The 121,011-nt window shown below is 42.0% G+C and overlaps 11 protein-coding genes, 1 long non-coding RNA gene and 2 pseudogenes across 14 annotated transcripts; 5 read left to right on the plus strand and 9 right to left on the minus strand.

Annotated features, from left to right (window-relative positions):
* Positions 1 to 5,554: 5,554 nt before the first annotated feature.
* LOC307016234 (leukotriene B4 receptor 1-like) lies at positions 5,555 to 7,040 on the minus strand (annotated as a pseudogene). The gene is made up of 2 exons: positions 6,224 to 7,040; positions 5,555 to 5,572 (listed from the first exon to the last, which is right to left on the minus strand). The product of its transcript is annotated as a leukotriene B4 receptor 1-like (transcript).
* A 1,419-nt stretch (positions 7,041 to 8,459) lies between these two features.
* Positions 8,460 to 9,668, minus strand: LOC307014029 (leukotriene B4 receptor 1-like). Its single transcript, XM_079641676.1, has one exon. The coding sequence runs from the start codon at positions 9,444 to 9,446 to the stop codon at positions 8,553 to 8,555; it is 894 nt and encodes a 297-aa protein (XP_079497802.1). The 5' UTR covers positions 9,447 to 9,668; the 3' UTR covers positions 8,460 to 8,552.
* A 2,034-nt stretch (positions 9,669 to 11,702) lies between these two features.
* On the minus strand, positions 11,703 to 12,339 carry LOC307016235 (leukotriene B4 receptor 1-like; the record flags this gene model as incomplete). The annotated part of the gene is made up of 2 exons (XM_079645274.1): positions 11,703 to 12,242; positions 12,316 to 12,339. The coding sequence occupies 2 exons, from the start codon at positions 12,337 to 12,339 to the stop codon at positions 11,703 to 11,705; spliced, it is 564 nt and encodes a 187-aa protein (XP_079501400.1).
* A 633-nt stretch (positions 12,340 to 12,972) lies between these two features.
* Positions 12,973 to 14,461, minus strand: LOC307015327 (leukotriene B4 receptor 1-like; the record flags this gene model as incomplete). Its single annotated transcript, XM_079643839.1, has 1 exon — positions 12,973 to 14,461. The coding sequence occupies one exon, from the start codon at positions 14,459 to 14,461 to the stop codon at positions 13,553 to 13,555; it is 909 nt and encodes a 302-aa protein (XP_079499965.1). The 3' UTR covers positions 12,973 to 13,552.
* Positions 14,462 to 15,068: 607 nt separating this feature from the next.
* LOC307016236 (C-C chemokine receptor type 7-like) lies at positions 15,069 to 17,062 on the minus strand (the record flags this gene model as incomplete). Its single annotated transcript, XM_079645275.1, has 2 exons — positions 16,214 to 17,062; positions 15,069 to 15,074 (listed from the first exon to the last, which is right to left on the minus strand). The coding sequence occupies exons 1-2, from the start codon at positions 17,033 to 17,035 to the stop codon at positions 15,069 to 15,071; spliced, it is 828 nt and encodes a 275-aa protein (XP_079501401.1). The 5' UTR covers positions 17,036 to 17,062.
* Positions 17,063 to 17,950: 888 nt separating this feature from the next.
* LOC307016237 (C-X-C chemokine receptor type 2-like) lies at positions 17,951 to 22,801 on the minus strand (annotated as a pseudogene). Its single transcript has 6 exons — positions 22,073 to 22,801; positions 19,296 to 19,385; positions 19,070 to 19,211; positions 18,780 to 18,877; positions 18,395 to 18,523; positions 17,951 to 18,187 (listed from the first exon to the last, which is right to left on the minus strand). The product of its transcript is annotated as a C-X-C chemokine receptor type 2-like (transcript).
* Positions 22,802 to 27,011: 4,210 nt separating this feature from the next.
* On the plus strand, positions 27,012 to 28,391 carry LOC307014030. The gene is made up of 3 exons (XR_013801141.1): positions 27,012 to 27,161; positions 27,249 to 27,717; positions 28,360 to 28,391. It is a non-coding gene; the product is annotated as an uncharacterized lncRNA (long non-coding RNA).
* A 13,598-nt stretch (positions 28,392 to 41,989) lies between these two features.
* On the plus strand, positions 41,990 to 48,818 carry LOC307015089 (inactive serine protease 35-like). Its single transcript, XM_079643481.1, has 3 exons — positions 41,990 to 42,004; positions 46,215 to 46,386; positions 46,946 to 48,818. Exons 2-3 carry the CDS (start codon positions 46,334 to 46,336, stop codon positions 48,354 to 48,356), a joined length of 1,464 nt encoding a protein of 487 aa, XP_079499607.1. The 5' UTR covers positions 41,990 to 42,004; positions 46,215 to 46,333; the 3' UTR covers positions 48,357 to 48,818.
* A 2,486-nt stretch (positions 48,819 to 51,304) lies between these two features.
* On the minus strand, positions 51,305 to 75,609 carry LOC307015090 (clathrin coat assembly protein AP180-like). Its single transcript, XM_079643482.1, has 23 exons — positions 75,098 to 75,609; positions 74,703 to 74,978; positions 68,565 to 68,707; positions 66,946 to 67,021; positions 65,813 to 65,915; positions 65,591 to 65,684; positions 65,370 to 65,481; positions 65,179 to 65,285; positions 65,056 to 65,097; positions 63,315 to 63,388; positions 62,571 to 62,583; positions 62,354 to 62,475; positions 61,494 to 61,570; positions 61,336 to 61,350; positions 58,068 to 58,313; positions 57,760 to 57,834; positions 57,215 to 57,301; positions 56,507 to 56,569; positions 54,313 to 54,399; positions 53,459 to 53,520; positions 52,385 to 52,441; positions 52,196 to 52,307; positions 51,305 to 51,529 (listed from the first exon to the last, which is right to left on the minus strand). Exons 2-22 carry the CDS (start codon positions 74,830 to 74,832, stop codon positions 52,221 to 52,223), a joined length of 1,872 nt encoding a protein of 623 aa, XP_079499608.1. The 5' UTR covers positions 74,833 to 74,978; positions 75,098 to 75,609; the 3' UTR covers positions 51,305 to 51,529; positions 52,196 to 52,220.
* A 590-nt stretch (positions 75,610 to 76,199) lies between these two features.
* Positions 76,200 to 81,256, plus strand: pgm3 (phosphoglucomutase 3). The gene is made up of 13 exons (XM_079643729.1): positions 76,200 to 76,335; positions 77,021 to 77,229; positions 77,507 to 77,691; positions 77,885 to 77,952; positions 78,079 to 78,212; positions 78,343 to 78,538; positions 78,922 to 79,079; positions 79,160 to 79,243; positions 79,318 to 79,416; positions 79,564 to 79,683; positions 79,778 to 79,900; positions 80,426 to 80,599; positions 80,689 to 81,256. Coding segments are annotated over exons 1-13 (1,641 nt in total). The 5' UTR covers positions 76,200 to 76,334; the 3' UTR covers positions 80,779 to 81,256.
* A 96-nt stretch (positions 81,257 to 81,352) lies between these two features.
* Positions 81,353 to 87,547, minus strand: ngs (notochord granular surface; the record flags this gene model as incomplete). Its single annotated transcript, XM_079645276.1, is given in 12 exon segments — positions 81,353 to 83,050; positions 83,727 to 84,020; positions 84,140 to 84,264; positions 84,373 to 84,483; positions 84,713 to 84,823; positions 84,956 to 85,090; positions 85,758 to 85,853; positions 85,953 to 86,072; positions 86,234 to 86,375; positions 86,576 to 86,767; positions 87,351 to 87,499; positions 87,503 to 87,547. Coding segments are annotated over 12 exon segments (1,611 nt in total). The 3' UTR covers positions 81,353 to 82,959.
* Positions 87,548 to 88,069: 522 nt separating this feature from the next.
* ccnc (cyclin C) lies at positions 88,070 to 96,590 on the plus strand. The gene is made up of 12 exons (XM_079644708.1): positions 88,070 to 88,238; positions 88,595 to 88,701; positions 88,928 to 89,012; positions 89,491 to 89,560; positions 89,678 to 89,729; positions 89,845 to 89,900; positions 92,448 to 92,483; positions 92,578 to 92,669; positions 93,571 to 93,638; positions 93,745 to 93,824; positions 94,473 to 94,591; positions 94,953 to 96,590. The coding sequence occupies exons 1-12, from the start codon at positions 88,207 to 88,209 to the stop codon at positions 95,005 to 95,007; spliced, it is 852 nt and encodes a 283-aa protein (XP_079500834.1). The 5' UTR covers positions 88,070 to 88,206; the 3' UTR covers positions 95,008 to 96,590.
* Positions 96,591 to 97,721: 1,131 nt separating this feature from the next.
* faxca (failed axon connections homolog, metaxin like GST domain containing a) lies at positions 97,722 to 107,306 on the plus strand. Its single transcript, XM_079646278.1, has 6 exons — positions 97,722 to 98,184; positions 100,806 to 100,941; positions 101,237 to 101,433; positions 101,922 to 102,139; positions 103,200 to 103,316; positions 103,826 to 107,306. The coding sequence occupies exons 1-6, from the start codon at positions 97,925 to 97,927 to the stop codon at positions 104,116 to 104,118; spliced, it is 1,221 nt and encodes a 406-aa protein (XP_079502404.1). The 5' UTR covers positions 97,722 to 97,924; the 3' UTR covers positions 104,119 to 107,306.
* A 4,040-nt stretch (positions 107,307 to 111,346) lies between these two features.
* On the minus strand, positions 111,347 to 117,764 carry pou3f2a (POU class 3 homeobox 2a). The gene has a single exon (XM_079645471.1). The coding sequence runs from the start codon at positions 113,103 to 113,105 to the stop codon at positions 111,681 to 111,683; it is 1,425 nt and encodes a 474-aa protein (XP_079501597.1). The 5' UTR covers positions 113,106 to 117,764; the 3' UTR covers positions 111,347 to 111,680.
* Positions 117,765 to 121,011: the final 3,247 nt, after the last annotated feature.

Raw genomic sequence — 121,011 nt, forward strand, 5'->3', positions numbered from 1 at the left:
ATGTGGCGCAGCTTTTGCGGGCTTCACGTAACGCCCATATTTGCCTATAAATAGTCAAAGAAATGCCCATTCATTCATTCATTTTGACTGACTACATGAAAAAGATCGCAGGAAATGATGACAGAACAGCTAAAAAAGACATCTCACACCGTGTCAGATTTTAGTTATTTTGGGGAGGTCGAGATAAATTATATTGTTTGGAGGATGCAGTTTGAACCAGAGTAGCAGTATGGAAGTCAGATCGTCACCAACATAAATAAATAAGTGGTCCAAAAAAGGGTAATGACAAAATAAATACACATAGCCTAACCTTCCTCAGGCAGTGTGTTTGTACCGAGGACAGGTGACACCCCCTTGATGAGAAATTCTTAAGAAATGATCGGGGAATCCCTCCGGAGTGGAGTCATGACGACTGGATCTGAATTATATTTTTGTATTTGGTGGTTTGTGTTCCAGCTGTCGATCAGCAAATCCATAATCCACCAGTTAAAGGAAATACAACTAATGTGTTGTGTTATATTAGCTGTACAATTTACCACATATGGTGTTCTTAGTTTCCATACCTCCTGTGTTTTACGAGCGACTTATCAAGTAGGCTATCGAACGGCATAAAACATGATTAAACATGATAGATATAAAACCATGCTCGTATCTATAGAAATGCAAAACGGCGTCAGTTTAAAGTCATTCTGTCCTTCTGTTTACCGCATCATTTATGAGAATACGTTTCTAACAAGAGAACATAATCGAGGGGTGAGCAATAACATTTCCGTATTTTTTTATTTCTCCAAGTTATGTTTTTGTGTGCACTGAGGAGTCGCAAACAGGTGTTTGTTTAATCATTTTAAGATTGGGTTTAATCAATTTGTGAAAATGAATTCTTCATATATGATAAATGAGAGGTACCATTCTATTTATGGTATTATTTCCACATATTTCTCTCCATTCTTCCTTCTGCCAACGGTGTAGCAGTTTCTCGTCTCTCCCGTTTTTGTGCTTATTGCGTACGCATGGGTTAGAGTTTGCGTGGAGGACCGCACATTTTCCCGTCAAGTTAGTATTTTATAAATCGCAAACATTGCGTAAAAACCATAGGTAGAAACTGGCGTATGCCATTTTTTGAGCGTATATCCCTTTATAAATGAGGACCCTGACCACAGTTTGTTACATTGTTTCATTTTTCAGAAGGTTCGGTTTGCGTTCACATGGGCAAAACTCAAACGGAATATAAACTTTAAACACAAGTCATGTGCACGGAAATGCTGTTCAACCATTGGTCAGACATTAAAGGTAGGGTATGTAAGTTTGAGAAACCGGCTCGAGTGCGCTAGAATTTGAAAATACACGACCGGAGAAAAGCTGCCACTTCCTTATAGAGCCCCTCCTCCAACACACACGAACGCGCACATGACCAATGAGGGCACGTGATAAGTTTGTGCACAGATGGAAGGCTGGCAGGCAGGTAGGCCATCCAGTTATTTCAGCCGGGCCAGCTAAAATGATTGGTCATACTTTTTACAGTATTACGGCTTCCACAGATGACATTTTTTTATGGATTTTTTGATATTTTATTTTAAGATATTCATTGCTATCGGGATGTTAAAAGCATTCCATGGAATATAACAAAAAGTGTATCTCGAGCAGATTTCTCAAATGTACTTTAAGGGGGTAAAAACGCAAATCCCGGCAATTTCTACCGGAGCCTCCGCCATGGAGCATCGGCATTTTCGGCAGGTTATTCTCATGCTGCTATTAATCTGGAGATCAACAGACACTAGCGGCCCGCGCATATGATTATATAATCAGACAACGTCCGTTAAAAAACATTATAACACATATAATGAGAGACGTTCTGCAGTAAGGAGGGGCGTTTCACCGACGACAGGTGTTCTTACTTTTATGGAGCTGACAGAGAATTTTTACTTTACACGACACTGTTCAACACTTCATTCTGCTTCACTCTTTAACCAACCGCGGATGTCTTGAAAGACTCGCTAAAGATTTTGAAGATATCCGCGTTCTTGTGACACGTACTACGCTTCCTATGTTTTGGTGCGGACTGCGTTCACACCAGCAATGAACCGCTCCAGAGTTCGCAAGCAAGCGCTACGAGACCACCTATTTTAGCAGACCAGAGTCCGGTTGTTTAGTTCACTTAAGAGGTCTCGGATTGTGTTCACACCGACCCAAATGAACCCCACCAAGCGGCTAAACGCACCAGGGTTCGATTCAACCGGACTATACAAGGCAGGTGTGAATGCACCCTCTATTCATTGCTATCGGGATCTTAAGAGCATTCCATGGAATATAACAAAAAGTGTATCTCCAGCCGGTTTCTCGAACGTACCTACCCCACCTTTAAGTACAATTTTGAGATATTTGTATACTTTACTTGACTTTGATGCTACTTTGTACTACTCCACTACAGTTCAGAGGTAAATGGTGTAATTTTATTCCATTACATGTATTGAATACCTTTAGTTACTTTACAGATGTGGATGAATGATGTGAAATATAATCAAGTCTAAATCCGACTTTAGTTCCACCTGGAGTAAATTCACAAGCTACCCTATACAAAGTCATTAAAACCAGCTGCACCTTTACCAGCCTTGATAACATTATAATGATCAATCATTATAAAACATATCATATATATTATTCTGAAATGGACCAATCTGCACAATGACTACTTTTACTTGAGTAACATTTTGAGTAGGGATGCCAGAAACTGACCATGATCAAAATCGAAAATCGGACCCCCCCCGCGGGAGAAAAAAACTCTTGCATTTGACCTCATTTGCACTTGTCAGTTTGAAGTAGTTCCACGACAAACTCTTCTTTCCTTTGTTCATCTTCAGTTGTGTTCTCACTCCAATAAATCAATCGCACGTGTGACGAAGAGGGGGGGTCGGTGTGTAGCAGCGCAGCGAAGGGCTGCTGGCTTCCTCCAAGTTTACAGTAAAGCAAACTGGTTGTGTGACCAATGGCCATTTACAATTATTAATACTATTACTATTATTAGCATTAGTCTATATTTTGGTTGAAACTAAGCCAGAAAAAAAACAAAAACATAAATAATAATAAAAATATATATAAATAAAATCTGATTTTAAAAATAATTTTCGATTATGGAGACTGTAACGAATATTAGAATAATTGAATAATCGCTGGCATCCCTAATTTTGAGTGCAGGACTTTTACTGTAACAGAGTATTCCTACACAGAGTACTTCTTCCACCTCTGTCTGATTTCAAACTCTTCCATTATTAACACCCTAAGTAAGTTTGCAACTGTGTGTTTTACTCCACTTTGTTGTAAATAAAACTGCAGCAGCTTGACCACAGAGCGTGAACGTTGTGATCAGCTGATTTTTCGCAGTTCTCCAGTGTGTGCGTGGGGCACAGAATGTGCACAGGGGAGTCTCCCACTGCAGCCAGTTGGCGGAGTTTTGGCACAATTCTGTTGTTCACACCAACGTTAACCCTGTCTGTGCACATAAGGTGAACAGCTCTGTCGTCCAGTGATCTAAAGGCCCAGATTCACCAGCCAGTCACCTGAGAAGTCGCCGACACCGACTGTTGCGTCACCGGACTCTCCTGCGTATTTGCCGACTTCGCGCACTGGAACACACCGCAAATCCGAGCCGAGCACGGAACTGCGTATGCGTGAGTGGCAATAACTGTCCTTACCAGCAGGCGGCGGTAGTGTGTATTCATCATTCAAAAGAGGCAACAACCGGAACAACCGGAAGACAGAGAAGAAGAACAGACTCCGTGATATAAACAAACAACAAATAGCGTTTTTCTTTCCATTTTCACTCTCGTCCATTGAAAACATGAACGAACAGGAGCTCTATAAACCGATGAGGTGAAATAACCGTCCGTGTGTGTTCCATCTTCCATTTTAAATAATTTGTTTACCTCCCTCACTTCCGTTAACGCTTCTCATGCACTGATTCGCTCGCTGAACAGTCAATCAGTGTTATCCCTTTGTCCGACTGTTGAATCGGCAAGAAAAGGCGTCAGGTCGGCAGAAAACACCCGACGGTGCGGCGCACACCACTCCGAATAGGGCGTGCCCACGCTCATGTTCGGCCCGACTCCCATTTACTGCCGATTTCGGTCCTGTGTATCTGGGCCTTAAGCCTCTGCCTCCTGTAAAGCTTCACAGGCCCGTCGGTTATGTCCTGCGCGGCTCGGCCAGCACCCAGTTCAATCAGTCAGAGAAAGTCCAAAGATTTTTTGCAGGGGGCGAAACGGCAACCTCGCTGCTTAAAGGCCCTGTGAAGTGTGCACCTGTGCATGATCTGTTATGCTAATACGTATAGTAATGACCAAAATTGTCCATTGGAACCCATATCAAAAAATGTTGGAATAGCAACAAATTTGACGAGTTTTGAATTTTCCGGGGAAATCTGCAGTCGACCTTCGCCTTCGTGGGCGTGGCTTGCGATCTACTGCGTGACGTCACGAGATGGACGCCGCCGCACTGTTTACATTCACCACCGTTCGTTTTTTCTCTTTTTCAAAGTCGAATTTTTCAACGTTTTTGAGCTAGTATTTTCCTGGAAAGTGTGTCGGAGTCGACTGGAAGTGATTGCCAATCGAGAAAACCTGACAATGGAGGCGACAGGGAAGAAAGAGGGATGAAAAACACAGGGGAAACGATGCATTGCCGCTGGCTGTAGTAATGTCAAGTCTGCCGAAGTGGCGATGTTTCTGTTCCCAAAAGATGAAGGTGAGCCTGGCTGGTGTCATTGTTTCGTAGATTCTTTGATTGATCATGATAAATAAAGGCCAGTGGTCGATTCGAGAGAGAGAGAAAGAGAGACTGACAGAGTTACAGGGTTGTTGTTAGCATCTGGTGCTAGCTCGGAGCTAACGGAGATTAGCTGTTTCAACAATAAGGAGAGGGAGAGTGCTCTCCTGTGGGACTGAGAGAGATAACGTCAGCTCAGGGAGGTAAACTGTAGCCTAAGTTATCTCAGTGGGTTTGGTCATCTATGTAAACAAATATTTCCATCTATGTAATATTAGTTGTATAAAATAGGTTAAGAAATCATTCCAATGTTTTTTGATTATTGAAATATATGTTTCATATGAGTGTTGAGAGCTGTATCCATAAATCTCATTAATTATGAATTATTAAAAAATATTTTAGCCATGAACAGGCACAATGATATGTAAGGAATGAAACTGCCATTTCATTTTGGTGCAAAAACATGCACTTCACTGGGCCTTTAATGTCTTTGGTTTTTTTTACATGTCCAGTAGTTTACTCCATTGAGTGTTGATAAGAAACACGTGTAGACAAAATATGTGTTTTGTTTTGAGGTATGCAAAGGCACGTATAGTGACATATTCTATAAATAAATTGAACTTTCTATTTCAAAATGTAAATAAAGATTAAAATAATAACTACAACCAAAAATGACAATATCACAAGCTCAACCCTCCTGTTGTGTTCGTTTTCCCCCCCTTACTTTGGTGTTCGCGGTCAAATTTGACCGGTCCTGTTTGAACTGCTATTACATTAACACAAAAACAATAGTAGCCTAGAGGTTACATTCACTCTTGTAAAACATCAAAAACAGGCAAGCATTTAGATTAAAAAGTATAATTAAAAAAAGATGATAATGGTAAACACACAACATTCATTCAACAAAATATATTGACTGAAACAAATGGAAGTTTGTCAGTGTGTGTTGATTGCGTGACATTAAGAGTGTGTGTATGTGTTTGTGTGTGCAAGAGCAGGTGTCAGGTCAGAAAAAAAATCTGGGTAGTGATAAGCCATTTTGAACATTGTATTTCCTCTCTGTGTGTCTTCAAAGACCAACACAAGTTGCATGTATTCACATAAACAACTACTCAATAACATGACTGAACAGATATTACAACAGTAAAGCTCAGTGAACAACATTACACATTAAACCCAATCAATACATGAACATTTACAAAAGTAAAGCAATCTTGTTCTTTGCCAATAGCTGCTACAATAACAATAAATTATCTTGATTTTGCATTTTCTTTTGTATCTTTTAACATCATAGAAGTTCTGTAATATTCTTTGAGATCATACTTAATCATGAGATTACATATACCCGAAATGCTTACCTTCTGCCTTACTAACAGTACTAATGTTCCCTTTCTTTGCACACAGTGCACATATTTTTAAAAGCAAAAGCATAAAGGAATGGATTAAGGCAGCTAATCACAAATACCAGTCCTGAAACATCGTTACAGCTTTTCAAGCAAAACTTCCAAAGGCCATCATTTTTTTTGCAGAATAGCTGCCACACCAAGTACATTTGTGATGTAATATGGCATCCATAGAACAAAAAAGGTCACATTGATACTTGTGATGAGCCGGGTCGTCTGTGGGTTGTTGAAGAAAGCTGCCTGGTTCATTTTTCTACAGACACCGATGCATGAAAAGGCCACGACAGACATTGAAACAAATCCTACAAGGCACTCTGACAGCAGCACCAGTTGGGAAGGGGGAGCGTGGGAATCTGTACAGGCTGTCCCATGCTGTTCTTTGATCACCTGTCGGATCACTAAAGCAGGGATAGACAGGATCATGGTAACCAGCGAGAGGAGAACCAGCAGCCTCCTCCTGTCTGCCCGATCCAATCAATTCTGCAGGTTCACCACCTGTAGGTAGCGTTGGACACTCAGCAATGTCACGGTTAGCAGGCTAGAACAGATGCTGCAGGACATGAAATACGTGAGGAGCTTACAGGCCACCAGTCCAAGAGTCCAGCTGTACAGTAAGGTGTAAATCCACAGAGGCAGGGGTAGCAGGAAGATCAGGTCTGATATGGCCAAATTCAGCATCAGACTCTGACTCAGACTGGACAGGTGCTGCCAGTTTGGTTTGAGGATGATAACAGCAATATTCCCAGGAACTCCCAGCAGGAAGCAGATGGACAGCACCACCACTGGGACCAGACGGATGGAGACCAAGGAGGCAGGAGATGGTTCTCCAGGAGTGGAGGACATGTTAAAGGGGACCAGAGAGGAGTTGAATTCTTCCATTCTGCAAACTTGCTGCTAGACCAGCTGAAAGTTGGCCACCGAGTGAGATAATTGAGTGTTACACAGGATAAAGAGGACACATCTAAAGAGGTAATGCCAATGTACTTTATATTTAAATGCAAATAATTTGTTTCATGGCTTCATTATCTGACACATATCCCCATATTCGGTTCCCTTAAAACAGCTTTCAGCCACGAACTTCTATAGTTCATGAGTAATGACTGAGAGTGATTACTTTTGCATCAGCCTGTATTTTTCTTTAGGACATTCCTGCATATCATATATTTAGTTAATATTAAAATTCCTTTGAGGAACTACCCTTTCAATAGGGGAAAAAATATAACCAAATGATGTAGTCTCATAAAATGTACTCATCTATAAATTAAGAAATGTATTTAACAATACAATTAATAACTCCAACCTACTATGACCATATTGATATCTTACCTAGGTTACTGTAAAGCATTTTGCTGTGATCAATAATAGAGGTTGGCAGCATTCACTCTTGTACAACAAAAATAACAGCAGCATATGGAATATAGAGCATTTATTGTTAGATACAAAATTGTAAGCACACAAATATTTATGTAACTAAAGATAAAGTGAAGGAAACAAAACAAAAAAAGTATGCGTGTGTGTGTGTGTGTGTGTGTGTGTGTGTGTGTGTGTGTGTGTGTGTGTGTGTGTGTGTGTGTGTGTGTGTGTGTGTGTGTGTGTGTGTGTGTGTGTGTGTGTGTGTGTGTGTGTGTGTGTGTGTGTGTGTGTGTGTGTGTGTGTGTGTGTTGTCCTCCCTATGTGAGTTCCATGTACCTGAGCATTAACAAACGTGTCAGGTCAGAACAAAAATGTGGAGAGTTAGTAAAGAGAATGTTAAAATGCATGCAATATCCTGTGTCTGTGTGAAATATAGCTACCAACAACTTAACAGTGTGGTGAGAGGCTACTCTAAAATATGACCTAAAAAAGTACAACAATGAAACTCAGTGAACATCATTAAACATTAAACCCAACCAAACATATACAAAAAAAAAGCTGTCCTAATTTTTCCATTGAATGTTGCAGATTGCTTTGTCCAGTAACAATGACACTACTGTGTAAAACATTCATACTTTGTATTGAAAATAAACTTCCAGATGATTCACTCGAATTAATCTTACAGACCACAAACATCATCTTTCAGTATGATGACAGTAATAATTGATATGTCGGTGCCTGTATCATTACCATCTTCATCTTTCAACTCTCTGCCTAACCAATTAAAACATATCTTTTTGGAGAATCAGAGGAAAGACTATGGTTAACCTCACAATTGATCATAAAATAAATTCTAAACTGTGTATGACGTTAGAACTTTGGACTAAATCACCTTTTTTGAGTTTCACAGGTTAATGGGTATATTTTGTGTTTTCTTTTCAAGTCAAAAAGTACTGCATTATGTAATGTTATTTCAGATCATGCAAAATCAAGTAATTACACTACCTGAAACATTGAGCTACTTCATTATCAACAGCACTAATGTTCCCTTTCTCCGCACACAGTGCACATGTTTTTAGAAGCAAACGCATAAAGAAGTGGATTAAAGCAGCTGATCATAGGCACCAATGCTGAAACAGTGTACCAGCTGTCCATGCAAAACTTCAAAACTCTTTCATTTTTGAGTGAAATTGCTGCCACACCAAGCACATTTGTGATATGATATGGCATCCATAGAACAAAAAAGGTCAAAATTATACTTGTGACCAGCCGGGTGGTCTGTGGGTTGTTAAAGAAAGCTGCCTGGTTCAATTTTCTGTGGAGGCCCATGTATGAAAATACCATGACAGAAATTGAAACAAATCCAGTCAGGGTCTCTGTCAGCATCACAGCCACCTCCTGGGACTGGGAAGAGTACTGGAAGTGGCAGTCTGTCCCATGCGGTTGTTTGATCAGCTGTCGAACCACTAAAGCAGGGATAGACAGGATCGTGGTAACCAGCCACAGCAGAACCAGAAGCCTCCTCTTTCCAACCCGGTCGAAGGTTTTCTGCAGGTGCACCACCTGTAGGTAGCGCTGGACACTCAGCACTGTCACTGTCAGTAGGCTCGAATAGAGGCTGCAGTACATGAGATACGCCAGAAGCTTACAAGCCACCAGGCCGAGAGTCCAGCTGTACAGTAAGGCGTAAATCCAAAGAGGCAGGGGTAGCAGGCAGATCAGATCTGATATGGCCAAATTCAGCATCAGACTCTGGCTCAGACTGGACAGGTGCTGCCAGTTTGGTTTGAGGATGATCACGGCAATATTCCCAGGAACTCCCAGCAAGAAGCAGATGGACAGCACCACCACTGGGACCAAACGGATGGAGACCAAGGAGGCAGGAGTGGAGGACATGTTAAAGGGGACCAGAGAGGAGTTGAATTCTTCCATTCTGCAAACTTGCTTTTAGACCAGCTGAAAGTTGGCCACCGAGTGAGATAATTGAGTGTTACACAGGATAAAGAGGACACATCTAAAGAGGTAATGCCAATGTACTTTATATTTAAATGCAAATAATTGTTTTCATGGCTTCATTATCTGACACATTTCCCCATATTCAGTTCCCTTAAAACAGCTTTCAGCCACGAACTTCTATAGTTCATGAGTAATGACTGAGAGTGATTACTTTTGCATCAGCCTGTATTTTTCTTTAGGACATTCCTGCATATCATATATTTAGTTAATATTAAAATTCCTTCGAGGAACTACCCTTTGAATAGGGAAAAAAATATAACCAATTGATGTAGTTTCATTAAATGTACTCATCTATAAATTAAGAAATGTATTTGACAATGAAATTAACAACTCCAACCAACTATGACCATATTGATATCTTACCTAGGTTAAAAGATTTTACCGTGATCAATAATAGAGGTTGGCAGCATTCACTCTTGTACAACAAAAATAAACAGAGCAGCATATGGAATAGAGAGCATTTATTATTTGATTCAAAAATTGTAAGCACACAAATATGTATGTAACAAAAGTTAAAGTGAAGGAAGCAAAGAAAAAGTATGCGTGATTGTGTGTGTGTGTGTGTGTGTGTGTGTGTGTGTGTGTGTGTGTGTGTGTGTGTGTGTGTGTGTGTGTGTGTGTGTGTGTGTGTGTGTGTGTGTGTGTGTGTGTGTGTGTGTGTGTGAGAGAGTGTGTTGTCCTCCTTATGTGAGTTCCGTGTGCCTGAGCATTAACAAACGTGTCAGGTCAGAAAAAAAATGTGGAGAGTTAGTAAAGACAATGTTAAAATGCATGCAATATCCTGTGTCTGTGTGAAATATAGCTACCAACAACTTAACAGTGTGGTGAGAGGCTACTCTAAAATATGACCTAAAAAAGTACAACAATGAAACTCAGTGAACATCATTAAACATCAGTGGCGAACCGTGTCTATCACAACTGGACCTTCTGTAGACACCAGACACACACACCCCCCACCGCTGCCGCCCCCCCCCGTCGTTATAATGTCCGTCTTTTCACTGAATTGTCGTCTTGAAAAGGGTACTCACAACAATTCCGCAACAACTTCATCTTCATCAACGTTGCACTTGCCATTTCAACGTTAAAAACAATAAAACGGCATGAATTGCTTCGTCGCATTCATCCTCTGTCTCGAGCCAGTTAACTAGCGGGCCTTCTAGAGTACCCTGGAACCGAGGGAAACTCTGAAAGAATACGCCCATTGGCTACAAATCAATATCTGATTGGTTGATCAAACTGTCAATCCAAACGCTCTCATTCAGTGCAACGGCCAGGGCATTCGATCAAGGATGTAGAATACCTTGGTTGAAGGATATTCTACCCAGAGACCCAGAACAAGATCTGATTGGTTGCTTTCTTTTCTAACACAAAACCACTGAAATGCGTAATGCATGGTCCGAGAAGGACAAACAAATCAACGCAACACTGTAATTTTACAGATCAACAACACAGATACGATTCTCATTTATTCATTTTATATACATTTTATTTATATAATTACATCGATTTTTTGTTTGTTTTATCTGAGTGTTACAGGGTATTCTCTGAATACCTTGAAGGCCCTGACGGTTCGCCACTGTTAAACATTAAACCCAACCAAACATATACAAAAAAAGCTGTCCTAATTTTTCCATTGAATGTTGCAGATTGCTTTGTCCAGTAACAATGACACTACTGTGTAAAACATTCATACTTTGTATGCAAAATAAACTTCCAGATAATTTACTCAAATTAATCTTACAGACCACAAACATCATCTTTCAGTATGATGACAGTAAAAATTGATATGTCGGTGCCTGTATCATTACCATCTTCATCTTTCAACTCTCTGCCTAACCAATTAAAACATATTTTTTGGAGAATCAGAGGAAAGACTATGGTTAGCCTCACAATTGATCATAAAATAAATTATAAACTGTATATAATGTTAGAACTTTGGACTAAATCACCTTTTTTGAGTTTCACAGGTTAATGGGTATATTTTTTGTGTTTTCTTTTGAAGTCAAAATGTTATTTCAGATCATACAAAATCAAGTAATTACACTACCTGAAACATTGAGCTACTGCATTATCAACAGCACTAATGTTCCCTTTCTCCGCACACAGTGCACATGTTTTTGAAGCAAACGCATAAAGAAGTGGATTAAAGCAGCTGATCATAGGCACCAATGTTTAAACAGTGTACCAGCTGTCCATGCAAAACTTCAAAACTCTTTCATTTTTGAGTGAAATTGCTTCCACACCGAGCACATTTGTGATATGATATGGCATCCATAGAACAAAAAATGTCACAATGATACTTGTGACCAGCCGGGTGGTCTGTGGGTTGTTGAAGAAAGCTGCCTGGTTCACTTTTCTGTGGAGGCCCATGTATGAAAATACCATGACAGAAATGGCAAAAAACCCGGTCAGGGTCTCTGTCAGCATCACGGCTATCTGCTGGGACTGGGAAGAGTACTGGAAGTGACAGTCAGTCCCATGCTGGTCTTTGATCACATGTTGGATCACTAAAGCAGGGATAGACAGGATCATGGTAACCAGCCACAGCAGAACCAGAAGCCTCCTCTTTCCAACCCGGTCGAAGATTTTCTGCAGGTGCACCACCTGTAGGTAGCGCTGGACACTCAGCACTGTCACTGTCAGGAGGCTAGAATAGAGGCTGCAGTACGAAAGATACGCCAGAAGCTTACAAGCCACCAGGCCGAGAGTCCGCTGGGACCAGACGGATGGAGACCAAGGAGGCAGTAGATGGATGATCAGGAGTGGAGGAGATGTTGAAGGTGACCAGAGAGGAGTTGAATTCTTCCATGCTGCAAACTTGCTGCTAGATCAGCTGAAAGTTGGGCACAGAGTGAGTGAACGGAACTTTGTCAGACTTACACGGTAACAAGAACACAGGAAACAGTTTTCACCACAATACCTCAAGAGACGTAAAACAAAAAATGTATATCTAGATATTATTCAACAGTAAAGACTCCGCAGTGTGTTAAAGTGATAACATTTAAAACAAAATAATAAAAAAATAAACGGCAGGATCTCTGCAGACACAGACACCAGGGTATTCCTTGTTCTTTAGGATGTTCCTGCATATAATAACTTTCATTAATATTCAAGTTACTTGGGGAACTACCCTTCGGAAAGGAAAACTGATAGCCAATTAATATAGTTGAATAAAATATATCCAAATATCAATTTGTTAAATGTTAATACTGATTAAAATGATGATTACAAAAAAATAATGACCATATCACTAGCTTAACAAGGTTGAAGGATTCTGGAGTCATCAATAGTAGAGGTTGGCAGCATTCACTCTTGTACAACATTAATAACAGACCAACATTTATATTAAAAAGTATTTATTAAAAAATATTCTAATGATAAACACACAAATATTCTTTCAACAAATTATCTAGACTGAAAAAAGGAAGTGTGTGTGTGTGTGTGTTTTTTATTCTGATTTAGAATGGTAAGAATGGTAAATTGCATCCAAGCTCCTGCGTCTGTGTGAATTTTTGCTGAAAACAACTTAACGGTGTGGTGAGAGGCTACTCAAATATCTGACTTAAAAGAGATCACAACAATAAAGCTAAGTGAACAACATTAAACATTGAACACAACCAATACATATAGATAAACAAAAATATATTTTTAGACATTTACTGTAATGGTGTGCTTGAGATGCAGATGATTTACTCTGATTAGTCTTGCTGACCACAAACATCCTCTTTCAGTATCATAACAGTTATAATTATATGGAAGAATTCACGAGAATTCTGGGTAAAAATAAGCTGTGTATCAGCTGATATCTTTAGACTAAATTACACTAGTAATGGTGGGGTTATTTCTGTGAATTATTTTAACATCACAAAGGTTCTGCAATAGATAAGTGACTTCCTCAGTCCCTCGTTTTTAAGCCAATATGTTCGCACACCAGGTACATTTGTCATATCTGGCATTTCCAATCATACTATATCAAATAATTACACTTTATTTAACAGCAAGCTTCTGCATTTACAACATAATCAATATGTACTTTCTTTGCACACAGTGCACATGTTTTTAGAAGCAAACGCATAAAGAAGTGGATTAAGGCTGCTGATAACAAACACCAATGCTGAAACAGTGTACCAGCTGTCCATGCAAAACTTCAAAACTCTTTCATTTTTGAATGAAATTGCTGCCACACCAAGCACATTTGTGATATGATATGGCATCCATAGAACAAAAAAGGTCACAATGATACTTGTGACCAGCCGGGTCGTCAGTGGGTTGTTGAAGAAAGCTGCCTGGTTCACTTTTCTGTGGAGGCCCATGTATGAAAATGCCACAACAGAAATTGAAACAAATCCGGTCAGGGTCTCTGTCAGCATCACAGCCACCTGCTGGGACTGGGAAGAGTACTGGAAGTGGCAGTCTGTCCCATGCTGGCCTTTGATCACATGTCGAACCACTAAAGCAGGGATAGACAGGATCATGGTAACCAGCCAGAGCAGAACCAGAAGCCTCCTCTTTCCAACCCGGTCGAAGATTTTCTGCAGGTGCACCACCTGTAGGTAGCGCTGGACACTCAGCACTGTCACTGTCAGGAGGCTAGAATAGAGGCTGCAGTACATGAAATATGCCAGAAGCTTACAAGCCACCAGGCCGAGAGTCCAGCCTTTCACAAAAGTGTAAATCCACAGAGGCAGGGGTAGCAGGCAGATCAGGTCTGATATGGCCAAATTCAGCATCAGACTCTGGCTCAGACTGGACAGGTGCTGCCAGTTTGGCTTGAGGATGATCACAGCAATATTCCCAGGAACTCCCAGCAGGAAGCATATTGAAACCACCACAACAGAGACCAGTTTGATGGAGGCCCAGGACGCAGGAGATGGATCTCCAGGAGTGGAGGAGATGTTAAAGATGACCGCAGAGGAGTTGAGTTGTTCCATGCTGCAAACTTGCTGCTAGACAAGCTGAAAGTTGGGCAGCGAGTTAGTTATAGGAACTGTGTCAGGCTTTCACAGAAACAGGAAACAGTTTTCACCACCACTCTTCCAGAGAAGTCAAATTAAAACCTGAGTCCTATTTGTATTTTATTTTCTATATATAGCAAAAGTGTTTGTATGTTTCTTTCAGGTGGCCACCAGTGAATGTGGTGAATTTTCTTTGCATCATCATCATCATCATCATCATCATCATCATCATCATCATCATCATCATCATCATCATCATCATCATCATCATCATCAATGTCTTGCACTCAGAAGTGATGATTAGAATTAGAACAGCTTACTCTACATAACAAATATGATGCTTCTATCTAAATCATAAAAGTTTTGTTTATCTAACCATACGTTATTTGGATCGGTGATTTGGTTGTATACTGAAATCCGGGCTAGCTTTGGTCAGTGCATGCATTATAGACATGTATCAAATGTATACAAAAGGGCAGTCACGTCCGAAAACCTCCACTTTTGGAACTCAGTATGTCTATTCTCATGAAATGGTATGCCTGTTCAGGCCTTTTTGTTTCCGATGAGTCGCATTTCACATGAACTACACCTATAAAATTATACACAACACATTAAATGGAGCTTTGACTTTATTGACCGCATAATATGGCATGGAACCTTTTGCAGTCATGAAGCCTACAGTAAATGGAAAAACAGTATTTAGATAATGTAGAAGTAAAAGCATTTTCACACATCCCAATTCTGATTTATAAGCGATTATAAATCTATATATATTTGCCTCAAACTGTGTGTTTCAAACATAATTTTCACCATTTTATAAATTATATAAATATAACTATCTTAATCAAACCTTTAATATTTTGAGAAAATTCATCTTGCCACAAGTCCTATTCAGAGGCGGTTCGGTGTCCAACACTGAAAAAACTGAAACTTTGACTTTTATTAAAATAAATAATATTAAGTTTAAACATGTTCAACCTAATATTATTGCTTTCAACTAACCTAATGCAGTTATGTGGTTTTGTTGAACGTTTCAGTTTTTCAGTGAAGGATAAACTTTGCATTTAATTTGCCGTGTTTGCAATAGACACTAAACACAGCTGTCTTTTGGAGTAAAAAAAAAGGTCTATACTGTAACTAGTAATGGTGCCTTTTATTTGTGTGTGTGTGTGTGTGTGTGTGTGTGTGTGTGTGTGTGTGTGTGTGTGTGTGTGTGTGTGTGTGTGTGTGTGTGTGTGTGTGTGTGTGTGTGTGTGTGTGTGTGTGTGTTGCCCTCCCTACATGTCAGAAAAACAAATACGGGCAGTTATTAGAGGATGGTTGATTTTCAATCAAGATCCTGTGTCTGTGTGAAATATAGCTTCAACAACTTCAAAGTCAACTTTAATGTCAATCTTCCAGTGTGTGTGTACAGACAGAGAGATTGAAATACTGTTTCCCACTATCCCGAATATAAAAACAATGTATATAGAGTATAAAATATAAAAATATGTGTGCAAATATATACACACTCAAAGACACATGTTTACATGTGCACACATTAAGACCTAAATAAAAACACAACAATCAATATATATAAAATAACTTCACAGTTTGGTGAGAGGCTACTCTAATATCGGCATCTTTGCATAACCAACAGCACTAATGTTCCCTTTCTCCGCACAAAGTGCATGTGTTTTTTAAAGCAAAAGCATAAAGGAGGGGATTAAAGCAGTTATTCACAAATACCAATGCTATAAAAATGTTCCAGCTGTTCAAGCAAAACTTCCATAGGCCGTCATTTTTTAGCAGAATAGCTGCCACGCCAAGTACGTTTGTGATGTAATATGGCATCCGTAGGACAAAAAAGGTCACAATGATACTTGTAATGAGCCGGGTCGTCTGTGGGTTGGTAAAGAAAGCTGCCTGGTTCACTTTTCTCTGGACACCGATGTATAAAAAGGCCACAACAGAAATTGAAACAAACCCTATGAGGCACTCTGGCAGCAGCACAGCCACCAGCTGGGAAGGGGGAGAGTGGGTACCTGTGCATGATGTCCCATGCTGTTCTTCGATCACCTGTCGGATCACTAAAGCAGGGATAGACAGGATCATGGTAACCAGCCAGAGCAGAACCAGAAGCCTCATCTTTCCTACACGATCAAAAATGTTCTGCAGGTGCACCACCAGTAGGTAGCGTTGGACACTCAGCATTGTCACCGAAAGCAGGCTAGAATGGAGGCTGCAGTACATGAGATACGCCAGAAGCTTACAAGCCACCAGGCCGAGAGTCCAGCTGTACAGTAAGGCGTAAATCCACAGAGGCAGGGGTAGCAGGCAGATCAGATCTGATATGGCCAAATTCAGCATCAGACTCTGGCTCAGACTGGACAGGTGCTGCCAGTTTGGCTTGAGGATGATCACAGCAATATTCCCAGAAACTCCAAGCAGGAAGCAGATGGACAGCACCAACGCTGGGACCAAACGGATGGAGACCCAGGAGGCAGTAGATGGATGATCAGGAGTGGAGGAGATGTTAAAGGTGCCCAGAGAGGAGTTGAATTCTTCCATGCTGCAAACTTGGTGCTAGACAAGCTGAGTGTTGGGCACCGAGTGAGTGATGATGGAGTGTTACACAGGATAAAGAGAACAGATTTAAAGAGGAAATGCCAAGGCTACATGTCCAAATGCAAATTATGTTTTTCATGGCTGCATAGTTTTGCTTGCCCTCATTATATGATACATTTCCTTGAACAGCTTTCACCACACAAAAAATAAAAGAACCTATGTATAATGCAATTTTCTGTTCGGATTTTGTTTTAAACAGGAACCAGGCGCAGGCAATGACTTAAGATGTTTAAATGGTTTATTGTTCGGAGACTCAGGCAGATTTGGAGACTATGGAGGTCCGGAGTGGAGGTAGGCAGTTCAGGCTGGACCGAGAACAAGGCAGGCAGGTATAGTGAAGGAAGAAGCAAGCAGGTTGGCTGGAAGCTCTGGTGGTCGATGGCTGAGGGATCGCACTGGAAGCGCAAGGAGAAACTACTTACAAAAAGTACAGAATAACACACAGACAAGATAACTGAATTGAGCAGCCAGGAGGATGCAATACCACTGGTGTAGAAAACAATCTGGCTGGGAGATGTTGGGAGAGTTGCTGGGAGACTGGAGTAGATATGCTGTGTCATGATTGGAATGATGAGGGACAGCTGAGTCAGTCGGCCAGGTGAGTGCAATCAGGCTGCTGCCTGCAAGGGAAACCACACCCCCTCCACACACACACACACACACACACACACACACACACACACACACACACACACACACACACACACACACACACACACACACACACACACACACACACACACACACACACACACACACACACACACACACACACACACACACACACACACACACACAGGGGAAGTAACAGGGACAATCAGAGACACAGTTTGGACCGTGACAGTACCCCCCAACCCCTCAACGGGAGCCTCCAGGCGAACCACCAGGCTTGTCTGGGTGGTCTCTGTGAAAGTCCCGAATGAGAGAGGGACCTAGAATGAGCTTGCGGGACACCCAGCTCCTCTCCTCAGGACCATAACCCTCCCAATCGACCAGATACTGGTACCCACGGCCCCGGCGGCGAATGTCCAACAGCCGTCGGAATGTGTAGGCCGGGTGGTCATCAATAACAAGGGTGGGTGGGGGGGAAGATGGCTGGAGGGCACACAGGGCTGGAAAACACTGGTTTCAACTGGGACACATGAAAGGTGGGGTGAATTATCATGGAGGGAGGCAGCTTGAGTCTAACAGTAGATTGATTGATTATGCGCTCGATCACATAGGGACCAATGAAGCGTGGTTTCAACTTCTTAGACTCAGCTTTTAAAGAAATATTTTTAGAAGAAAGCCAAACTTTCTGACCTGGTTGGAACTGGGGAGCTGCGGTCCGGTAGCGGTTCGCAATATGCCGATTGCGTTCATCCTTCCAGATCCTCCGACAACGGCGGAGATGGGCTTGGACAGAGGGAACTGCGATCTCGTCCTCTTGGGCTGGGAACAAAGGGGATTGATATCCAAGAGAAAATTCAAATGGGGTCATACCGGTGGCAGCACTAGACAGTGAGTGATGAGCGTATTCAATCCAGGGCAGATGTAAGGTCCAGGAGGTGGGATTCCGGGAGGTGACAAAGCGAAGTGCAGCTCCAAGGTCCTGATTGGCTCTTTCGGCCTGCCCGTTAGTCTGAGGATGATAGCCTGAGGAGAGACTGACAGATGCTCCAAGTGCTCGACAGAATGCTTTCCATACCTGAGATATGAACTGTGGCCCTCGGTCGGAAACAATGTCTGTTGGAATGCCATGAAGCCGGACCACATGATTGACCAGGAGGTCAGCAGTTCCAGAGGCTGTGGGGAGTTTAGGAAGGGGCACAAAATGAACAGCTTTGGAAAAGCGATCGACAATAGTGAGAATGGTTGAGTTACCCTGTGAAACCGGGAGGCCGGTAACAAAGTCTAGGCCGATGTGACTCCAGGGACAACTAGGGACTGGGAGAGGCTGGAGTAGACCGATAGGAGTCTAGTGTGAAGACTTGCTACGGGCGCAGACAGTGCAGGCCAGCACAAAGGCTCGAGAGTCCGCTTCCATGGAAGGCCACCAGAAGTGTCGTCTCAGGAGGGATAGGGTCCGCTTCAAACCCGGGTGGCAGGCAAAGCGGGAAGCATGGGCCCATAGGAGAACCTGTGAGCGGACAGAGTCAGGTACAAACAAACGGTTATCGGGACCATTTTCTGGATCTGGCTGGTCTCTCTGTGCATTCCTCACTGAGTTCTCAATCTCCCATGTCACAGCGCCCACCGCTCTGGTAGCGAGAATTATGGTGTCAGTAACTATGGGGTCCTGTTCCACTGCAAACTGCCGGGACAATGCGTCAGGTTTAAGGTTTCTAGAACCAGGTCGGTAGGTAAGGGTGAAGTTGAACCTTCCAAAAAACAATGCCCAGCGTGCCTGACGGGAGTTTAGTCGTTTGGCAGTTTGTATGTAGACCAGGTTCCTGTGGTCTATCCACACAATGAATGGATGTTCAGAGCCTTCCAGCCAGTGCCTCTATTCTTCCAGCGCAAGCTTTACAGCAAGCAGCTCCCTGTTGCCAACATCATAGTTGCACTCAGAGGTTGTCAGTCGTCGGGGAAAAAAAGCACAAGGGTGAAGCTTTTGATCGGAGACTGAGCGTTGTGATAGAGCAGCCCCCACACAGGTGTTGGATGCATCAGCCTCAACAATAAACTGAAGAGATGGGTCAGGATTCGTAAGAATAGGGGCAGAGGTGAAACGTCTCTTCAGCTCAGAGAAGGCAGCCTCAGCCTGAGTACTCCACGAGAAGGGGATTGCTGGGGAGGTGAGTTGGTTGAGAGGACTGGCAACACGACTGTAGTCTCTGATGAACGGGCGATAGAAATTTGCAAAGCCCAAAAAACGTTGGAGCTGCTTCCTGGTGGAAGTTTTGGGCCAGGGGCGGACTGGCCATTGGGAATGCCGGGAGTTTTTTTTTTTTTTTGCCTAAATCCTACCGGCCCACATTTTTCAGTGTTCCGGCCACTCCCTTTTCTTTCTTTTTTTTGCTTACCTAAATCCTACCGGCCCACATTTGTAAGTGTTCCGGCCACTCCCTGGAGGGGTGTGGCCCACACCCCACTGGGCTGGGCTGGGCTGGGCTGAAAAGAGAAACCTGAAAGTTAGACATATGAGTTCAATCACTCAGTGAGGTGTTCTGTCAGAGAGAAAGGTGTTTAGTTTACAGCAGCCTGTGACTGCCAATAATAGTTTAAATGTCTTCCTTACAATTGTAAGCAGTTATGAAATACCTGTTTGAGAAAGGTTATTTTCTTTATTGTTCATATAGAAACCACTGCTTTCTGCTCACTGGTGAGTTAGCCTATGAATGAGTGTTAAGCACATCAGGCTGGAAGCTGTATGGGCATTGCACTATGGTAGTTGTTATTTGCACATTGTTAATCATGGGCAACATATCCTTAAATTGTTTAACTGTGAGGTGTTATACAATTGTACTGTAGCCTACCCTGGAGAGTTTTTTAAGGTAAAAAAGAAACAGCATGATGGGATGCGCATTACTAGTAGAGAAAACCAAATATGTGAAGCACTTTTTTGTTAATTTATGATTTGCTGCATATGAGGAATAAAACAAAAATCCTCTGTCGTACCATATTGAAGTATTATTATTTTGCATCGTGTTGAATCGCATCGTATCGCCCCGTATCGCATAATATTGAATCAAATCGTATCGAACTGTATCGCAACAGGGGTGAATCGTATCGTATCGCATCGCCTGTATCAAATGTATCGTTAATGTATCGTATCGTGGCAACGTATCGAGATGCGCATCGTATCGGCCTCAGTGATGGAGATGCACATCCCTAGTATACAGTATTGTAGCGAGCCCTGGGTTCAGAGGGAGGGGCTTGCATAGGGGAGGGGGAGGGGGGGTTGGCAGGGAAACGGGGTTCAGGGGGAGTGGCTGTACCCGTAGGATAGAAAAGGGGGAAGTGACGTCTGACTCAGAGGTCGCGCGGCTGTGGAGAAGAACGTGTTGCCCACATTCTGTTACTGAGTTTAGGCTAGTTAGCTAGCAGGTTTATTGTTTTGGGTGCAGTCACTTTTGCCTCCACTTGCTGTTCAAATAAATGTTGAAAGAAAAAGTCAATCTGGTCATATGGGTGTTGAGAGATGTGTCCATAGATTTAGTCCCTAATTTTCCTCTCAAAGTGCACCAGATTGATGCTTTTAACTTCAACATTTAAAAAAATAAAATCCCGGGGGAGCATGCCTCCGGACCCCCCTAGAGGAGGTTAGGTCCACCACCTGTTAAATTGTCTAACCCACATTGAGGATGCTTCCTACGCCCATGTTTTATTCCATGTGTCAAGTCAGGCAAATTGGGTCCAAATGTTATTGCATCAATGATCTGTTAACATTAAAATCACTAAATATATGCTGTAACTATTTTGCTCTAGGTAACTCAAGGGCTCAGGGAAATAAAGGCAGAGGGCAAAATTGTAAAGACACAAATATTTATCTAACACAATATAATATGAGGGAAACAAAAAAAGGAAGTGTGTGTGTGTGTGTGTGTGTGTGTGTGTGTGTGTGTGTGTGTGTGTGTGTGTGTGTGTGTGTGTGTGTGTGTGTGTGTGCGCGTGCATACACGTGTGTATTGCCCTCCCTACGTGAGTTCTATGTGCCTGACCACAAACATATCAGGTCAGAAAAACAAATACGGAGAGTTAGTAAAGAGGATGGTTAATTTTCATTCAAGATCCTGTGTCTGTGTGAAATATAGCTACAACAACCTGACAGTTTGGTGAGAGAATACTCTAATATCGGCATCTTTGCATAACCAACAGCTATAACAACTAATGTTCCCTTTCTCCGCACAAAGTGCACGTGTTTTTTAAAGCAAAAGCATAAATGAGGGGATTAAGGCAGCTATTCACAAATACCAGTGCCCCAAAAATGCTCGAACTGTTCTAGCAAAACTTCCATAGGCCGTCATTTTTTAGCAAAATAGCTGCCACACCAAGTACATGTGTGATGTAATACGGCATCCATAGGACAAAAGAGGTCACAATGATACTTGTGATGAGCCGGGCCATCTGTGGGTTGTTGAAGAAAGCTGCCTGGTTCACTTTTCTCTGGACACCGATGTACGAAAAGGCCACGACAGAAATTGAAACAAATCCTGAGGCACTGTGGCAGCAGCACAGCCACCAGCTGGGAAGGTGGAGCGTAGGAATCTGTGCAGGATGTCCCATGCTGTTCTTCGATCAGCTGTCGGATCACTAAAGCAGGGATAGACAGGATCATGGTAACCAGAGAACCAGCAGCCTCCTCCTGCCTGCCCGATGCAAGCAATTCTGCATGTGCACCACCTGTAGGTAGCGTTGGACACTCAGCAATGTCACAGTTATTAGACTAGAATAGATGCTGCAGTACATGAAATACGTGAGGAGCCTACAAGCCACCAGGCCGAGAGTCCAGCTGTACAGTAAGGTTTAAATCCACAGAGGCAGGGGGAGCAGGCAGATCAGGTCTGATACGGTCAAATTCAGCATCAGACTCTGGCTCAGACTGGACAGGTGCTGCCAGTTTGGCTTGAGGATGATCAAAGCAATATTCCCAGGAACTCCCAGCAGGAAGCATATGGACAGCACCACCACTGGGACCAGATGGATGGAGACCAAGGAGGTAGGAGATGGTTCTCCAGGAGTGGACGAGATGTTAAAGGGGACCAGAGAGGAGTTGAATTGTTCCATGCTGCAAACTTGCTGCTAGACCAGCTGAAAGTTGGCCACCGAGTGAGATAATTGAGTGTTGCAGGATAAAGAGGACACATCTAAAGAGGGATGCCGATGTACTCTATATTTAAATGCAAATAAATGTTTTCATGGCTTCATTATCTGATACATTTCCCCATATTCGGTTCCCTTAAAACAGCTTTCAGCCGGAAACTTCTAATAGTTCAATAGTCTTGTATTACTGTGTGATCTTCTTTTTGCTGTTACGACTGAATAAACGGGTTTGAACTCAATTGCACGACTCACACAGGTTTTTACAAAAAAAAGGTTTTATTCAAACCAAAACTCCACGACAGTGGGAAACAAAAACTAAATCACTCTTAACGAGGAAGAACAGTATCAAAACAAAGTCGCTCTTGATGAGGAAAAACACTTACAAAACAAAATCACTTCAATGATGAAAAAACACTAGGAGCATGAAAATAAGAATACTTAGACAAGACGTGGCTCAAAGCTCTGCTTGGGATTCTTTCTGGCATGATACGCTGGTAGACTGTCACAAGAAACGAAACGAACTGGCGCAGGACAGAGGGAGACGAGGACAATAAATACACCAGGTAATGGGGAACAGCTGGAAACAATCAGGGGCGTGGTCGACAATCACAGGAGTGGGAGACACACAAGGAAGGGAGGTCAGAGTATCTGAAACGAGAGGAAAGATTACTATTCAAAATTAAAGGGGAAAATCACTAGACAAGGACAAAAAAAACACTTAACTAAACTAACATAATTTGCCAGAGATGACAGTACTCCCCCCTCTAGGGCCGACTCCCGACGGCCCAGGAACTTGAGGGTGCTGGCGAAAAAAGTCATTAATGAGAGTCTGATCCTCGACAAATCTTGATGGGATCCAGCAGCGTTCCTCTGACCCATAACCCTCCAACGCCGAACCAGGGCGTGGGCGGACGGGACTGTGACTTCCTTCTCGAGATCCGGAAAGGTAGGAGGTTGATACCCATAGGCAGCCTGGAAGGGAGTCAACCCAGTAGGGGCCGTGGGGAGCGTGTTGTGGGCGTACTCTACCCATGTGAGATGCCTGCTCCAGGAGGAAGGGTTCTGGGAGATGAGGCAGCGGAGCCCAGTCTCTAATTCCTGATTAAGACGTTCGGTCTGGCCATTGGACTCCGGATGGTAGCCGGATGACAGGCTCACTGATGCCCCAATGAGGTTGCAGAACTCCTTCCAGAAGCGTGAGATGAACTGCAGACCCCGGTCTAAGACAATATCTTCGGGGGAACCATGGATACGGAATACATGAGTCATCATGATCTCTGCCGTCTCTTTGGCAGATGGCAGCTTGGGTAAGGCAATATAATGAACCATCTTAGAAAAGCGGTCCACCACCGTGAGTACGGTGGTGTTACCTTCTGACATCGGGAGTCCAGTGACGAAATCCACGGAAATCTCAGACCAGGGACGGCTGGGAACCGGGAGCGGCCGGAGCAGCCCCATCTGTGCCCTGGAGGATGTCTTGTTGCGGGCGCAGACGGGACAGGCCTCCACATACTCCCGGACCTCACGCTCCATGGATCGCCACAAAAAACGTTGCTTGATAAAGAATATGGTCCTCTCCGGATGGCAGGTGAGCAGCGATGGGTGAGCCCAATGGATGACCTGTGGACGTACAGTAACAGGCACAAACAGACGGTTTGGCGGGCAACCACTACGTGCCAGGCTCTCACCATTAGCTTGCTTCACCACAGATTCTATTTGTCAAGTGACCGCCCCTACCACATGGTTCAGTGGGAGGATGGATTCAGGCTTCTTGGCAACCGGCTCGGGGTCAAACAAACGGGACAGGGCATCTGGCTTGGCGTTCTGGGACCCCGGCCTGTAAGACAGAGTGAAGTTAAAACGATTAAAAAACAGAGACCATCTTGATTGGCAAGAATTTAGTCTTTTAGCCTTCCTAATGTACTCGAGATTCTTGTGGTCGGTCCAAACTATAGAAGGGAGCTGAGCCCCCTCCAACCAATGTCTCCATTCTTCCAGAGCAATCTTTACCGCCAACAACTCACGGTTCCTCACGTCGTAGTTCCGCTCTGCAGAGGAGAGTTTATTGGAGAGAAAGGCGCAGGGATGAAGTTTGTTGTCTTCCTTGGACCGCTGCGACAGGACACCCCCCACCCCTTCATTTGAGGCATCAACCTCTACCACGAACTGACGAGTTGGGTCGGGAACAATGAGGATGGGGGCTGAGGTGAACCTCTCCTTGAGATGGCGGAAAGCCTCCTCGGCCTGAGGAGACCACACAAAAGGCACCTGAGGGGACGTGAGAACATGAAGGGGAGAAGCAATAGTGCTGAAACTTCTGATGAAGCGCCTGTAAAAGTTTGCAAAGCCCAGAAAACGTTGCACCCCCTTGCGGTTGTCTGGCGTAGGCCACTTAGCCACCACACTGATTTTGGCCGGGTCCATCTGGATCAGACCAGGAGCTATGATAAACCCTAGGAAGGACACAGTCTTAGCATGAAACTCACATTTCTCTGCCTTCACATACAGTTAGTTCTCCAGGAGCTTTTGGAGGACCTGACGTACATGGTGAATTTGAGAGTCTTTGCCAGGTGAGTATATTAAAATATCGTCAAGATATACAAACACAAAACGGTTTAAAAACTCAGTTAAAAGATTGTTAATGAGTGCTTGAAAAACTTCTGGAGCATTGGTGAGACCAAATGGCATGACGAGATACTCATAGTGCCCTGTGGATGTGTTAAACCCGGTCTTCCACTCATCCCCCTCACAAATTCTCACCAGATGGTAGGCATTACGCAAGTCTAACTTGGTAAAAATGTTAGAGTCTTGAAGTTGTTCAAAAGCAGTAGCCATGAGGGGGAGAAGATACCTGTTCTTAACCGTAATGTCATTTAAAGGAGAATAATCAATGCATGGCCTAAGGGATCCGTCCTTTTTTCCCACAAAGAAAAAACCCGCCCCAGCCGGGGAGGAAGACGGGCGGATCAGACCTGCACGAAGAGAGGTGTCAATGTACTTCTTCATAGCCTCCTTCTCAGGACCCGAGATGGAGTATAACCTTCCCTTTGGAATTGGAGCCCCAGGTAATAGATTGATGGCACAATCATACGGCCTATGAGGAGGAAGGGAGGTGGCTCTCACTTTACAAAATACCTTGGCCAGATCATCGTAACAGGGAGGAACAGAAGTTAAATCTGGGTGTTGATTCTTGCGGTCCAGGCTAAGTTGAGTATTAGTAACCCGATCGGTACTACGTTCCCCAGAAACCCCTCCTACTGCCATGTTTCCCACACACTTAAAACAATCCTGTGAACACTCCGGCACCCACCCCTTAATTTTACCTGACCGCCAATCAACATAGGGCTTATGCTTGGTTAGCCAGGGAAAACCTAGGATGAGAGGATGTTGAGCAGAATTAAACAGGTGAAACGACATTAGTTCACAATGTTCATCAATCATGATAGTGACGGGTTCGGTCTTGTGTGTGACATGAAATACAAGTTCTGTTTTAAGTCTCAGTTCATGAGCTAATCCCCAATCCATCAGGCTTTCGTCAGCCCCAGAGTCAATTAACACTTCTTGAGTGTTACTCTTTCCATGGCAAATTACCTTTATGTTGGTCAACTTGCGGGGAGGAGAGTCTACTGTAGAAAGACGGCTCACCAGTGCCCTCCCTTTCCCTGGTGAGCCCCGTCTTTTACCGGGCATCCAGAGAGAAGATGACCTTGTTGGCCGCAGTAAAAACATCTTCCCTCCAGCAGGCGGCCCCGCCGCTCCTCTGTAGACAGCTTGGCACGTCCAAGCTGCATTGGCTCCTCGGCTTTGTTGGGGGACGCTGACCTCTGAGATGGAAGGAAAGAGGAACGTGCACGGCAGTCTCCTGAGAGTGAGAAGAGTAGGAGTGCCCTCTAGGGTGGAAATAGGGTAGTGCATCCTTGTCCTTCTCCCGTTTCCTCTCAGCAAGTCTGTTATCAATCCTTATGGACATGGCAATGACAGAGTCTAGTTCCACAGGCAGCTCCAAGGGCGCCAGCTGATCCTTAATAGGGTCCAAAAGTCCATTAATAAAGGCATTGAACAAAGCAGAAGAATTCCAGCCACTATCGGCCGCAATGGTGCGAAATTCCACTGCGTAGTCTGACACACTGTCACAGTCCAAACTGTGTCCCTGTTTGTTCCCCTGTTTGTGTGTGTGGAGAGGGTGTGGTGTCCCTTGCAGGCAGCAGCCTGATTGCTCTCACCTGGCCGTCCGACTCAGCTGTCCCTCATCATCTAATCAGGACACAGCTTATCTACTCCAGTCTCCCAGCAACTCACCGCCAGATTGTTTTCTACACCAGTGGTATTACATCCTCCTGGCTGCCCATTCAGTTATCCTGTCTGCGTGTAAATCCGTACTCTTTGTAACTAGTTTCTCTTGTGTTTCCAGTGCAATCCCTCGGCCATCATCCACCAGAGCTTCCAGCCAACCTGCCTGCTTCTTCCTGCATCCTACCTGCCTGCCTGGTAATCAGTCCAGCCTCTCACTGCCTACCTCCACTCCGGACCTCCATAATCACCAAACCTGCCTGAGTCTCCGAAACAATAAACCATTTAAACATCTTCAGTCATTGCCTGCGCCTGGGTCCTGTTTAAAACATAATCCTAACAGAACAATCTGGCCACCATGGACCCAGCAGGCCCGGACCCAATTCGTGAGGCTCTCTCCAACCAAGGCGTCCTCGTGGGCCGGCATGACCAGATGCTCAGAGAGGTTATGGATAACCTCGCATCACTAGCCGCCAATGTAGCACAGATGGGACATCACCTCAACCTGGTTTCAACTCATCTTGCTCCGCCTGCTCCGGAGGATCCAGCTCCCTTAGCACAGGTTCCAGCCCAGCCCGCTCTCCCTTCACGTGAGCCAAACATTCCCACTCCAGAGCGGTACGCAGGTGCCTTAGGGACATGTAACTCTTTCTTAATGCAGTGTTCTCTTGTGTTTGAGCAGCAGCCGTCTACTTATGTTAATGACAGAGCTAAGATTTGTTATATGATAGGTTTACTTACAGGCAGCGCCCTAGCCTGGGCATCAGCTGTATGGGAGAGTCAGTCCAACATCTGTTATTCTTATCCAGAGTTTACAGAAGAAATGAAGAAAGTTTTCCACCACCCCGTCAGCGGTAGGGACGCTACTAAACGCCTCCTCTCACTGCGACAGGGCTCCCGTAGTGTAGCCGAATACTCAGTGGAGTTTAGGACCTTAGCGGCAGAGGCGGGGTGGAATGACACAGCGCTTCAAGGGGTTTTTCAAACCGGGCTAACTGATTCTGTTAAAGATGAGTTAGCAGTCAGGGACGAATCAGCTAACTTGGATGAGTTGGTCTCCCTAGCCATAAGACTGGATAACCGCCTTAGGGAGCGCCGTAGGGAAAGAGCCAGTCGATCTCCTGGGTCACTCCCCTCTCGCCCTGTCTCGTCTCCTTTCGCAAGATTCAGGTCGGAGACTTTCCCAAGTCCTAGTGCTCCATCTGAAGTCTTTTCTCCTCTCCTGTCTTCAGAGGAACCGATGCAGCTAGGCAGAGCCCGACTCATTCCCCAAGAACGACACATGCCCCCAGTGCCCAAAAGAGGGTGCTCGCCAGTAAAGGTGGGGATACTGGTGAGCAAGGCTGTTTCTTCCTCAACCCCCCAGACCCGCAAGCCTCTTGAAGCCACACTGCTGTTAAATCAACAGTCTCTCTCTCTGCCTGCCCTAGTGGACTCTGGGGCTGATGAGAGTTTTTTGGATGCTCAACTGGTTGCGTCAGCCGGCATCTCAACTCACCCTCTGACAGCTACTCTCAATGCTCGAGGTCTGAATGGGAAGCTCCTGGCACGCGTTACCCATGTCACCGAACCCCTACATCTCGTCCTGTCCGGTAATCACCATGAAATGATTCAGTTCCACGTCATGTCCTCCCCTCACACACCCCTAGTTCTGGGCCAGCCATGGTTAAGACTGCACAACCCCCACATGGACTGGTCGGAGAATCAAGTAAGGAGTTGGAGTTCCTTTTGTCACTCTTCATGCCTGCGGTCTGCAATTCCCCCAGCAGAGGTCGGTATTCCTCCAGTTCAGCAGGAGCCACTCAACTTGTCCGCTGTCCCTCCGGTTTATCATCGCCTGGGAGAGGTTTTCAGTAAGCAGCGAGCTCTTTTTCTGCCCCCTCATCGCCCTTACGACTGTACAATAGATCTTCTTCCTGGGGCATCTCTCCCATCCAGTCACCTGTTTAACTTGTCCCGAACTGAGCGTGAGGCCATGGAGACATACATCAAAGACTCACTGGCTGCTGGCATCATAAGACCCTCTTCTTCTCCCGTCGGAGCAGGCTTCTTCTTTGTATCCAAGAAGGACCGCTCCCTACGCCCCTGCATTGACTACCGGGGCCTTAACAACATCACCATCAAGAACAAGTATCCACTGCCCCTCATCAATTCAGCCTTCGAACCCCTACAGAAGGCCACCATTTTCTCGAAACTCGACCTCAGGAATGCTTACCACCTGGTCCGCATACGTCAAGGAGACGAGTGGAAGACGGCGTTCAACACCCCACTAGGCCATTTCGAGTATCTAGTGATGCCCTTTGGACTCACCAATGCCCCAGCTGTCTTCCAGGCTCTTGTGAACGATGTCCTCCGTGACTTCCTGAACCGTTCAGTATTTGTGTATCTTGATGATATCTTGATATTCTCACAGACCATGGAGGAACACACCCAACATGTGCAGCAGGTTCTACAAAGGCTCCTCGAGAACAAGCTGTTTGTCAAAGTAGAGAAATGCAAATTTCACGTGGATTCAGTGGATTTCCTGGGCTACATCATTGAGCAAGGTCAGCTGAGAACAGACCCAGAGAAGGTACAAGCAGTGGCACAATGGCCCAAGCCTTCCACCAGGAAGCAGCTCCAACGTTTCTTGGGCTTTGCAAATTTCTATCGCCGGTTCATCAGAGACTACAGTCGTGTTGCCGGTCCTCTCAACCAACTCACCTCCCCAGCAATCCCCTTCTCGTGGACTACTCAGGCTGAGGCCGCCTTCTCTGAGCTGAAGAGACGTTTCACCTCGGCTCCTATTCTTATGAACCCTGACTCATCTCTTCAGTTTATTGTTGAGGTTGATGCATCCAACACCGGTGTGGGGGCGGTTCTATCACAACGCTCAGTCTCCGACCAAAAGCTTCACCCTTGTGCTTTTTTTTCCCGACGACTGACAACCCCTGAGCGTAACTATGATGTTGGCAACAGGGAGCTGCTTGCTGTTAAGCTTGCGCTGGAAGAATGGAGGCACTGGCTGGAAGGCTCTGAACATCCATTCATTGTGTGGACAGACCACAGGAACCTGGTCTACATACAAACTGCCAAACGACTAAACTCCCGTCAGGCACGCTGGGCATTGTTTTTTGGAAGGTTCAACTTCACCCTTACCTACCGACCTGGTTCTAGAAACCTTAAACCTGACGCATTGTCCCGGCAGTTTGCAGTGGATCAGGATCCCATAGCTCCTGACATCATAATCCCCGCTACCAGAGTGGTGGGCACTGTAACATGGGAGATTGAGAACTCAGTGAGGAAGGCACAGAGAGACCATCCAGATCCAGGAAAGGGTCCAGCTAACCGTTTGTTTGTACCTGACTCTGTCCGCTCACAGGTTCTCCTATGGACCCATGCTTCCCGCTTTGCCTGCCACCCGGGTGTGAGTCGGACCCTATCCCTCCTGAGACGACACTTCTGGTGGCCTTCTATGGAAGCGGACTCTCGAGCCTTTGTGCTGGCCTGCACGATTTGCGCCCGTAGCAAGTCTTCACACCAGGCTCCTATCGGTCTACTCCAGCCTCTCCCAGTCCCTAGTCGTCCCTGGAGTCACATCGGCCTAGATTTTGTTACCGGCCTCCCGGTTTCACAGGGTAACTCAACCATTCTCACTATTGTTGATCGCTTTTCCAAAGCAGTTCATTTTGTGCCTCTTCCTAAACTCCCCACAGCCTCTGGAACTGCTGACCTCTTGGTCAATCATGTTGTCCGGCTCCATGGCATTCCAACAGACATTGTTTCCGACAGAGGGCCACAGTTCATATCTCAGGTATGGAAAGCATTCTGTCGAGCACTTGGAGCATCTGTCAGTCTCTCCTCAGGCTATCATCCTCAGACTAACGGGCAGGCCGAAAGAGCCAATCAGGACCTTGGAGCTGCACTTCGCTGTGTCACCTCCCGGAATCCCACCTCCTGGAGCTTACATCTGCCCTGGATTGAATACGCTCATAACTCACTGTCTAGTGCTGCTACCGGTATGTCCCCATTTGAATGTTCTCTTGGATATCAACCCCCTTTGTTCCCAGCCCAAGAGGATGAGATCGCAGTTCCCTCTGTCCAAGCCCATCTCCGTCGTTGTCGTAGGATTTGGAAGGATGCCCGCTCTGCCCTTCTCCGCTCCGATGAACGCAATCGGCATATTGCAAACCGCTACCGGACCGCAGCTCCCCAGTTCCAACCAGGTCAGAAAGTTTGGCTTTCTTCAAAGAATATTTCTTTACAAGCTGAGTCTAAGAAGTTGAAACCACGCTTCATTGGCCCCTATGTGATCGAGCGCATAATCAATCCGTCTGCTGTTAGACTCAAGCTGCCTCCCTCCATGAGAATTCACCCAACCTTTCATGTGTCCCAGTTGAAACCAGTGTTGTCCAGCCCTTTGTGCCCTCCAGCCATCTCCCCTCCACCCACCCTTGTTATTGATGACCACCCGGCCTACACGGTCCGACGGCTGTTGGACATTCGCCGCCAGGGCCGTGGGTACCAGTATCTGGTTGATTGGGAGGGTTATGGTCCTGAGGAGAGGAGCTGGGTGTCCCGCAAGCTCATTCTATGTCCCTCTCTCATTCGGGACTTTCGCAGGGACCACCCAGATAAGCCTGGTGGTTCGCCTGGAGGCTCCCGTTGAGGGGGGGGTACTGTCACAGTCCAAACTGTGTCCCTGTTTGTTCCCCTGTGTGTGTGTGTGGAGAGGGTGTGGTGTCCCTTGCAGGCAGCAGCCTGATTGCTCTCACCTGGCCGCCCGACTCAGCTGTCCCTCATCATCTAATCAGGACACAGCTTATCTACTCCAGTCTCCCAGCAACTCACCGCCAGATTGTTTTCTACACCAGTGGTATTACATCCTCCTGGCTGCCCATTCAGTTATCCTGTCTGCGTGTACATCCGTACTCTTTGTAACTAGTTTCTCTTGTGTTTCCAGTGCAATCCCTCGGCCATCATCCACCAGAGCTTCCAGCCAACCTGCCTGCTTCTTCCTGCATCCTACCTGCCTGCCTGGTAATCAGTCCAGCCTCTCACTGCCTACCTCCACTCCGGACCTCCATAATCACCAAACCTGCCTGAGTCTCCGAAACAATAAACCATTTAAACATCTTCAGTCATTGCCTGCGCCTGGGTCCTGTTTAAAACATAATCCTAACACACACTGCGTCTTCCTTGACTTAACTTGTAAAGGACCCGAGCTGCTTCTCTGCCTTGGGACGTGTGGTCGAACATTTTCGTCAGGGAGTCTGTAAACTGTCCCAAAGACTCGCATATCGGTTACAGATGACTCGAACTCCCTCCTGCTGTCTGTGACGTGCGATACTCCCTGCTGGATGGACGTTAATTTATCCTCCTGTTGAGCGAGGCGGCCTCCCTGAGAGCGAAGCGCTGATTTCAGCTGTTCAGAGTCGGCTGAGTTCATGTTTAGGCCAGTTTGTACTGTTACGACTGAATAAACGGTTTTTACAAAAAAAGGTTTTATTCAAACCAAAACTCCACGACAGTGGGAAACAAAAACTAAATCATTCTTAACGAGGAAAAACAGTATCAAAACAAAGTCGCTCTTGATGAGGAAAAACACTAACAAAACAAAATCACTTCAATGAGGAAAAAACACTAGGAGCATGAAAATAAGAATACTTAGAAAAGACGTGGCTCAAAGCTCTGCTTGGGATTCTTTCTGGCATGATACGCTGGTAGACTGTCACAAGAAAGGAAACAAACTGGCACAGGACAGAGGGATACAAGGACAATAAATACACCAGGTAATGGGGAACAGCTGGAAACAATCAGGGGCGTGGTCGACAATCACAGGAGTGGGAGACACACAAGGAAGGGAGGTCAGAGTATCTGAAACGAGATTACGATTCAAAATTAAAGGGGAAAATCACTAGACAAAGACAAAAAAAACACTTAACTAAACTAACATAATTCGCGAGAGATGACAGTTGCTTGTTTTTAATTATGCTCTGTAAGGTGTCCTTGAGAGCTTTTATAGGCGCCCATAAATAAAATGCATTATTATTATTATTATTATTATTATTATTATTATGAGTAATGACTGAGAGTGATTACATTTGTATCAGCCTGTATTTTTCTTTAGGAAATTCCTGAAAATCATACATTCAGTTAATATTAAAGGTCCCATGTCATGCTTTTCCGGTTATTACCCGTCCCCTTCTGTGTTATGAAGGTTTTTATGCATGTAAACGGTCTGCAGAGTCACAAACCCTCAAAGTACACCCTGTAGCGAGTAAAACTCTAACACAGAAAATACCTCCCCAAAACACCTCGTTGGAGATACGTCATTGTCCATTTGATTCTTCCGGGTACGCATGATGTCAACCGTGCCCGGAACAAAATGGATCAATCCGTGGAGCCATTACGTTACGTCCGCGGAGCCGTTACGTCCGCGGAGCCGTTTCGTTAAGTCCCCGCTGATTGGTCCCAATTGACCAATCCACGGACTTCCTCATACACACACTCAGTGCAAGCAGCTCTGCTGGTTTCTCCTCCCTGGCTGCAGGCTGATAACAGACAGTTGGGATCGCGGCGAAATTCTCTCTGCAGACCCATTCTCACAGCGTTTATCAACCTTTTTCTTACTCAATATCAAGCCACACTTATTGTTTTTACTTCGGCTGTGACTTTGTGTGTGCTCAGGATGAGTTTGGCTGTGTTTTGCTGTGTATCGCTAAACAAGGAAACAGCACCTCCACGGAGCTTAGCGCGATTCACAACGTCCCGACCAATCAGAGCACACTGTGCTCACAGGGAGGGTGGGGGCTGGAGCTACTGGAGCTACAACGAGCCATTAAAGGCAGAGAGTGAAATTCAGTGAATACAAGTAGTTTACAGAGATGCTGTATGAGAAACCAATGTAAGTTTGGAAAATTGCACAATATAAATCTATTCTAGTAGACCTCAACAATGGAATTATGATCAGTTCAAATGGCCATGACATGGGACCTTTAAAGTTCAGTCGAGGAACTACCCTTTGAATAGGGGAAAAAATATAACCAATTGATGTTGTCTCATAAAATGTACTCATCTATAAATTAAGAAATGTATTTAACCTGTTGAACCCCATCCCGGAAAAACGCATCATCTACAGGAAACAGCGTTTGAGGGCTTCTTAATATTTAATAAACTATGAATGTTTTATATCCATGTAAAGGGAAGAAACTCAGCTAACTGATCTTTATTTATTTTTTGCAAAAAAAAACACAAAGCTAACTCTGAGCCTCTGAATTAGCCACAAGCAAAAAAATGCTAACGGCGGTTGCACAGAAACTCACTCACAACACCCTTATTACTAATCGTAACTGCACATCCAACATATCGATTAGCATCGCGAGAAGACACAGAATCGATGGGTACATATATCATCACTCCATGATAAGAACTTGCGACATAATAAACAAAAACAGACATCATAACACGTGGCGCTAGGTAGAAAAAACGGCACTATGTCTTACCTTCGTTGTTGTCTGATCAAAAGTTATCTTCAATGGTATTAAAACGATAAAAACGGTTAATCCATAGGTATCTATGTGTCTGTGTCACTTTGAAATTATTTCTGATAATCCATAAGCAATAAACCTACTTTTCTGTTTTCGGATTTCAGAGCGTGAGACAGGTTTCGATTTGGGGAAACTGCATGCGCGAAGCCCCCACTGTTTTTTGGTAACGTTGGTGTGTATGTGGAAATCCCCCTTAGATTCTATTGGCTCTAGCGGTTAAAAAGAGATGTGAATCACCAAAATCGACCAATGGGTTCCAGAGAAAAGGCAAAAACGCCCATTTCCACCCAAATCAGAGAGGTGGAGTTTTTTTTGCTAAACCTCTCTAAAAAGGTCAAATGTCACTTGTTTTACATCAATCTTGATACAGGGTATTTATATGTTCTACTCTTGATTCCTAAAGCTTTTAGTCTACTAACCCATCATTGTTGTGTGTGTGTGTGTGTGTGTGTGTGTGTGTGTGCACGCACGTGTGTTGCCCTCCCTACGTGTTCTGTGTGCCTGAGCACAAACATATCAACTTTAATGTCAATCTTCCAGTGTGTGTGTACAGACAGAGAGATCGAAATACTGTTTCCCACTATCCCGAATATAAAAACAATGTATATAGAATATAAAATATAAAAATATGTGTGCAAATAATGTATGTATATACACAGTCAAAGACACATTTGTACATGTCCACACATTAAGACCTAAATAAAAACACAACAATCAATATATACAAAATAACTTCACAGTTTGGTGAGAGGCTACTCTAATATTGGCATCTTTGCATAACCAACAGCACTAATGTTCCCTTTCTCCGCACAGAGTGCACATGTTTTTTGAAGCAGATGGACAGCACCAACGCTGGGACCAAACGGATGGAGACCCATGAGGCAGGAGATAAATTATCAGGAGTGGAGGAGATTTTAAAGGTGACCGCAGTGGAGTTGAGTTGTTCCATGCTGCAAACTTGCTGGTAGACAAGCTGAAAGTTGGTCAGCGAGTGAGATATAGGAACTGTGTTAGGCTTTCACAGAAACAGGAAACAGTTTTCACCACCACTCTTCCAGAGAAGAACAAATAAAACCTGAGTCCTATTTGTATTTTATTTTCTATATATAACAAAAGTGTTTGTATGTTTCTTTCAGGTGGCCACCAATGAATGTGGGGAATTATTTTCGTATCATCATCAATGTATTTTTCAGTGAAGGATATACTTTGCATGTAATTTGCATATCGTGTTTGCAATAGACACTAAACACAGCTGTCTTTTGAAGTACAAAAAACTGTCTGTATAACTAGTAATGGCGTCTTTTATTTGTGTGTGTGTGTGTGTGTGTGTGTGTGTGTGTGTGTGTGTGTGTGTGTGTGTGTGTGTGTGTGTGTGTGTGTGTGTGTGTGTGTGTGTGTGTGTGTGTGTGTGTGTGTGTGTGTGTGTGTGTGTGTGTAAGTAAGTAAGTAAGTAGTACAACTTTATTTATATAGCACCCTTCTCAACAGGTATGTACAAAGTGCTTTACAGTACAGTACACAGGACACATTTCAAAGTACAACTATAAAATGTAGAATACAAAGGCATAAAACAGCAGCAGGTAATACATAGGATAAAACATACGATAAAACACCAATAAAAAAGACAGCTACTAACTCACCTCCTCCGACGACCCAAAGGCCTGTCGGAACAGGTGGGTCTTTAACTACCCCTTAAAAATCTCTATTGAGGCCGAGGTTTTTATTATCTGGGGGAGTTTGTTCCAAAACTTTCACGGTTTTAAGTTTGTGTGTCTGGTAGTGGGTGTTTTTCCGTTCTCCTTGTCATGTTTTCCTCCCTGCATATTGTCTGGTCTTTTTTCCCTGTGTTTTCCTGTCGGTCGTTAGTTACTCCTTAGCCTCATCCCAATAGAGAGGCGAAGTCCCGCCCATCTACTTCCGACCCATGGGACCCCGGAAGCGGAAAATTATACATTGACGTCAATGGAGAGAGAAAAGTCATCTTTCGATCCCGTTTGAATTGTGCCACGAATGACACATATGATGTTTGTCAAATTAAAAGAACATTTTGCAAGTCAAAAAAATAAAAATGTGTCGTAAAACTGTGAAGTTACAATTTTTTTTGTGTGAAACCGCTCAGTGAACTACAGGTCTCTGGTCTCGCACAATACGCATCACCATCACAAAGATGGCTGTCACGTTAGTAAATTTCACCTGTTTCTTTCAGAATGAGGCGAAAAAGTATAAAACGAGGTGAAAATCACTACAAGTCTGGGCATGTTGAGAGCTGTACATACACGAAAGGGAGCGGTTCTGTAAGAGCCAGCATGCGGGACCGGCTTTACAAGGTTTCAGTGAGTAATATGAGTGCAATGTTTAAGGTTAATGTCAGCTAGCTAACAAGGTACACTAACGTGTTTTGTTTTAGCAACTAGTTTTCTCCTTAAGAACTTTGTGGTGTCTGTGTATGCTGTGGATAACATTAGTGTTCACAAGAACAAGATACACTCCCGTGTTTTGTTTCAGTTGCTCTTCAGATTGAAGCGGCCAGTTCTATATCGACTATATGTGTGATCTCCTTTTTACATCTCGTTGTGTCATTTGAGTTTATTTGCTGTGTGTAGATTCAAGGATTTTGGTTATCTTGTCCAGGGATGCAAACTTGTCACCTTTCGGCGAAATTCTCCGTTTTGAATCCAAAATAGGTCGTTTTTGTGATTCCTGTAGATCTGCAATAAAAATATTTTTGGGGTATGGGAGGGGGTCTGGGACCCGGATTAATGTGCGGCCGCGAGCTTTTTTTAATATATTATAATGAAGCGCGAGCTGTGTGCTCGAGTCTTCCTGCCTGTCGGCTCTGCTCATGATGTATAATAAGCCTCTGCTGCTCGGCGATGATGGTCTAGCTTCAGCAGCTACATTACCTACGGTGCGTTCGTTAATATTAACTGTGCGTCCGGAGTCACTGTGGCACAGACTGGACCGCTGGTGAACAGCTGTTAGAACGGGCCGTTCAGGTATTCACAGTAGAGCTCCCTGTCGGAGCGGCAGAGCGTGATGTGCACTGAAAAGTTTTTTTTTCCCGTCGCAATATTATCGTTGAGCTAGCCAACTAGCACACATTGTCACTATCTGCTAACGTTAGCTTTAGCCTTCGTTTTCTAATCGTTTTTTTCATAGGCTATAAACAGAGGTGGTATAAGTATATATCTTGTAATTGATTAAAAGTAGAAGTACTCAGTTCTTGTACTTGAGTAAAAGTAGAAGTACCAGAGTGTAGGAATACTCTGTTACAGTAAAAGTCCTGCATTCCAAATGTTCCTCAAGTAAAAGTAGAAAAGTATTATTATCAAAATATAGTGAAAGTAGCGACAGTAAAAGTAGTCATTTTGCAGATTGGTCCATTTCAGAATAATATGATATGTTTTATAATGACTGATCATTAAAGTGTTATCAAAGCTGGTAAAGGTGCAGCTAGTTTGAATGACTTTGTATACTGCAGGCAGGGTAGCTTTTGGATTTACTCCAGGTGGAACTAAAGTCTGATTTAACACTTGATTATATTTCACATCATTCATCCACATCTGTAAAGTAACTAAAGGGATTAAATACATGTAGTGGAGTAAAAGTACACCATTTACCTCTGAACTGTAGTGGAGTAGAAGTACAAAGTAGCAAAACATTGAAATACTTAAGTAAAGTACAAGTATCTCAAAATTGTGCCCAAGTATAGTACTTGTTGAGTTTATGAACTTAGTTACTTTACACCAGTGGCTATAAAGATAGAAAGACTAAGCCTTGCACAGAGGCATGAAAATACATTTTCAAAATGCTCAACAGTGCTGCCAAAATTATAAACTGACTGCTACACAATTAAAATAAATGCTTTTTATATATTGCTATTAGATGTGACTCTATGGCGTTTCTGTTATTATTAACACTGCTGCTTTAGTTGTTCTGACTGCTAAAATCCTCTGTTATTCCTCATTTTAAAGCCGATATTCTGTGGGGTCAGGGGGCTCGGATCCTTGTCACCTTTTTCATACCTGATGAGTTTGCATCCCTGTTGTCAATTTGTTTGGTTATCTAGGCACAGCTGTGTGTGACTCCCTCTGGTACACTGGTATGTGTTTTCCTAATGTAGAGAGCATTGATTAATTAATAAACTACACACTGACTCTAGATCCTGACCAAATCCTTATTTTTTGATCAAATGTTTTTCAAAAAAATGTATTGTATATTATATAACAGCTGTACATCACAGACCGGAGTCTCTGCTACTGTGGACCACGAAGGAGGGGATCATCATCTCCATCCCCAAAGACCCTGCATGGCATGGAAATCTCCTCCTCCTGGAACAATTCTACACCCAGCATATGCTCCCTGTGTTGGCCAGTAGAGAGGAGGACATTTAAATAAACATACTCTTAACACCCTCGGACTCTGCGTTGTGTTTCGTATGTGTGATGGGGTGTTATGCAGAGGGGAGGAAAACAGGACACAGCAGATTGGTATTGTGGTGGAGATGCTGAGCAGTTATTTAATTGTTGCGTGTAATTATTATTATTATACTGCGTGCTTCTTAGTTATTCCATCTTTTGCTGTAACATGGATCTGTATGTAACTCTATATTTACTTGTTATCTACCACACTTCCTTCTACATCATACACCATCATTATACATGATGGTGTATATAGGATATATATTTATTTGTATACATATCTGTAAATTGTATAATTTTATTTTTCGTATTTGGGATTTCTCTTTTGTCCACTCAAATACACTTGGCCCTTTCTCTTTTCCATGTGGAAAATGGCAGCTGCATATTCTGCTTTTCTCATCTGCTCCCTGTCTGCTCATCTACGATGAGAAAATTATATAATTAATTACTAATAATCATTTAAACCTGTTATTACCAATATTTCACAAATTCTTCATGTCAACTTAAGAGCACAACTGTATGTTGAGTGTCAACTTTGCTTGGTTCATCTTACTGGGGGGGCAGCTACATGGATGTCGGTGCAGTCCACAATAATTTTGCAGCTGAAGGCAGAATGAATTTATTATTGACTCAGAATGAAGCACAACTTCATGTCATACAATACATTGACTTTATTTGTAATTGTGTAAAAAAATATGAATATTGATTAGCAAGCAGGACCTGTAGGAACAGAGAAGGGTGATGGATGGAGCTGGGAAGAGAGAAGAATAAAGAAAACAGATCAACTTTATTATCGGATATTAAAAATTCAATTTCAAAACAAGTTGCCGCTCCTACAGTTTTCTAGTATGTAAAGATGATTTCACATGACCAATGCAAAATATCACACTCAATACATGTGTCTCTGAGGGGTGCATTGTGCCTTTGATGTATATAAATAATATACCATAACCAAATACTATTACGTACAGTGGAAATCAGGTTGCCAGAGCAGGTCAGTCCAGTGTGCATGTTCCTCAGGTCTCAGCAGTTACAGGTGAGTTAAAGAAAAATAAGAGAAAAAGGTCAGCAACAACACTTTAAAGTAACAACATTGAATAATTATCTCTTTTAATAATTTTCTCTCAGTAATCACTCAACTACTGTCTTTCCAACAAACAGATTGACTCACTCTCACTATCATCACAATGAAACACGTCCAGAAGAATGTCATGCAAAGCTGCCTGCCTTCCTTCCTTCGACTCTCCCTGAACTGCCTGATCTTTTAATGGTCAATGTTAACCATTTGTGCAGATAGCATTAAGTAGAAAAGATCGCTGATACTAATGTGGCGTTAGCCTACCTCCCGCCCCCTTAGCACCTGGTGGAGGGGGCGATAAGCTACTCTTCAAATGTTTCACAAAATACTTACCATCATGACTACTCTTACTGTTTAACATTTTGGTTTACTTCATGTTAAGGCTAATACAAATGACAAGGCTAAGTAATGTAATATAATGCTAACTAACATGCTCGCTACTAGCTAGGTAGCTAACTTGACTATGTTCCATGCAAAACATGTATATTACCTGATATGTTTGGTCCGACGACTCCTGGTCCTTTCATCAGACGGGAAGCGATAGAACGAGCAAGTGGTATGATCTCTTTTGTGATTACAACCTCGTACAAAGCACACAGGCATCTTGTAAAAGTGAATTTATTGGAGCAATCTCTTATATTTATTGGAGGGAATAAATCAGTTTTCTTCTTCCTCTTTGCTTTGCGAGTCACAACCAGTCTTGGAGCATTATCGCCTATGACATCACTTACGCGACCCAGAATGCATTTGGGATTTGTAGTCTTTCTAGTTGCGTATTATTCATAGTCTTATATTTCAGCATTTTTACGACAAACTGTCACTTTTTTTGCATGGAAATGATTGTTTAAGATTGACAAACATCATATGTGTCATTCGTGGCACAATTCAAACGGGATCAAAAGATAACTTTTCTCTCTCCATTGACTTCAATGTATAATTTTCCGCTTCCGGGGTCCCATGGAGGCTCCCGGAAGGGGAGGGACTTCGCCTCTCTATACCCCTCCTCGACGCCTCTCTTCCCCTCCTCCAGGACTTGACCCGGAAATCGATCAAGACACGCCATTTTGAAGGACGTCCCAATAGCTGAAATGCACACGGAGGAGTCGAGGAGGGGTGAGGGAGGAGACGAAAGGGAGGATACACGCGAGCAGACTACACGGAAGTGTTTTCACTACTCGCGTATAAAAGCCCCGCCCCCACCTTCACAGCTGGTCGATTTCAACAGAGGAAAACCGACAACTGGAAGATGAGTGGAAAACCGTCACATAAATGTATAAGTGCTCACAGCTCCGTGGGAATTATTATGTGCAATTCATTTCTAAAAGGCTTTCACATTACTATAATTATATTTGTATTTAAATGTAGGCTACATTTTACACCAAAACGGAACACAAAAGCAGGACCAACCATCATACATTGAATTCCTTGACTAACAAGAGAAAGATTCATTCATTTAAATAAATATTTAACAACAAATGGGCCGGTTCTAAGGGGTTATTCAGTTAAGCCCGATGAGAGGGGATACAGCTGTGCACATGTCATCATTAACAGACGTCGTTTAAGAGTGACGTTTGAGTGAACAAGGAAATCCCAATTAATACCTGAGGACTCCTCTGTCCTCGCGTCACCTCCTCGCATCTTACGGAGGCGGAGCTAACATGCAAGGAAGGGACGCAAGTGAGGGAAAGGAGGAGTCGAGGAGGGGTATTGGGATGAGGCTCTTGTGTGTCTCCTGTGCTCATCAGTCTCAGCCCCGCCCCTGATTGTTCCCACCTGTGTGTTGTTACCCTGTGTTTAAATTCCCCTGTCTCCCAGTGTTCAGTGTCAGTTCGTCTTGTCTATTGTCATGGTAAGGTCTATGCTCCTGGTACTCTTGAAAGGTTTTTGATTCCTCACTGCGTGAGCGCTTTCATTTTTTGTTCTCTGTTTTTTTGTCATCTCGACTAGAGTTTTGGTGGTTACCTTTTTTGTTCATTTTTGCTGTTTTGGAAAATAAAGTATCCAACAAATACTTTACCTCTGTCACCCGGGTATTGCAATTGGGTCCTACATCCTAAGTGCCTGAGTTCGTAACAGAACGAACTGACCATTATGGACAGGGACATTTCCTGTTTCTGCCGGAGAGAGGACGGGCCGTCCCAAAGCTTGCCGCTGTATTTACTCCCTCCATCTGGAGCCTCGTTGAGCTGAGAGTGTGGCTACAGACGGAGTTCACTCCGTCACGGAGGGGTAGGGTCGAGGGAGTGGTTTGTCTGTTTTTCCTCTCCTGCTACTCCATCGCTATCAGAACCAGACGGCCTATTTGGCTCCCAGGCCCCGCGGCCGGCACCGCTGCCGCCCGGTACAGAACTAATCTGTCCTTCCTCCTCATCCTGTCCTACAGGTTTAAAATAACCTGTAAGCTTCAGCATTTTTTGTAATAGCTGCTTGTCTTGAAACTCCTTTTCCCTCAACAATTTCCTTTTTATTTTTAGGAAGTAAGGTCCCCTGGTTTGTCCCTTTATACCCTAACTGCCATGAGACAACTCAAAATCAAGTTTCCAAAATCCGACACTAGAGGTGGTCTTAACGCACCGGCAGATGACAGCGCTGACAAAGTGTGTTTCTCGCAGCGAGACGCTACAATACTAATTGTGGGCTTATCATATTGATTCGGTCACAACTAGTGTTGTCACGATACCAACATTTTTGTTTCGATACCGATACCAAGTCAAGAATTGCGATTCCGATTATTTTTCGATACTTTTCTTAAAAAAAGGGAAACAGTCTTAAATGTAATTATTGTGCTTTATTTCACACCAGAACCATAACCATAACACAAACTTTTAAACAATGAGAACAATAAATAAAATAAATGACTAGAATTTGTATTAAATACAATTAAGCATCATCTCAAACAACTTTTTTGTTTTTCGCTTCTGGCGTCTTTTTTGTCAACAAGCCGAGGAGCAGCGGCAGTTGCACTCCCACTTGCAGCCATGCTTCTCGTTTTCTCGCATGCTCTGGTAGCTAGCGCGTGCATGAGAGAGGGGGGGGACTTAGAGCGTGCTTGAGAGGGGAGGGACTGCAGGCACGGCTGCAGTGCAGGGAGTGGAAGCAGAGTGCTGAATACACGGCTCTTATTAAAACGGCGCTTTCTCACCGGACTACTTTTAGCCTTCATTCTTAAAGTACCGATACTAATGAAATGGAGGAATCGTAACGTTTTTAACGGCAGGGTATCGCCGTACCTTTCAAGTATCGGTACACCGTGCAACACTACCCACAACAGAAAAAAGAAAAACAAACTCTCCCTCTCTCCAGAGGGGCAGGTCAGCCAAAAAGGCCCAACGGGCCGTTGCCCGGGCAACATTAGCCCGTACCTGTACACGTCCCTGATTATGGACCCAGCAGACCTTTTGATGCTACAGGCGGAACGTCTTGAGTACTCTCTGGAGTCCCTTTTTTATACGTGGAATGACGCCTCATCTAGGCGGGGTAGAGAGGCTGCGTTGAAGGAGGCACGTCAGGAGGTTGCTCGTAAGCCCTGGCTCTGTAGCTTGTTGCCTGAGAGGCTCAAGGATTTTACAAGTAGCCCTGAGTACCAGCCTCAAGCTTCAAACCCCTTCTTGGAATCCCGCCTTGCCTTAGAAGGTCCACGGAGCCTCCAAAAGGTCTCTAGGAGACGCAAGGCTAGGATTCCAGCCATGGCCCCAGCAGCCATGGTTCCGGCTCCAGAACCGGCCCACAAGGCCATGGATCCATGCACCAGTACCGGCCCACGCAGCCATGCTTCCATACTCCATTACCTGGCTTACACAGCCAGGGTCCAGGCTTCAGCTCCGCGCCCAACAGCCATGGTTCCGGCTCCAGTGCCGGCCCCAGCAGCCATGGTTCCGTGCTCCATTACCATCCCACATAGCCATGGTACCGTGCTCCAGTACCATCCCACACAGCCATGGATCCGTGTTCCGGTTCCTTGCCCAGCAGCCATGGTTCCGGCTACAGTGCCGGCCCCAGCAGCCATGGCCCCTGCTCCAGAACCGGAACTTACAGCCATGTTTCTGGCTCCAAAACCGGCCCACACAGCCATGTTCCAGGCTTCAGCTCCGGTCCCCACAGCCATGGTTCCGGCTCAAGTACTGGCCCCAGCAGTCATGGTCCCGACTCCGACTCCTCAAGTCACCTCTCAAGTCGCTTCTCCAGTCCCCTCTCAAGTATCCTCTCGAGTTCCCTCTCGAGTCTCCTTACAAGTCAACTCTCAAGTTCCTTCTCGAGTCATCTCTCAAGTCTCCTCCCCAGTTCCCTCTCAAGTCCCCTCTCGAGTCCCCTCTCGAGTTCCCTTTCAAGACACTTCTCAAGTCCCCTCTCGAGTTCCCTCTCAAGTCACCTCTCGAGTTCCCTCTCGAGTCCCCTCTCAAGTCTCTTCTCCAGTCCCCTCTCAAGTCATCTCTCAAGTCTCCTCTCAAGTTCTCTCTCAAGTTACCTCTCAAGTCACCTCTCAAGTTCCCTCTCGAGTCCCTTCTCGAGTCTCCTCTCGAGTTCCCTCTCAAGTCAACTCTCGAGTCCCCTCTCAAGTCACCTCTCGAGTCCCCTCTCGAGTCTCCTCTCGAGTTCCCTTTCAAGTCACCTCTCGAGTCCCCTCTCAAGTCACCTCTCGAGTTCCCTCGCAAGTCCCCTCTCGAGTCTCCTCTCAAGTTCCCTCTCAAGCCTTCTCTCGAGTCCCCTCTCGAATTCCCTACCGAGTCCCCTCTCAAGTCACCTCTCGAGTTCCCTCTTGAGTTCCCTATCGAGTTCCCTCTCAAGTTCCCTATCGAGTCCCCTCTCAAGTCACCTCTCGAGTCCCCTCTCAAGTCACCGCTCGAGTTCCCTCTCAAGTCTCCTCTCGAGTCTCCGTTCAAGTTCCCTCTCGAGATCCCTCTCAAGTCACCTCTCAAGTCAACTCTCAAGTTTCCTCTCGAGTTCCCTCTCAAACCCTCTCTCGAGTTCCCACTCAAGTCCCTACTCAAGTGCCGTTGGAGGTTCCGCTGGGGGTCCTGCCAGCTCCGTGTCCTGTCCCGTTGGGGATCCCGCCGACTACTCTTCTGCCGGGGGTCCAGCCAATTCTATGTCCTGTGCCGTTGGAGGTCCCGCAGACTACTCTTCTGCCGGGGGTCCTGCCAACCCTATGTCCTGTGCCGTTGGAGGTCCCGCAGACTATTCTTCTGCCGGGGGTCCTGCCAGCCCTATGTCCTGTCCCGTTGGGGATCCCGCGGACTGCTCTCCTGCCGGGGGTTCTGCCAACTCCATGTCTTGTCCCGTTGAAGGACCCGCCGACTACTCTTCTGCCGGGGGTCCTGCCAACCCTGTGTCCTGTGCCGTTGGAGGCCCCGCCAACTACTCTTCAGCCGGGGGTCCTGCCAACCCTGTGTCCTGTGCCGTTGGAGGTTCCGCCGACTGCTCTCCTGCCGGGGGTCCTGCCGGCCCTGTGTCCTCTTCCATGGGGGATCTTGCCGACACCTGTCCCACCGGTTCCGGATCCTGTCCGGTCGACACCGGCTCCTGCCCGGCCTCCGGAGCTGTCCGGTCTTCGCCCTCGAGCCCGGCCCCCTGAGTTCGCCCGCTGTGGTCTTCGCCCCTCCTCGAACTCTGCCTTGCCCCCGGGCCGTCCGCCTGAGACCCCTCCTCGAACTCTGCCTTGCCCCCGGGCTGTCCGCCCGAGACCCCGTCTTCGGACTCTGTTTTGCCTCTGGGTTGTCGTTACGGACCCGTCCTCCGGACCCCCTCCACCCGCCCTTTTGGATTTTGGATTTGTTTTGGACGTCTAGAATCCGTCCCTTGAGGGGGGGGTTCTGTCACGGTTTTAAGTTTTTGTGTCTGGTAGTGGGTGTTTTTCCGTTCTCCTTGTCATGTTTTCCTCCCTGCATATTGTCTGGTAAACAAAACATTTGCGAAATCTGAGAGAAATACCTAAAATTCTCTTCCTATGACTCCACTTTTGACCCGAAATCTAATGTCATCACATGATCCAGAACTTCATTCATGGGCCCCCTTATGACTGACTCCCCCTTTTCTGCCTGTTTTTTTTTTTTATGCATCAGAGTGGGATGTCGATTTCTCTGAGGACCTTACACACAGCTTCTCCTTGTGCTCCAGTTACCCATTGCATGATGGAAGCCAGTCTGCTGGAAGCTGTTTGGATGGAGAGGATTTTTTATTGATGAGAAAAATAATATTTACTGGAAGATTTGGGATATTTTTCCAGGTTTGCAGGTAGGAAAGGGTTGAGACATTTGTATTTCTTGACAATCTCTCCTCTTAATATTGTATGTAATGTAATGTATTCTGTATTTTTACCAGTACTCGTTCTTTATTACCATGGGTTTGAGACTGGCTTACGTATTTTCTATGCATAACTTTAATACAACTTATAACCAGACCATAATACTTTATTACCTTAGAAATAGTTAATAGTAATGTCAAAAAAGTTCTTTGTGTCACTCTAAATTAATATTTCATGTGATTATGATACTATTGGCTGTATTCCTAATGGATGTTTTGTAGTAGTTCATGCTTTACCTCATGGTAAGGTAAAATATTACACTACATTTTCCTGCTCAGCGTTTTATTGTTTAAAAATTGAGCTTGTGCACCCTCTGCCGGCCATATAATATATAGCTTAACCAACATCAATGCTAGATTGAGCTATGGGAACATGAACACGCATTTTATATTTGCTTGATATCATTAGAAAAAGATAAAGAAGTTATGATCCATGTTATATCTCTCTAACACCTTTTGATTTGCTATCCCGGTCTCTGTTTCTTCTCAGTGGGATGGAACTCGATCGCTTCATGTGTCTGCTGCTCTGTGCAGCAGCCCTGACAGTTTCTGCAGTTTTTGGTAAAGAAGAGAGCAGCGAGGCAAACAGGTGGACCAGACACAACCTGCCGCTGCTGCTGGACACACACACACAGCCTTTACAAGTGCCTTTGTTCAGAGGACAGGAGGAGGATGAGGAGAAAGAAGGGACAAAAACATTCTGTGGAATAGAGTGTCAAAGCCACCTACCATCTATGAACCAAATTGAGCAGGAGAGGATTCTGGGATATGAGACAATGAATGAGAATGGCACTCGCACACATACAGATATCATCTTGCAGGGTTTCAAACAGACATCTACAGGACAACAGGCCCACTCCCCTGCTCCCACCCGTAGGAAACGGGAGATTTACGGAGCAGATGGACGCTTTGTGATCTCTGACTCGCATTTCATCACCAACTATCCTTTCTCCACTGCTGTGCGTCTCTCCACAGGCTGCTCTGGAGTCCTAATATCCCCGAAACACGTGCTGACAGCGGCACACTGCATCCATGACGGGAAGGACTACCTAGAGAGTGCCAGAAGGCTGAGAGTAGGAGTGTTGCAGCTTAAGACTAAAAGAAGAAGAGGGCCTGGGAGGCAAAGATGGCAGCAGAGAGGTGGGGTGAATCAAGAGGGGGTGAAAGGTGAGGAGCAGATAATGGAGGAGGATGGGGAGCGGAATAGTGTAGATGGAGATGTATGGCAAAAGGGAGTAAAAGGAAGTAGGCTCAGGGGAAGAAAAGATGGTAAGCAGGGTGTAGCTGATCACGGGGTTATAGTAGGAGCAGGGAAACGGAGGAAACGTATACGACGTAGTCCTGGTCCCATGAAGCAGCCTGTCTTCCGTTGGACGCGAGTTAAACAAACCAGAATCCCTCAAGGGTGGATCCAAACCAAGAGCTTCACCAGCTCCGTGTCCCCTGACTACGACTACGCTCTCTTGGAGCTGAGACGACCCCTCAAACTGAAGTATATGAAGCTGGGAGTGGCGCCCTCCACTATCCCCCTGGCACGAATCCACTTTTCAGGCTATGACGCTGACAAAAGCCTGCTGGACGGACGTGGAAACGAGAAGGTGGTGTACCGGTTTTGTTCGGTTGCAAACCAGTCTCTCGATTTAATGTACCAGCACTGTGACGCGCAGCCGGGCGCCACAGGTGCAGGCGTTTACATCCGTCTGAGACAGGAAGTGGGAGAGAAAGGCGGGAAAGGGAAGTGGCAGCGAAGAGTGATTGGGGTGTTTTCAGGCCATCAGTGGGTGGAGGTAGAAGGAGGTGAGCAGAGGGACTTTAATGTTGCAGTGAGGATTACGCCACCCAAATATGCCCAGATCTGTCACTGGATCCATGGAGATCCAAGACGCTGTAAAGATATTTGACCAAGGGATACAATAGAGACTTAATGACCTGGGCTGGTGTGTATAAAAGCAGTTTAAAAGTATCTTTTATTAAAGTGTAAATCTTAAAAGAAAAACTGAAGGGCCAATTAAAAACTAAAATCATGCCCTTCCTCAAGTACTTAAAAGCCAATAGCAGGCCTCTATAGGTTATGTGTCATGGCTGCATTACAGCCTCATGCACAATTCCATGCTCCCGAACTTTCATTATTGTATTATATGCTTCAATATCGTTTATATATTGTAAGATGCAAGAATGCTTTTAGCAAATGTGTTGTGAACAGCTATAATGACCATTTTAATATGTGCTGTTCTTAAATTAGTTCACAAAGTAGCCATTTTAAATGATAATCATCTGTTGAGTTCCCATAAAATGTCTGTTAAATACACTTCCAATTATTTATTTTTCAACAAAAAAAAATAAAGAAATACTGCACATCCTCACCATTGTTTTTGAACGCATCATTGAATTTGAAAAGCAATAACACTATCATAACCAAGATCCCATGTATTATTCTAAATGTCTCTAATACCAGGACTGTGACTGTAAATTGAATGAAATTACACTAAAATACAAAATGTACAAATTCAAATATATCTGTATGCTTTGGAAATCTGCACTCTTTACCTATTGACTCTAAACTCTCAAAAACTCTGACATAGTAATCAACACAATGACAATTTAATATTCATAAATGCCTGGAGGCTTCAAGATAAAAGGAGAATATTTCCCATTGTGCTTTGCGAGGCATACACATTTTCGGTTCAATCAGGCGAATACAAATAAGCGTCACTCAAACTTGACCAAGATGGCTGCTGTCTCCTCCCTAGATTTACAGCAGTCCATAGCGTGAGTAACTAAAGCCCGCAGTTTGGGCTAAAATATCATGTGCCCTGGTCAAATATAAGAAAATTGATTTCAGTGGCATGAAGCTATGTTCTTAATGATGCCAGTGTGTGTCACTGTAAAGTGTGAAGTTCGGGACTTCCCTTTATCAGGTAAAGTTTACCTGGTTATAGTGGCGTTTGGGTAGGCTACTATAAAAAGCTAGGAATTTCTAGTTTCCAGCAATAACAAACATGTTAAAGACTGGCAACAAAATGACCCCAGCTCTTATAAACACAACTTAGTCTTATAAGGTTGGAATTGAATGCCTTTATTATTAAAATACTTGGTATAAAAAAAACATAGTTTGTTTAAAGGCCTATATTCAGTATATATATATATACAGTATATCTCTTCTCGTAAAAAGATAATTTTCTTTTATATTTGTATTATATTTGTAATGGACTCATTATTGCTTAAGGACAAAAGCAAAACTACTGTAAGCCATTTTTTAAATAATATTTTAAAAATCTTCAAGACCTGCAGGAATTGTGATCTGAGACCAGCTCACCTCTTGAGTGACAGTTTGTCAGACACATCTATAATCCAGTAAGGCTGCACATGTCACGTGGTTTTGGATCTGTGGACTAATCAGCCATTTAGTAGTTCATTTGGAGACTGGGGGAAATCTTGCGAATGAATTAAAATGTCATTGTTAACTCTCAATTTTCTTAGCCCTACATGTGTCTGTCTTTCTCAGCAACAACTAACTTATTACATTACATAACATTTCATTTAGCTGACGCTTTTATCCAAAACGACTTTCCAAAATCTTTTATTCATGTCAATAAATAAAAATGTTAAGACATAAGTGATGAGCCGTGAGGGTAGTTTGGATCAGTGTATTTGTCTTTTATTGCATCTCATTTGGACTCACATGCAGGTGGGGGTGAGGGAAAAAGAACGATGCCATCCATAACAACCCCCCCAATAAACAACACAGCCTTCATTTGAATACTTAGCAAACATTATTTATCCACATTCTTTTTGTATTTTTTTACGCGTCATAGTCATCTTTGTTTTTCTGTCATCACTTTGTTAATGCCACAATGGATTAAGATACAGTCACTTTTGGAAATAAACAACACACAGAACATCAAGCAAATACTTGAGTGCTTTACAGTGAGAGTCGTCGAGACTTCCAGTGCCTGTACACCATCAAATGTACCGACCGCTGCTGCCTCACTCAAAGAGGACCGAGGCCACATCCCAATCACATACACAAATGTTTACTTTTCCCTTTGAGTTCCACCTTAACTTCAAGTCATCTTTTAGACGGACAAGCAAAATTGTTTTTAAGAGAATCAGGATGCAGTACCACTCCACACCAGCTGGGGGCGAAACAATAAACACTCGAGCCAAAGTTTCCACTGATACTGCCTGATTACAGATTGAGAGGTATATACAAAGGTGGGGAAATGTTTGTCTACTTGCATTATTTTCAACCTTATTATTTGACATAACTAAAAATATATGATACATTTTGTTCTCTCAAAATAAAGATTAAAGAAAATATGTGTAATCTATCATTTAAAATATTCTCAAATGCATATGTCAATTTCAACAGAGTTCACACATTGCTGCATGTTAATGACAATCCCTTAAGAAAAAAATGAAACTGAACACAATTCCATGTGTTCGATGATAAATCCAGATTTGCAGTGCCAGTTGTTTTCAGGTACAATTGTTCTCCAAAAAAGTAGACAGGTGCGGATGGATGGCCAAGCAGATATAGGTACAACCAAGTTTTTAATGACATAAACATAGCTCAGTATTAGTTTGGACGACAGGGGTAGAGGAGTGGGAGTGGGGATTGGCCAGTGAAGTTACACACACCGAACACAGTCCACATTTAACAACACAGTCCTCGTCTGGGAGATGCGCAAAGAAACCAACATTTATCCACCCTTCCAAGTCAGCTGATATGCGGAAATCCATAATGAATCTAAATACACATTTATTATTTTTTTGTTCATTTTTCCATAGTATATTAAGTAAAGGTTAACACTAAATTACACACACACCCACACACACATAAACAGAGTTTTGTTTGTCTGTATCTAGGGTTCACATTCACAGTTGTGCTACGACATGAGATAAGAAGGGCAGGGTTTTTTTTTTATAGGGGCCGCGGCTGGTAGGAGGTCATTGGGCAAAGATCGTAGATGGAATGGCTGGTTGGCTGAAGGGGCTGGGGCATGACGGAGGGGAAGGCAGTGGGGGGAGTGCAGACATCCACATCCACAGAGCTCCAGACACAATGACAAACCTACAGAGGAGGGAGAGAAAAATTAGACTTAATTAAAACAAGTACTCTCAATAGAAATTGGTGAAGTCTAATTAGGCTGAGAGAGTCAAAGAAGGGGATTCAGAAATGTGTTTTCTGACTGGCAGAAGAGTCTGGTTTTTGGCATTTGTATCATGTACATGCAATTCCGTTAAGTTTGGGGACTTGCAAGAGATAGAAGACAAACTAGTCTCATCTAAATTAAAAATTCTAGACCGTCTATCTCTATTAGCTTATTTGCACTGTATATGAAACTCTTCTTTTCTTTGCAGAGTATTTTTTTCAAAGCTGTTTTTAATTCTGCTAGTTTCGAATGCTGACCGAAAAATAAAAAATAAATAAATATATTTACACCATTACCATATAGATATTAAAGACCATGTCATGGGATGTATAGCATTTTAACTTGATTTTGTATCAGGTTTTATGTTATTTGGAAATATATGTAATAAGTTACCTGTAGTTGCTGTTAGGAATACTATAAAAACTGAAAATAAAGGATAGGTGATAGCGTTACATCAATACTCCCATGTGGCTCATGTTGTGCAACAGCAGATTCTGCTTCATACCCTTTACTTGACATAATAAGCTAAACAAATACATTTCAACTCTTTGCATTGAAGTGTTCTATTTTCTGTGTGTATATACCTTGAGGGTTTACAGGTCAGTCGGTCTACATGAAGTCCTTAATGTTGAGGTCATCCAGAGCGTTCCTCGGGGGTGCAGGCTTTCTGGGGCTCTGGGCCGCTCCGGGAGACATCTGCAGACACATTTACTTTTAGCACTTTAACTCTTTTGTCAGAGCAGCAGTAACGAGTTAAAGAGTGAGTGTGTTACCGGTGCTCCGGGGCCTGGCCTAGCCATGGACATCATGGTAGCTCCTGGTGCCCCGGTCTTATGGGAGAAGAAAAGAGACAGTAAGGAACTTTATTTGCCATCTGATGGGTGTGAGGGCCACCTTAAGGGCTAATTGTCCATCAATGTCTTGTAATGTCCAGACTAAGACATTACTAGACCATACTGGACTGGTGGTCTTACCATATTGTAGCAGGGGTGAGTCCCCATAAAAGGAGGAACACCCATTGGTACGGTCTAAAGGTGTGGAGGGGAGGGAGAGGACGAGTTGGGATGTTACTACACTACATAATAAGACACACGCACACTGCAAAACAATACACAGACGTCAACATAAGTTACACATTATGTAAAGAAATACCAGTATCACACACAGATGATAAGGAATACGGACAGACACGCCAAACTTGACAAATGAACACACAATTAGGGCCCGAACTTAACGTAAACGTTGATAATAGTCCTTAATTTACTCATGCACAATGATTTTTCTTTTATAGAGGCATAGAGGAAACTTTTTGCAGGTAGCCTTCTGATGAAAGGGTCATTTCTGTTGTTGCCAAAAGACAACTGAAATATCCAAAAGCAGCAAATGTGTCAATGATGGGGCAAGTTCAGATTTAAACTCAATTCCATCAAGTTTTATAAAAATATAAGCTTAAAGGAAGAAAAATCAGCTGTTTCGAAGGAACAGGTTCTTAATTCAGCACCAATATTTGCCATTTCATCACTCTCCAGTAGATATTTGCGACAAATAAGAATTATATTGATCAAAACTGCATGTTGAAATCTGCTAAAGACAGCTTTAAGTTTGGACGTGTGCTCTATTATACATTCTATGTGATGTGTAACTTACATTAAATCTACAAGTAACTTAAAGTTTGCTATATGTTTTTTAAATGAATTTTTTTTTTTTTTTCCACTGCTCAGTTTCCTGGGTCTTTGATAGGACCTGAAACCTGGAGAGCCAGATGAAGGCAGTGCTTGTGATTGGTGCCCTGACTGAGATGCCATGCGGCTTCACTCCATGCTATGAGACACACAGACAACATTTACCATGGGGGCACCCCAACAGGGGGGAGCTACCTGAGCTGCCGCTGGGGTTCCCATTGAGAGATCTGAGAGAGAGAGAGACAGAGAGAGAGAGAGGAGAGAGAGAGAGAGAGGAGAGAGAGGGAGAGAGAGAGAGAGAGAGAGAGAGGTACTGCAACATCACTGTTTTAATTTACTTGCTTTATAATGACCATACAGGATAAAAAAGAGTTACAATATTCATTTTAATAAATAGGAGCTACTGATAGTGACTTATAGTCTGCTAAAGGTTTCTACTAAAGGATTGGAATGGTTATGTTAAGTTATTTTTAATGCAAAAAATGCTGTATTCATCCTGTCTGATATCAAGATTTCAGCTAAGCTGAATATCTTTGGGTTGTGGACAGACAAAACAAGTATACATTCTTAGTATTATCTTACACACTGAAAAGTTGGGATGGATATTTTTCCCTTTCTCAAAACATCCGTTAGACCAAACAGTAAATTAAAAAAGAAATTGGCACAATAATCAACAATTAAAATCATCATTAGTTGCACCGCTATAATTAATAACTTATTTTGAAATAGCCTTACTAGCTTTTATGATGAGAAGATAAATGCCATAAAATGCTGAATTGTCATTTTTTTACTTTATTGTACTGATTAGACGAACAATATACAATGTATTAATTAATAAGCTTTATATGTACTGGTTGCAGTGAACAGTCTTTATGCTAAAAAAAAAGCTTCAAGTTTCAAATCTAGCATACAAATATCATGGTTGCATCAATCTTGTTTTTCATCTCTCACAAAGAGAGCAAATTAGCATGTTTTCCACCACAGTATTAAAATCAATATCTATGTAAACAACTACTTACTACTTGCCATGTTAGCCATGGAGGTGTCAACATCCCCCCCTTGAGGGGTCAAAGTGGGCTTCATTACATCGCCTAGTCCATCAAATACTACAGGAAGGAGGGAAGGGATGAGGAGGCAAGGAGGGAGAGCAGGGGAGATATTAGCGTCTTTACATGCAAGCAATTCTCACACTAGCAACCCTCCTTACTACTGGGGATTACTATGACAACCAATATATGTCTCCATGACAACAGTGGGACGAGAGGAGCATTGGCATGAGCTTGAGCGTTAATATCACAAAACAAGATATTTAATAAAATCTAGAGCAGTAAGTAAAACAGACAATTTTGTGAATTAAGGTGATGATGTCAATTAGTGCAACCTGTATAAAGTTAGGAGACATCAATCAGGTCAGCTGCTTTACTTTGTTAATTTGTAATATGGGCAAAGGTAATAACACCTAGTCCAAAATGTATGAAGGATATATATAAAGCATCATTTGTGACCATATGTGCAACCAATAGTACTGCATTATAACCATCATAACAACATGCACAGTGTAAACAATACATTGTCAGTGCGTGTTGGTCAATTGTAAATATTTCGGGCCTTTGCTGTTTGAATGTAATTGCTGCAAAAATTATGAAGAGGGCAAAAGCACTGCAGTTAAGATGAAGCTGGGATAAATGCTAGAAGCTACTGCACACACTCTGTCAGGCGTCTCGTGGTGGAAGGGACAGTGCAGCTGAGCTTTGCCTTACACCACTGCAATGCAGCAGTGCACTGTGGGAAATTAGCGTGTTAAAGAGCAAGGAAACTCACCCAATCAAATGGCAGGAAGCAAGCAATGAGCCAGCCCAAGAGCCAGATGAGAGGGAGAGAGTGAGGAAAGGAGAAAGAGAGAGGAAAGTAAAAAAAAGCATAGATGCGAGAAGAAGAGAGAAACAATAAATGCAATGAGGTTTTAAAGGAGCGGGTGACAGTGACAGTTTATTGCATGAATGATAGAAAGAGAGGGGGAAAGAAAGAGTTAAGCCTTAAGCAGTTGTATTGCAGACCATCAGTTATATAATATTAAGACCAATGGCACTGGACAGGAGATGGGAACCAGGTGAGCAGAGATCATGTTGCCACGGTAACAGTAACCGGGGATACCAGTCGTATGAAAGTGAAAGGTGGCACAGATCAGAGGAATTCCCCCCGGAGACTAACGCCCACGGTAGCACTATGCAAATGAGGTGATGCAACGATGACGGTAATTTGACCATATATGGATGTAGTTTGAATATGTAGCACCAAACAGTGACTCTCCTTCAATACTGAGCCAATGACGAGTGTTCAAAATAGTCATGCACAAGCTCTTAAATGAATTATGATTGAGTCAGCAGATAAACAAACAGCTAACTATTTCATTAACCTTTACCAAAGTTAATAGAAACAGTGAGTCGACAAAACAACCATTTTGCCCAAACAGTGTTCTTTACAATTGAAAGGAAGATGTTCATAAATGGCTCTGAAGTACATGTCATAAGTATAATAATAAGGTGGTATAGGAAAGCTCACAGGGGTCTTTATTCAAAGGATAATATTAGTACTGCCAACAGAGAATGAATGACACCTTAAGTCTTATCAAATGAATAAATGTTGATTTAGATATTGCATGAATAAAATGGAAAATCACATTTATATATATAATTATGTTTATATCGCATCTTTTTTTCCAAATTGGAATATATGTTGTCCACTTTATAGTGGGGTATGCCTTTTGAAGTTGATCATCAATAAGCTATTTTATTTGAAGGCAGTTATAGAATGCTCATGCGCCAGTATTGTATTTTACTGAAATAACACATATCACATGTTATACGTATATACTGTATGTGTAAATTATAATGCTATTGTGGAAGCACAGTTAAATTTTTAGGTTTATCTGATCATTTTAATATAGTCCCCTGTGGGCTTCCATAGAATCATGTATACTTATGAACAATAGCTGCAGTCATGGCCGGGCTCTCAGGTGCTGCTGCTAGTTTAAAAACTGCAGCGGAACTTTAGTATTAATTCAGGATTCAGTTTAGACTGAAGATTACAATTGCACACATGGTAATCTATCCATGACTGCAGCTCAGTGCTTTACCAAAATGTTTGCAACATTTTGGAATGCCCTCCACTGTACACACATGCATGCAGAGTATACTTTTAGTTATTTTTTACCTGACATGAGCTCAGCACCGGGGGCAGCAGGAGCAGCGGCTGTGGCTTCTCCTCCTGTGGATTCTGGCAAGTCAACCCAAAAATATACCAAACCATGGCATTCCAGGTCAAAGTAGATTCATGAGCCATTCCCATCGCAGCATAAGGGCAAAGAAGGGGTAATAGTCAGCCTTCGGCTTCACGCTGGCAATGTCAAACAAAGTTTTTAGAGTTAGAGAGAACGGAATACACAATACATGTGTATTTCATAAACCAGGACACATCGTCTTTTAAAATGTAAAACACACAATCATACACAAACATACACACATCTCAGAATTACGCCATACTTATTGGCAGTCGCAGTAGAGCACCCACGTGCATTTTCAAGACATTAAAGCCAGCAAAAAAAGAGGAAAGTAAAACAGAAAGTTCCAAATGCTTGCAGTCCATAAATACTTAGACAATTTCAACATGATCAACTTGATCTTAGCTATGCTTGTAATACTTCCGAGATCAACACACAAAGAGAGAGTTCACATGGTTTTCCTTACAAAAGTTAAATGCAACAACTTAACTACCCAGTATTTATGACCATTTATAGAGCCTAGTACTAATATCAGTGGTTTCATTTGATGTTTCACAGATTCTACTCCTCTTCTCTGATGATGCGTTCATGGACAGGGCAGGCAGAGTGAATGCAGGGCTGCAGTCATGTGAGTTACCCACCACCAAACAGGTTCATGATGGCTCCCGTAGCAATTTTGGGTGGGGGTGCGGATGAGAGGATGGGCGCAGGGGAGCCGAACAAATCTGCTGGGGAGGGCAAGGTGGAGATGTTGTTTAGAGCCCAAACAACACACACACACACACACACACACACACACACACACACACACACACACACACACACACACACACACACACACACACACACACACACACACACACACACACACACACACACACACACACACACACACACACACACACACACACACACACACACACACACCCAAGCTATTGACCATGATTCATTATAATGTACATTTGCATTTGCAGTGCACGCAGTACATGCTGGAATAGGAAAGTAGGTAAGAGTGATTGAGTAAATGTTTCAGGCAGCTCAATAGCTTCCCGCTGACCCATAAGAGAGCAATCTCATTTCCTTTCATTCCCCTTCCCTGATCAAAGCCAAGGACAAAGCTGAAGAACAGGCAGAGCAAGACAGGATATGAGAGTGAGAGCGCACAAGAGTAGGTGCAATAAGGTACCTGCTGTAAACAAGTCAACACTGGGAGTGGGCTCTGCTTTGGTGAAGCTCGTGTCTGGCATGGAATCAAAGAGATCTGCGCACCCAGAGACAGGAATATTAAAACGCTCAAACACTTGAAAGAATGGTGAGGGTGCTCTCACGCACAACAGCCAACTGAAAAACCTTCAATATGTGCACATTAGTCTGATGAAACCCACAAGGAAGAATAAAAGAGGATGGTGGATAAAGAAATCAGGAGGGGGTTTATCAATAAGAGCACAAGACATTGGATTAATACCCGATACCACACACATCTCTAATGTTTACCGCTGAAAATGTCAGTCGCAGGGTTGGCGGCGCTTGGAGCTGAAATGGTTGCGGTGGTGCTGATGGTGCTGGGTGTGGAGGTGAAGAGCGGTGAAGGGGAAGGGGAGGGGGGAGGCTGGGGCACCACAGAGTTAAAACAGGCATCCAGCGAGCTACCCAGATTATTATTGTCCACTGTCATCATGCCGAAAAGGTCTAGACCTGAAGACGCTGCGTTGGTGCCACTGTCCGAGGGAGCAAAGGGGTCTTCGGGGAAGAATTGGGAGGGGGGGTGAGGAAAAAATGTGACACATGAATAGGAAGGGAGGGTGTTAGTCAGTGGCTTTAATACAACATAGATTAGACATGTTTTATGTGATGATGATGGAAATACTGCTATAAAAATGAAAGTTAAGGAGGAAAAGAATCGGAGATGTATGATCGAAGAGCTCCAACACACTCCTGCTGTCAGTCGAAACAACTAAAAATAGCAACTGTGAAAATAAATGGAGCAAAACCAATTAAACACCTTTACAGTGTCTACATTTGTGAAATCGAAACCATACCTATAGGATAAAACCATCACCAGAAAACCGCAACAGGCAAGCTTCTCCATAACAAAGTACTCAAATCTTCTGATGCCAAAAGATAACAGACAAGAGCATTGTCTTCAATTGCCATGGTAACAACAACAGTTATTTTCAAACACCCAACGGAACGAATAGCAAATCTGTACGCCTACTGTCCCTGCACAAAGCTTTGAAAGGAAACCCTGATTAAAACTTGAGATCAACCAGAAATGCACACATACACATCGACACAAACAGGTCAATAAACATCACGGGCAAAGCACTCAAACCAGTGGTGGAACTATCAAACATAATTGTTGAGCAACTAAAAGTGAGTGGGGTTTGTTTGTATATGCTGAATTGTCTAATTCTGCGTTGTTCGGGGTTATTCTGTATGTCAATCTCTATAAATGCGTAGGGACCAGGTGCAAGAAAAAATGATGAACAATCCAGACCAAACGGCAAGCAAAGCTTATACAAAAACTAGAGTAAATCTGGTATTGGCTTCCAACTGGCAAAACACCTTAACTCTAACACGGTTGTTAGGTAAATGTTCATTACCATTGTCAGCTAAATGTAGTTAAGATTAGTTTAGATTTTGGTTAAAAAAAAGTTAAGTCAGTCTATTGCCAAAAGTTGGAGGAGAAAAGCTACAACCCTGCTTCCTGTAAACTGGAAGCTATAACCAGGTGCCCGTTAGCTTAGCACAAAGAATGAAAACGGGTAAACAACTAACCTCTCTCTGAGATTGATATAAATCTTAACACACCAACAACTTTTCTTTGTACTTTCTACTGTGATATGTAAAAATGTAGTCTTTAAAAAAAAAGGCTATGGTCCACTGTAGCTAGCAAGCTAATTAAGCTAACGTTATCTTCAGAAACACGGTTTTGGGCGGAGTTTTACATTTTTCTAGCTAACTCACTTAAAAAAAGGTATATAAAGGGATCATAAATATGTTACATACCCAATATACTAAACCAAATTATACATCAAACTGTATGTTCATTTTTAGGTTGCTACTTTAAATTGGCCTATTTATAGTAGCCTACTACTACTACAGAGTTAAGTTCGACCACTGGATTATCTCACTCACTCACACAGACAAACTTTGTGTCACCCACCAGCTCCAGCGTTGGCGATGGCGGGGGCGGACGTAGCGGCGGCGCCACCTTCAGCAGCGGCTGCAGGGGCCTCAGGGGCAGGAGCAGGTGTAGAAAAGGCATCTGAGGTTCACCCAAACCCCATCAGAGGACAGAGATGCCCACAGAGACAGAAACAGATGAAGAAGTAAAGATGAAAAGAGAAAAGAAAGTCAGGAAACATGACAAGGATAAGAGAGTGTTGATCAGAAAAAAAAGGTAAGCTTAGAAAATATTGTTGAGCATCTGTTAAAAATGGTAGTTTGCAGCATTGATATCAGACATTAATGACTGACAGATGAATAGACAAATGGGAATGCAGACAGGAGGCACTACAGTAACTATTCATCTACTGCACAAGGTAGAAACTAAGCCTGAAGACCTACAAGTGTTTCAGTCGCCAACTGTAGCTGTAGCCATGTGACACAGTTTGATAGAATTGCTTTTCAATGAGGTCAAAGAAAAGCATGTCTGCCTATCGAACAAGACGCACGTGGAGAATGACTTTAGCAGTAGGCTATGTTAAAAGCCGAAGGTGAGTGTGTTGCTATACATAAATAAATAATGCAGACATTTCTGTAAGTATGGGGGATATTTGTACAGGAATGTTGTATTATATTATGTAGGTGCAAACTTGATTGTCTACTTCTTAACATTGTATTTCATATGTGCTCATATTAACAAAAAAATAAGGATTAGCATTAGGAAAAAAATTGTAAAAAGGAGCATTTTTAAATAAACAGTTTCGCATGCAGTCGTCATAATTTGTGTGCTGGTTTTAAGGTTGAGCTTCCCAGAGTGATTCTTTCTTAGAGAATTTTCTGGAAGCTCACTGACCTCCCAAAAGATCCATATTTGCGGCACCAGTGGAGGTGGCGGCTGCTGTGCTAGTGGGAGGAGCTAGAGAGACTCCGGGTTCTGCGGCTGCAGGGGTGGGCGTTGCTGCTGTAGTGGAGGGGGCGGGCTCTGCCGTGAGGGTGGGTTCAGATAGCAAGGAATCGCCCATTTCTGCGAGTACCAACCGGGTGTTTGAAATTCCCAAAGAAATGTACCAAAATAAACCCCAAAAGAGCAACCAAAATAACCAGTGGAGTTACCGTTACAACAGTGAACAAAAGTAAGCCAAAACAAAAGTCCAAATCAAATTAAAGCCAATCAAGAAGTTTAGGAATTGTCCAAGCAAAGCAAAATCCACACGTTAACCAAATTATAGTCAAATTATCCAACACCACCCGGTCATAACCAATAAACAAAAAGCAACCAAAATAGCCCCCGTTGTTAACCAAAAACAGACAATGGAGTGTGTGGAGGGAAAGGAGAGAGGAAGAGAGAAACAAAGACACTACTCAGACTAAAGAAAACAGCTTGAGGACACAAACAGGGAGGTAACCATGTGACATTTGTACATGTACAGGCTATCTACATTTGATTTGGATTAAAACCCTGATATTATTACAGGTTGCCTCAATGTCAGATGGGGGTTCAAAAAGAAAATCTCTGACATTTAGGCGTCCTGGAGGATGTTTAGATCTACACTTGTCTAGACTAGAAGTGAAGTGAAAGCAGAGTGAAACTCACCTGATCCAAGAAGATCTATGGAAGCAGAAAACAAAGTAAAATACATGTTTTTTGACAGTTCACTAAAAGAATATATAACGCCAGCCTCATTTAATGTAAATGCTTTAATGTGGATTATTTCTGATGAACCATTAGCTGACAGGAAGGAGGATACTTACCTCCCCAAGATGTGGGGGCAGCTGATGATGCTCCTGTGGGACCAGAGGAGGACAGAGGATCCAGGTCCAACAAGGAGCTGGAGGAGGCAGAAACAAAAAGCAAACAACATTAGATTCACCATCATTCGCAGAAGGTAATTATTTTACATTTGGCCATTGTATAAAGTAACTATTGATTTTATCAGTGATAGCCACAACACTGAAAAAAGGTACTTTAAAAGCCCTTAGCAGGAACTGCAGCTTTGGCTGATGCCAGATACAAAAGCAAATAATCAATAGGTTTTCAAGATACTTCACTCAAAACCAAAAATGTTGACTGGTTGTGCTCAAGGAAAAGTCAGAGGAAAGGATTCATCCTCTGGGAACCATGAAAACCGTCCATCTAATAGTTGTTGAGGTATATTTACTCGGGAGGTTAACCAACAGCCTTCCATTGAGCCATAATGCTAGCATGGGTAAAAATAAGATTGGTACGTCCAGGAACTTTTTATGGGTTGTGAAATACTTAAACTATATCATCAAAAATATATAAAATAACAATTGCTGCCAAATGAGCTCTTTATGGCAGAATTAGGTTACAATTTCTAAGCATTGAAATCTCAATGAGCCAACCCTCCAATTAACCCTCTTATTAGAACTAGAGCTTTGTTTGCTTGGTATTTGCCACAATATATTACAATTTTGTTTTACGTTGTGTCTGATTTTGGAAGCTTCCTATTGGACGTGTGCCTACACAGGGAAAGATCCTACTCCTCATTGTGCCTTTCTGCAGGGTTTAACAAGGTCGCAAAGAACATTTAGTGCCAAATGAATGATAGAACGGCAGTGAAGAGAGAGAAGGTCACAGAGTTTACACTCACTCTTCAGCTGGCTCAGCAGGAGCAGCAGCAGCGGCAGCAGCAACCTCCCCAGGAGGAGGCTGCAGTGTGGGAACAGATTTGGCTGGAGTTGATGTTGGAGAAACGTTGTTTGTCGGAGACCCCTGGAGGATAGACAAGAAGAAAAAAGCATTTGTAGTGGTGCATCAGACTGGAAGAGCTCAATAAAGACATAGACCGTTATGAATGTGCATCTTACCTTTGTTGGAGACCTGAACGAGTGGAAGAGTGGAATAAATATTAGTTCTCTTGCATGGAATTGACAGAGCCCTTGGACATAGACTACATTTGTTAATTGGTCTTTTTTTAAAGAAAGAAACCCACCAATAACAAATATGAAAGACAAACAAATCAAATGTGATCATATGAAGGTTACATTTCCAAAGCAAAACATTCTATGTCCAATTGTTCACATTGCTCTCGTTTTGTCAAGTAACATTTTACATTTTGTGAAATATACGGATGCACATCGCATGTCAGAACGTGATTATATACATGACGTGACTTACTGTTTATCAAAACATGTTATTCTCACATGTTATCACACCACATTTCAACATTTTAACCTAGCTATGGGTTATGTTTCTGTCAAGATGGAGATGTAATTCACATCTGATTAATGTGGTGGTGGTGCTGGGGAGGGGGTCAGGGGTACACTAAGTAACATCTACACAGTTTTCTAATAAGTTAGTAAACTCCAAACCAAACACAGTATATGCTCACCCTTCACTGGTGATTCCAAATGAACATAAAGGGGGATAAAAGAGAGGAAGGATTAAAGGAAATTATAGGAATAAAACACTTGTTTAGGCCTGTTACTACCAACATTTCCTTCATGAAAAACGAATAGGAATTTACTCAGATCTTTTGTCATTGTCATGCTAATTCTCCTGATCTGGCTTCACACTGAAAAGAAGAAACACTCAATCTGACAACGACTTACCCCTTCTTTCCTCCCTTCACATCCTCCAGGCCGTTCATGTGTGTTTCCAGACTCTCCAGGATACTGCTGGGAGCCTGAGGAAAAAATTGAGAGTGAAGCAATCAATTATCATCATTTCCACTTCTCTCCTAAATCGCAATGTCAAGCTCTGCGAGAGAAAAAAGTTGTTAAATTGAGAGAAGGGTCGACAGCGCTTTGGAAAGTCCCACTGCAATACCCATGCATGTATAAACAAACACACGCCATAGGATTGTCAGAAATGCAATTAGAATCAACATGCTGACACTACATCCTGTAAACAGGCACTCAGCCAGGGCACCCCTTGTTTCCGTGGTTACCGGGTCCTCGAGGGGTGTAAAAGGACAGTCTTCGTCGTCAGAGTCTGCGAGATCCACCACTACGCCAGGGTGGAGGCACTGGGGTGGGGAGATTTATTGCAGATAAGTCTTGGGTGTTTATGTATGTGTGTATGCTTGTTTTTCTTCAAGGTTGTATCTTCCTGGTCGAATGCACTTATTGTAAGTCGCTTTGGATAAAAGCGTCAGCTAAATGTAATATAATGCAATGTAATGTAATGTAATGTATGCAATGTAATGTAATGTAATGTAATGCAATGTAATGCAATGTAATGTAATGTAATGCAATGTAATGCAATGTAATGTAATGTAATGTAATGCAATGTAATGCAATGTAATGTAATGTAATGCAATGTAATCTAATGTAATGTAATCTAATGTAATGTAATGTAATGTAATGTAATGCAATGTAATGTAATGTAATGTAATGCAATGTAATGTAATGTATGCAATGTAATGTAATGTAATGTAATGTAATGCAATGTAATGCAATGTAATGTAATGTAATGTAATGCAATGTAATGTAATGTAATGTATGCAATGTAATGTAATGTAATGTAATGTATGTAATGTATGTAATGTAATGTATGTAATGTATGTAATGTAATGTAATGTAATGTATGCATACTTGGACACAATCCTGGAATAAAATAAACCTGAGAGAAATGCTGAATGTCTTTAATCTGACTACACCTGCAGCGCACATACAGTACAGCATAAGGTTGTGTGAGTCAGATGCAAAACAAGACGACGAGTTTCACTGTGGGATAATGTGGCATTTCTTTCTTTTGTTTTTAGGATCCAGAACAGTGAAACTCAAAAAGGGTTTGTGTTGAATGTAACTAAAGACTACAGTAGGCTATGTAACAACCACCAGCTGGTACTGGCAAAATAAATGCAGACGAGAATCAAAAAAGTATTTTCTGTGATTTGGGAGTTTAATAAAATAAAGAAATAGACACTGTATGACAGATTTCTGTATTAACGTTACATTACATGACACTTGTTAGACGCTTTTACCCAAAGCGACTTACATACTCAATACTGTGGGCAATCCCCACAGGAGCAATTGGGGGTGAAGTGTCTTGCCCAGGGACACAACGACATGTTGACTGCAGTGGGGTTTGAACCTGTGACCACCTGATCTGAACACCAACAGTCTATCCACTGCGCCTCACGCCTCCTTATTAAAAGGCAGAAGTTGCGTAAAAATTATAAATAGAAGACTATATTTTTCAACTCATTGAGTGCATATCTGTTCTTACACACTGTTCTCACTTATGGTTTAGCCTGTTTCATAGCTTGTAATAGAATGGTAGTTTTGTAGCAGAACGGAGCGCATACTTTGCAGTTAATATCTAAGAGGCACGATATGCTTTACTTACGTAGTTGATGTCAGGAATGTCGTTTTTCTCAACTCCCACTGTCTGTTAAAGGAAAAAAACGTTACAACATTGCATTCTCATGTTGCTATGTTTTATTATGAAGGCGGACGGTTGGTCCCTTACCTCAGCCATCTTCATGAATTCCCCAATCTTCGTCACCCTGGTCAGAAACCTCTTGTAGATCTCCAAGGCCTCCTTACAGTCACTCTTCTTCATCTTGAAGTATTTCTCTACGTACGGGAACAACAGGTTACGATTAATTGTGTGTTTTCGTATTTGAAATGCCAAAGTGACGATACCCATGGACTACGGACCTAGTAGGTTGATGACTCCGTCATTGTAGGACGCAAAAAGTTTGACCAGGTCCTTGAAGAGAAGCAGGAATGCACCATTTATGATCCCATTGTTCAGCTCCTTGGGATGAATCTGAGAGAAGAGGACATGTGAGAATTGGAAGACTTTGGAAATTCTCTGTCTTGTGTTGCTGCTCAGCGCTGTAGAACAAGTGCAAGTATCAAGCCGAATAGGGACTCACATCGAACTCCAGGAGTGTGTCAATCTGAGTCTGCAGAACAGGCATGCCTTTCAACAGCTTCTCAGTGGTCATGGTCCTCATCACGCCCTCAGCACTAGAAGAATACAACAGAGCGTTAGATGCTCACAGGGATGACAACTGCAATAGGATATAGCTCATAGTGCAGGCATGAGAAAGAAAGGCCTATGACCACCAACTCTCCGACCACCATGATTAACGTACCCCTTCTTGACTCTGGTGAAATCAAAAGCCATCTGCCGGTAGGCGAAGGCTTTCTCGTTCAGGTATCGGCCGTACCGTCTGATGAATGTAGACATGTCATAGCCTAAACAGAAAATGTATGTCAGACAGCAGGCAGGGTTCGTTACCTCCGCCAAGAGAGTTATGTTCTCAGCTCGGTTAGTCTGTTGGCGGAGACCAAAGTGCCATGAAGGTATGAGACTTGATGGAAGGGTGTATAGTTAACCGAAGAAAAACCCATTTAATTTGGGATCTGATCCAAATGATGGGGCTGATGCTCAAATTATGTTTCGCTTTCATTAATATAGAGAGTTATAGAATGGCCTTGGCAGAGAACTGCACTTTGATTGCCCTCTAAGGCTGGTTACTTTTGCTCTTTATATTAGGAAACAATCTGCAAAGTCATAAATGGTTCTGCTCACTGTACCCTAAGGGATCTTTGTCCGAAAGGAACAATGTTTTCTACAAATGGACTGAACAGTGGCTTCTTCCAGCCGGAAAATAAGACTTTTTGAGAGCATGGAAACAGAAAATGTGGGAAAAGAAGAAGAATCACTTCAACTAATATTTTCAAAAGAAAACCATAAAAAGGGATGCTCCTTAAAATAATTGGCTAAAACGCAACTCCAAACGTTTCCCAAATATCATGAATTCAAGCTAAAAAAATCTGATTTGCCGTTAGTTTCAACCATTATTTCATCCAGATAAGTACTGGGTAACACTTATCTAACAAAAAGCTGAGAGAAATACCACACACTGCTGTCTTGTTAACCATTTTCTTTGTTCTTCTTTATCCCACACGGACAAGACAACATTTCAATCATATAAGTACGTATTTATATAAACCAAGTCTATCAGTATTATCTTTAGCTAATGTAAATTGGTTTGGATACATTTGTCTTACATATTTCCCAAGTCAATATCAACAGTCCCTGAAACATTAGACAGAGCGGCAAAAGGTACAGCATCTGTTTTCATGCATGTGTGGATGTGCATGAGTGAGTGAACAATTACATGTGTGTGTAATCATGTCCCTCCTATGTATTTGCCAGATGGCTCTTTGTGTTTATGTTGCCTGTTTCTTTTTTCTCCAGACACTTTGATATTGTTCTTACCGTGAGAGCCAGTTTTGTCGATGAAATTGCTGAGGTTGAACAGGGAGGTCCTGGAAGCCAAGTACTGAATGAACCTCTGAGGGAGAGAAAGGTAAACAATCAACAGTCGCTATAGCAATCAAGAGCAATCGGGGGAGGAAATTAAAGTGGACCTATCATGCTAATTTTGAATAATATAGTGTAGGACCATACCTATATAAGGCATATTTATACTTTTTATTTTTCAAAATACCAAACAGATCATGCATTTTAGCCATCCTCATTTCGCTGAATTTAACAGTGTCTTTGCATGGGCTGATTCTGTGAGAACAGCACCATCTACGGGCCTGGCATATGTACTACAGCGTCTCCAGCGCTCTCGAACGGCAATGTCCGTGGCTGTCTCCTCCTGATTGGTGGAGTTGGCCCAATAGCCTTAGCGCCACTTCTGTGACGTCATAGAAGTGTTCAAATCTGGATCAGTCAGATCCGTTGCAGCCCCTTTTTAAGAGATTTGGGTATGGAGGAAAGTAGAGAGGGTTGTGTTTTCTGACAACTTGGTGAGTTCCCTGGAACACCGGGGACAAATATTCATGTATAAAAGACGTACAAAAGTGCATTTGGTATGATAGGTCACCTTTAAGTTAAAGTTAAGGGAAGCCTCTAAAGGTAAGTAGACTGTAACTAAATCCACCTTAGGACAATTATTTGACTAACTATGCAAATGAGGCAATTCCCATACATGTTATACATTAAGGTTTTTACAGATGCAATATCTTCGTATCACTCCAATAATCAGGAAATACTGTCAACAGCTATGTTTTCAGGTATTTCTATGAATCAGGCTGAATAATGGATGAACCCCTGGAGAATTTTACATTTCTGGGTATGAGAAGAATTCTTAGAAATGTACATTAATGAAAGCCTATTATACAATTCCATCCAGTTTGCACTACACTACAGATAGCAATGCACTGTATCTCATAGATATCACTTAAAAAACTTCCAAGTTAATTACTTACAATTGTTTTTTGATTACAAGTGTTTTGCGGTCTTTTGGTGAATTTATAAGAAATCCACAGTTGCAAATAGACTAATAGAATATACACATACATACATTTGATTTTTTTTCCCCTCTCCATTGGTGTAAAAGAGACATGTTAAAGAAGCCAAATAGACCAAACTCTCAAAAGTAAGACAACAATGCATTTGTGTGTAGTATCTCGCTACAACCAAACAATTGAATAAAAAATGTTCTTCCTCTTTTTTTAAATATTTCACTCAATCACATAGCAGCAGCCTTTGTAGACAAACATTCAATGGATGACTGCTAATACACTTAACCCACAGGACTGGTTTAATATTTTCAAGGAATTGTGTTTAAAACGTTTTTTTTGCCTAGCGTCCATCAGCACCACAAACCCTGAAAGCACTCGGAAGACTCTTCAAAGTGCTCAGATGTTAATTATCGAGGCCATTCCTATACATTTGGATAATTTAGCAATTCTATGCAGTCCTTTTTATCATTCATTTTCCTCCATAATCCTAACAATATGATATTTGTATCTTATATATCTGAATACAACTAGATTCAGGCTTGAACCGAACATCTCCACATGTCAATGGTCTCATCCACTAACCTCGTTGCCGTGGACACACATGTGATGGCTGGTGACGAGGGCCTTGAAGACGACCACCCAGCTGGCATTGGTGGCTCGCTCAAACAGTGTGTCCGCCATCTGAGGGATGTTCACGTTGGTGGTGTTGGTGGCTGACACCAGGTCTGCAACACAGCCACAGAGAAAACATTATCATTATTGGAATCATGTGTAATTTGGGGGTAGCTTTTTTGGTTTCCTATAAGGGGACATCTAAGGAGGAAAGACACGGTTAGTTTAGTCTCAGACAAATGCTTACATCATTTGAGAGACTTGGATTCAACTTTGATTAAGTGTTTGCTGCAGAGCTGCCTCAGACACCCATGAGAATATTAAGCTAGGAGGAAGACCTGATGTACATACCAAATGATATCAGAACTCTCTCTCTCACACTAACACACACACACACACACACACACACACACACACACACACACACACACACACACACACACACACACACACACACACACACACACACACACACACACACACACACACACACACACACACACACACACACACACACACACACACACACACACACACACACACACACACACACACACACACACACACACACACACACACACACAAATGCATACTGACAACGCAGAAATACTGAATAGAGTTTAGTCAGCCAAATTTCGAGTTCAGACAGGGCTCTAACATTAAGAGTCCAAAGTATTGCATCAGCACAGGGTGTGAATATATAATGAGGATAGTGAAATGCATGTGTTAATTTCTCACACACACGCAATAATCTCTTCCTGCTCTCTAGCATGAAGAAGTGATATTTTCTTCTGGTCAATAAGCAATTGCTACCTAAAACACTTAGTAATTTTTTATCATTTAAAAAAATGTTTTAATGAATAACATGCTTCCAGGGCTTAATTTAAACATAATATTATTCAGTTTTTACAAACAATTTTCCGAATTGTCAGAAAATAGTTAAATTCCAAGAAATGTATGAAATTATCAATTACAATCAAAGATTGTAAAGAACAAAGAATCTCACATTTGATGTATTCCCCATCAGATGTGGGAGTTTCTTCTTAGATAAAGGGAGATAGGGAGGCAGACAGATGGCCGCAGATACAGTCATGCAAATATAAAAAGAGAGCGAGAGCATTTGGTCTGGCAGAGGAGGTAACACTTTGGGAAAGAAAAGGATAGATGATATTTCTCAGGAGTATATTGCAGAATGATTACCAATCATGCAGCACTACATCATGTTTGAAATACTTGACATGAAAAGATACAGAGCCACATATTGTATTTGGTGAGGGCACAGAAAAAGATCAGAATAACAATATCCTCTAAAAGTGCCTTTTTTTGTTGTTCCCCTGACATTGACAGCGAAGCAACAAGGGCAGGGCTGAGTGTCTCCATACAGAGTGCCAGAGAGAGATGCAGGAAATATTGGCAAGCTGCTCTGATAATGGAAGGAGAGGAAGGCCGTTATATTGAACAGGGCCTTGGCCTCGCCTTGAGTCGTATATACCAACCTGTAGGCCATAAATAAATCAAGATATGGGAAGGAAGGAGGAGAAGCAGCAGGGAGTCTGTTGGGAAGCATTAATGTAGACACGGAAAGGCTGTTCAAGGTCATACCAGGCTGGACAGAGGGGCTGGGGGTTAGGGTGGTTGGTGGGGTGGGGGCTTGTAAACAGATTATTACTAATCACTGGCCCTGGTCTCACTCCCCATCCCCCGTACAGCACACATACATACACACCTGACTTTACACTTAACAGTTTTACACCATGCTAACACTTCTTTTGACACCAGTGCTGTCAGTCAGTGCAATGATTTATGTTTCTAGCACAGGATGCAACAGACAATATCAGCTTGAAGATACACCCACATACAGTAAGAGCTTTGTTTCCATCCTGACTCTACTTGGATGTTTCCCTTTTCTTTCTGTCCCTTCTTTATCCTCGCTTCTACACGACAAAGCTGAATACTACAGTGCCCTGCAGGCTCTTCAAATGACACACACAGAGACGAGGTCCTCAATGGCTGAAATGTGATTATGTAACATTATCATGTCCCTGGCACGGCTACAAGTTCGTATTTATACTAGCATGATAAACACAGAGTTATCCGCAACCATTTCAAGACTTTCAGCTCAGTATCAGAGGTAGAATTATTAAGTAAAGGAATATCACAGTAAACATGAGTAAAGTTTAAGTAAAAGATATTACTAACTAAAAATAAATTTAAAATATACTCCATTTCTAAATAATCTATCTCAGGGTTAAAATTAGTGATGCAATAATTTAAGGTGGCGCTAATTGTACTTTATATACTGCTTGGCAGGTAATACTACATTTTCATTCATTATATTTATATTTATTTATAATCTATATCTGCAGTTGCTAAAACTGTCAAATAATTGTGGAGAGGTTATAGTAATATTTAGTAGAATTACAAAAAGTATAAAGTAGCGTAACATGAAAATACATAGGTAAAGTACCTCCGAATATTACTTTGGTACATTCCACCACTGTTGATAATACTAAAGAATTAATGTACATAGATATATATAGATATGTGTTTACTGTTAACAGGCCATATCATAGGTTATAATCCCTGCTCTCTATTTATTATCTTATAAACACACATTGACGTGTGTGTGTGTGTGTGTGTGTGTGTGTGTGTGTGTGTGTGTGTGTGTGTGTGTGTGTGTGTGTGTGTGTGTGTGTGTGTGTGTGTGTGTGTCTAATGAGGATTGGCTGAGCTAAATAAAGACTATAGACGGTAATCCACGGGCCACAGGAGAGCTCTAAGAATGAACTGAGGTGTCAAACTACTGTGCGAGTGAATGTTGGGTGGGTTAAAGTGTCCATTTTTAGTTGGTATCTGCTGTAATTTATTTTAATGTTGCAAGAAAAACCACTTGACTAGTAGTCAGATGCCATCCTGTAAATAGTGTTCTTAATCCAACACTCACAGGTGTAGATTTGTACGCTACAACTGTTAATCTTGCCTTTAAAAGATTATGACAAAGTGTGTTGTGGGATTGGTAGTGCGTTACTATACTTGTAAAGATTAAGCACATTTCATACTCAAACGTCAGAGACTTGAATACAATAAAACCACTAAATATAGTTCAATATAGGGGGTGGTTTCAGAGAGAAATATAGGGGATACAGCCAACAGCCTGTTAGCTTAGCATTAACACTGAAAACACGTGGGAAACAGCTAGCTCTGTCTGAAGATAACAAAATTCAAGAAGCCTGACAGCAACACCTCAGGACGTTACTACTATTGTACCACTTACACCTAACGGCCAGTGAAAGAGCAGCTTGTCCTTTTTACACTTCAGTTGTTGAGAGATAGAACTCTTAATTAGTGATCTTTAGAGGTGCTGCAGGTGCTGGCTAGATTTATTTTTACTCTGCAAAAAACAGCTACTCCTACATCAACAACAGTACTATAGATGTATTTAAATGATTGCCCTGGGTGTTGAGTTGAGTCCTCTCTTTTAGTTGACCTTGCCTCGACCACGTGTTCTCTAGAAATGTGTAACAAATTCCTACAGTGACTCTTTTTACTACATCTACTAGTATACAACAAAATGATCAGGAATATGAAATTCAAGTGTGTTTTACACATAATTGTCAAACATAACACTCATTTAACACCTGGGTTTCATTCCCTGCACTGAAATCAAATGTAGACATCGAAGACAAAAGAAAATAATACATTTGCTCTTCAGAGGAAAATCCAACATATATATTATCTTTTAGCTTTTAGTAGTTAGGCCCCTGTTACAGCCTCATTCAGAACAACTTATCAGGCCCTTCATTGCTAAGGTAACACATCTCCACCTCAACCCCTAATGTTTCCAAGCGCTTATGGTAAGCTTTACAATGAGAAAAACAAAACTACCAACAAAACAGGACTCACTGCATTTCGTTTTCCACAGTAACTCATTCCAATGTTCACCATATGCTAATGGTAGTAAGAACTGCAAAGAACTTCAACTATGGTAATGCGAAAACAGAAACCTTTACTTCTTCCTGTTTGACCGCACAAGTTTCAAACTTCCTTTGTAGAATAATTACACCTGGCGGAAGACAGAATTGCAGTAAAAGCAAGGTTTTTATACAGAACACATCTAAATGCTGAAGGTGTCAGATTCGTACAGCTATTACATTGTGTATCAACATTTACTTCATAGTGGTGAAGCAAATAGTCAATTGTCACTTTAACATTTTGCCATTTAAGGTACAGTAAGTGTTCTACTTAAAATGCAAACGTGTTATAATATATGTTAAGTGTGTATTTGACTGAAAGATTAGATACGTTCAGTTTATTGGTTCAAGTTTAAGACATACTGAATGCACTCTACAAATGACAACCTGTCATTTGTCTTCTTCCTCCTCACAATCGCCCTCTGTCATTAGAGTGCCATCCCCTGACACTCTCAATCTGTTACCATAGCAACTGCCCTGCCACCACCACCACCGCCACCAACACACCCACCCCAAGGGTCACTGACACTGTGACAAAGGATTAAATATGACCTGTCAGCTTTAATATTGATCTCTCATCAAATACTCCATCAATTAAACAGTGAAAGATGATTATTTAGGCGGCCTTTACTTATTATCAATGATCACTTTGCAGTTATTTCCCTTTTTTCAGTCTCAACTACACCAACACATAAATTAATCAACACTGAGTTTTTTGAGGTTAGGAATTTCCTACAGCCAAGACACACATGCAAGAGAAGCACAGTGGCCTACATACAAGAAGCGTGTGTAGCTTGAATGGATACAGCATAACCTCAAAGACAAAATAAATGATATTTTTATAAATTAGTCTTCAAATTCCATTTAGAATTAACCCATAATTGTTTAGTTAATAAATGCAGAGAATTAAAAAAATGTGCACCACAGTTTCTGTGCAAGGTCATGTATTTAAATGCCTTGTTTTATGAAAAAGAAAAAGCAGGAAATCCTAAAAATTGAGAGGCTGAAAACTTGTGTTTTCTGACATTTTTATATTATTAATTGCTTAAGTGATGAATCAATAAAGCCTTTCAAAATAGTCATAATTTTCTGTCAATAGATAATAAAATAGATTTTATTTATGTATTCATTTATTATGTGTAATGTATTACATTTGCTCTAGATTAAAGTGTGTGCGGTACCAAGAGGTCTATAGAGGCTATCTCTCCTGCAGATGGACAGAGAGATCATGGTGTGCACTAGTCTCTAAAGACAAAAGTTAAAGACACAAAAAAAACAGACATACACATCAAAAAAGCTAAAAAGCAATGATCTCTGGTGCTTTGCTAGCATTAGTATTGTCAACTTTGGTAAATAATGCAAGGCAGTCATTGGCTGATTAATAAATAATTCAGCAGAGTAGCGGATCACAAGATATAAGGTCCAAGACACAGGACCAGAGCTGGCCAGCCACAGACACAGACAGACTTAAAAAGGAAAAAAGGCACAGAGAGCTAACCAGTCCAGCCGTTATCTGTATGCAGCGCCACGCCACTGCTTTGATGTGACTCACTATGTGTAGTAGATGACAGTAATTCATCACGATTTGTCATAAGGTGGCCCCTGCTGTCAACTGGAGATGTGTCAATAAAGCTGTGAGGTTTGATAATTGTATTCAGCTGTGACATGGCTCTTAATTGGCCTGAACTTACTGATAGACAAATTGATGTCTTTGCATGATGTTTAGACAGCATTAGCTTGATATAAAATGTTATTTTAGTATGTGTGACACTTCATTCACCATCCAGACATGCAGCCTTACGAAGCTTCAGTGCTGCAGCATGCACAGAGAAGGGAAATACAATTGTATTTTTCCGAGGATGACATGCCAGTCTGCCTTAAAATATGACATTTTCTACCTCCCTCTTTCTCTCCTACTCTCCCTTTCTCTGGAGGCTGTCACAAAGGGTCACCAGAGGGGTCATCTCCATCGTGGCTGCATCAATTCATTATGGCACCACACCCATTAAAGGCAAGGTGATTAAGAAATGGCTGGTGGTGATCATTCTGGCATGAGGTCTCAATGGATATGTGTGCAGCCTAGGCCCATCTAAGGCCAGCTCTTACAGTATGAACGGAGAAGAAGGAGTACACTTACACTCCAGGTGCTTTTTCTTGGGCGCCATCACTTCATGAGTGGTGGCTTTGCAGACAGCCCGGGCCATATCTGATCCCGTTAGCTGGTATTGCGCAGCGGCGATGCGATCCGTGAGCGTTTGCCCCGACATTTTCTCTGCGTTGAATCGACCACCTCAGGAATGTGTTTCACCTCGGGACGATGAATAAATGAATGAATATCACCCGGCTGCGTCCCGGTGGTTCAGTGAGCGGATCCCGTGCGTTCCTCTTCCCCGACGGATAGGCCTGTGACCTTCTGTGTGGGCGGAAATAAAAGCACACAAAATGAGCTCAAACCCCTTAACATTAACGCTATTTTTGCATCAAACCGTGCAATCACGTCGGTAATATGCGCGATGACATGGGTCGACTTACGCAAGGTTGTGAATTCCCCACGGCTCGTACCGTTAGGCTCCGACCGTTTACTTCAGCACCTTGGACAGCTATAACCACTCGGTTATACCCAACCGAGAATAAAAGCTATTTTATTACCCCGCAGCAATTTATTAAAAAGAAAAAAATAGGCCAATGAAAAACGCAGGTGAAAGCGAGGCTCCTATAAAATATGCTTGAAAAATGACGGACTGTAAATCAACACTCCATAGGTTGGTCAAATATCCCGTATGAGGGGTTGGCTGTCTTCCTCCCTGCAAGAAAAAACGCTTTCAAAATAAGAGAATTTCCTCCTCGGTGATTCTTTTCCGTTCAGCTCAGAAATGCCGCTTCAGACTATCCTCTATTCAGATCGTAGGAAAAATGCGCACCGCTCCCCATTGGTGTCGCCAACAATGCGCAGCGCAAGATGCTCAGGAAGAGGAAGGGAATTTCATTTTTTCTCCTTCCCCCCTTGTCAATTGTTTATTTATTTGGCCTTTCTATACGTCCATCTTCTAGACTCTCCTCCCCCAGCGGGTACTTGGACAGGGTTGGATGACACACGTCGCATCACACGTCTCTTAAAGGGGAGTCACTATAAGGAACTCATATCACTATGCGCCAAAGGGTTAATATGTGCTGCTGCATGTATGCATCAAACAGGTTTTCACACAGGACATACAGAGTGAAAGATTATTGAAGTGAAATATGGCTGCTAGATATAAGCATACCCTCTATTTCCCCAAAAATATAGGCCAATTTTGGATTTATGGTTATTATCATCTAAGCTTGATCCAGGTTTTAAATTGGCCAAAAATACTAATATAATATAAGACAAGTACAAACATCGGGGAGTAATTTCTCTCCAGCGGGGTATAAAAACAACGTCTTAATGTTTATCTTCGAGATATTCAGCTTACTGGTCTAACCGGAAATGCAATGAGAACAAATCAGGCTTTTATTTATTTAAAGACCATGCAACAAATAAACTGAATAACATCTAATTGCATAGATATTTGGCTTGATTGTGGTGTTTAGGGCGTCCCTGCATAATCATTAAAGTAATATAATCATGGCTGTGATGGGAGAGATTCATGCGTGGAGAAAAGGCACGTCCTGCGTAATTACGTCATGTGACGTACACGGAACTGTAGCCACGTCGTCAATGGGAGGAACCGGAAAAACAGGAAGCGTTGACTACACCAGACTTTAGTGCTGATTGTACAGAAAACAAAACAGTAAGTGAATTTAAAACAACATTACGTGATTATATGCATGAATTAGGTTTGTTTGTCACGTTTAATGCGGAATGAACTTGTTTTTGCTGCGTGTTGATGTATGTTCAGCTAGTAAATGTAAGTCTAAGGAAGTTGCTCTGTCATTTCAATAGATGTGATTCATTTTATTGAGTTTATCTGTTTAGTAGGCGACAGACTGCCGCTGCAATAAGTGCAAACTTTGCCCTCTTCTTGTCCTTTGACATTCAATATAAAAGCTTTGTCTAGCTGTTGCCTTCAACGGGCGTTTAACCTGAAATAAGACATGTTTACTATGTGTTAATATATATATATAATAGAAAAAGCCCCAAAGCTTTCTCAGTATATGGAATAGTTCAAATCTCTCATCCTCAACCAGCTACAACCTCAAAATGTGTATTTATGCTGTAGTAATATTAGTATTAAGTAATAATAAGCCTCTTATCTAATGATATTACTATGACTGGAATCATTCTGTTGGAAAACAAGATTATTTCTTTAAATGTTAATGTTGATATGTCACATACATGTTGGTGATATTGCCTTTGTTCTTTAAATTGAGTTAACATTTGATTGATTTTGTTTGACTTTTCATTGTTGTAATGGACCTAAATACTTCGTCTATCACTTCAATGTCTACTTTTTATGTTTTTCAAATGTTTTTCAGTGATGTCCGAGTTTCAGGAAGTATCAAAGCAGTCCGGTGTTCACCCAAAGCCTGCAGGGTTGGTTTTGCAGTATGGCACCGCAGGTTTCAGGACCAACGCAAAACTGCTGGACCACATCATGTTCAGGATGGGACTGCTGGCAACCCTGCGCTCCAAAACTACCAAAGCCACCATCGGAGTCATGGTCACTGCATCACACAACCCTGAGGTGAAAAAAACCTCCTAATGCCTCCTTGCATCTTGCTATAAATCTATGTTTTAGTTTATATTCTGTGTGGATATTTTAGATAACTGTTTTTTTCCCCTGTCATACTATTTATTTTATCTCATAACATTGTTTTCTTTTTATGTTCTTAATAACAAATGACAGTTTCCACCGCTCCCTTTCCTTGGCCTTTCATGGGATTCTACCAGTTTAAACAATGTCTTTATTAACATCATATTAATAACCCTCCGCTCCAACTTCTCTCTTGATATCTATGTAGGAGGACAACGGGGTGAAGCTTGTTGACCCCATGGGGGAGATGGTTTCTGCGACATGGGAGGTCTATGCCACCCAGCTGGCCAACGCTGAGCAGGAGGATTTGCTGGCGGCGCTGAAGGATATCATAGAGAAAGAGGCCGTAAACATGAGCCAGGAGGCTAAGGTGTTTGTGGGCAAAGACACCAGGTATTTAAAGTGATGTCATCTCTAATTTGGATTCCTTAGATGGAAAGATGCACATTGAAGCACAGAAAGATACACATAGATGCACTTGTAGCAGACCTTTTATGCTTTTTACTATTCACTCATTCTTTCTGTGGTCGCAAATGCTCTTACTGTACATAACATTTTATTATTTTATGTGTTTTTCAAACAATAGAGGCAGCAGTGCCCGCCTTTCACAGGCAGTATTGGATGGAGTATCTGCACTCGGGGGTCACAGCAAAGGTGGGGTTAAAAAAACATCTATACTCCTTATATTTAACTAATTTGTTCTACCTTGTTAGTTTTATTATTCCTCTACCGTTTGTCTTATCTTGCACTTTATCTGACTCTTTCTTTCGATCCCATCAGACTATGGTTTGGTGACGACCCCACAGCTCCACTACATGGTTCGCTGTCAGAACACGCAGGGGAAATACGGAGAAGCCACATTGGAAGGATACTATAAGAAACTCTGCCAAGCTTTCATTAAGCTCTCAAAGAATGTAAGAATCCAGGGTGTGTCCTGTGTTGCTGTGACTTCACTTTTTATTTGGGGGCGTTTCTTTTAATTACGCCTATCCATCAAGGAATAACTCCTTTCTCCTTCCCCCCTTTTTCTCACCTCTCTTGCAGGCGTCCAACTGCACAGACGACCAGAAGCACCTCTCTGTGGATGGCGCTAATGGCATTGGGGCCCTAAAGGTGCGCGAGATGGAGAGTCACCTGAAAAAGGAGCTGCATATATCGCTGTTCAACGATGGCAGTGAAGGAAAGCTCAACCACCAGTGTGGGGCGGACTTTGTCAAAGTGCAGCAAAAACCTCCAACAGGTAGAGCCGTGCTTTTTAAACTTTCAGATGAGGCAATTTATGAGGTGACCCAAATTAAAATGATTTGTATTAAAAGAAAAATACTTTTTTAATATACATACAGCGACAACAAAACAGTTAATGAAATGCTTCTCTGTCTTATCTCGTGTGAAATCACAGATTCATTATCCGACCACAAGATGGAGACAGTTAATCAGCAAACTGCCTTAGCAATGTCTACGTTTTGGTCTTACACTTACTAATTTGACATCCGTTATCATTTATGTGTCCCTTTTTTAAAAGTATCCATGTGTCAAATAAATGTCTAGCCCCAAGATAAACGTAGGTGCTGTTTTTAATGGCCTTCTTCCCTCTTGCGCCTTTCTTTCTATTTCTCTGTAAAGGCATGGAGATCAACCCGGGGGAGCGCTGCTGTTCCTTTGACGGTGACGCTGACCGAATCGTTTACTACTACTCTGACTCTGAAGGGACATTTCACCTGCTGGATGGAGACAAAGTCGCTACACTCATCAGCACTTTCCTTAAAGAGCTGCTCACATCGGTAAACTCTAAAGTACAAACATGGCAACAACAAGCACGCACATAAACCTGTAGTCAACTGTCTTTATTCTGTTGCTATAGGCCGGTTTAGACTTGAAGATAGCAGTGGTGCAAACTGCTTATGCCAACGGGAGCTCAACAAACTATTTGGAAAACACTATGAAGGTGAGAAAACTCAATTTCTTTCTTTTCATGTTTTCGATACGTAGAAGCTCACACGTTTTCATTACATGATGTAGGTGATAGTGAGGTGTACTAAAACTGGAGTGAAGCACCTTCATCATGCAGCCCAGGAGTTTGATATTGGGGTGTACTTCGAGGCCAACGGTCATGGAACTGTGAGTAGATCCGACACACTTGAACAGACCACATGAAGCACTGAAAAGCTGCTATTTTCTGTATTTGTTATAGTATATCAGGTGTTATTTAAAAATGTGTAAAGCAATGTGTTGAGGTGTGTCATGCTGTGTTTGTGTTGCGTTCAGGTGTTGTTCAGTAAGGCAGCTGAAGAAAAGATCCAGCAGCTGGCTGAGAACTCCAGCCTCATCGACGAGAAGAAGAGAGCGGCTCTCCTGCTGCAGAACACGATCAACGTCATCAACCAGGTGGACACTTACACATGTAACTGTAAACAACACATCTTTTTCACACTCACTCTCAGGTCTAATGTGTCATTTTGTGTTTTTCTATCTTTTAAAGACCGTAGGCGATGCCATTTCTGACATGCTGCTGATCGAAGCCATATTAGCCATTAAGGGTATGACTATCCATCAGTGGGACGCCATCTACACTGACTTGCCAAACAGGCAGCTCAAAGTCAAGGTACTCATTACTTAATGTGTCATAATGTTGAAAGTCATATCTGCTGGTCATTTGTTTATCTTTATGCAAGGTCTGCTACAAAACAGGTCTTCGACTATCTTGTAGTTGAATGGCTATAATAAATTTAAAAAATGAAATAAGTCACTATTATTACTCGATTAAGTTTTCTCATCAACACACCCATTTTGAAGAGCTGCTTCTGATAGATGATTTATTTTATTTAGTTTTTGGGGTTTATTTTTTTCAAAAATCCTAATTATTTTTGAGCCCTTCATTTTCACCATGAAACCTTTTTTGTAGGCAACAAAGGACTTACATTTGATAAACCTGTGACTGCAGTTACCCTAGTTCTGGAAATGTTTCAGTGTCTCGCTTTCAGTAACACTTTCAAAGCCTTCAGGAAAGCAGATTTTTTTCGGGTGTGTCCTATTTTAATATCTCGTTATTTAAAAAATATATATTTACTCCCTTACACGAATATACTGTATGTAAGCAGTTATAGTAAGGTGAATCTGTTTTCTGTAGGTGTCCGACCGTAGGTTGATAGACACAACGGACGCAGAGAGGCAGGCGGTGAGTCCAGCCGGACTGCAGGAGGCCATCGACACTTTAGTGAAGAAATACCGAAAGGCCCGCTCCTTTGTGAGACCCTCCGGCACCGAGGACGTGGTGAGAGTTTACGCGGAGGCAGAAACACAGGTGAGAAATCTTTAGTGTTCCCCTTTTGGACTTTTTCCTGCCCCCTTTTTTGGCTTCTATTCTCTAATACATATCATATGTGTTTTTAGGACAGCGCTGATGACCTGGCACATGAAGTCAGCCTTGCTGTTTATCGTCTCGCTGGGGGAGTGGGGGGTGAACCCAAACCATTGCACTAGAAACACAAACACACAACATCGACAAATCAATCGGTGCTTTTCGAGTGCAATCACCATTTACAACATCATTCCCTAAAGTGGTTCTCAAAAGAACTTCTTTAAGGTGAGGAATTAAATTATTTTGTACTTTTAATTGCACTTGGTACTTTATTCAATTTCTTTGTATTTGTCTGTTGTTTTTAAGATCACACAGGGGGAAACAATTACGTTTTTTTTTCTCACTGTAAGTAACGCTATTAAAAAGTCTACTGTCTGCCGGGAAATGACGGGTTTCTATGTCGCATAAATAAGCTATTTCACTGTTATATGTCATAATTAAAACATAAATTGTCTTCACACACTAACTCAGAATATTAACTTTCAATTATCATGTAACTTCCTACTAAATTTAACCTTTTAACGGATACTCTGTATTCATTTTCTTTTCTGTTGAAATCATAAGTTTACATGAGGGGAGTAAAAGCAATTGTGGTTCTTCCGTTGGAAATCTTTTGCTACTTTGGTTTAAATAAATAATGGAAAAGAAAAAAACTGAAGTGTAAGTGTCTCATTGGATTCAAATGAAAACCACAGATTTGATTGCTTGCTGTTTATTTTGTTACTTTGAAAGACACGTTTACGACACGCAGCAGGATTCAAAAGAGCATTAAAAGGCAGTGATGAGCCGGCAGAGCAGAATGACAGAACACAGTGTAGCCTTCCCATGTAAAGGCTCCATGTAGGACAAACACAATCTTCAAATAGACCTGTGCAGCTTTACTAAAATATTAGTTTTCTCTTTAGTTCAATCATGAATTCTAGGATTTCTAAAGCATTGAAAAGGCCTGAATAACAACATGGCGAACAGGATATAGTTAGTGTTAGGGATTAATTTTGTTTTACTCCTAGGAATCTAACCTTTTATGTGTGGGGACGTTTACGACCAAACCCTGACTCGTTATCTTCTTTAAGGAATGTGCTGCTGCACTTAGTCTCAGTTTTATGACCGGTCAACTGTCGGTCAGCCTAAGAGTATCTCCGGAATGTTGGAGATATCGCCAGTGTTCCCAGGGCCCAGGAGTTCAAAACTTTTAATCCTTATCTGATCAAATCAGATTTGGATTTTGGGGATTTCAAAACCAAAAAACAGGATTAGGATGACTTTGATATCCGATCAGATCAGGAAATCCAATCCAAGCTTTAATCTGGATCAAATCTTCAAAACGGGTAGTTCAAACCGACAACACAGGATTGGGATCAGTTTGATCCCAAAAAACTGGATTATCCTGATCCCACCAAAGGGGTGGATTTCCAGTGGATTACCAGAGCAAAATGTACTGTACAATTTATTTTAAAATATGTTTCAATTTAAATAAGATGGCAAAGTTTGTTAACTCAAATAATACACCATTTTTTGCCTTCATGGGAAATACATTTTATTTTTTCCATTTTTGCTCACGTTTGTGGTGGCCTATTTTGTTTTCAACCAAATTTTGATGACATAAATGTTTATGCTCATAAAAGTATCACAGCAAAGATTGTCAATCACAAATGTAATTTTGATTAAAGTAAAAATATCTTCAACAAAAAAAAAGTCCATCATCTGTCATCAACTTTCAAATAAAAAAATATAATTAAACATTATAGATGTCTCTGCAATGTGGTCTCTTGTCTTCCTTGTATTATTTTTCATGTCCACTAGATGGCGATCGGTAGGATTAAAGCACTGATATTCAGGATCTAGTCATCTTGAAAAATCGTAATCTGGATCAGAGTGATCCGATCCTGAATTGCTTTGAACTCCAGGGACAAAATCTGGCCGACTTGTCTGATCCTGGATCACAAAAAATGGGATTTCAAAATCGGATTGGATCTGATTGAGATTAAAAGTTTTGAACTCCTGGGCCCAGGTGTTTACTTACCATCTCCCAATATGTGGATTAACTCTCTGTAAACTAGTTAAAAGGTCTATCGAGAGAGGGGCTGGGCAGAATTGATGTGGCAACCCACCCGGGCAGTCAGAACCTCTGGCTGCTCTGTGACTTGTGATGTGAATTTCTCCGGCCGATACTTGTAATAAACATCAGTGTTTGACATCAAAGCTCCAACCCTCCTCCTGAGTCCTGACTCTCCATTGCTGCAGAAGTTTCCCTTACAGTTAGCAGAGGTTTTTAGTAAGATTGGTATTAATTAACGTTTTCTTTATTCTTCTGTCTCGTCCGCTGCTCCAGAAATGATGAAGGTACGCTCCCGGGTGTCGCTCTCATAAGTGTCCCCCTCTGTCTTAACTGATCTGGGAAAAAAGGGGAAATTTTTTCCGTATCAGTATTAGATTCTGATTTATAGCTTATTTTGTATGTTAGACAATAGACAATGGGCCTCATGCAGAAAGTGAGATAAGACATTTTATTGACATTTATACCCATTCATTTCTTGGAATCACAAATCCTTTCTTATTTTTACTTAGGAAATACAACATTGTACAAGTGGATGCGAGCACTCTTATCAGGAAAGAAAAACCTAATGCTTTCACAGTCCACCAAAAGGAAATCATAGGAGTTTTACATTTTGAGGAACATAATAAAAGTAATATCATTATCAAATATTACATGTTAGGGGGTAATTATAATGATTGGATAATGAATTTCGATTGGTGCTATGATCCCAATAAAGATATTAAAACCCTTGAAAGAGCATATTGCATGCGTTCAGCTTCTGAACGGCTTACACTCTGCTCCTAGATGCTTATTGATTTGATTTGAGTTCTGAAAAATCACGTGTTAAAGTTGATTTAACAGTACGGTACCTCTATAACACTACGTCCGAAGTTCTTTTTCTTACAGCCTGTTCTTGTGCCATCCCTCTATTTGTTGGGTATGTGCAAGAGTATTATAAGTATCAAGCAGTATCAGGTGAGATTCAAGTATATTGCTACATAAGGCCCATTCTATACCAGAGTCACCCTATACCTGATGAGGAGAATCTTCCTCTCAGTGGTCTCAGTCGCCTGACCCCCCTCAGTCCCGTTTGTCAGGGCGTCAGATGAGGCCGTCTCCCCCCGGCCGGCACCAGGAGCTTTCTCCCCCCGAGTACTGCTCATGCCATCTGGGTTTCCATCTAGCTTTGAAGTGGCAGCAGAGCTATCAGAGACTGAAGCTGAAGTAGCATTCATGCTAACACCACAGGTGAGATAATGGCCTCCAGTTAGAGACAGTTGTGGGACCATGGTGCTCAGACGGCTGTCTTCACCCTCGATCAGAGTCCTGAAACAAAATAACAGTGAGTGAAGTCTGAATAAACGCTGCGTACAAAACGATATGCTTTCTCCTGACCAAACAGGTTTACATGATGTGGAAATAGCATGAGTTTGTGTTTTGTTCACCTGTAGGTGGTAATCTCAACCTCCAGAGCCATCTTCATGTTCAGCAGGTCCTGGTATTCCCGCAGCAGCATAGCAATCTTGTCTTTAGTTACTCTCAAATCCAGTTTAATCGCCTCTATGCGCTCCTGTTGAAAAACGATTTTTTTCATTTTAATGGTGTTTTGGGTCAGAAAGGGTATTTTATGTCCATTTAAAATATCTCATGTATTATAGAATAACATAATGTCAGACACCTCCAAGTCCTCCACGTCCTTCTTGTATTTTAATGCTGAATCACGAATCTGAGCCTCCAAATATTCATTCTTTGTCGCCAATGCCTCCAATTCACGTTCCTTGTTGAGAACCTACACACACACACACACACACACACACACACACACACACACACACACACACACACACACACACACACACACACACACACACACACACACACACACACACACACACACACACACACACACACACACACACACACACACACACACACACACACACACACACACACACACACACAGCGGTTTAATGCTAGGAATGAGTAGGAAAATAACAGGAACAGGAAATCATACTAACATCCTTCTTGTAGCCTGCGATTTCCTCTCTTAGACTTCGAGTCTTATGGGCGTGTTTGGATGAGGCGCTGTTCAGGTCCTCAAACTTTGACCTGTACCAAGAGTCCATTTCCTGGAGAAGAACCAATATTAAAAGTTTCAAAAGATTATTAATGCCGTGTAAGGCCTTGCAATAGTATTTCTCGAATGTTCTATGTAACCTGACACAGTGTATTAATGTTGTTGATCTATTGTGGCAGACTACCTCTAGGTTTTTGGCGGCAATACTTTCATACTGAGATTGAATCTGTCTGAGAGCAGAGGAGAGGTTGGGGAGGCCGAAGGACACTTCCACCTTGGAGGTTTCTCCACAGATCAGCTGCATCAGCTCATCAATTTCCTTTGGGTGGATCAAAAACAACATAAATTAGAAAAATAGCAATACATAACTCCACTTATAAAGCTAACTTAAATTGGATGGCCGAAACTGCCATGTCGTATTGACAATATATAAAAGTAAGATCTCTATTGAGCCAATAGGATGCTGCAAAGTTTGTTTATAACTACACTTGTACTTATCATCGTGACTGTTTCTAATCATGTTAACGCTCTATTTACTGGCCCACCATAAGCAGCCATTGCAAAACGGCAGAGTATTGGGAATATTGCTGGCCGGATTTGAACAAAAAACTCAAATATAAATCATGGCATGCTGTTTTACGCAACCTACACGGTCTTCCTGCGTCCTTTCAAAGTATGTCGTAGTTTTTAAGGCACTAAATGGCTTATTTGTTCATATAAAACTAACATAGGGTTAAAAACGATACCATTTATTTATGTTTTCAAGGAAGGTCCACTACACCACATGCTAGTCACAGGTGTCTCCCTCACACCATGCTGATAATTGCCAAGACTGCATTTACTAACTCGATCCATGTCATCCCAAAGTACAACATGTCATTGCAGTAATTACCAGCCAATTAAAACATGAATTGCAAAATGACAGGCATGCCAGCCACTGACTCATATACATGGTAGGCAGTGTGGCCGGTGAGGCAATACATTACCTCCTTATGAACTCTCTCCAGGAAGGCCCGCTGGACCTCAAGGTTTTCCAGATGTTTCTCCAACACAATCCGTGCTGTCGTTGCTTTATCCACATCCTAGGACATTTAACAGCATTTAGTTTGAATTGTTTTTCATGAAATATACAGTATCTATCTTGTGAATATATTTATTCTAAGATTTTATCTGCTTCTTACCGGACGGAGATTCTCAATATCCTGCTCCGTCTTTTTACGGGCATCAACAGCCTCGTAGTATTTGGCCTTCAATATTTCGAACTGGCCCAACATCGCCTCCTTGGATTCCAAAGACATATCCTGTACAGATATACAATGATAAAACAGTTTTTAAATCAAATAAATGCAGTAGAATAAAGGAGCACAAGTGTTGGTTGATTCTGACCATGACTGGCTTCTATAGTAGTCACAACAAAGTGTGATATACATATGTTGCAGCCATGAGAGATGACCTCCCTCACCCTCTGGACTCTCATTCTCTCTGCATCCCTGAGGAGTTCCTTCAGCTGAGTCTGGTACAGCTTCCTTAGGCCTGATGGTCTTTCATGGCGGTTCTTCAGGGACTCAATCTCTGCCTCCTGCAGCTGACTCCAGGTTTCGCACCTAGAAAAAATAAATACAGGAGAAACACATTTACCTACTGATAACATGTTGAAAGCACAACAACAACATAATTACATGATGTGTTTCTATGCCAATTACTATTTTTCCTAAGGTTTTGCATAGGAATAATTGAAGAAAAGGTTGTCAGATTGTCAAGAAATTCAAATAACAAGGATTTGTGTGACATTACAGAGCAGTACATCATCAAGTGTGAACATGCTCTTGCCTTTTCAATATACGCTGCTAGGCGGTCGTTGAGGACAACCATCTCCTGCGTCTCGGTGGCGCGAGTCGCCATGAAGGCCTGGTTCTGTACCGCAGCAGCATCCAGGTCCAGTTGTTTCCCGAGCCCCATGGGTATCCCGAGGCACAGAGTTCCCATACTCACACTGCTGTGGAGGCAGAGGGTTTCCAGAGTCATTAAAGTTTTCATTTGATGGATGTTTTTATTTAACTGTATCATTTAAACCTGTTCGATGCTTATTATGCACTCACGCTGCAACATTGTATCTCTCAATAAAGCTGCATTGGTGGTACTAGACACTTTTTAAGTTAATGGCAATCAACATTATGACCAGTGCTGGCGAGTAACTAAGAAAGGCACATTTAATGTAACATGTTAAGTATTTGTATTATACTTGAGTATTTCTACATTTCAAACACAAGTATTTAACTTTCATCCCAACATGGATTTGCTTTTAATTATATTGCAAATAAAAGTTATCAATACAGTATATCAGTTAATTAATTGTATTTTGTATTCTGTATAAGACATTATTGATCCCTTGGTGAAAGTTACAAGCTGAAAAGCAGTATATATAAGAAATGAGCCCCACATATGTTAAAATACAGTATGAATATTTCTGATATTGAACATTCTGTCATTTTCCTGAATGTACATTTAGTATGCTTATGCTAATACATAGGATATATATAAACATCTGAGTAATAATGTCACCCCTGCAGGGCACTCACCTGCTCATGGCAGACTTGTTGGAGATGGCCCTGCGCCCCATTGACCCGGCAATCCGGGTGTAGCTGGCCGACCTGTGGCGGGACTCCCTGCGGGTGGGAGAGGGACTGGACACCCGCAACTTGTAGGCAGGTGGTGCGGCAAAGGCCCCCTAGAACTGCCGGCGGTATGAAGACATCCTGTCTGGACTGCGGCTCATGTTGACGCTCCTTAACTGTTACAGCTTCAAATGTGGACTGGAAACGGATAACTCATATACCTTTCAGCCCGTGGTGGGGTCTTTTATACCCTCAGCCCTTCCCTAAACACTACAGAGGAATGTTGAACCTCCCCAACCCATGGGTGAATGTCTCTACAACCATCAATCAAGGTTACGTCAATTAACTTACTGTTTGAGGGAATCTTAATTGCCTAATGATGACGTTATGTTGATGACTCAGCTGCATAGGCATGTGTGCCCCCGTATTAACTGAACACATTACAGCATATTTATTAACAATGTTGCGTTGAGTGTTTTGCTCATTTAGTTTTCTAGCACATTATTTGTCAAACCATCCACCCATCAATTCATCTTACTCGATACATATTTTCATTCATTTTCACATTTGAATAATTCTAATATATCCATGTTCCATATATATTTTTGCCACATAACTTTTGTAGAGAAAAATAAATTGACTTTTTAATTGCGGAACAAAAACTCCGGAACCTTTCCATTGAATTCTCCGCGCTGCTCAGGGACGCTTTTGGTGTGACTCCTCTGTCTGCTGAGCACAACTACTTTGCCTGTGCTATCCGTTTCTTTGTTGTTAAGTTTTATCAATATAAAGTGTCCTTCTCTACCTCAACTGCTGCAACATGGCGGGAAACTTCTGGCAAAGTTCTCATTAGTAAGCTTTTATAAAAAATGTGTAATTTAACATCTTTATATTTAAATAACCGCCTGTGTTGTGAGGCCTAGCTTAGCCTAGCTGTGTTTCTGCGGCTGCTTGGTTTCTCCTGAACGGTTGCTCCGATATAAAATAGTGATTTAAATAAAGACAAAGAGCGAACAAATAAAAAACAAAAGCTTTTGTAAAAGACTATTCATAATAGCTTATTTTGATGTTGTTTCAGCTTTACGTCCGCATTACAGAAGGCTAAAACACAAAGGTTTATGTTGTGCTACCCGCTAGCTTACTTGTCGACAGTAAGAACAACCAGCGCAACTATGAGCATTTTGTAATATTTCTTTCTTTCTTCTAAGTCTTCAGTGGGTTCTGGACAAACAGGACCTGATGAAAGAGCGGCAGAAGGACCTGAAGTTCCTCTCAGAAGAGGAGTACTGGAAGCTGCAGATTTTCTTTGCCAATGGTAGTGGTTACATTTGTACAAAGACATCTATGTTTTAATGTATTTAATTGCATGAAATAACAAAGCATGATATGTATATTACCCATACAGTCCAACATTATCTATTAGATTGCATTTTTTGTCTATTGATGTGGACTTTTACACAATGTTTCCAACCAAACACTTTATAATGAAGGCAGGCTGTTTTTCTTTCAGTTGTTTATATATCTAATGTTGTCTCTTTCAGTGATCCAGGCTCTGGGGGAACATCTGAAGCTGCGGCAACAGGTCATTGCCACGGCAACTGTTTACTTCAAACGCTTCTATGCCAGGTAAGGATTATAGCATATTACAGATGAAAAGTTAGGATCTTATTTAATATTAGACTTTAATTATTGCATTGTGGATGTACAACTTAAATGGTGTCCTGCCATTAAGTCTGCACTACATTTGGAGCACTTATCGGACATATTTATCCGAATAAGTGCTTGACAATCATATCCACATTGCTAATGCTATTGTTTTTTTCTGAAACAATATCACTCGCCTTTAGTTTAGACTTTATATAAATATATTATCTCCCACAGATATATACCATTGTTTATTCAAGCTAAGGGAGGGGGGTGATATTGTTAAGATATATTTAATACTGTTATAGTCTGAGTGTGTGCACACAGTTCATCTTTCACTTAATGTATAATGCATGTTGTACCTTGTATAGATCATCAGCGTAACCTAATCTCCTCTGCATTTTATGACTAAAACCTACTTGTACAACGTTAACACACCTTAATCTCTTCCTACTTGCAGGTATTCCCTTAAAAGTATTGATCCCGTGCTCATGGCTCCTACTTGTGTTTTTCTGGCTTCTAAAGTCGAGGTATGGAAGTTGATGTGATGCCAGTGAGATGATAATGATATACCAGTAAAGTAGAAGCTCCTGTTATTTACGTGCTCTACCCATCTGATCTCAATTCAAACCTTTCTGTCCTTTCAGGAATTTGGAGTTGTGTCCAATACTAGGCTGATATCTGCAGCAACATCTGTGTGTAAGTCGCCCTGTTGAGCAACATATTTTAAACTTGCAAATATTACAAATATCGAAGAATTATAGATAGTCTGCAGTGGAGACGGTATAATCATGTTTTGTTTTTTTTGTAACAGTGAAAACAAGATTTTCCTATGCCTTTCCAAAGGAGTTCCAGTACAGAATGAATCATGTAAGTTCAATCTCTCTAACAGTCGACTTTTAAAGCATTTAGATGCTGTTAATCAGAGCTTTTTGCACAAAATGTGATACAAAAACTAGCATTAGGAATACATTTCATTGCATGTAGCAACGTAATGAAGACGGCTAAAGTCATGTCAGCAGTCTAATAACACAGTGACAAAGACGTGAGTAATTGGAGTGTCCAAGTGTGGGTTTGGGTTTGGGTCAGCGAGCGAGCGAAGTTGAGCTAAGTGTTTCATACTTAAGCGTAGTGTGCCCATGCTAAAACAAAGCAAAATTAAGAACAATTTAATTCAACAAAATTAAACAATACCTCACCCCCAAAATTATGTTTTTTTTTCCATTGACCTACCCTGTGTACCTTACATCTGTGAAGTAAACATTATTTTTCTTACATGCCTTCAAAAGAGCAAAAGAGCAGAGGCATTTGTTCGATGAATCCAAGTCTATGCGCGTGCTTTTAACAAAAGCAAACCTATATTAATACACACTGCATTACTAGTCTCAATTAGTACGGTGATTATTCATGTGTTTGGGAAGTAGTTGGCATATAAGTGGGTAAAAGAGTCTTGGGTTGTACTGCAAACATGTGTAATCAGATGTTTGATATAGTCTTGCTGTTGTTGAATGTGGCCCCCATTTACTTCAATTCATCAAGACTATTCTATGTTTTTTTTAATGTTTTATTCAAACATTTTAGGTCACACAGTGAGATAGGGCTGCTCGATTATGGCAAAAATCATAATCTTGATTATTTGGGTCAATAATTGTAATTGCGATTATTAAATGCGATTATTCATTGACTTTGAAAACATCCATTTATTGGAGAAAAAAAATGTGAACAGTATGTTTTTAAAAGTTGATTACCCTGAACTTTAAGTATAATTTAACTGAAAAAAAAAAAGTAATAATTATAAAAAATAAAAATAAAGTAATAATTATTAAAAAATAATCGTTTTATTTCGATTACGTTGTTTTCGTAATCGTTGCAAGCCATAATCGTAATCGCGATTTAAAATACGATTAATTGAGCAGCCCTACAGTGAGTTATTAATATACAAATTGTAATTATGGTGGAGTATTCCTATGAACCACTCAAATGTACTATTGTATCAGCTGTGATATGAATCAACCACCTGATTGTGTTCCTGCTTCCTCTGCACAGTTATGTATGTGCTGCTGTGCTACATAGCAGCATTCCAGGAGCTCCTTACACTCTGTCCCAGTATTGCCCTGTCAATGTCTATCAGTACGCGACATTCCACAACTATTGTTTGCAAACCTCTGATAAAAATATAATGGCTTTGCTACACGGCTTCGACCACGGCTACCCGCGAGCGCGCATTTCTTGTGCGCAGCATTTCTCACTGTGGAGTCAAGTGGTGTCTCCCGTCAGGATTTTATTGTCCAGCACCTTCACTCAGTTGTGAGACCGTCACCCCAGCTGTTCTGACACACACTGCCTGTCTAAAAGCTGTGTAAACTATTATTTATAGGGAGTGGCTCACACAGCAGCGAACGAGTTGGCGGGGTGCTGCAACTTCTACACATCATTTATCATATTCAACCTGCAGACAAAGTAATAGCGGTCGTGGCACGGTGACAAACGCGTAATCAAACAATAACCGTCTGTTTGAAAGGTTAAGTAATATCTCTGAAAGTCATGCTCCGTGACAACATTTAGAGTAATGCAAAGTCTGTTTTTAAAGGGTCCCTATTATGCTCACTTTAAAAGTTCATATTTGTATTTTGTGCATCATACCTGTGCTGCAACACCTCTTTTCACCCTCTGTCTGAAACCAGAGCCCAGGCTGCTCTGATTGGTTAGCTGGCCGGCTCTGTTGTGATTGGTAAACCGCTTAAAGATGTACCGCCGCTTATCACGTACAATGTGTTGGAGTGCTAACCAATAGAAGCGCGTAAAGAGTGTTAATAGAGAGGCAGCTCAGCATGATCAAAACATACATTTTAAATGAATATGAATAGCTGTTAAAGTAAACTACAAAATACATTCATTGCTTTTAGTTTAACACATTTTCAACATTTTTGCAATTGCATTTAAAGTAACAATTGAAATGTGACAAAAACACTTTAAGTCTGGAACTGCTTGTTTTCTTGTACCGTGAAAAGTTATTGAATTAAAGTTTGGGATTGTTGTTACAAGTTCTGAACGTTATTCATCTATTCCCAAGTAAATACAAAAAGAAAAAAGGTTGTACAATTTTTACGCATTCTATATATTTTTTAGTTGAACAGTCATCTTTAAAGAGCCAATTCACGCAGGCTGACACACAAAACAATAGAATCGGAGGGATGAAAGCCTCTTTGAAACAATGCAATGCACTCAATGACGGAAACATAATAAACCACCCAAAGAGGCATTCTCATTGATTTTGAAGTATTGTTTTCATCCTGGCAATGCTTTGATGAAGTCAAAGTGTTGTTGACTATGAGAAATTGACATCTGTGTTTCTTTCAAGCATTGAAGTCAGTTTAGCTGATATGTTCAATGAAGTTTTAAATTGTGTCTTTACAGATACTAGAATGTGAGTTCTACCTTCTGGAGTTGATGGTGAGTGGAAATATCTTTGTACCACTGCTGCTGTGCTGTAGGTTGTATTTAGCTTGAATATTGGGTTCTTATTGAAGATCTGATGTTTTTTCAGGACTGCTGCCTGATCGTGTACCACCCTTACAGACCCCTGCTGCAGTACGTGCAGGACATGGGACAGGAGGACATGCTGCTGCCCCTGGCCTGGTACGATGCCCTCTGTGTTCATGAATCCTTCTCTTTTAACACCCTTTAAAGGTCACCTATTATGCAAAATCCACTTTTTCATGTCTTTTATACATAAACATGTGTCCCCTCTGCGTTAAGAGATTCTGAAAGTTTCAGGAACAAAAACCCCCTCTCTTTTTGTCCTGATCCATTTATATAAAAACCTGTCTGAAAATGAGCTGATCAGATTTTGGCCACTTTATGATGTCATAACGTTTTTTTGTCTCGTGTAACCATTAGCCAATGACCAACCAAGGTAACCCCCCCCCACCTTATCACCTGAATCTCCTCCTAGAGCACCATTGTGGGTTTTTAAACCAAATATCTTGCAGATAGATTTATTTTTCATCTAAAGTAACAGACACAGAATCAGCACTTTTGAAACAGAGGGGATTATGGGATGCTACAATAGCCGCGTTCACACCGGAGTACTTCTCCCCTTTAGTTCCGTTAGTACCCCTTATGTTGCGTTCACACCAAAAAGAGTAATTAGTGCCGGGAACTTTTACCCCCATTTTTAGTGCCTGCTAAAGAGGTGGTACTATCCTGGGGGGGAAAAGTGCCCCAGTTCTGATTGGCTGGGCGAATTGCAAACCACGCCCCGTAAAACTCTGAAAAGTTTTGTGAAGCCGCCATTGTATTTGTGGCATTAGCATTAGCATTAGCCCCGCGCACCAACGGAGAGAGAATAACTTATGGCAACACAAAGAAAAACATGGGAGCGGTGGAGTGATGAGGAGGTGTCGGCGCTCTTGCGATTTATTCGGAAGGCTTCAGTAGAAGCTGCTGGGAGTCAGCAGTATCATACGGGGACCTTTAATCCCAGGTGTAGCTGTTGTGATAGGCTCACTCAGTGTCTGTTGCTCTCTCTCTGAACCAGGCGAATAGTGAACGACACGTACAGGACGGATCTGTGTCTGCTCTACCCTCCCTTCATGATCGCCTTGGGTGAGATTCAACTTCATGTTTTTCCTTATCGCAGCTTTTGAATGCAGTGACTGACTTAAAGTAAGGTGTATTAGATGTAACATGGCCGGCTCTCTTCCTCCCTCAGCCTGTCTGCATGTGGCCTGTGTGGTGCAGCAGAAAGACGCCAGGCAGTGGTTCGCAGAGCTCTCTGTGGACATGGACAAAGTAAGAATGCCTTCAGTCAAAAAACTCCCTTTTAAATATTGTAAGATCTGTACTAATATTTGTTCACGACACTTCTAGAAACGGTCACTGGGTAAGATGAATAAACACCCTGAATCAAGAAATGTCAGACCATCCCTTTAACAGAAAAAGATGCAACCTCTCACTTCTAAGTGACTCATCTGTTATTCCCAGTTAATCATCTCTATTGATTCATACAGAACAAGGTGACTGATTTGATCCAACGTATAAACAAACCTGTGGCATACAGGTTTGTTTATACGTTGGATCAAATCAGTTTGTCCGTGTTGCAGAATCTCATTTATTTTTTTGTAAAAGGTTAGCACATTTATCTTCACTGTCATTTTTACAACGTTGGCCACTGTTTTGCCTTTCTACTACTTCTGTGGCCACAGTCTGGCTTCCTGCTGACGGTTTACAAACACGTTTAAGTGCCGTGGCCTAATAATCACACACAAATAAACAGTTGCATAGGGGCTTAGGAATTTCAAATAGACAGACAATAGACTGATCAAATACTTCCTAAATGACCTTCTATCTATTTATATATAACCATTTGAACCTGACTGCCACTCTGAAATCGGGTCTGCAATTAATAATAACTTCTGTCTTTGTGTGTTTTCTGTCAAGATCCTGGAGATCATCCGTGTCATCCTGAAGCTTTATGACCAGTGGAAAAACTTTGACGACAGGAAAGAGATAGCTGCGGTGATAAACAAGATGCCCAAGCCCAAACCTCCCCCCAACAGGTAAGCCTGACTCGTATAGTCCTAGTACATTTTTTTAATTTGGCTTTATAAATTAAATTAAATATAGTAAATATTTTTTACCACGCTTAAACATAAAGCTGCATTTACCTGGTGTCAGAGTAACATTATACAACTACATTGCAAATGCCAAATTAGACAAATTATAATATTTATATTAGCGTTGTCTAGACGGCACATTACACAAGTGTGCTTTACAATAAAGTTATAATAGAAGAAGTTAAGATCCAAAATGGTGTTGCATTTGTGTGTTGTCATTGTCACATTTGCTCTTGTTGTACTTTATCTTAATGACTTGTATGTAATCATTTCCTCCCAACCTTTCTCCGTATGTCTTATACAGTGAGAGTGACCAGAGCTCAAATGGGAACCAAAGCAACTCCTACAGCCAGTCTTAGCGTCATCACGTCGGTTGGAATCCATAATGTTGACGGTAGTGAGGGGGTGGATCTTTTTTTCAAAATGTCGCGCGGCACAAACTTTGCGATGTTGTGGTGCTTCGAACAACAAACTCTGAGAGCCACGTGCTCGTGTTTCCCCTTCTCTGAGCATAATGGGTGAATGGATAGAGCGAGCAGACGAAGCTGAAATGCCCCCAGCAAGCGGACGATCTGGGACAGCAGTTTCGACTCGAGGAGACTTTGTACTCTGCTCCTGACTTGAATTAAAACTGAGGAACATTTGGAGGTAAGGGGGGGGGGGGGGGGGGAAACCTGTTTTAATGTCATTGAGATGATCCTGACATCCTTGAACAGACCCGAGGAGCGAGTCCTCTCATGGAGCTCTGTGGGATTTGAGAATACTTGATCAAAAGTGCTGTGTGTGTGTGTGTGGACTTTAGCTGTCTTCTTTGTAAGATGATTTAATCCTGTGTGGATCTGATTGGTTATCCCCCTGTGTATCTGTGATCTGATTGGATGCCGCTACCCTGTAAGGTCTCTGCTAGTTGATCATGAACTACAGCAGTAAAAAGCCCAGGACAGGTAGTGGTTATAATAAACTCTCTGAATCACGACAGCTCCACCTCCTTCGTCCCATTCCCCCTTCTCTTTTGTAAATGTCCTTTTATAATTCTATTCATTTATTTCATCTTAGGTTTTGGCTTCATTGAGGAGAATAAAATGGAAATCATGGGCTTGTTTAGCTTTTTGCTAGTGCTTGATATAAAAGTGGCCCCTTTTTTGTCACTGTCATGATATTGTTTTTCAACAAATCTAATTTTATTGTAATTATTTTTCTTTTACTCTTCTTTAGCTGTAAAATAATGTGTTGTGCATAAAGTTCTATTTTGTAAAACTTTTGTTTGTAATTCGTCAAAGAATTGCTCTTTCTTTTTTTAACTGCTGAGATTTGTTTTGATGCAATCGTTCTAGATTTGTCTTTCTTTTTAAAATCTGCCCACTAGTTCTTCAATAATTGTGGAAACTGATGTGTGAATATACCTGTAGGTGTCTATATTTTTGTGATTATAATACAGCGGGAGTTTGTGTGGCTGTCCTCGGAACAAGGTGCTTGAAAGCCTTACAAAATGAAAGCTGCTGGTAACTCAAGAAACCTTCATACAAGCACATTGTCGCTGTTAAATGCATTTGAGGGATGGATGTTTTTGCAATGTGTGGGTGTATCTTCAAATCTTTCCTCAATAGCTTACTGTACACTTCATTTTGTAACCATTGGAATAACAACGGAAAGGGTACCAAAACCTGTTAAACGCCATTTTCTCATACTGAGTGAAGGAGACAAAAAGCCACTGGGGAAAGTTGGATTCAGCTCCGCTTTGCCCTCTGGTATTTTCCTCCCCCTCAGCAGCTCCATCTGTTACATGACTGTTCACGAGGGAATGAGTGTGAAAATGTAAAGGGCTTCACCAAACCTAAATAATCTTATTAGTTCTGGTAAAAACAGTGCCCAAAATGGTATTACTTGAAAGTCTTTGTTTGAAGATCCTTTATGGTAATAAAAGTGTGGTGTGCAAAACAAAGCCGTTCAATGTTATTGTTCAAGCTGGACTTTGAGGAATCTTCCAGCATGTTACAAAACCCCTCTTCAGCTTCAGTCCCATTACCTAACTTCAATGTCACAGAGGCTGTGGTAGGACCCCTAGTGGTAAAAACAAAGAACACCCAACATGTTGCAGATCAGTTTGGACAAGACAAAGTCTATATTTTTAATAACAGAGCAATGGGAGTTAAACTGGGCATACTGCACAAAATACATTTTAAATTGTATCATGTTGGTTAAGAAAATATTAAATGAAAAACATAGAAGATGTTATTACTATTGTCGCCTCTAGGTGTTTGTACCATGGGGTACAGCCTGTCCTCGTGACGTCACGTTACGTGCTTGAAGAGAAAAACGTCAACTCTACCGGAAGCCAGGGCCTTTTTCCTTCAAAATAAAATCATATTTTAGTTTTTACTATAGGAGAGAGAAACTAAAACAAGATCGATCATCTGACAGATTTAGGAGCTAAATGCGAAACTGTAGAGATACATTGGTTGGTCTTATTTATGGAAGACAGTTTGACACACATCAATGAATGGATAGTGTATTAGGATAAGTGCCTTATGGGTGAATACATTTTAAACTAAATAGATGTGTAACACTTGTGCCACAGCCAATGGAACAAATGTGTATCCCCCCAGAGATATGAATCCTCAATATTTGGGGAAGCTTTGTTGGTGTTATTATGTAGTAATAATAATACATTTAATTAATATAGCGCTTCTCATCTTCCAAGACAAATCTCGAAGCGCTTAGACAAATCTATGTGCTACTATTGGGGGTATTTTTGCTATTCGAATAGGGTATACGTTTTTTTTTATATTATAAACTGCCTTTGCTCATAGATAACCCAAAATCAGTTACTTTCTTTGTTATGTATTAATATGTTTGTATGCTTTTCAGTTACATTTCCATGCCTATTTTGTGTTGTGTTAGGCTATAAGTTATTATTTGAGGTCTCAGTAGTTTTTGGCCCTTGTAGCTAAATATTAGTAGTCCACTTACACTTCAGAGAAGGTTGTTATTCTCAAATGTTGCAACGCATGATGGACATTTATTTTTGAAAGACCCCACCGGAAGCTTTGTTCACTTTTCTGTAGGGAGTGCTTCATCCAGCGAGCTCCGACTCTGAGCGGGCTGCGGAGGATGTCAACCCCGCTGCGGGGACAAGCTTCGGGCGGGCCGCTTGCGTCCAGTCGGCCGTTCCTCTTCCAGTCGTCCTGCACCTGCACCCCCCTGCACCAATGAAGCCCCCGCTGATGAAGCCCCGAGCTGCCAGAGTGAGGCGGAAAGTGGCCGGAGACAGAGAGCATGTACTGGCGCGTCGGGTTTGCCTGGACGCGATCTTGTGTGGTTGATCTTGGCCAGAGCCAGAGCTTCTCTTCAGGCCTGCTGGGCTCCGATGAGCAGCTCTCGTTTTATGGGTACATCATCGCCTACCCTCTGCAGGACTACGGCGGGATCATGTCAGCGTTGGGCTCGGACTCGTGGTGGCGAAAGACGCTTTATTTGACCGGAGGAGCTCTGCTGGCTGCCGCTGCCTATCTGCTGCACGAACTGCTGGCTATCAGGTACCGACAACACAACCAGAGAGGGGGGACAGAGGGGTCACCTTAATCCACACTCCACATTCAGACTGTGTTGATGTTATTCTGTTCGTGTTTCACTCCAAATATCCCAGATCTGCTGTATTATTTCTGTGGTTTGATAATACTTAATGTCGTCGGGCTGGGCGGGGTAAACGAGCGGAGTCAGTGGAGAATAAGGAATCGTGAGTGGGTGGATTGTGATGTAACGTAACTCCATCTCCCAGCACACACATTAAAACATTATCTTTATGTATTGGCTTTTCGTTGTGGATTGGTCAAATGGCGAGCGACCTATACGGCAAAGGTCACCCTTTGTATTTCGCGTTTATTTGCAGTATTTACAAAAGGACAATTGCTTATTTCCTATGTTGTCTATTAGAGGTTAGTCTGTAGGCCTATTTCTAACACTTACCTTGCAACATGAACTGACATAATAGACTCTGACAGGGGGTCACTTTCAATTTATCTCAAGGACGAGGCGACATAGGTTCATCTTGTGTAATTCGTATTGTGACCCCCCCCCCAATACGCACGTTCCGGTGTATGGTTTCAGTCTAAAGTACTGCAGTTATATGTAAAAGTAAACCCTAAGTCCCATACATAGGTTATTCACCGGTCAGACAAGATTATGGTGCCTTCAAATGATCCATATGAATGTATTTGTCTTTATTATTTGTTTGAATAAGGATTTTAGGATGCTGTCCTTTAAAAAAAAAAAAAAGAGCTCGGATTACATGCAGTCCAGGCCCACTGTTGTTGACGAACGAACAAGCAAAACACAGTCAATAACAAAATAGACACATGTCATTGACGATCAATGTGAAGTCTCGTTGTGAAAATGAAATGATGACATTGTGGTGTGAAGGCCCTACATACATTATACCAGTATACCCATAGCTGCCATTTATTCTGGGTCGATTTGTATACGGAGATAGCAGGCTGTTTGTGGTGCAGTTAAAAACCCATTCTAATGGAGGTCATACAGGGTGGCAGGCCAGCTTTTTGGGTCATGTTTCTCGCTTGTTTTGGTTCTGCCTGACGTTAACAATTAAAGCTGTGTCCCTCACTGTTATGCTATGATTCATTGTATGGGACCCTCGTCATTTTATTGCACCAAAAGCAGCCCCTTTAAAGAGAGTATGCATTTCAGCACCATGCTGCAATAGACAGCTCCTCTCCTCTGAGGCTGCTTGTTTTTAGGTTTCAGCGCTTCACACAGGACAGCTCCCGTTCATTCTGCATTGTGCACACATGAATTAATTGCCACTTGCAGGGCCCACTGCCCTTGTCCGTGAAGTAGCCCCCAACGGTATCCATGTCGATGCACCATAATCCTTCATGAGAGTGTGATGCATTGTTTTGACACTGCAGTTTCTCCCTTGGCCGGTGTATACAGCCCAGGGGCTGACAATCACTCATGGGAGGTTGCGGATAATTGGATTTATTCACTGCACACTATTTGACCACACAGGTTAGCTTAGCATAAACAATGGAAACAGGGAAACAGCTAGCCTGGCTCTTTGACATTACACCAGAGGGTACAGGAAGTCGCAGGCCAAGAAATGGTCCGACCCCTATACAATCACACATGTGCATTGGGGTTTTGAAAGGTTGAAGTGACATACTGTAAACTGTACCACTTATATATTTAACATTAACACGTTAATGTATTAAAGGTGCTGAATGATGGATTTAGTGACTGGTAGACAAAGCCAGGTTAGCAATTTCTTCCTTTTTCCAGTCATAATGCTAAGCTAAGCTAATTGGCTGCTGGCTTAATAGAAATATGTGAGAGTAGTTTCAGTACCACCTGTTACTTGACAGTTCTGATTAAAACTTAATTTTTGGCATTTTTAGATCATATGATGGGGAAATAATAAACCATGTAACCACCAATATAACAGATGCAATGAATACATATATAATGCAGGACCTTCTTAAATTGATATTATACTTAAGAGTTGCAAATGTCCTAACAGATTCTCAGGGTAGTTGGCTGGTGTGTGATCATGCCTGCCTAGCCTTGCTTTAGCCTTTAGTAGAGTTTAAGTAATCAGTCAAATTCCTGATAAATCACTGCACCCAAAATGATTCTGTTGATAAGATATTTATCGGTTGTAATGTTTGAAGCAGCTTCACTGCTTACAGTCTCTATTCTGGTTCTAAATGTGAAAATGTGCTGGCTGTTAGTTCTCTGTAATAGTCAAATGAATATATTTAGACATTACAAGATGTCACCTAAACTGCAAAATAATTCAATAGACTTTTTTCCAAATGTTGTGACATTATTTCCTTCAAATGATAAATCCAAAAATCTGAACAATTATCAGATTATTATATTTATTTATTATTGAAAAGAATAAGACCCTGCAGGTCAAGCCATTACCACTAGAATGGAGAAACCTAACGTAAAACCTAACCCTGTCATCTAATTTGTATTTTTATTGATGTGTTTTTTTGTCCCTATTTTGAAGTGACCTTAATCTGACTGTTAACAGAATAATGTTTCCTCAAAGTACAAACACATACACATGTTTTGTTTGTTAATGTTTTCGAGCCTCTTCTGCATGATCTACAGCTCTGTTGTTCTGTCCTCCACGCAGAAAGGAGGAAGAGCTGGACTCTAAAGATGCCATCATACTCCACCAGTTCTCCAGGCCCAAATCTGGCGTCCCGTCCCTGTCCCCCTTCTGCCTTAAGATGGAGACCTACCTCCGCATGGTGGACCTGCCCTACCAGGTACAGCTGTGGTTATCCATCTGAAATACTACTTCACCCGTTTGTCTTGGATTCTCCTAAAGTGACTCTCTAATGGTGTGAGTTTATAGAGTGAGAAAAGGAATGAATTCTTTGCTGTGATCCACTATTTTCCAACTCTGAGTCTCTGTTGCTTCTGTCACTGTGGTTCCTTTAAGGGATAAACAAATGCTTTTCTTTATCCAATTCCAATTGTATTTACCTAATGCTAATCACCACGTCTATTCTCTGTTTTGATTTTCTGTGTCTTCTCTCCTGAATCCCTTTTCTCTCGCAGAACTACTTTGATGGGAAGCTATCACCACAGGGAAAGATGCCGTGGATCGAGTACAACCAGGAGCAGGTGTTTGGGACCGAGTTCATCATCGACTACCTGGAGGAGCGGCTGGGCGTGAGCCTCAACAAGAGCCTGACGGCGCAGGAGAAGGCTGTGTCCCGCGCCATCACCAAGATGGTGGAGGAGCATTTCTACTGGTGAGGGTTCACTCAAGTTATATATGGAATGTGGAAGATTAATCATCAACATTTCTTTCAATCCTTGTACCTCACTTGGCCCGTTTATTTGCTTTTGAATTTTCTATTCATTTCGCCTGTGCCTTTCATTTGATTTTTGGAAGTTCAACCTTAGCTTCCATAACAAACTGTTTAGCAAAAATACAGAAAGTCTGACCCTTTTGAAACCCATAACATAACAGCATAAAATAATGCATTTCATTATATCAAGCTTTCAGTCTAAAGCCCCTGCTTCAAATTGTAGTAATCCTTTTTTTTAAAACCAGACTATGCTAATATTTGGTTTCATACAAACATCATTAATATAAGTGTTAACCATTAGGCTCTGAGACTTTACAAAATGTAAAAATGTAAGCAATAACAATACAGAAATCATTCAAATGTTGTGGCTTTTTATTTCTTAACAACAAAGGCATTATGTCTGAACCACATGTGTGTTTGTGTTGCAGGACCATAGCTTACTGCCAGTGGGTGGACAACCTGGAGGAGACTCAGAAGATGCTGTCAGTGAGCGGCCCGCTGAGCGACCTGCTCAAGTGGATCCTGAGTCACCTGACGGGGGGGATCGTCAAGAGGGAGATGTACGGCCACGGGATCGGACGCTTCTCCGAGGACGAGGTCTACGCCCTGATGGAGAAGGACATGCGCACCCTGGCCACTTTACTAGGTGAGCTCATGTTTGTATTGAGATCAGAATCTAAATAATGGATCAGTGGGGGTTTTCATGATTGACTGGGGGAATAAAGATGATGTTACCCTAAAAATGACAGTAACATACAGTACATTTAGCCACGTGAAGGGACTTTCGAGATTTGGAGAAAAGTTTAATCTTAATTTGAATTCTATTGATATTTCTGAATATTTTCTTTTGCTTTTTTCATGTTTTAAAAGCAGAAATCAAAACGTTTTGTGGAAATTGGTATATCTATCTCAATGAAAAAAAGAGAATACAAAAATATAAGTGGCCAAGTGAAAGCTTAAGGAGCAGCACAATTCGTTTTTCTCCAGCATTTGTGAGTACACTCTGTATTTGAAGAGATTTACGGCACTCACTTTGTCATTGTGAGACTCAGTAACAATTTGTGTCTCCTCTCTCTCTATATAATTCCCCTGCAAGCGGATCAACAGCTTTATTGGCTAAATGAAACGTTGCAATGGCTTCTCAATGTGTGCCATGAGAACTATAACCAGTAGCATCATGTTTGTACTTGTCAAATAACAGCACAACATTGACCTGCTGTGGTGAAATGGTAGCATTGCAGTCTATAATCAATACACAAGGTTTGGCAGTTTATAATAAGAGATTTAATAGAGACAGATCCGAGAGCATGTAGTAGAGCTTTGGTGGGAAGTGTTGTTACATTAAAATACTTGCAAAAGTTAAAGCTTTATAACCCTTAAGGTGTCAATTGATCTATGACACATTTTACTGTGTGGCCAGAAGGGACCTTTTTCCTTTTCAGCTAAATGTAAAGCTGTAAACGTTGTCTGTAAAAATGTATGTATGGAAAGGGTCAGGCTAACTGTTTTCCCCTGTATTCAATATGTATGCTAAGCTAAGCTAACCAACTTCTGGTTGTATACATAGCATACTAACATGAGAATGGTATAAATCCTTATGTGTAGATCTCAACAAGAATGTGAACAAGTGCCTTTTATTTTGAATGAAAACGTCTAGTGGATTTGAAATGTGCCTGACATGTCTTTTTCTCTGTGTGCTCACTAAGGTGATAAGAAGTATCTTATGGGCTCCAAGCTTTCCACAGTAGACGCTGCGGTGTTCAGTCACCTGGCCCCTGCTATGTGGACGCTACCAGGAACTCGCCCAGAGCATCTGATCAAAGGTGAGTTCAACAAAATAGGAATCTACAACATAGAGTATGAAGAAAGTATAAAACATAACACCCTTCATAAATCGATTTTTCGATCGAGTGTTAATGCTTTAAGGTCAACATAATTAAGACATCAGGTACGTTTGCAACTGTGTCTACACAGTGAAAAACACATTTTTGAATGGAGATAGACTTTAACTGTCGAAGTCCTAGCACATAGACTTATAAAGGGAGGTAGTAGTGTTTTGTTGTTCAATATGAAATGACTCAGAGCTTCTTATTTTGTATATATTGATTGTTGTGCTTTTATTTATATCTTTAATGTGTGCATATATATAAATGTGTGTGTTGATTGTGTATATATTTTTTTATACATTTCTTTTTCTATATATATTTGTATTTTTTATTTCCTCTGGATTGTGGGAAACGGTATTTCGATCTCTCTGTCTGCACACACAAACTGAAAGATTGACAATAAAGTTGACTTTGACTGTGACACTCGGCTGTCTGTCCTCCTGCAGGTGAGCTCATCAACCTGGCCATGTACTGCGAGCGCATCCGCCGGCGATTCTGGCCCGAGTGGTTCGTGGACCTGGAGGACTTCTGCTACAGCGACACCTCCGAGGACAGCAGCTCCAAACTCGCCGACCTGGGCCTGTACTCCCGCACGGACACCTTCCAAGACGACACACACACGCACACTTCACAAACGCACTCGCCAAAGGACCCTTTGTCTCCCGACAGCGACCCTACAGGTGTCTCACTGTATGACTCGGACATGGACACGGAGTGCTCTGAAATGGACAAGTGTTGACGAAACACCCACGTGTAGAAACACACTAGATAGTGCTCACACCACAGGGAGGGAGCTGCGTCCCTCCTGTACACATGCCCCACTTCCTCTGAACAGAAAGCCTCTGGGGAGGAGAGCTGGCGTCTCCTGTGTCAGTGGAGAAGTTTGAGGGCGTTGAGTTGAGTGGAGGAAGGATCAGAACAAAGGAAGAGAAGAAGAAAGTATGAGTAGGAGGATAGAGAAGAAGAACCTGATTCAAAAGTCAGGAGTAAATTACACCCTGCTGAGAAACTCCTCCACGTGGTCATCCGTCGTGACAACTCCTACTTGTTGTCAGGTCTCCATGGCAACAACATGTGTTGACCCCCCACCTCCGTCGTCCCTCGTAGCAACTTGCACCGTCCAGCCTTGTGTGTGTTTGACTAACTGAACCCTAAACGCCTTGTATTGATATGACATCGACTAACTGTACAGACATTCATGTGAATGGATACAATTCAGTGTAAATATATAAACGGAGCAGATTTATTAGATATAATATATATGAGTATACATAGTATAGATAGCCTGCATATATAGAGTCACCCCCGCTGTCATACGGTGTAAATACTGTAGGTGTTTCTTCTCTGTGTCGGACACAACGACTCAAAGTGTCTTGTAGTAGTCTACATGAATACACTCTGCTGGTCCAGGATCAGTGTGAGCCGCCCTGTGACCTCCTGTGCTGTATCCGCCTACACACCTGCAATATGACAGTAATGCCTGCTGCCCGTATTTAAATAGTGCAATCTGCCATTAGCACTTATCGTTTGTCTTATTTAGACAATTATTTTTGCCAAAAAGGAACATTTTTCCCTGCGTTAGAAGAGTAATGGGCGACATATATTGTCATAAAGAGTAGCTTAAGGTCATTTGAACCTGCATTCAAGCATTGAGAGCCAGTTAAACAATCATGTAGAAATAGATGCAATAGATCTTTTGAATTGAAGTGCATGGCTTGAACTTGCCAATGAAAATCTCCCTTTAAACACTTTGAGGATGTTGTCTTCATGTGTTAGCTGGCTCATTCGTTCAATTAGAACTATGTTCTCCGGTGCCTCGGATGTAACCAATTGATCCTGTTAAAGTACTTTTTTTTTTTTAGCAGTTATGGTTTTGTTACGGAGACTCTCTGAATCAGAATGATGGATTGCTCAGAAAACATGTGAAGCAATAACAGAGCAGATGCAAGTTAATGTTATACGAGTTGTTTTTGGTGTGTGATGGTTCGGCGCAGGTTCTATGTGTGTTTGTCACTCAGCAAATGCACATACCAACATTTTGTGTGTCAATATGGATGCAAGTGTGGGGTATGCAGTGTGTCAGCTTGTGAGTCACTCTGTGTGTGAATGACGGCACATTGGTGAGGTTTCACAGCCGAAGCATTTCCTCCCGAGCACACCTTATTGTTTCACGTTGTCAATTTTACTTTGCAATATGAATTAATGGAAATGTCTTATATGCCAGTGTGACCAGGCCTTAATGCAGATATTTACAGTATTTGTATTGGCATAAAGTGTCTCAAAAAGGTGCAGTACAGATATGCCAAAAATAGGTTTAATATCGTTTTTCTCCACTAGAGGGCACTGATGAGTTTAATTCAACTGAAAAATATCATGCTGAAAACAAAGCTTAGTTACAACTCTTTTATTATGGAGCTTTACATTAAGGAGTTACAATTTAAAGCGTTTTTCAGCGTTTTTGATAATTAAATATTTGCCTAAATAATGTTATTATTATTAATAATGTTTTGCGATTTTATTTTCAAAAGCATCAGTCGGCATCAGACAAAAATTAAATGTATGAGTTGATCATAAGTAGCATTTATATGTAGCTGTATAGTTTAAACTAATTAAGAGATTAAAGAGTTTCAAGTTTATTTCAGTTTTAACAAGATATTTCCAAGATATTAAGACAAACAATCTTATCACGTTATCATTTCAAACTTTTCTAGTTATATAACAAGAAAAGCTTCTTATTATAACATGAAAATATCTTGTTATAAGAACACACTTCACTTTAACACATGAAACAGTTTGGCTACAATCGGCTTCCGTAGGCTGGCATCATTGAGTCTTTAGCCCTTCTTTGTTCTCCGTGTAACAATATAAAAAAACATCAATCATTTCGGCTTCAAAATGAAAGCCTTAAGCAAGACGATGGTAAAGCTTATATCTGTTCGCACTGCAGATTAATTTTAATACAACAATATACATAAAAGGAAAGATGACATTCTGTGTCTTAAACCCCTTGGCCTGCATGCTCTTGCCTTCTCTCGTCTTGAGTCAAAAACAGACTCCTTCAGCAGTTTACTTTTTTATCAGTGCCAGCATATGACTTATGTTTTTATATGTCATATCACTTCATTATGTATTCCTTGTTTATATTTATTGATTTCGATGGTGGCTGTGATCTTAAGCGACTGAAATGTTGTTGATTATTTTGCACTTTTTCTTCTTCTTCTGTTTACACGTGTTTCTCTTCTCTGGGCGAGTCAATCAAGTGTATTGATTTGTGTTGTAGTGCAATACTGTCGATTCTCTGACTTCCACTGAAACAACTGCATTTTCACGTTGCCACCAGTCATTGCCGTAATCGCATGCGTGTCCATGTTTTGAGATGTCATGTGTGGTAAATGTTATATTCATATCATAATATCTATGTCATTGTGTTGGAATATAAGTCCCTCATTCTGCTGCAAATGTTACTGTCAGAGTGGAAAGAGCTTCATGTCAAGTTGAAACCTTACAAGAAAAGAAACGTGACATTTTGAGGTAAAACAACTCAACTGACTGCTAGAGCTCGGATCAGCTGATGTCCTTTTGTCATCCACAACAGGAAACTGTCTGCACAGGTTTTCCTCTGTAGGCAACTTCATCTGTCTGTGTTCCTCAGAGGTCAGAGGTCAGTCGCTCTCATCGAGATTTCTGCTTGTAGACTATAGAAGCCATATTGTCTTGTGGTGTTGTGTGTGCTTGAAACACCTGTGGATTCTCATCAAACTGTAAATAAGAGAGCCAGAAATTCTAATTAATAAGCGAACATGAAAAGAAATCGCTTTGTACTTATTAAAAAAAAAGATTCTTATGAATGTATCATACCTAGAGATAAAAAGCTGTATGACAATGGATTACTCATAATATTTCATTAAATATTGCTGTGGTATTTTACCCTTGTTTTTGCATTATTGTGGTGAAATGTGCATTAAAAGCCATATGGACCTAAAGAAAGAAATCTCTGTATCAACACTTGGAGGTGGGTATGTTCTGGCATATATCCGTCTCATAATCCCTGTCCCTCCGTGCCTGCTACCATATGACAATACAAAGCCCACCCAACAATGCTGAAGATTAGCTCTCTGCCCTTTTCTTTGTGCTTGTGCAGGAGCTCTGGAGAAATGGAGAGAGAAAAAGGGGGGCAGAGAAAGAGAAAGTGCCGCTGTGGAGACGGAGCGTGGGTTCTGGTGAGGAAAGGGCATGAAAAGGGAGAGGGACAAACAGTCCAGAATGATATGTGATGACTTTGGCTGGGTGCATTTCTGTGGCCATTGTGCAGAATCCCTGAGAGATCTCCTAGCACACAAGACGGAGGAGACAATTCAGGACTGACAATGACACCGGAGTATAAAACCCATCTCTGGTGAGTCGGAGACGCGTACAGTTTCAGAGGTAGCAGCTGTGTGTGTGTGTGTGTGCGTGTGTATGACACGTGGGTGTGCATGATGTGGAGGGGCATTGTGTGCATGGTGGAGTGAACGTGTGCGTGTGTGTGTGTCTGTCTGTGTAAAAATATGAATAATGCAGAGGATGCCTGTATGAGCGTGAGGGCCGGGAGCAGGGCAGATGGTCGCCTCCTGATAGGACCGAATCCAGGCAACACGGTCCCCTAGAGAGCTGGTTCTAGACCTGTTTTAACACACACACACACACACACACACACACACACACACACACACACACACACACACACACACACACACACACACACACACACACACACACACACACACACACACACACACACACACACACATCCAAAACCAGAAAAACTCATACTTTTTGTTTAAAATGTTAAAAATGTTTTCTCATGCACATCTTTGATCAGATTTGTTGAAAAATAGCCTAATAATTGACTAAGAGTTCGTCTCCTTTACTGACTATCTTATTTATGTAAACCGCTACTTTTATATTTGATGGCTTGTGTTTTGAGTTACTTTACAGATCCAGCTTATTAAAACACAATGTAAATCGACAGCTGCATTTGCAAAATATTCATTAAAAAATATTGACTCCAATTTACTAGCTGCAGCAAGGGATGAACATTCATGCATTTCTATTTGTTCATCGATAATATAGGGCCAAAATAGATAATCCAATTATATATTTATTAGTTTTCTTTATTAAGACTTACATTTGTATCCTCTGCTAAAGATAAATACAAAAATGTTTTTATTTTGTCTCCATTTTACCTTTAATTGTTACTGAGTACGCTTCTATTTATTATCTAATTACAGATTTGTTAACTAAAGCATTTCATCTTCCGACATGTGAATTGTAATAACTTTCATAACCCTTCACATTTCATTAAAACATGTATATGGTGGAGTAATAAAGAACTGTAATAGATCGAATGCTGAAATCATACTGGAAGGTGTCCTCTGGTTTGATGAACAACCTAAATTGCAGAGTAAAATACAAATATTATTTCATAAAATAGCTTTGTCCTGGTTGTAAGGTATCATTTAGAAAGGAGCATTGTCACATGGAAATAAAACATTCACTGAGGGTGAAGCAGGAACTCATGCCTGCTTTTAACCTCCAGCAGCCACTAGGGGGCGCCAGAAGACCGATTCTGATCTGGCCACTGATCAGCCCAAACATGTAACAAATATTAGGCATGGGTAAAAGCAACCATAAGAAAGAATATGAAACCCATTTTCTAACATAGTTCCTATACTGAATAAAATAGTAAAAATGTCTGACACAATAATGAGACTCAATAATACTCTTTTTAAATGTACACTGAATCACAAGCTTCTTGGCTCTCCAATTGAAAAACTATTTTAACTTCCACTCAATATTTAAATGTTATATGTGTATTTAAGATTTTCTAGAAGTATTCAAATTATATTCTGGAACATCGAAATTGTAGTTGTTCTTAATTATTTTATGATGTAAAGGAAAGGTAGCAGGCCAGATTACACGCACACACAAACAAACACACGCAAACACACACGCGCACACACACACACACACACACACACACACACACACACACACACACACACACACACACACACACACACACACACACACACACACACAAACAAATAGGCCTATAGTTTATAATGCATCAGCCTCTGCTCTACACCTGTAGTTAGGCCTTCTTGTTGTGTAAACCTTCTGCAGGCCCGTGTGCAAACACGAAAGCGTTTATTGTTTTGATGTTATACATGTCGCCTCGTGACAATCCTCAATTAGTTGCCACATTTATCCTGATGAGAATATTAATTAACGCTGCGGTTTGTTTCCATTTCAGCCTATTGACTGTCTGTGTGAGCATCTTCCCGGATCTCTCTCCCCACAACAGTATCAGTGCAGATCAGCGGTACAAACACTTAACCGAAACAGCTGAAGGACCATTTTAAAGCAACCGAGCCGGATTGATAAAATCCATAATTAGAATGGCGAGCGTGCAAGGAAGCAATCATTTAAAAGGAAAAGCTTATCTTCAGGAGAGAGTTGCGACTTTTCTTCAGGCTCAATAAACGTGCAAAGACTGCAGTGTTATATAAAACAAATACGATTTAATGACAAAAAAGCATATAGAAATTGTGCAATCGTTGATTTATTTTTCCTCTTCGTTAGATCACAGATTTCAGGTCGATGATATTTTGTTTTGGTTTTTCTTTTTTTCCACCTCAGAAACTCAAATTCAGCTGAAGGATTTCCTGTGATTTTGTCTAAATTATAATAAGGGTTTATACATAACATAAATATTAGGAATATTTAAATAAAGGCGATTTTTTTATGTGTACACTTTAATAAGCAAAATGGACAGCGTATCACTAAAAAACCTAAAACGCTTCATTTTAAATATTTGACGATGACGTAATTAAAAAAGGGATTCTGACATTTTAAACTGGGCCTTATCTGAAAGTTTCTCAAATGCAAAACGTCTCATGTAAAAAGTGAAAAAATCACATTATTGGTTATTATCATAACAACATTTTCTTCTAACTCATCTGCATCCTTCAGCTGGATTCGAGTTTCTGTATTTTCTTTAGATTTCAGTGAGAGAGTTCATCCCTCAATAACCAGACCAGGTTATTAATCACAGGGTTTAAGTGGCACAAGAACACGTGTCTGTGTTTGTGCTTTGGCACAGACTGACAGAGAAAAACTGAGCAAACAAACAAACATTCAAACGAACGAACGAAGCCATACAAAAAAAAGGAAATACATCCCACACATAGTCTGGATGAATGAGTCCCACAGTAGTAGTTTAGCCACTGCGGCTAGAGCTGGTACCAGTTTATATATATTCAGTTTTGTTCTTCTTTGTAAAAGGAAGGCAAAAATGGGCTGGATTGCTTTGAGTGTTCCAGCCGGACAGTCTCGGTCTTTCTCTTCACAGCATTTTGGAAAAGTACGGAAATAACAAACAGCAAAAACACACTGTAAACAGGCGCACAGAGATGTCTGCACAGAACGAAAAGCATTAAAGTGAACCAATGCCCAGTCTGTATGGTCAAATTATTGTTGTTATTATTATTATTATTATTATTATTAATATTATAATTATTATCCAAAAGCAATACATTTTCAAGGAAGGACATTCAATTAGAATACATTATTATTGTGCAGCTGACACTACAATCAATGCATCACATTAAGTGTATGCATAATGAGAATTGTATAATAATAATAATAATAATAATAATAATAATAATAATAATAATAATAATAATAGCAGTTGGCTGGTATTGGCTTGATTTTTTAAACATTGTAGGCTACAGCAGGTGTCTGCTATTTCAGCCCTCTATAGCCACGAGCTGGGAAGAACCCCTGTTGCTTTTGTTATGATGGAAAGATGGCGTTTATTTACCCACACTGACTGCGACTTATCATCGAGCCCGGAGCTTGTTTCTAAATGTTCCCCCCGCGGACACCTCGTGTCAACTTACCACTCTGCCTTTCTTTAATGACACATTACATAAGGAAACATTGGCGCCTCGGTTTAAGGTTTAGAAAAGCATTTCAATGTCGCTGTTTTTCTTCATTTTTTTTTTGGTTAGCACACACCAGCCGCATATCCCAGTATGCTCGGCAGTTCCGCGGCATGAACCCTCTCCACACAGCTCTCTGCTCTGCGCATTCTTAGTGCTGGAGTGCCACTGTATATCCCCAGTGTGTGTCCGTGGGTCCAACATTTAAACTGGCTGAGGTCCAGCTTGGAGTTGTCCAGCACAGAGAATCAAACAAATAAGGAGGCATTATTCCTCCTTAAGGGGTCCGTGTTTTGCTCACAGTATAGTCTGGGGGTCACTGCACAGGAGTTTGTCCTCCGTGATGAGGAGGGCTGTCCCCGTACATGTCCTCTCCTCCTGGTATCTGTCCCCCAGCGGGTGTCATCCTCTTCTCCTTCTGTCGTCTGTTACAAAACCAAACCCTCACCACCTCCTTCTCCAGCTGCAGGCTCTCCGCCAGGGAGGTGATCTCCACTCCTCCTGGTTTTGGACTTTTGAGAAAATGGCTCTCTAAAGCCCCTTTGACGCCCACCTCGATGGAGGTCCTCTTTTTCCTTTTCCGTCCTTGTGCTGCGATTTTATCCAGGCTCGTGGGGCTCCCCGATGTGGAGTCCGCCTCCTCCAGCCACTTGTTCAACAAGGGCTTGAGTTTACACATGTTTTTGAAGCTGAGCTGAAGCGCCTCGAACCTGCAAATGGTGGTCTGAGAAAAGACGTTTCCATACAGCGTCCCGAGAGCCAGCCCCACGTCCGCCTGGGTGAAGCCCAGCTTGATGCGTCGCTGCTTGAACTGCTTGGCAAACTGCTCTAACTCGTCGGAGGTCGGCGTGTCCTCGTCTGAGTGATCCTGATGGCCCCCGTGATGGTGTGAGAGAGACTGCTGGTGGGCCCCGGGGCCGCCTCCGTGATCGCTGAGGTGCGGGCTGTGGCTGTGGTGGTCCTCGTCCCGCAGGGGGTGGTGGTGCATCCCCCCTTGCTCTCCCCCTGGCATCAGCCCGAATCCGGACTGGGAGTAAACCAGGCTCTGGCCCTCAGATGTCGCCATACCGGGGATGTGCGTGGTGGCTGTGCTGGTTCGCCATGCTCTGGCGTCGTGATGCGCCTGCTGGTGCGCGAGGTGAGGGTGTCGCTGTTGCTGCTGCTGCTGCTGCTGCTGCTGCTGCTGCTGCTGCTGCTGCTGCTGCTGCTGCTGCTGCTGCAGACTGCTGGAGTTCTGCAGCTCCTCTCGGTCACTGTCGTGCAGCACGGGCTTCACGTCCTGTTCTCCGAGGGGACTCGATGGCCAGGGAGCCCCGCTGTCACCGTGAGACAGCGCCGCGATCCACTGGTGCGCGTGGCTGAGCGGATGTCCACCGCCCGGTAACGTGCTATAGTCGTTCTGGAGCAGGGTGTGCGCGTCCCTGTACGCTGCCGCCTGCTGCATGCTCCCGGACTCCGAGTGCGGCGGCTGCGCGCTGCTGGGGGTGGTGAGGACGCTGTAGTGGTTGGATGTTGCAGTCGCCATAACTATCGGAGCCAGAGTGATAGCTGGAGTTAAAAGGAGGCTGCCTTTGACAGTAACTCTTTTGCGCCACGGGGCAGCTCGGCGTCTCTCTCCAGCATCTCCCGGGCGCTGTGCCAAGGGGACGCAGAGGCGCGCACCTGTGGTCCGCCTCGCTCCGCTCTTTATTGGCCAAGAAGGGTTGACAGATGTGGTTACCCCTGACAGCACCCCGCTCATTGGTCACGGGAGATTGTACAGAAACCCCAATCACTCTGCCCAACAATACTAGCAGTCCTGCAGCATGCATGAGTACAAAGTGGAGGGAGACATCGGGTGTAAACACAGAGAAGACTAAACAAGCTCAGAAAAAATAGTTTATTTTAAAAGTACTTTTACAACATTGATCTTGGTCAGTGGGTCATGTTTATTGGTTTAATCGGTGCGTAAAAGTTGCTCCGAAAATTCAGAATGTGCACATTTATTGATATTGACCACATTTGTTTGCCAAACAAAACAAACTTCAAAATCCAAATACTTGTTCATGCTTCTGAAGTAGAATATGTGATATTGGAAGCAGTAAGCAGTGATCTTGAGGATACACTTCCAGCTGCCTCTCTGCCCTTTGGAGAGAGGGGCCGCGTGCTTACAGGGCCTCGGCCCCGTTGCCATGGCGAATGCGTTGAATGGAACAACAACGCCCACGTCACAGCTGTAGCTCGCGCCTTCTTTTCGTTCCGTTCCAAAGGGCTCATTGGGGCCGCGCGCTCGGCCGTCGGGACACATAATGGGAGGCGGGGCGAGCGGAGAGGGCAGCTCGGGGCCAAAAGAGAGAAGGCTGCAAGAATGGATCCCTACGCCTGCGATGCGCCCACCGTGCCTCCTTCCACCTGCTTGTTGGGTAAACTTTGAGATGGATGTACACAGTGACACGCGAAGCTAAGTTTCCCGAACGTATTTACAAAACAGAAACAGTCCTTGATTTTCAATACATTGAAGGCGACGAGGTATTATTTATACCTTATAATGCACAAACATTGAAATGGCTAAAAAGAGCCCAATCTTTCAGAGGAAAACACTTCACAAATATCGACTACATATATGGTAAGTATCTACAAGTATTGAAACACATTTTAGGGTGTATACTTTCTTTAAGTTTCCAATTTCATTCAACTTTACAATCAAAATATATATTACTTTTTATTCCACCACATTTATTTTACAGCTATAGTAACTTTACAGATTACACACAAAACATAGGAAATCGCTATATATTTGATGCATTAATTAGGCAATATATAGTAGCAACACTTAGCTGAGCCATGACCAGCTGCATCATTCAAATGCTGCTTACTTGGTAATGCATCTAAAATAATAATCCAGCAATATACATACATTTTGCACTTTCAACTGCGTTCATTCTGTATTGTGTTCTGTACGGTATCCTGTAATGAGTTTTTTATTTCCAATGCACTGTCGTATTACTCCTTTAACCTATTATTATTGCAACACAGTAGAGGTGTAGACACTGGTACTGCAGTTTTGTCTCTTGGCCCTGTTACGAAAATCACAGAGGAGTTGGTTAGTGTAAATTCATCAAAGCACTAATCTGCTTGTCCCATCTTTAAATGAATGCAACGATAGTGAAATTAAACTAATCCTCATTCTGCTGAGCCCCCCCCCCCCCCTCTGAAACCCTATTAGAGCCCTGGGGGGTGCCTGGACCTACTTTAGCCCCTACTGGTAGGAGATGTGGTTGTATTGGCTCAAAGTGGGACAGAGGCTGTAAAACATATCAGCTATTAAGAAGTTAAAGCAACCTCAAAGGACAAAACATATGCGTGTTTCACCTTCAAAAGGAGCTGCAGTGCAACATTTCTGAAATCAAATGTGCTCGCAATAATTTGTTGGCAAGCTTAAAGACCTAGCTATACCAAATAAAAATAAAAAACATAAATATTTAAAAAATGTTTATGTCTTTAATTAAAGGGCAACGCACAAAATAAATCAAATTGGAAGTGAGAGGTTAATTGATAAATACTTTGATTGTAATCAAGCTAAGGATGCGCAGACATAAACTGACGCACATTGAATTATAGAGATCGAAAGAACACTGGATTATGATTAGGTGTAATTCTGAGAATTACCGAATGTGTCGCCAGGGGCTCTGGCAAGCCGTGTATTGAGAGAGGCAAAACATATTACCCTAATAGACTAATATGCAAACTACTGGCTGCCCAATTACAAGACTTAATAACGCATACACGATGCGAGTCCTGTTCTTTCAAGACGAAGGGGTCGCTGTTAGTTCAGTCAAAGGGCTGTCAACACATGCAGCTGCTCCACACACATGCTGTCTGTGTTTCCGTGTTCTGTATTCAAGAGTGAGAGTTAATGATGAAGAATCTGGGAGTTAAATTAACAGTAATTATATGGCCCCTGTGCTGTAAAGATTCAATTTCATTGCAAGTCTAATGGGCTTAAGTGTCCCTGTGCGCAGGCAGAACTCTCAATGAGACATTTGTGATTGAAACTCACACAGACAGAACAAAAACAAAGACATTGCACACAACCATAGCATCTGTGGCTTTTTACATGTGGATTATAAAACCGTCTTCTAGTGAAATCCAGATTTAAGAAGCATATTTTTATTTTTGGTTTCTTTCACTCTGTCCACACTATAGTGTGTGTGACCGGCCCATGTCCCTCCCCCTGTGGGAACCCTAACGCAGGGGTAACTGGGGCAGGGGGGCTTCTTTATGCTGCCGGACAGAGGGAGATAATGGCCATTCCTCCACAGCTGGCCCACACAGTCAAAGGGAGCGGGGGCTCGAAGGATTCCAGCTTTAACCAGGCCATTGTCTGGGCTAATTACATCTGAATGCAAGACCCCAAGAATCCACCTCCCCCCTGAGCAAAACCTGCACAAAATACCCCAAACAGCCCTTCATGAGATGAGGGAGAGTGCACAGTCACAAGGCACAAACACAGACATATATCAACCCTGGACTCCTTCATTACCCCTTAACGTAAGCACACAGACACACACACACACACACACACACACACACACACACACACACACACACACACACACACACACACACACACACACACACACACACACACACACACACACACACACACACACACACACACACACACACACACACACACACACACACACACACACACACACACACAAACTCTCTCTGGACTTGTTCATTACTCTTACACACTCGCATCCCCAGCAGGCTCGCATCAAAGTGTTGTGTCTCTCTCACAAACTAACTCGCATGTGGCACTCGGCATTAGATCAGATCTCAGCTTGCTGCTCTCAGAAGAGATGAGGGGGTCTTAGAGGACTTTGGTTGAATAGGAAACACAGTGAAGAGCCTTTTCCCCAATGCACCCCGATAATCCCAATCTATACACTCCCTCTGCCCCCGACCAGTGCTAAACTCCTTCTGTAGCCTCAACTGTTAAGCCTCAGCTCAGTACAGCCAGAGTATAGTGTGAACATTACAGAACGATGTAAGGATGTTATAGTGCTTCGTCTTTTGGTTTTGCAGTCAGCAAATTCTTACAGATTGTTTTCACTAGCTCAGAATTTTTTTTTGCAGGTGTAGACATTGTTTTGTGTTAAAAAATGTCTTAAACTGCTCATTGTTTGCCCATGTGGAGCAGGAGTTGCAATCTAAGTTGCAGCTCTTAAAGCAGTTGAAGTGTCAGCTGAAGTTGAAGCACTGAAAGGGTTTGGAGTGGCTTTTGAAAGTGAAATTGCTGATAGTATTTGAAATTTTAATTTGAGTTCAGCAGTAAAAGCAGTTGAGCGGTCAGTTAAAGTGTGGAAGATGAAAGCGATTGAACCATCATTTAAAAAGTAATGAATGCAGTTGAAATTGTAACAGAAACTGAATTGCCAGAGATTTGAAAGAGACACTGCAAATAGCTGAAGTGACAGCTGGTAGGTAAGGAGTGAAAGCAATTAAATGTTACTTGGGGTATTTGAGTTGTCAAAAACAAAAGGCGCAAAGGCAGAAAGCAGTTGAAATGTAAATGTATATTCTACATTCATGGTCCTGTAGGGAGTTCAATTGTCATTGTGAATGTAAAAAAACTAAAACAGCACTTGAAGTTAGCTGTTTAAAGGAAATAGAGATGCAAGCAGTTAAAACCCCAGTTTTAACAGATGAAGTGTGAACTGTCAGTTGGTGCAGTAAAAGCAGTTTATTGCAATTGAAGGATAAAGGTCCTTACACAACAGGTGCATTTGTTTTGTAGGTCATTATGTTTAATTAACTGTTTTGTTTTTTGTCATGAATACTTTCCCACAAGAAACAAATATTGCGCTGTTAAACGGCAGTAGAATAATTTTTAGGAACAAGGTTGATTTTTGATTGGTGGAAGCGTCAGTAAGTGGAATACAAGTCAGTGCAGAAACCCCCTTTCTCTCTTCTCTTTTAGCCCTCTGTGTGTGCGTATGTGGATTTATACATAGTGTTCCCTGGACACGTTTCACATTGTGTGTGTCCGCATGTGTGTGTGAGTGTGTGTGACAGTTTCAGGGTTAGAGGTCTCACTGGTGCTCAGTTTAGCATTGATTTATTCTCTTTCTCCAATTTATTTCCCCTTCGCCTGATCTGCCTCTGGGAGGACAAATGGAGGAGAAACGGCAAGCACAGTAACCATCCCTCACACACACACACACACACACACACACACACACACACACACACACACACACACACACACACACACACACACACACACACACACACACACACACACACACACACACACACACACACACACACACACACACACACACAGACTAATGTTTCAACAAGCAGAAATGCACTCAAATGCGTATTTCTGCATCATGCTGGCAAGCAAATACACAGACTGTAACACTGACACACGCGCACGCACACACACACACACACACACACACACACACACACACACACACACACACACACACACACACACACACACACACACACACACACACACACACACACACACAGACTCTGGGATACTTTTAAAGCTCAGGGGTTCTCCATTCCATTGTTACTGTGCTGGACCAATCAGAGTGGTGACCATCCTGTACAACTATAAATTCACAACACTCTCCAACTCCCAAGGCACCAGGACACCTATAAGAGTTCCCATGTTGTGCCATATAACTGTCTTCAGAGAACCCATAAAGACATAAAGGGACGCTCCTACCTCTAGGTGAGTGGTCATAATTCACCGGCAGGTATTTTTACCGTGACATTGCTGTCTCGCTGCACAGATTCATCTCGCTCTTGCTTTACAATGTCCAACACAAACTCCAGATAGGAAAAGCATGAGTGCAGTCATATTTTACGGGCATGCTGTCACAGCCTATACTGTAATGGCTTGGTGTTGGAAGAGGTGTGTGTGGGCTTGTGGGTGCGAGCTTAACTCTTGTGTCACTTCTGCTTTAAGGTGTAATAACAAACCTTTCCCTTTTCTACCCAAGTAGAAAAAGAGCGCATCAGAATCAGGGGACCGAGGGGCTGGAGGAGGGGCAGGTATGTCGTTAAACCCACTTGAAAGCTCAGCACCCTGATCGATAGTCTTGGGCCAAGCAGGGATTAAAATCAGGCTAAGTCTGTTCCAATCAATACTGATGGCTAACCCTGGGGTTAATACAGGAGTAAATCTCCATACACGTCCATACACAAGTCGGCACTATGGCCTACAGTACAGATAAATCTGCAGCTATCCATGCAAATGGACACACAATGGGTTACCATGCGAGTGTAGTCGATATGCATGAGTGCTGTATGGGCCTGCAGTAGCAACATATCTAGTTGTATCAATGTGGATATACTCTCTGTCTAGTTAGAGATTGAGGCAGTATATTTGGACTCGTCGATGGGGATGAGCAGAGTGAGTAAAGCTCTCATAAATGTGTTGGGAGAGGCGCAGCATGTGTGTGAAAGAGTGAGAACAAAGTCTGCGGTTACACACACACTGCAGCTATAATAGAGGGGAGAATGACTTATAGACAGAGAGCTGACACGCATGATTGACTGTTTCACACCCTAATAGAGGACTGACATCACTGCTCCAATTGATCTTACAAGCATAGGTCTGCGTATCAATTACCGATACTAATCAATGTAGCTATGGACAGATAACAGCAAAGAAAAAACGGTTGCACGCCTCAGATAATTCTACCAATGCAGAGATTTATGTCTGTTTTTTTTAACGGTTTTCTGATTCGCCAGATTTTAAAGCGCAAAACAGTAGTATTTATATTGTTGACATTTTGGCTGTTTTTTTGTGAAGTGTTTGATGAGGAGATCCGTACTGCTCTCATTATGGTGCGCAGAATGTGTAGCTTTAGCCACTAGACGCTTAGCGTAGCGTAAATACTTTTTTTCAAACAGGCGAAAAAGCTTTAGCACAAAAAACACAACTTGTTTGAATGCTTCATAAAGGTTGAATAAGAGATCAATGATCTGGGACCTACCTGGTTAAATAAAGGTTTGAAATGGAATGAACAGTGATTTTCCTACCAAGAGTATTTTCAAACGACAATTTGGTTGTTTCACAAGTGTTTTATTCACATTTTTGTCTGAGCAGTTTACATGCTAACACCTAAACCTGGAACACAATAACAAAAACCTGACACCCCTGTACTAGCCCTTCAAACCAGTTCTCCAAATATGCCAGCACATTTTCTACTTTTCACTCAGATGCCAATTCTAAATCAGCCTTTTTTTTTAATCCCTTGCCCACAATGCACTACATTTGGCACCATCTTCATAGCTAAAGTCTCTTGTGTTCATGCGGACAATATTGTCCTTCAATATGCTGAATTGAAATGATCAATTGGCTACACTGATGACTCACAGCTGCAAACATTAGTAACCAAATTGGTCAATTACAAATCAGGGAAGGTGAGATTCTTTTTGGGAGATGAATAGATGACGTTGATGTAGTGAGTAGGTGGAGGAAGAGCAAGGTGATAGCTAAAGGATAGGAAAAGAGAGTTTCATCTTTGGAGGTCTGGGTGAGTTCATAGATCAAATGTTTGCTACTTCTTTGAAGCTGCACACTTCACTGTTACTCCAATTAATTGGTGAGAATATGCTTTTTTTATGGCATACTTTTCCATCACTTTTCATGACATTTTCAAAGGTGTTATTCTACAATGGGATTTCTTGGATAAACGTCACTATGCCTCTAATAACTTTTTTAAAAACAATTCATGACTTATTTATGGGACACTGTACTTCATTTATATTTTCACAGCATCATTTCTTTTTACTTTCTGTGATACCTTTTGGATTACCTATGAAGTGTTTTCGAAAATTTTTGACATTCAACACAATCACACTTATTCTGATATGTGTAAACAACAACTTCAGATCTTTGGCAACAACTTTTGGAGAAAGCAAATCGGAGGCTTAAACAGGGACATGGAGGTGCATCTGCAGCATCTTCATCATCTACCATGCAAGAAGTGTAAATAGAGGACAGTGAAGGAGACACTGAGGAGGACATTGAGGAACACTGCACTTATATGTCGTTTTTTCTCAAGTTTTGACATACTATACAATGTTGTGTATTATCACATTTTCGACATACCATGCTTTGTCGTTTGTTTCTCAATTTTTCGACATACTATACTATGTCGTTTTTCTCACTGTTGCATTTGGTAAACTGTCTCAACCAGATAGTCTCTAGTTTTCATTTGTGTCAAAAGAAATGTTTGAACAATTCACATTTAACTTTTTTGTGTTAGATGTTGTTTAGTGTTGTTGGGTTAGTCAACAAAAACGGCAACACCACAGCATACAATTATGTAAACACTTTCTTATGATAAATAATAAAAGTATAATTGTATTTAGTGAAACAAGCATATTTTATTTTAGATTTACATTTCATTTTAGATACAGAATACAATACATGAAAGTCTTCTCTAAACCAAAACACATTATTGAGTGTTTGTTTCCACATCAACCACACCTGCAGCTTTCTTCTCCGTCCGCTCACCAGTGACCCCATCTACATCACACTGTATCCTACAACCTGGGGGGCAGGGCAGAGCTATTACTAAAACAATGTTTTTATTACAAATGCAGCGTGAAAAGGTTATTGTAGT

The sequence above is a fragment of the Notothenia rossii genome, assembly GCF_949606895.1.
Source record: "Notothenia rossii genome assembly, chromosome: 8".
NCBI classification, from domain to species: domain Eukaryota; kingdom Metazoa; phylum Chordata; class Actinopteri; order Perciformes; family Nototheniidae; genus Notothenia; species Notothenia rossii.

Coding starts and splice junctions, on each gene's coding strand:
- ccnc (XM_079644708.1), top strand. CDS start 88,207: ATGGCGGGAAACTTCTGGCAAAGTTCTCATTA. Junction 92,484..92,577: donor TCTACCTTCTGGAGTTGATG/GTGAGTGGAAAT, acceptor ATGTTTTTTCAG/GACTGCTGCCTGATCGTGTA. Junction 93,639..93,744: donor TCCCTTCATGATCGCCTTGG/GTGAGATTCAAC, acceptor TTCCTCCCTCAG/CCTGTCTGCATGTGGCCTGT.
- pgm3 (XM_079643729.1), top strand. Junction 78,539..78,921: donor GCAGCAAAAACCTCCAACAG/GTAGAGCCGTGC, acceptor TTCTCTGTAAAG/GCATGGAGATCAACCCGGGG. Junction 79,901..80,425: donor ACAGGCAGCTCAAAGTCAAG/GTACTCATTACT, acceptor TGTTTTCTGTAG/GTGTCCGACCGTAGGTTGAT.
- pou3f2a (XM_079645471.1), bottom strand. CDS start 113,105: ATGAGCGGGGTGCTGTCAGGGGTAACCACATCTGTCAACCCTTCTTGG.
- LOC307015089 (XM_079643481.1), top strand. CDS start 46,334: ATGAGAAAAATAATATTTACTGGAAGATTTGGGATATTTTTCCAGGTT. Junction 46,387..46,945: donor ATATTTTTCCAGGTTTGCAG/GTAGGAAAGGGT, acceptor GTTTCTTCTCAG/TGGGATGGAACTCGATCGCT.
- LOC307015090 (XM_079643482.1), bottom strand. CDS start 74,832: ATGTCGGGGCAAACGCTCACGGATCGCATCGCCGCTGCGCAATACCAG. Junction 65,482..65,590: donor ACACACTCCTGGAGTTCGAT/GTGAGTCCCTAT, acceptor CTCTTCTCTCAG/ATTCATCCCAAGGAGCTGAA. Junction 52,308..52,384: donor GGCCAGGCCCCGGAGCACCG/GTAACACACTCA, acceptor ATGTGTCTGCAG/ATGTCTCCCGGAGCGGCCCA.
- faxca (XM_079646278.1), top strand. CDS start 97,925: ATGTACTGGCGCGTCGGGTTTGCCTGGACGCGATCTTGTGTGGTTGAT. Junction 98,185..100,805: donor CACGAACTGCTGGCTATCAG/GTACCGACAACA, acceptor TCCTCCACGCAG/AAAGGAGGAAGAGCTGGACT. Junction 101,434..101,921: donor GTGGAGGAGCATTTCTACTG/GTGAGGGTTCAC, acceptor TTTGTGTTGCAG/GACCATAGCTTACTGCCAGT.
- LOC307014029 (XM_079641676.1), bottom strand. CDS start 9,446: ATGGAAGAATTCAACTCCTCTCTGGTCCCCTTTAACATGTCCTCCACT.